This window comes from Tubulanus polymorphus, chromosome 1 (assembly GCF_964204645.1).
Source record: "Tubulanus polymorphus chromosome 1, tnTubPoly1.2, whole genome shotgun sequence".
NCBI classification, from domain to species: Eukaryota; Metazoa; Nemertea; class Palaeonemertea; order Tubulaniformes; family Tubulanidae; genus Tubulanus; species Tubulanus polymorphus.
In genome coordinates, this window is record NC_134025.1 from 9,960,174 (window position 1) to 10,082,069 (window position 121,896).

A 121,896-nucleotide genomic window follows, 5' to 3' on the forward strand; every position below is an offset into this window, starting at 1 on the left:
GCGCTGCATTGCTCGATTACTGGGATTGGCCAAGCAAACGGCTTGCTTCCCGGGGGTGAGAAGCGAGCGAACTCATGAATGAACTGTGTAGTGTGTGATATAGCTTTTCCTGAATGAGTCACTATCGTATTGATTTTTGTCCGCACACTCGGAGTATGCGATACGGCATCGGCATCAGCATCAGCGGCATCATTTCTTTTGCGCAGCTCATTCCTCGCCAGGGACGATAGTAAATCCAGTACTAATGCGGGGGAGGTTTACATCTAGGTCATGGCCACCGTGATTCATGTTCAGCTCACGATCGGTGAACTCTGGTGAGTTCCGCGAGCAACGAGCAACTCGTTTCGTGCAGCGGAAGTAAAGCGTAGATCAGATATTAGTGACGTGGATTGCAAATTTAGAATTTTATACTTTGATATTCCTGACGTAATCTTTTTGATTAGACAGCGCGCGCAGTCGATGAACAAACTATATCTCAAATTGCAAATTGAAAGATTAGCAGGCAAAGGCTGATGCTTCCCACAATCAGCGATGCTTGAAGCTTTTTGGGAAGGATTATTTTTGTTCGCAAGTATTTGATGCCAATAGGTCCCCAGCTTCCCACCATCAATTTCTATCTCAATAACGATCCATGATGAAGTTGCTGTTACCATAAGATGAAGTGACCTTAGGATGAACTCGGGCCTTTTCAACATTGCTATCGCATGCTCAGCGCCATTTTCATGTTTTGACTATATAGCACCGGTTTTTCATTTTCATATCTTTCTGTGACATGCAAATGATTAATTCTTAAAGAGAGTTTTCATGGATTAGATTAAAAAATGCAAAAACCAAATTCCTGTTTCGTCATTACATAGAGGCTCGTTGTAGCTATTTAAAACATTGGATCCTCTACCAAAGATGTATTACATAGAGCATTTGGTCCAAACGTCTTAACCATGCATTGAGTCTTGAGTATTATTTTTCAAGTTAAGGAAGATGACTAAGGACCGCGGCCAATGGACCAAACTGATAAGTTTCAAATTATCCAAGTTGAAGCAATTTAAAAATCATCAACGCTTATTTCGAATTCGAATGGTGCAGTCTTAATAATTGAAGCGTGGACGACAATATTGTCATGTGAAATGGCAAGTGACCTTCGCGCTTTGTAATTATAGCTCCGCAGAGATATCTGCAAACAGCACGAGCGCATGATGCAGCACCGCTTCCAATGCAGCATTATGATATAATGGGTTAAACGTAAAGATTACCCAGGAGTGGCCATGGTTTATACAATTTCTGTCATATCAAATCGATTGTCAACCCGATGGAAATATTCTGCGCTTTAATATGATACGTACGGAGAAGCGCCAGGTTCAGTAAAAATACATCAGTCAGGGAGGACTAATGTGCTTCATGCGGTATAAGCGATACCAACTACCTGACGGCGTATTGGTTTCGAGAGGAGTCCAGTAGCTGTGAACCCAATATCGCCTGTACCGTGAGACTCTCAAGCTGTTGACGAGGGTGGAATCTAGAGTAATTGTGCAAATGTAAATAACGAATGACATCGGCCAATCCCTTAATGATTTGGTATGGAAATAATCAAAGACGAATTCACATTTATACAATAAACACGACATCGTCCTTGGTTTTCAACGCTATTGAACACTGCGTGCATCCAAATCATATTACACAGAACATATCAATTTCTTCATTCAGCATGTTGGAGAATTTTGGATATTTTGGCACGGACTCTGGAATCAAACAACATAGTGTCTCATGATGAAGTTGCTTTTCATTTTCTACGATGCATTAATCGATTCCTTTCGCAAATAATATCGTTGCATCGAGGATGCCTCGAATTGCTCTTTGCTAGCGTTTTTCTTCATTACTCAGAATGAGATATCGCTTTTTCAAAGGGATTTCACTAAGGTCAGATCGGGTTTATTAAATTCAATCTAGCTTTGTAGATTTCTTTTTGTAAAACATCTTCCGTCGACGACGGTGGTTCACCGCCGTGTTTCTGATATTCTGCTCGTGAGCTGGTATCGGAGGGATGCTGCTGACGTGGAAAAATCAGCTGATATCGCCTGCCACTCCTGCAAAACACTCTGGCGTGCATTTTTTCATGAACAGTCGTATACTCATCTCAACTCCTTACTTTGAGGCATGTGATACTGCCCTATGAAATGAAAGACCGACGCTTTCTTGACGACTAAAAGATGAAGAAATGGAGAATATGTATCTAACAGTGGAGTCGATTTCAATGCACAGATCAATGGTGTCCTTGTGAGCCTTGCAATTTGTCACACTTCACTTAGTCGATGTGGGAGCGAGATCGCTGCGCAGGCCTCATTCCTAATGCCTTGTTTTAGGCTCAAAATGGCCCAGGGGTGACTCGGCGATGGGGAATGAATGTAATTTCAGCCTTGCATGCGAGTTTATCAGGCGTTACAAAAATATTAATTTATGCTCATCAGGATCCAACAACGTCGATTGCACGACCTGACTGCTGTTAGACACTGTCATATCCTTCCGACTGCAGACGACCCGCCGAAGGTCAAGGTCGATTATTTGCCGCGATCGTCGGCATGGGAGATACAAGTCGTTATATCTTGGTGACCGGGAATGGTGACCAAAGGCTCTAAAACAGGTATGCACAACTCCTAAAACCGATTGTTTTGTTAAGTCGTAATTGATAGTTGCTCCTGCAGATTTGTCTTTTTTGCCGCCTGTTAGGTTGTTCTCAGCTCGCTAGTACTGCAAATCAACAGAAAGAGGACCAGCTAATTTTGCAAATACATCACCGATAAAGCATTCAAACAAACAAACAAACATCTAATGTACCTGCCGTGCAACCATATCGATGATATCGTGTTTAAGTTCGGTTGTTTTTTCGGCTAGAGGTCAAGAACCATCGAGACGCATATATATGTAATGGCCGACACATTTATCTAGGCCTACGATAGCGCGTCGCCGTAATTTTTCATCTAGCGCCGATGCAATTCGATTGATCGAGTTGAACGATCAATAGATATCACTTCGATAGGCCTATGGTGAACAGTACGAAGGATACTTCAGCTTATAATTCAATGTAACAGCCATTTTCTGCAAATATTCCCAGTGAACTTTGTAGATATCAGTTCCGGGCTCCACGAGAGTCGTCGGTTTTGATTCGTCGACGTCACCCACAGACAAAATCATTATAATAATTTCCAGACCAGTGTCTCATGTAAAATGAGTTTTTTACCACGTTTCCCAGGTTATAGCAGTGCGATTAGATTATCTATGAACGAATTGTTGCAACGTTTTAATAATTCATACATAAATGAAATTAGTTTCGGTGTACATGAATAAAGCAGGAATACTATAAGTAGGTTTTAGTCTGATAAATCAACCTGTTTCCAATAAAAGAACAGCAATGCCGCGTATTGAATGATACACGATATTTTTCTTGATAATATGTAGCACTACTCTTCTGCGTCGGGTCTTTCTGCCAAAATGTTTCCCACTGCGCATGCGCGTCGCAAACATATTCTATGAAATACGTAGGTATGCACTACAAGGCTATTATTTGGCACTCATTTTTGCGGGGTCTTTTCGCTGAGGAATTTACCTGATTTTTTTAGTCTCCGGGATATAGGTGAACCATCTGTCGACATGTCCAGCCGCTTTTGTCCTTTCAGAGATGGCCATTTTCGTGACCGCAACAGATTGCACCTCGCTGTTTTTAACCTGCATTCATTGAACACAATAAAAAAGCAGAATTTCGAATGGATGATATATCAAATGATTTTGTATATGAAAGAAGTAATTTTATCTTCGGAGATTTGTTTTTCATATGTGTATATATATGTATTGATGTCAATGTCAAGTTAATAACGAAATGTACGAAACTAAACAACAGAAATGATGTAAAAAATCAAATCCGTAACAGCTTCCATAAGCGATTGCGTCATTTGGCTGACTTCCACGCCACCTATTGTTGATCTCAATTTAAACAATCTAAAGTTTATATGGAAACTATGACAATGTAGGTTATCTAATTTAAAGAAAAAAGAGGAATACCTTCTGATATCATCAACTTCATCCTGCGTTATTTCTTCATCATACTGGCTTAGATACTCGGTCAAAACGCGTTTGGCAAATAATCTGGATCCAATCGCCACAAACACGTCTTAACGGGTGAGAGTTAATAACCGGTTTTTCGGTTTTTTCAGTCGAATTGATTTCAAATATATGGATAAATTCGAAATATCTTAGCGTAAATGGCATGTAAACGATAGCAAAATTGGAAGTATGTTTTGACCAAATTTTCCGAGCCAAGTACTCCCGTGGGCCTAAATCTTTTGAGCTTTTGAGATCATTATTTCATCAACGCGTACTTCACACTGAGCTCGTATCGATGTCGTATGTGTGTAGTGTGAAATTTGAGAAATTCTGTTGAATGATGGCTCCAGTTTCGCGTTGTGTAAACTCGGTATTAATTGAGTTGATACGAGGCTTCAGATACTCAAAATCGGGGTCAATTGTAACGATTATTGGCTTTTTCATACATCGGTGAATGTGATCGTGTGTTTTGCGTCCTTTTTCAAGTGTTTCACTGGATCTTTTTGCACCGAGTTTTTTGTATCAATACTTAACCTTGTTTCCCTATAACAACCATCCAACTGACGATGCTTTGATTAATGGGATCGTGTTTTGATCATTTTCCTGCATCGTCGGATGGCCACACACACAAAATTCATATCATCAACGGAGTCTAAGGGAAAAGGGGGGTTAGACATCCTAAGCTACTCACCCATACAATTCAGCAAGTATCCGAACTATCATTTTCTTATCCATAAAAAAACTCGAAAATCTTTACAAATGTAAAAACTCCTTGCCGCAATCTGGATTCAGTTCCACAGGTGTGAGTTCAAATGAACTTATCATGTCTGTGGGCTTAGGTCTATTGAACGGGGCCCTTGAAGATAATCTTTCGTATTCTTTTATCGACATCTGATATATTCGTAAACAATGAACTAGTAACATCATTTTTCTGTCTTCGATCGCTGTGTGTAACTTGTGCCTTTTCTTGGTCTAGTTTTCATCTATTTTTGGTTTTATTTGAACAGTGCAGTCAAAATTCAAACAATGTATTCGTTTATTTCAAAAAATGGAGATACATGTAAACAGTAAAAACACGATTTGCTATTGCCATAGATTTCATTAAGTAAAAATAATTTCATAGGGTAAATCAATATCAGCGGAGTTGTCCACTGTAGCGTTAAATTCGGCATAATATTCGCATGGTCGAAATGTGCAGTGATAAGTGATCGGAGTGTCTTTTTCTCGAAAAACCTCATAAGATTCGATCCTCGTCGTGATATATTGCGTCTTTTGTGATCGAAAAATGCGCGTGGGTATAGGAATTTATCACATCGACAGCCGACCTATGCAATATGTTGCAAATTCGCCGAGCATTAAGAAACCCTATACAAAACGTCTAGCTACCGTTTGGGTGACAATGCACCAGCAGCGGGTATAATGGCGATGATGCATGCACGCATCCCCGTCTCCAGCGCTATTATGCAATATTACGTAATCAATGGATATGTCGCAATATCACTACGCGACTAGACAAAATTGTCAGATTCCAGCCGAAATAGTTCGTTCCAGACAGTGCATGTAACTTGTTCGATCAAGTTTTCTTTAATGCATTTAGGTTTTGCGAGAGCTATCATTTACAATGCAAACATTACTTTTTGACTCCTATATCGTAACGGATCACCGGCGATAATAATATGGAAACTAATGTTGGGTACATGTAATTATGAAAAGCACAGGCGTGGTTTTCGTTATATCCCGCCCAGTTATAGATGGGTATCGGGGGAAGAAGTTGACATTACCTGTCTAGGGTAGGGTTGTGGTATGCTTGTATGGAAGAAATTAGACCCCCCGATAAACTAGTAAACTCGATAGCCGTATGGGCGACGTTTAAAAACTTGGCTGTCGTCGTTTCGACGTTCAGTCATCGCAATCTTCTTAGTCTTTCCTTCTTCTCGTGGTACCGGCTTCAATTCGGAATAGCTAGGATTTTACCGATTTATCCTCGGTGTGCGAGGCGAACAGATTTGGATTTATTTCATTATTTTCAGATGCGGACCCGATAGTTCCAAATTGGCACATCTGTTCGCCGGTCAGACGTTCTCCGATTCATGTTTGCATTTTCCATTCGTATAATTGATAGAAACTTTCATTCAGCTCGAAAAAAAACGCGACGGCTCTGCGGTTTTTCTATGCGTCATTCTTGACAACGGAGAAAAGACCGGTACAATGGTAACCATTGTTGACCGCTGGTCAGTCATTATGGTCAAAGAAAACAGGTTTAGAATCTAACACCACTCGAGAGCGTTTCATCAAAAACTTAAATTTCTATGATTTTTTCGTCATGATTCTTTTAATGCAGCGAAATGCACCACGTGATTGATGCCGAGTGTATAGTTATCAGCGGAATGAGCACTAACTTGTCATCTGAGGTATTGCTAGTAGGCATTCATTTCAATGGAAGTGGACATTTGACCACTGGCTGACCATTGGCTTTTTTCAATGGTGATATGGCCGGATTTGCTGTTTTGGATACATTGTTACAATCGTCATGAGAGGTCGCACCTCTAAATAATGAACCTCTTTTTATATTGACGAACAAAAACCTTGAAGTCAGTAGAAAACCAAACGTTCACTCGTTCACATATCGAATACGGTCGTAACTTTGCGGGTAGAATTCAAATACGAAAATGATGACCAGGTTTACAAGGCTTATCTCGCTGACCTGGAATTGATTGAAAGACTCATCAGTAGATACCTAAAATCATACCGCTGGATATTACATTTCGGCTGTAAAAAGAAATATCAAGGACAAAGATGGATTTTGCAATGGCGCTGATCCATCATCGACCGCAACATCCAAACATTATGTTTTTCACGGATTTTATGGATGATGTACTTCTGAACGGAACGTTCAACAGTACGAGTACAACGACAGACGTCACCACAAGTCCAGAAACGTCCATGTCGGAAGAAGGTACGTTGCTTGGTAAATGTTAGTAATATTCATGTCTTGAACGGTTACGTTTTGCAACTCTGAGACGTTTCACATGAGAAGATGACTGTAGTTCGATTATAGCTTGAACACTGGAAATATGTGTTTATATGGTTTTGTAAATCGTGTTTAGTTTCCTTTTCTCGGTGCGCGAGTTACGATATTTCAAGTGATATGCAATAGATGGCGACACGCGAATCGTCGTCTGGGCGCCAACCTTGATACTGAAGTTCTTGGCGGATGTTGTTTATACCTTTGCTGATTCTTTGTTTCATGTAAACAGGAAAAAGAAGCAGATTCACTGAAAATATGAACATGCCACGGGCTGTTTTCTATTGTTTCTAGTTCTCTTCCACGTTCAGTTATATGTCAGCTTTTATCTTATATATACTTCATACTGAAATTTAATTTTCATAAGATTTCCCGTATATTTGATCATACGCACTTTTGTAGACCTTTATAACTCAAGGATAACCATGAACAAATCGGTTACGCGCGATAGTGTGTATGTGTGTGAAAATTGTGTGAAAATAGCTTTAGAAACCATAAAATCACTGTTTCCATTTTTTTCTTCTATTACATGTTCTCTGTAGTTCTCGCTATTTTCCATCTTCACGGATTCCGTGCGAAAAAGAGCAGCATATTAACATTCGTGTTTAATTCTATCTGTCAGATATCCAATCACGACATCGGGGAAAAAATCTGATCAGTAATTTGTCAATACGGAATTATGTAACATTCTTCGAGAACCATATGCGAGAATAAGTTTATATCTATATATGTATATAATAATAATCTCGGCCCACTCGGGTGTATTTTGTAATACGAAAAGTTGTTAGTAGGGTGTGGTAATTTATCCGCTGGAAAAAAAACAACTAAAACTGTAATATTCTAACCCTTCTCCCAACTCGGACTGATGTCCATTGTCCGAATATACAGTAAAGGTCCCATATATCGCCCCGTTGGGACCGATGAAAATACGGCGTTACAACGAATTTGGTGATATAAAGGTCGATTTCGGATTGAACAAATTTGTTCTCTGAAAGAAAAATTTTGGCGTTAAAGAGAGCAGTGCCATTGAAAAGGATTGCATTATTACGAACTTTGGCTGTATATATATACTAGCCAGTAAGGTATCGGTATTTCTTTTCATAATAACCGTCACCACAGGTGATATCCTCCGCACTGCGGCTCAGCTCAGAACATTCCAAAAACTCGGCCATAACAAGCAATTGCGGCCGCGGTGAGATCGGTGCAATGGGTACTTTCACGAAAATATGATTGGATTTTCTCGGGCGAGAAATGTACACATAGAAAGCTTCCTCTAAAACTGTTTTTAGCGCGTCAAACGTCAATCAGTTCCATTGTGTACACGAGCTGAATGATAACCATGAAATTATTTTGCCATAAAAACGAGTGGGTGCCGGGCCCCGCAAAACTGATATATGCGCGTGATAATAAAGACTTACTTTTGTCAGTGTGTGTGTGTGTGTGTGCTTGTGATGGTGTGAAGGAGAAAGCGTTGTTTTTTGTGTACGCGATATAAAAGAATGACTGAGGTCACACGGGATCACTGGTTCAGATATTGGTGAATGAATGACACCGTGGACACGACGTATATTCTTTCATTGTAAAAAAGGAAATAGCAGGTGAAAGTTATGCACCGAATATTTAAAGAATTCATTTAGTTTTGCGCGGATTCATCATAACGGACTTTTCAAAACCGGATATTGTTCGTTGAACGAATGCCGATAAGGTTAGTTTTCTTTCAAAATATCAGTTTTAGGTCACCGGTCGATGGTCATCGTGTGCGTAGGCTACTCGATCTTGCACCGTACAAGCCCAACCAAATGATCCAACAGCGCGCGTGTAAATCTTAAATATTTTCGGGAGCTCACCGTTAGCCATTGATCTCGAATTTCGACTTAACTAATTTTGCGCTGTACGAAAGTAGTTATATTCTATTTCGAATTAAACTATATAAATCGTGCTCAGAAATTATCATTATCTTTCGCGGCCGCCATGTTGTATTGTCGGTTGAGACAAGACAATTTTCGTACACGCACAGCTCTGAGAAATCTTGTCTGTAACTCTACAGATATTTCGCTAGCATATCTGATTTTGTAGTTTGTTTTCGTCGCACGCAACTTAGGCATTATATATGTTTATAGTTTTTGGAAGTATTTCCATATCGACTTCGACAGTGCAGACCATAGGTCACGTGAACAGTAGGAAGCGTTTCAAATTCGCGAGTTGAAAATCAATTCAAAATCGCGCCAACATGATCGTTAAACATTGCATATAACGTATTTGTTAATTTGGAAATGAATGCACTAACACCTTGGTGTTTTTACCGGGTGCGTCATGCAGAAGAGGTCATTTGAAAAGAGTGACAGTGATAGGTGGCTTCCGATTGGCGGAAACCCCCAGAATAGCAGACGGACCTGCATTTGTAATTAGCACAAAGCTGCATGTAACTGAAGGTCACATGGAAGGGAAGACATCTACTCCCAAAGATGGAAATATGAACTAGGTTTGTCAACGTTTACTCTGGATAGAGTGTTGTCTGGATCTTTTTTCGCTGCCGAAGCTGTCAAACTCAAGCAGCAAGGTGGAGAGGGTGACTAGATGTGTTCATAATGACCTCAGGTGCAGTTCAAAACTAGATTTCTACTAAAATGTCACAGCGATAGAAAATAATTTCGTATATAATCTCTTTTTTAGTTTTTTATTCTTTATTTTCATGTTTTCAACGTCTGTCAATACGGGTAAACGTTGTATTTAATTATTATCTGTTTATGCGTTGCGTTTAGAAGGAAATATATCCAACATGGCCGAATGTATACGTAGTACGGAACGCAGAATCGAAAACGAAAGATATTTTGGGAATTTATCGTAAACGAAAATAAAGTTCATCGACGCGGCGGTTTTCCGAAAACGTTCACAGGAGAGATGACGCAGTAGTGATCGGTGAATGACCTTGAATGCTTTCCTAAGCGCAGGTCTCAACTTGTGTTGTTTATTCGAGCACCGGAAGATTATGAAATTACGTTTTCGGGATGATTTTTCCTCTCCAATAACGGCGAATTCGACAAAATGAAACGGTGGTGTTTTTGATGGAATGTTTAATGCGTGCATATCTAATGTGTGTATGTATGTGTGTATGTATACGCATTCGTGAAAAACTCCCCGTATAGATTTCAGGTTTTAATTGGATTGCAGTATCAAAATAGGCTAATTGCTGCCTGCACATTAGTGATACTAAATCTAAAATAGTTGACTCCCGGATCGGTAGAATCTCAACACGTTACGTTGGGCTACTGCTCTCCGTAAACGACTGAATGCATTATTTACTACGCAATTGCGCAATGTGACCTCGATATAGTGGAACTCGGAGCTCGGAAAAACACCCTACACATGCCGGTGACGATTTCACGACTCCAGACGCTTAAACATTACGAATATTAACTTACCTGCAGAAGAAAACCATACGAACAATTGGATCTATATCCAAACGTATAAACGATCCGTGAATGAAAAAGAGCGCGATTGAATGAATGAGTCGATGGACAATCCCTAAGACGTTAGTACTGCGCAAACCAAAATGGTGGCGCACTTTGCTTCGCTCTCTCGAGCTCGCTGCTACGACGTATGATGACACTCCGATCAGCCGTGTTACAATCGTCTTTATCGTTACAGCAAAAGGCAGCTACGTCGTTGAAACGGGTTCCGTTCGGGCCCCCGTTCGTTTTTGGACTGTTCACAGCACGTAGTTGTTTATACAGCCTACCTCGATAGTGAGAAAATAGGTTCATCCACCAGTGCAATATCGGAAAATGGCGCATTACCAAGAAGCCTTTTATGTTGCGCTTCCAGTAGGCTAATAAAGCAATTGTACGTCCATAATTTAGCCGCCCTCGAGGCCATTAAGTCTTTAAATCTCTTCTATCTTGATCGTTGCGTGTCCCGAGTAAGGCTCACTGCGAAATCCGTGTTGGCGTTCGGGTGGGGTAGTGACATATTTTCATCCGATTTATTGCCGATTAAACGAAAATGACAATTGGTCTTTATCTTTGCGCCAACTGACCATCAAAAGGACAACCGAGACACATCAAATGTCTTACTATTGTTTTATCTGTGAATAAGAATAATTTAGTGCTTGATTCGAAGTCCATCATCGGGTAATAGGCCGGCATGATTCCCTTTTATGTTGATCGCCACGATTCCGACAATGTTAGTCCTTGAGCCCGTTTCCGTAGTGCGTTCGGAGACCTGGATTTAGTATACATTTAAACTCGCGCCTGTAATTCGGACTGCTAGAATATTTCGACTCGTTCCTTTTTCGTGACGTAAAAAAACCGTATCTCAAATCGTCATAATCGATGCTCCGATTGCTCCCCTGCCGGTCGGTATTGCCAGCCGTCGACGAGGGCGCGCACTAAAATCTTGTTGCCAATGTTGTTTGCAGGAATCGCCGAATGCCCTATCATGTACGCCACCGAGGGCTTAACTGGTCCAGTATTCTATTGATGGGGCGGTGACAATAAATCTATGGCTACGTCGATGGGTATGTACTAAAAATTTCGTTTAGTGCATGTGAAAGTTATTTTTGTACCGTCAATTTTTAAATTTGATCGCGCACAATGCATTTTACACGAGTCGCGTGTCGAATTGAACACTTACCTGTCATCGTAAAGAGGGTCTATAACTATGCCTCTTGAAAAGGTGTTTTCATTAGTATTCTATATCAAAATGGGTGAATACAATGTACCGAAGACTTTATTGCATCATCTTGACATTTGCGCATTGAATGTTTAGTTCACTTCTTATTGCATTGTGAAAAGAACACGGGCATAAAAGGAAAAACCAGGAATTTTTTCGAGGCTCAACGTCGAAATGAACTAAAACCGTATTTACAAGTTTGCACCGTATAATAGTTTTTTTTCGAAAATTCTAAATATGATTTATTCATATGGCTTTGTGGTTCCACTCTTTCTTCGAATTGGCTTTTTCACTTTTTAGGCAATTTTAAAATGCCTTCATTCAGAAAGAACCGTGTAGCTTTTCGGCAGCTTGTGGTTCGAATTCAACAACGGATAGAAATACTAAAACTGTCTGACATTTTCTAATTCGCATGAGATCTATTTTGATGCCTCTATTTTTATGGGCGAACTTTCGGTGGTTCGTTTACACCACGTTCCGTGCTTGAATATGAATGAAAAAATATGCGAAGCCCTTCAGATTTTGGCAAACTTATGTTGTGTGTCCAGCTGCAGTTGTGCAGTTTCTCGATAAGTCTGAATGTCATTCGCCGTTATTTTTCACGATATGCGAAATTTGTTTCGGAAAGATTGAATTGGCGAAATATTATATATGCCCGTAAAATATTCCTCCAGTGCACGCACAGACAACGTATTCGGAGTTTCGGTTTTGATAAATAAATGGTGAATGATTTCATAAGTGAAATAGGGTATTTCGCGACGGTTTAATTTCTATGGTCATCTTTCTCTGGGCTGTTTTATTTTCGGAGATTTCCAATTCTTCGATTCTATGGAGAATTGTGTCGTATTTCGAAAACGTATGTCAGCTATTTCAAATTTGGTAAAATGGCGCTCAGTCGTGGCGCGTCTGCTGTTTAGGTTAATAACCAGATCTCGTGCTAACCTGGGCTTTTTTAATCTCCCGTGGCTTCTTCTTGAGCCCTATGATTTGCCCTATGTTCTCCGTGTCATCGTGTCATCATGTCCTCTTCGGACGATTAGTATTCAATCAGGTACATCCGACTGCGTCAGCAGTCGCTTCCTAATGAGGTTTTAATTTGCGTATTGGTCAGTTTTATCGATCCCGGTTTTGTCCGGTAAAGAAAGGAGTGACCAAGCAGTTGTTCCGGCGCATGAATATACAATTGTTCCGTGTCGACTTCACATTTTCATCTCATCTGTTTCATACTTATATGCATTATGAATGATTCCTTATTTGCCTTGGTATTTTAGTGCTCCGAGCACTGCGATGGTTGGTGCGAACGGCTCGCCAGCCGAGGCTTCGCAATAGCATATATTATGCGTAGTATCGGATACATCGCTTATAATATCATTAGTGATTCTGCCGGGAAGCGTCAGCGCTTGGTATACATACGTACATACCAAGACTCGTAGGCTACTTAGTCGAAAACTATCTTAGTTACCTATTTTCTATCCATTTATAAATGGATAGAAAAAATTTCGGTAACAAAATATATACTTATCATTTTAAGAATTGCACCGACATACCAATGGTACATTCGGTTGGCAAATTCTACATTTCAATTGATTAATTCAGAATAAATATAATTTTTTGATGATTAGTTTATGACGAAATATTGGATAATGTCAGTGGGCAAACCAGTGTTATATTGAATTTTACTCAATCTAACGATAATCATAAAAAAAGGTATCAAATCATTTACTTAACGTAATTACACATTACTTAATGACTGTTATTGTTACTATTTTTTTATTACTGATTGGATTTCCTATACAACAATTCCCCTTTATTGTACTTAATTGTGATTTAAGTAATTTTTGTGCCCTGTGCAATGTTACTTGTGGAGTAATAAACTGAACCGAAGAAATATTATTATTATAAAAAAATTGCTATGTATTCATATAGAGGAGCATTGCCGAAGGCAATCCTGACTGCAATTTTTGATTTTGTATTACATTTAATACTCTGATGCCCTTGAGGAAAATAGAAACCCGCGGCTTCAATGGCGAAAATGAATTGGAATAAAACGAACGTGTCCCCAATTCAAGTTGTAACTTATCTTTTGCAAGTTTATATTAGGGTCCATCCATAATTTCCGCTAGGCTACTTGAAGGTATGCGGATTATTTATTTCGTCGGCAGCTATGTGAACTTATTGAATTTCAAGTTGGAAATACGTAAGCAGTTATGCTCTTCAAGATATAACCCCCCCCCCCCTCTCAATCTCTAAATGTATACTGGGCATACTTGTAACGTGGTCCATCGCTGTCTACGCGATGACTGGTCGATCACCGATCAAGTGAACAACTCTTTTCACGCGAATGATATCCACATCTGTTCACCTTACATTAAACATGTAAATATGAAGCGGAAGAACGATGAGCGATGATATGTATCAAATAAAACTAGGGATATTTGATAATTATTCATAGTGGGCACATCAGGGAGCGGCAGGCGCTATTGTCAAGACTGAACATGAAACCTGTTTTGTTTTCTTCGCCATACGATACACAGGAATACGAGATAATATATATCGAAAATACTTTTGTGTGAAATCGTCAAATTGGTGAAACGTTAGCGCGCGATGCTGCACGGTCGGGTCAATCAGAAGACACCTGAGAAACTCTGAGGACGAAAACGACGTTCTCTGCGCCGTCTCGAAGAAAAACTGGAAGCCGTCGAACAAGATATTGTATCTTGCAGCAGGTTAAAAGTTCAGTGACTAAACTTGTCAGGGAATGGCGCGCAATATTTCCATCGGAGAGCGATGATATTCATCTTTCATAGATCAGCACCGTGCATCGTTTTCATCAGATCGTATAATGTTATCAGGATCGGCTTATAACCAATTGTCTCACCGGGGTCCCACTTACGAGTACTAACACACACCTCGCGTCGATGTGACGTTTCGATTCGGACTGACAAACCGGAACACGCGCTGTTTATAGTGCGTCATTGTATAGGGCTCGTATTTGAAGTTTGGGGGTAAATAGTAGCTTAGATCATCCAGTAGCCCAGATACTTTCTTTTTAAATATAAAGTACATGTGACACTGGGTGATCTAAGCTACAGTATTCACCCCTCCAAGAGCCCCTGTGCATTTAAATAAAATGTTTATCTTACGCATTGATTGGAAATGGCTTAGAATTAGACGCGCGCGTGGGCCGCATACTGCCACTTTGAAACTTTTCTATATAAAAGCGCATGTCGTTACGTCGTCTCAAGGCGAATAAGAACAAATAATCCGAGTCTCGGTACAATGATTCAGAGATGATGAAGAGGTGAAACTCAGGTGAAAACACACCCCAGTAGCGGTAGCTAGTTATCAGCGATACCAAATCAATTCCCCGTATAACACATGTCTGAAGCAAATTGAACGGATAGCAATCTTAAAAGTACCTTTCATAGGTTTCACCGTGAAAATTCATTGTTGACGCCGTAAAAACCGTAACAGTAATGTTTTTCATTACATCGATATTACTATGCGTTATTTTTGGGGTACCGTGTGAGTCGATGTGCACTACGTCATCAATATTGGCGTTTCAAAATATCGATAACAATTGTGAATTTTGGCTTTCATTTTGTAATTAAACATATTTCATGACTCTTATTTTCTTTTTGATATATTTGTAATAACGTATTTTTAATAATGAAGTTTGAATGGATGTGCCATACGCCATCAACATTGGGGAAAGACTGGTTGCCGATCAATTCAATTCAATATCGATATATTCAAATTCAAAATAACGTTGTTGATCCTTAGTATTATATCATATTATTCGTTCTCGATAATATCAGGAAATATACATGCGTTATGTTTATTCGGCGTCAATAAACTTTCAAGTTTATTGTTTACCTAAGAAGGTCCGCATCATAGACTGGAAGTTTCTAGAATGACTTCTTACATTGATTTTCTAGCGGGGGTAACATTATATCACATTTGCCACTTTTCATTTGTATTTATGTACTGGCCTTCATGCCATCGATTCTTTCATCCGACCGAAAATATCTGAACGGTCGAAAAAAACAATCGACTCCTGTGAAGTCGAAGCAATGTCATCGTATCGATGAGAACAATAGCCCACGCAAAATATGCCGTGCGTACTTTATCAAAGACAATGGATTGGCGAGTTGTCTTTTGTCGACGACCTCGCGTGGACCGTTGCATTTCGTCATAGCGGTCAATAGTTTGACTTGACCCCCGAGCCAACGCTTCCATCGAAATGCGATATATTTCGGTTTTCGTCGCTGTTTATCAAAATGCAGCGGGTTAGTCTAGTGGTTGGTGATAATCCGTCTAGTTTGTTATCAGATTCAATTTCATCAATCACAAGCTTCTGACAAACCGCCTGCCCCATTCCTTGCACAAGCCTATCGACTGAACGTGATAATCGAATATGAAATAAGATGACTATTAATTTACCAATTTTCTGTGTTATTTAGGCGTTTTACCCAATATACATAATATGATAACGTGCACCTGACACCTCGGCGCGTTTCCCTTCTCGCGCGCACGCGTCAAACGCATTTTTCGCGTGATTTTCGCATCGATGATCGCGTTAAAAGCGCAATTGAAAACCGGTGTATTCGGTTACTAGAAATTCGTGGACTAATTACATAGTATCTGCCTCCCCGGCTCATTTTCAATCGTGTGAATTGAGGGTCCATCCACCGTGAACATTTCAAAATCTGACAAGCTTAAAAAATTGCGAATGTGATGACTTCTGGAGGAGATGAAACGAAATATCAGATAGACGGGTCGCCGAACAACAGTGACACTGGAATAAAGGGCCAGTTACTTAATGTGACAGGTTTTAAAAGTCAATGTTAAAGCATTGAAATGAATATGTCCATAATTATTTTATGGCTCGCCCTAGATGCATGCCTATGCTTTACACTGGACCCCAGATCCGGATTCTTTTAGACGCCATTCTACACCCAATATCATTTCTAAGAAACGATGCTGCGTCGGTATCCGTATAGTTATACCTTTTGGCGGTTTGTTTCGTGTTTCAATAGCTAAACACTAGCCACACGATCATCGTTTCGAAAAATTCTTCCGTTCAAAGATGACGTCATCGCATTCGAAGCGTTGTGTGGAGTTAGATTGGAAACGCTGCTGACATTGTCATCGGTAGTCGAGATGTTTTTGACACGAATATATGCCCATCGCTTCTTTGTCGAATTGTCGTGTTAACGAGGCAGGGGCCAGAATTTGGAGGCTTTCTCTGTTATTTTTGTCGTATAACGAGACCGCGTTTTTATCGCCATGCGACGTGAAAACAAAGTCGAACCTCTAAGACTTGTGCGTACGCCTTTGATTCTGTCACGAACGCCCTACGAACCAGAGGTAACTAAAGATAGATATCTGATTTGATTTAAGCGGTGATTATCAAAGTACAGAATATATACATTTATAACTGGTTATATATTAAACATGGAAATCATCAGGACCTCGGAAATCATAGTAATGACTGTCAAGCCGGGGCCATAGAAAAGCCAGAAAATTACCGAAACTGATAGCCGTTTAGTCCGAGAAATGGGTATTTATCTACAAATTATGGCCTTCTTATTTCGTTAAATCACTATATGCAACGCTTTAAAATGCTAAATGAAAAATAGATGGATGCTTTGTTCCCGCTAATACGACTTATACGAATAATTCACTATGCCAGTTCCCAATGTTGCAGAAATTCAATAATGAAACAACGACGAATATAAAAGATCGGTGATTATGACGTTTGTTCGTTCAGAATCGCATTGTTCGATCGTTTTCGACTCCTGTCGAGTACCGGTCCATATATTTCATATTCTCCGGTGATATATGTCGTAACGGTATAATCGAACTGTCTCAGGCCCCCGCCGAGTGCGCATGCAATCGCAGTAGCGGAGCGGAGCTCGCCGGCATTGTTGCATCATTGTTGTTTTCTATAGAATCCGACGCCGACTCGTGCGCCGTTCTGAAAACAATGACGAGCCTCCCATACGTAATACTACTCTCACTGTTGACGCAACGAACGTACATACCCGTTTTTCCGAGTCGTTTTAATGTTGCGCGCAACGATGCTGCTGTTGGTATTGCATTCTGCGGCTGCCGGAAGTCGTTAAAGGTGGACAGAAAATGGCGATTGGACCTGCAATCTATGATTGTCAAGGTAGGGTTTGCCTTGTGTGAAGGCGTTCGTCGCTTTTCGTCAGCTTCACCGCTTTTTTAATTGGAAGAGTCGCTTTGCGATTAATTTCCTAGGTTTTAATACATCATTAGCTTACCGAATGACGGACACAGGGTTTCTTCGCTTGGCAAGCTTTGGTTGCCTTTCGCCACGCCAACGCAGAGTGGTCGGAGCCAAACCCAAGTGCCAAGCGAAGATGGACGATTTGACCATGGAGGTATAATCTAGAGTTTCACACTCTTATATACGTCCAAGACCAGACCCATCCATACCGTTCGTTTATGAAGGTTCCATTATTTCTTGCAAATAAATTTCGTGGATGGAAAATATTCTTTTGACAACGAAAACAGAATAAAGAAAATAAAGGGGAATAAAAATATCGCACGTTTTAGGCTTAAAAGCAAACTCAATAAAGTTGAATTGTATTCGATTTATACTAAAAACATGGGCTTGGTTCACAAAGTAGTTTTAATATTACCTACATTTTTGTCGTAGCATATGTCGTAACATGGACAGTAGATATGATAAACTGTCGAAGCCATGTTGTTGGCTATTCATAGTTTTCGAAAATTACGTAATTAATGCGCGCGCGCAAGCGCGCGCTATCTGCGGTTTAATTTCAATTACGTCACTATAGACTCGTCGAATGGTCAGCTACGAGGGCAATAGGTCAGTGGTCCATTTATCAATACGCTATTGGTGAGCGTTGACCGCACGTGTAGGATCTCATACTATCTCGGATCTAGTGTTATATATATTATACATGCGATAGGATACGGATCGCGACATACATCAAATATATGCGGTTATTACTATGGGAATTATTTGCTATTGAATATCAGAATAAAACAAAGCAGAATGAGTAACGCTACTAAATCTGAAGAACCGGTTGTTGATGATCCCGTCGAAGGTACTTCTAAGAAGACTATTATATAGTCTCTTCTTTTCTTTCTTACATTTGTAGTGTTGACAATGCCGCATTGGTTTTACAGTTTCGGGCCAGTTTTCGAAGCAATTTTAGCTGATTTTAAACGTGTATTTGTTTTCTTTGCAGGGGCACCTGAAGGCCAGGCACCGACAGTACGAAAGAAGGGCAAGTGTAAATGGTTTAACGTCGTGAAAAAGTACGGGTTTATCACCCCTAACGACGGGGGCCAGGACGTTTTTGTCCATCAGGTGCGTATTTCCGATTATTTTGCGTAATTTTCATAATGTTTTATAACATTAATTTGACCAATTGAATTCAATAAATGTAGCGCTACAGTTTGTGGCCTTATCTTGATTTAACGGTCGTTCTACACGTTTGTCGAATTCCAAGAAATTATGGACGATAATCGTATGCAATTTCAATTCAATAAACAACGACTCTAGTTTATATCGCCTGACCGAATAAGTAAACGTGTTCGTACAAGAACCACCAAAAGCTCTGAACTTAGTTATATTTAGGCGTGTAGGCGTTTATTAATCAATACGGTTTAAATGATTTTCGTGAATAATTAGCTAAGCAAAGCAGGGCGAATCAAAATCGATTGCTCAAGTTCAAATTATTTAGTAAAACTGCACTATTCCTAACTCGTTTCTCCTTTACGATTAAAACCTTGTATATCATCCAGATAGCTACAATCTGCTGTCGAAAAGTCTTCAATCGGTAACCAATAACATGGAACGTAAACATTACGATTAGACAATATCTCGTACATATAACTCCGATGTATTTTAAAGGTAACGCTTTTGTAGGTCACTAAGGCCGAATCTCTATTGTGACCATTCTGTATACGGTATTTACTACAAGGTCCTACAATCTTCGTCTTCACCCACTGACCCCTCGATGACCCTCCAAAAGTGGAGCATTTATTAATTAATGTTACGTAAGAATTTCCTCTGCGGTTCTGCCTTTGTTAGTATGGGCGATATAAATACCTCAGCTGGCTATTATATGTCTATTAACACATAATATAATGTACTAAGCCTCTTCTGAATCAAAAGACTTTTATGATATCCAAAATGTGGTTACCACGGCACAGATATAGCTAATGTTTTTGGAATAATAATTCGCGCGAATCGATGACGAAAGGTTCGTCGAATAGAAACAAAATAATCCAGGTTTTTATTCGAATATTGCGTTAGAATCTACAGAAATAAGTTCACGTGTTTTACTATGGTTTTTCGTGAAATAACAGATCTATTTTCTCGAATAAATCGAGTAATCAAAAAATGAAACATTTCTATACATAAAACATTAGGACATGGAATCTAGTGCTTGAAAAACGATTAATTTTCGCTCTTTTCAAGATTTTTTTATTTTATCGAAATTTAGTACTGACGAATTGCATGAAATAACTGATTGAAATATTGAAGATTATTTGACAGAAAAATTAAATGCGTGCGCGGATGTCTGCGGCTAGATCGATTGCTGATGAATCGAAAAACTTCTCGAATTGTCTTTTGCCATGCATATTTGCTATCGAAAATGTGACAAACGAATAGATCTTTTTTTCAATACATCAAAGATGGCTAAGGCAAGTTGATACAGATCCTCGATTTACGCCATACTTTTAAAATTGCTGAACAGACGTTTAATTTTGCCACGTCGCAGATGGCCTGTCGCTAGTACATTTAAAAAGGCTATAAATACTACAAGTATTGTGATTTTAAGCGGCGTCTGTCGACCCTTATTTTTGAATTGATTTTTACCCCGGGTCGAGATGATTTGCATTAAATCTGTCCACGAATTAGGCCCACCGAACTGCGTGGTACGACGCCTGTGGGCAGAAATGTTTTGATCCCGAACGATTGGCCGTCAGATTTGTCGAAGCCGATTAATCGGTGGGCTATTCTTCTAATCAAAAATTCTCACGTGTCTAAAAACTGCCAATATACTACAACACATATATATATATACATGTGCGTGTGATGCGAGTTTTTGTGAGAGGAAATCAAGCTTCGGAACCGTCAACGCGCGGATTAATTACGCCCGGTGTGTGATTTCAGTGAATTTAGTTGAAAAACAGTGATTTTTCTTGAAATGTTCTATACGGATTAATTATGTTCTGATGTGGGGAGGATCAGTCATTTTGAAGAATGAAATTTGACTTGGTACGTAATGCATTTAATGAGGGTAGTGTTCATTACCGCACAATTCGATCTCAAATGAGCATACGCGTAGGTGTTTTATTTTATAAGGCATATATTTTTAGCAAATACACTTCGAAGTTACATACGAATTCACATGATATGATTATAATATATCTATAGGTGTAAATTAGGCGTTACAGATCATCAGAGTAAGAAATCAGAAAAAAAACTAGATGAAGATCTACTACCTGAATGGAAAATTCTGAATTCCCTGATTTTTCCGATTTCAGGGTAAATGAAAATGATAGTAAAGTATATAGCTGGAATTTTGTTGGCTTTGTTATATTGACAAATAAGAAAGTATAGAAATGGCGTCCGTTGCCTCCAGACCTCATGAACCATATCGGATACATTCAGCAAATCGTTTATATCTATGGCAAGAAAGTATCTTTGTTATCAAGGCAAAAATGTTATCAGGGAATTTGAAAATGGAAAATCTGCGTCGTAACCCATTTTGTCCACACTTTACGGGCCCGTCTCATCAATATAATGCTGTTTGTTTACGTTATTAATCAGATATTTAAGAATGAATTCTCATTGAGGTGGTAATGGGCGAAATGACGAGTGATTTTAGTTATGTTGATTGACCACGTCGCCTATATATAAAATTTCTAAATAGCAAGCGAAATTGTTTTTTCGCGAAGATGTTTGCCAAGTCGATTTTCGTGGCGAAAAAGAATGTAAAAGCCTAGCTCGGAAATGAAATATTCAGCAACTTGTCTAGCACTATACGACTGAGACATTGAATACCGTTAGTAAAAGAAGGTAATTCGCCATTTCGTGTTTTACTGATTATCACTATTGATCATTATTTGCGTCGTCGAGTGGTCAACATGAAGAAAAAGATTAAATTTTGCCGTATCATAGGGCATCCCATTTATTTTTGGCACAAGTGGTTCACAGGTCAATACGTTGGTAAAAATAAACTCGCTCCGAAGGCCGAACAAAAGGCCGATGCATTCCTATTTTAGGAATCTCTTCCGTAAAATCTGTCCAGTAAATTCTTGAGGTCGACGTCCGTGAAAATTGTCGGTTATTTTGAATTATGGTGTTTTAGTCTACAGTATAATGAATCTATAAAAATTCATAAGCTTCGCGATCGTTTCGATAATTCAGATAAACTCGTATAGGCTAATGCATTATGATTCGGTATTTAAGATTCGATAACGGATTGAATCTTAAATGTCGTCTCGAAAACGATAAATGTTTAATTTTCCTATCGATTATACATTGCTTCTGGATGCAGCCGTCGAAATTATGATGATTAAACACACGGTTCGTCACAGCGCGGAGCTCGAATTTATGCGTCCATGGTCGCTGTGAGATTCCCGTTCCCGGACACCGTCATGGTCGGCAGGCATTATTGGTCGGTGCTTATTTTCAAAACCTTCATCGAACATTCGATAAAATCCAGAAATAATATTTTCAAACCTATGGACATGACGGGCGAACACTACTATACTTTGCGATGATAATTATTCAAGAAAACGAAGATGGATTTACTTCGAGTAGCTAGGTTATTATCATGGGGTCAGGGTTTTAACAATAAACTCCAAAATCGTAGCTGGTCGTATATGTGCAAATTGTGACGATAAAGAAAGAGCTATGGGCTAACAACATAATCTCCCTAACAAATCTCAGGCGAAACTAGTTGTATTATTGTGCGGAGTATGTTTTTTGCTCAGGTTGGTTTCCAAAAATGGCAATGCAACTTTTTAGAATGGATGAACGCTATAACCCTTTTTAAACGACAGACTCCGTGTGTCCGGCGGTTCTCGCAGCGCTTGTAGTATTTTTGAAAGGGAAGGAAAACAAAAGATTTTCGCAGTCTAACTAACCATAGACCGATTTTGGAAAAAATGTCGGCTAATCTGACACTTCTCAAGCATTCGATACCCTAAACGCGGCTTTTGGCATTATGTTGGGTAATTAGTACTCAAAATCTTGACAATCTGACAGGCTTCGTATTACCTATTAGGTACGGACTATTATCTAAAATACTGAAAAATGCTCGCTGATCTCAGACTGATGCAGCGTACTTAGACTTCCACCGGAGTCTGACGTTTTGCACACGGAGAGGGAAACTTTCATACTTAGTCATGGCTAGGAATTTAGTCGAGATTATTTCCTGGCGAGATTAAAAATCGGTAGCGCCAGGTATTAAAGTCCTCGCATTTTAATGAGCGTCGCTTTAGAAAAACGCGCTGCCGTCTGCTCCCGATATTGATTTACAGTATCTTTGATTTGTGGAACTTATCCCCGAGTCTTTCTGTATGGAAAATGGTTCGCGCGACGCTCCCCGCAATAGGCTTTGCTAATGAATTCAAACTGCTGGAGGCTGCGTCTTAAATATTGGCTTCTATTTTGGGAAGATTGTTGTCTGTATTCGCCATTGTATTATTCTCATTATATTAAGGATTCTATTTGTCGACGCGCAGTTCCCGATTTAGATGGAGGGAACCTTGTGATTTTTGACCCAATTAATCGAGTTAACAATTTCGACGCCATTTTCTGTTTTCAGTCTGTCATCCAAAGGTCGGGATTCCGAAGTTTGGCCGACGAAGAAGAAGTTGAATTCGAATGCCGCTGTTCCGACAAGGGCATCGAGGCGACGCTGGTGTGCGGACCGAATGGTTCGGACTGCCGTGGCCGGCCGCCCAGACAAAGGAAGTTCAAGTACGTAAACAATATACCACGGTGCCCTTCCCTATACTCGCCCACGTACCTCTTTAAGAAATGTCACGTTTTACTTAATAACCGACATTGGAACGAGAAAGCAGAATCAAACATACAACTGAAGAAACCTTAACTTCTGTCGTGATTACCCAGATGTCGAGATAATTTGAGATGAAACTGGGTATCATCGGGGATATTTTAGATTTGCTGTCATTTCCGTGTCACGGTAAGGAGAGCTCGTACACACGAGTCCTCAAATGAAAGTTTATTGTCCCATACGCATTAATTATTTTCATAGCTCGAATGACTTGTCATAAAACCTGATCTTATCCTGCCAACCATCGTAAGATGGATCAACGCGGTTTTTTTTGTTCACCTGTATATACGACACGTCCTTGTGGGTAAATCTTTTACGGCTTGTGAATGACTCACGTGTGAACCCCTACAGGGGACGTATTCCTAACACCATCGTCAAATTGTTTTGTTGTTAGCCCTTTAGTGTATTATGATTCTCAGATATACATATATACCCTAAATAACTTCATCGTGCGTGTTTCTTCTGCTGGAAAAGTATTTTTGAAATCGCCCCGCAAAAACGCACTGTAGCCGTAATCACACGAACGTTTTTGGCCCGTACCCAATTAGGCCCGGAACAACCGTTCGCGCGGGTGACAAATGGACATGTTTGGCCCGACCATGGACGTATAAGTCTAGTTTATGACGGACCAGGCCCGATCCAAAGTTTAGCACGGGTCTAATTATTGCGTGTGAATTGCAACTGGTTCTGGGAGTTACACACTTCGCTTTGCTTTTGTTAAGCATCGAGTGAGTGTTTTACGTGTGAACGCACTCTCTAATTAGGCATGGGCCAAATTTGACTCCGGCCTGATCCGGGCCAAATCGCCTGCGTGTGATGGCGGCTATTATCGTGCATTCGTGAAATGTTCCGGATTAGTGAGACGTTTACTGAAAACTCACCGAATATTGCGCACTTTGCCGAATGTTGGCAAATTTCTGTCGTTGTTTGACTTGCTAGAGTATTCACTATTCGTGTCATTCCATCGTGATCTCTTTCTATGATTATGAAAACGGACTGCCGATATGGCAAACAATTATTTTCTTCATTTTTGCCACTCCTTTATAGTTCAAATAAAACGCTTTAGTCTGGGATGCGGTTGCGCGTGGGCTTCGTTATGAATTGTAAAAATAACCGTCAGACCAATTTAGCTGTTTTTAAGAAACCGCAACCTTGCTGTAGGTGACCCCGCAAATTTCTAAATTTCTTTCTGCATGACCTACATATTGGCGTTGTAGATCGTTGGCACATTTCACCACATCCGTTGCGCTTGGTGTCGGTGTACCACTCATACCGCATTCATATTACTCGTTCGTGCACGATTTGTACGAGCATATCATTCGCCACCTAGCGGATCCGTGAAAATATTTTTCATCGCTAGGTTAACTCCGCAATTTTGATTAATTTGGTGTTCTGTGACCTCGTCGACAGAGCGTAAGGTGCAAGAAATACATTCTTAGAACTTATTACATGTTCTTGGTATACGATTGACCTCATTTCAAATTTACGATCTGTGAACTCAATTGCCGTTTCGACCAGTGGCGTTTATAACCCCTAAACCCCACGTTTCGTTTTCCGATATATATTTCATCTAACCATAATAGGTGAACTTATTAAATACGCGTGTCTATCCGATTGAGGAAGCCATTCTCCAGGGTGTGATGTTTGACTAAAAGTGGGCATGCGCCGTTTCCAGGAAAAGGCAGTCTGTCTAGGGCATCTTCGTACACAACGCACAGCGCTTCTGCTGCTGCTGCTGCTCAACGAAATTATGCAATTGATTGAGAATCATTCCGTTGCCATGGTTTCCATGAAGGATTCGATCTCATTATGAATGCATTAGACTCTGTTTCGAATCGCGTTAGCTCGTTTCGTCTGTTCTTGACATCAGCCGCGACGTCATGAAAAAGTTTTATTTATTAATTAGTCCGATTTGAGGCGAGAACATGGCGTTGAGATGATTCGTCGTTTTCTCAATTAGTCAATTCATTCGATGTGACGATCGCGAGAAGATTATTTGAATTTTTGAAAACGCGGCCGTACCCGAGGTCATGCTCCCCTGCAAAAGCCACTACGTAAATTTTCAAAAAAAAAAGTTTGAACTATGCTTTAATAACGTGAGATAACAGTCCTGCAATCACGAAGCCGAGAAGTTTAACAGTCCTACAATCACGAAGCCAAGAAGTTTAACAGTCCTACGATCACGAAGCCAAGAAGTTAGAATAAAGAACTTTTTTTATTAGAAATTCGAATTTTCGATTTTCCGCTGAAAACCATTGTCAAGGAATGACCTGAAATACAACATATCATAGTTTATATAGCAAAACGAATGATACACGCTATTGCACAGATTACTGGGCGTCAGTGACCAAAGAAGAAATGATCTGGGACAAAAGTTTATCATGGGAAGAGAAACCAAGGTTACCATTGACACAAGAATTGCAGTGTGAATTTATATTTTAACTTTTCGGATTTCAGTGATTGCGGGACTTACCTTAATTCGCGACTCATTGCGTAGTTGTTTTTTTTTTACCTCGTCTTTAATAGTTTGATATAATTTCTTTATTTATAGATGCTACAATTGCGGGGAGTACAGCAATCACCTAGCCTTGAAGTGCCCGAAAGGACCGTTGCCGAAAAGCTGTTACGAGTGCCTGTCTTCTGACCATTTAATCAAAGACTGTCCGAAGAGGGAAGAAAAAACTACGGGTAACGATGGTGACGAGTCTGGAGCCGAATCCAGTCCTCAGCATATCAAAAACTCAGGGAAAAATGGCGACCAGGCCACGTAGCCTGGAGGAGATAATGAAGAACGTCCTTCGTATGCACGCGTTTTTTTGTAAGACGAAGTCGTATGTCCATCGTGTTTATCATTCACAACGTCGCGTTATTCTTGAAAAAAAAAGCGTATATACCATTTGAGGAGACTTTAAAAAAATAAATGGCGTACGATATAAATATAGATATCGATATAAATATTAGTTGATAGGTTCCAATTGTTATTACTACGAACTATTAACTTAAAGTCTATGTCCTAGATTTCATTACATATTATATCGACGGCGAAGAAAGAATGCCATTCTCAGATACTAAAACCTTTTTTTCGTGTAAACCTATGAAATGAGTTTAGAAAATATACATTTCCCGCAGTATTATGGTTTTACTTGGTACGGGGAGGTCGACCTCCCTGCTTGGCCAGAGGCAGTCAGAGCGAGTCATTGCATGTCGTGTCTTCATTATTTTTCGTCAGGCATAGATTATCATTTGTTGCGCAGTGTGTGTATATTCGTAATCAGCATACGTGAAATTTTGCGGCGTCCCACAGTCAACGAAGACTCCTGCGCGCGCAGTTCTTTTAACTTAAGCTTTTTACATCATTTTTACATCGGGCCTTTTCGCGAAATGAATGTTAGCTCGGATTTGTCAGAAATCGTCGGCTCCAAAATAACGCGCGCAAGTAATTCATGATAACGGAAATTTTGTAGGACTTGGGTTGTCGAAAACAAAAACAAAAAACACTCTTTCCCCTAATGTATGTATATATAGTTTGTAGTTGTCGTCATTGTAGATGTTCTTTTAGTATCGTTGATCAGGTTGAAAATCGTTCCGGATTCCGGGTTAATAACGAACCAACTTTTTACTGCAACCACTACCTCACACACGTATTGGTCGTCGTGTTTGTTTGACCGGTCGTTGTATTGGGCACAAACGCGCGCCGCGTTTTCGTTTCTGTGACTGTGTCGTTTCAAATGAATAGGCGTTTTGTTTATAGCTTTTTTTCTGTGTAATTCTTACCGTAAATTACCCGTCCCCGACAACAGTTTGGCGAAGTAAGGGATTTCGTATATATTTTTTGTTGTTTTTTTTTCTTTAGTAATTTTTGTATCAGTCAACAGCAGCAGAACTCGTGGCATCATTGTTTCTATAGGAATGCTCGCTTAAGTGTTAAAGAGCTTTGATTATGTTTCCTAGTCGAAAGATAAATCCAATCCAACAAACTTGAGTATAATACTATTATGTAAACACCGCGGACATAGTCATTGGCTAGGCATGGTCATCAGTATACTTATAATGATAACAAAATAACAAAATTGAATTCGCAGCATCTATTTACAGTTAGGGTTTTTCTACAGTCGTCGTAGAATTTTCATATATATATTTTCTTGCCTGATAGAGCTAGCACAAATTGCGTTGGTTTGTTTGTCGACAGCTTCAGTGTGGACTCGAAGTACTGCCTCTGCCTTTTGGACAGGAGTTGCCTCACGTTTTGCTCATCACTACTCGTTCGTTCTTTTGTCCCATTCGATATGTATGATAATGTACATAAAATGTGTGCGGCCGAATTATATTACGATTAGGACAAAATTCGGGAAATTCGTCAAAACTATATTTTATTATCAAACACGCGCGTTAAGAGAGAATGGGGAAATACTAACAGAATAGGTATTTACTACTCATTACCTTAATTACTCCCAACTTGATCTATCATATTACGATATTTGAAGGGCTAATCTCATTGACATAAGTAATGCACTTCGGTACCCGCGCGCATCTCTGCTTTCTCATGCTATATTACTTACAAATCATGAGGGAGAGCTCCGTTCGAGCTAGCGCGATACATTTTTATATACCGAATATTAGTAATACGGATCTCGAAAATGTCGAACGAAGTATATACGAACGGTTTCTAATCTGAACACGTCACGAAGGTCAAGTCTTAATTTCGATGTATCATAAATGGGAGTGCCGTTGTCTGTCTTGTGGCTTATACAATTAACATATTATATCTACTATACTTATATGTATATACGTATATATATATATATATATTAGCCGGTAATCATAATACTGTCATTGAGGTGATTTAATTTCGTATTGCGGATTTATTTCTTAGTCATTTTTAGAAAAAGGCCGTGTTCTTAATGATACTAATAACAATATGAATGTTTTAATATTTTCTTTCTTTTTATTTTTGCTATTAATCTATCCTGCGAATAAATGTGTGTATTATAAAGCGTCTACGTAACCTTCTGAAAATGTATACCCACTGCTGGTTTCACGTGAGAGGACTCTTTGCTGAAATCTAACTGAAAAAAATTGTCTTTTGCGGTGTAATATTTGACACAAGTTAACTGTTATCTATCGAGAATGATGATCATTGGTCAGCAGTATCGAAAATTTCTACGGAGCACACCTTCAAGTCTTTGTTTCGACTACATTGAAAGTTCAGACTTAATGATGGTACATCGGTACCCCCATAAGGTTCTTCTAATATGATTGGGGTAAATGTGGACCATTTCAAAAAATAATCAAGTCGCGTTTCGTTTTAGCAATAAATGATATTTTTTAGGCTAGTTAATGCATCTATTTTATGTTATACGGTAATACATGTTTCAAGAAGAGACTTTTCGGGATTCTTGAACGTTTGCGAAACCAACACAATTCGTGCAAATTGTTTGTTACCTTTTGGTTTCGAATCCCCAGAAATAGATATAGAATAGATGTAGATTTTTTTTTTTGATTCCAATTAGTGACGAGCATAGAAAAAAGGCAAGGTGCAGGAAACATAAATTTGCCGTCGAACAAACCGAATGAAAAACACATTTCATTGCGTAATTATTTGAACCACCGAGAATAATTTAGTTATTTGATTACGTTCTTTGATTACTTGTAATTGATATCAGCTGTCTCTTTGCTCTTATCTGCAAAACAGTCTGCGGTCTTTCAGCGGAGATATTGAACTATATCGGAGCTATGTACAACAACCATTAAAAAACCACAACAATGAGTTGACTATAATATGATAAGGCGTCATTACCATTCAAAATAATATTCCAAATGCGTGGACGTTTCCAATTCGGAACTCTTTTCTGGCTTCATCTGCCTAGCTCGATAAGAATCGAAGCAAAAATTTTGGGAGTGGAGGGATCTCTTATATACGGATCTAGCTGGAATAAGTCTCGAAATCAGGGATGGCTCGCGCATAGGCGTCGTTATATCGATCATCGAAATTCCATCGGAGATTATACTATTCAATCATCCATCATTCGGAGCTACATACTGACAAAACAAAAAATATGATAATGTAATATTGTAATTCATTAAATCGTTTAATAATCATTCAATGAATGAAGAAGAAAAAAACATATATAGAGAGGCAGCTATGTTTATTTTATTTTGCGAGAAGTTTTACGACTGTTGATTTTCAATTCGACGTTGACGAAAAAGCACAAAAAAGCTCACTAAACTATATCGCTCGAGGTGGTACGATACAAAAAAAAGAATAGTTCATTTTAATTGCTTATGATATAGTGGCTGAGAGGAAATACGGCGTATGTTGAAAATATAATCGGGCGGTGTCGACGATAATCCCGTTACGTATTATAGTGTCACCCTCCTATCTTTTAGCGGATAGAGGCTTCGGTTGACTATATAGATATTACGATTATCATTACTGGTACGCTTAAGTGTAAATTGTACACATAATATTTTTATACAAAAAAATGATATTTGCCGAAAACCCGTATTTGTAATTTGTTGGTAATTGCCTAGGGGTATTTACATGTAGTCGCCTATGTACGCTACTTGTAGACTGTAGTTTTCGTTCATCTTGCGTATGTATTAAATATATACTACAACTAAATAAGAGAGAGAGAGGTTAGAAGTTTATCGTCGAATTTTGAAGTCTCTTGAAGCAATCTTCCTAATAATCAGTATGTATACATATGTAATGGTGAAATAAGTAATTATAACATTTTTGTACAGATGTTTCGTGGAATGCGCGATGTTTGTTTATAATTGTCAATAAAATGCTCCCTTTTAATAACAAAATTAGTATTACTTATGTATTATCTCGCACTGCTGGATGATAACCGGTATTTTGCCTTAGGACAAAAGAAAATCTTCGCAAAAAAAAGCTGCAGAGGAGGATCAGACAAGCACCAGCTGTTGTTCTGAAGAAATCTCGAATCAATATGGTCTTTAGCAGAGAGAAAAATCCTTCACTCCAATGTTCATTTAGAATCACACAGTATCACCTGAATTTGATTTGTTTTTCCATGAATGACCCCTTTACACAGATAAATCTATTTTGAATAGTAATGGGTAGAATAGTACCAAATAAAGATACGACCACGTTGAGGTATCGAGTCTGACGGAAGTGTTACAGTCGTCTCTCCAAGAGCACGCGACAGTTTTGTTGTGCATTTATTTCTTTATAATTTAAACAAGATGCGAATACATCAAAGCCCACTTTGTCAGGTGCTAAGTAAAGTCACAGTCGGCCATCTTGGATGGGATCGTGTCCTTCCGGTAGGTTTGTCAGGTGATCGGCCACGCCAGTTGATGAAGTATGAAAGCTCTATCTGGAAAACTTTTTGGAGTTGATTACCCTAATGTGCGATTTCATAATCCAACATGGCCGAGACGGCCATTTTGGATGACATCATGACCTAGTTTGGTCAAACCACTCCGTTTCACATTCTCATATAAAAAAGAAAGCTTTACGTGGAGTATTATATCAGTTGATGGTCAAAATGTGCATTTTCAGAATCCAAGATGGCCGCCAATCGTCCATCTACACCAATTACCACAATCTACACGCAATCTACACCATCTACATCAATAACCACAAATATTTAAATCGTCCAAGATTTTATGGTCATATACAATATATCCAAATTTGAAGACGCTGGGACAAAAAAAATTGTGGTCTGTTGAGAGTTCACAATAAACCTGACTCACGGGCGGACGGCCTTATTCACTAACGCATTATTAATCGCAAATCCTCCCGTAACTCAAAATTTGAGAAAATCTCAATCCACAAAAATCTGCAAATATTTTCCGCACAAATTCATCAAGGTGCGTCTTTATAGACCGATGCCCTACTAACTTTTTCTAGGGCCCAACTTAGAATCATTATAAGTTAGTACCCCAATGTGACGTGTGAATAAGGTCCCGGGGCCCATCTAGGATCTGATTCAGGGAAGGGCTCACCCCTGAATAGGGCATGTCATATAATTCAAAAAGAGCATTCCCGGGAAAAAATACTCATCGGAAAACCCTAACACATTTGCCTAAAAGAAGAACCATTACGCGGGGTTTACATATATGATGTATAATGTATGTTCTCGTATATGACAAGTTTCGATCGAGGTTCAACTTAGTCATCGGATCAAGGCACACACCGGCCAATATGCCAATTCTATTTTCTAGTGTTTTCTAGTATTCTGACTGCGAATGCAGTTGGCGCAGAATTCGACAGGCAGCAAAAATCGAGGATTGATAACAAAATCTATTGAACCATTTCATTCATTATCTGTATATCTGTATCTGTATCTGTATCTGTATATGTATCTGTATCTGTATCTGTATCTGTATCTGATCATGATGCCGGAACTGATCGGCGGTTGTTGCCTGGATCGTCTGTTCGTCCAGTTGATTCCAGTCGAGGACGGATTTGACGAAGAACCCCGAGTTTCGGTATTGAGCCGTGTTTGACCTCATGGCATTAATAGCCTAAACAAATAAACTATTGAGTTACGATGGTCCATTGCCTATCGCATGGCCAGTCGATTTGAAGGAGGGCTGTCTGGATACTAAAATGATTGAAGGCTGTCCTAGGTTCGAATTTGATTGATTGCCGTCGTTGGGCCAGCCAAGGTCTCACCAAGACACTATCTGACCAAGACACTAGTGCCGCGGCCGCGGAAACGGTCGAATCCTGGAGGTATTAGAGCCGTGTCCCAGCGGTACTGATTTATTTAGTACTGCTAATGCTATAGATCTGATTTTTTGGTCGAATTCTGGGCATTTAATAAATTGAGCATTAGCCGATAGACCGGCGGGACTTCGCCCCATTGGTAGGCGGTTCCTAGGTAAGTCCATGGTACGCATTGTAGATTGTAGTGCGTCCCCTTCCACCGGCCTTATAGAAATTTCTCGGAGTCACCCTTTTGCTAAACAGCTGTCAAACGTTTATTGAATTGAATTGATTAAATTGTCACAAAGTCAAAATCTGGCGAAATGCGAGGTGTTTTTCAAGAAGTTGGACATGATGGCAGCGCTGATACTATCGTTATGCATGAAGGGGTATGTATTTGTAACATGAATATGCACACCACAAAAGGATCATGCATTTTTAGTTGAAAGCGCAAGAAGAAAGAATGAGAAGCTTTTTTAGCATTTATTAGTTGAAGACGTTTTCCGTTATGTTTTGTAATCATTTCTATTTTTCACATAGCTTCCGATGCCAGAATTAGATGAAAATAGTGTAATCATTCAAGTACGAGCTTGCGGATTGTCGTTGGTCGACGCTAATCTTCTGATAGAATTGTTTCGCAAGAATCCACTCTCGCGCCAGCCTGTTGGGCATGAAATATCTGGAGTCATAACGCAGATCGGTTCTCAGGTTACGTCACTTCAATGCGGCGATGAAGTTGCAGGTACTATTCAGTCCTTAAAGGAGCAGATCACACTGATAGTTCTAACAGTTTTTCAGTAACTTAAATTCATAATTTTGGATTTAAAGCTTAGACTAGCCCAAGAAACTAGGGACGGTGGTATTTACATCTGGTATTGCTTCTATTGTAGGGTTACTTCCATTAGATTCTCCATATCCGGGGTGTGCCGAGTTTTGTGTTTGCAGTGAATACGACGTTGGTAAGAAAACGTGGCTTTTCAATCCGTAGATGTAACTTAACCATTTCCATTAAACTTTAAACCATTTCCTCGAATTGGCTAATTCTTATTTCTAGTAAAAAAGATGAACTCCATCAGTTTTGAGACTGCAGCTGGAGCAGTAGGTAATGCTATCAGAGCGTATTCGGCTTTGCATTATCAAGCGCGTTTGTGTAGTGGAGATTCAGTTCTAGTAATCGACGGGGCATCGTCATTTGGAAACACTGTCATTCAGCTAGCCCAACAATGGGGAGCCAAGGTACTTACTTACCAGGGAATTCATTTTCGGAGAAGTTTGGTAGCTTTATACAGAGCAGACGCCGATCTTTTTGAATAGCTGATCTAAATAGCTATTTAGGAACAGTTTCCTTATATTTTCAACAAACTTTTCTACTTCTCTATAGGTGTTAGCCACTGCAAGCAATGGACAAGAAAGGAAATATCTCGAAGATACATTCCCTAAACTTGGTAAGTCGTTTTTCTGAGCTAAGCATAAATTCATACAGGAATTTCTATTGATCCAGTCAGTCACAAGTGTTAAATAGAATTGGATTCTAATTTGAATGATGAGTATAGATAAAACTGATCCAGATTAAGCTTGGAATATGTTATTATTAATTCTACTGCAGCTCAGGTGGTAGATATAGGCGAGAAAAGAAATGTGATGTTGGCTGCCGTGTTGGAGGAGACGGGAGGCATGGGCGTTGATTGCGTAGTAGACAACGGCGTAAAAATGTTTAATAACAACGATCTTGAGGACGAAAATGTGCGGATGGAGGTCATGCATCCTTTACCCACTAAACATGATATTATATCGAGTTTAGCTATGGGCGGTCGATGGATAACCAGTCAATCAGACTTACAGGTACACCCAATATTTTAAACTTTATGAGCCAATTATTGACTTAATATTTCAATACAGGTATCGATCTGCTACCCATGCCCACCCCCACACATTGGCAATAAGGGTGATAAGGTGGTTGCTAACTGAAGTTCTGTTCCAAAAAAGGTCATTTTAGATCTGAATTCAGGCCTCTAGCTTTATGGCTTGTCATAATACAACATTGAAATATGAGTTCGACATAGCAGTATCTGAAGGGTTTTTGGTTCATATCTTGGTATTGAATATAGAATTTGTTTGATCGTCAATCATTTCACCAACTGGTCATGGTTTCCCAAGACCCCTAGTTTAATTTGACTCCCATATTTCTTCTATGAATCGCTAATAGTCTTACAGTTTTTATCAGATCAATACCAAACTTAGTATGGATGTTCAATTAGCTACTAATTCCCATTCTATAGCTGTGCTTGGATTCGATCCCTAGAGTACCCCGGCGGAACTAGATAGGCTGTTCGTTAATCGGTCTGGTATCTCTATTTCAGCTCGATCCTCCTGATAGCCAGATAATGTATATGAAGAGTGCTAGCGTCTGTTTTCTATTTGAACATAGTTGGTGTCTTTCTTCAGCTCAACAGGGACGATATCAGCGTATCCTTTTCTCATAGATATAGTTGGTGGTTCAGCATGCAAAATATCATCTGGATTAGTTGTCATTTTTATGGCAGTCATTACACGTTTTGATATGATTAATTCTTAACTCCTTGAGAGATATGCTGAAAGACATTATGCAGAAATTAGAACACAACTCTCTGAAGTAAGTATTATTCAAACATCTTTTTCCGTGTTCATTTCGCGCATTCAGTGCAAAAAGTAATTCTCGAAATATTTCAGTCCGATGATAAATAGAGTGGTAACTCTGGACAGCGCAGTGGAGACTTTGAAACAGTTGGATAGCCGCAGAATGGAAAAAGTTGTCGCGAGAATATGAAGGTTTAAGACATTCCTTATGGTGTTAAAGTGCAATAAAATGGACGATTAACCTGTTCGATTAAAGCCACCTGAAAAGGCTTCTTACCAGTTCTCTGGTAATTGATCGATGGCTTCTTAACTATATACCAGTATGAAGGATGCATATCGTTGTACATGTATATCGGATCAAAGTTGTGATTTGAAATGATGCAGGAGGTTATCAGAGTTCTGATGGATATTGTTAAGAGATTAACTGAAATAAAAACATTTTATAATAATGCTATATATTTCTGCTTTAGTTTTGGATTTTGTCATAGGCAACTAGTGCTGGGGACTCGCAGACTTGAAATGGCTCAAATACTGTTTTTGGCCCACTTGACAATACAGTCTCCCCCGATATTCCGCCCTCCCATATACCGCCACCTCCGCGTACCGCCAGGTTTTCTCAATGTACATCTCAATACAAATACATAGTAAAACACCCCCAGGCCTATATAGCACCAAAATCGTTCTGCACTGATGGGGCCATATATCGGGGTTTGACTGTATATATCAACTGGTTTCAACTTGCCACCTTCACCGAGGGATCTTTAATATTGTCAAGCATTGCACTAAGAAGGTAGGGTGTTCCTGGACCTAATTGTCTCTAGGAAACATAACTGAAGCACCAGCTCGTGAGAGCCGGTCAGAAACGAGTGGTCTTTGGAACTCTTTAATTAGCACGTTGATTCATCCCAAATACCTGTAGACAATTGCCTTGGATTATCACTAGCCAGGCAATGAATAACAAATTTTCTTACTTAAATTCATCATGATAACGGCCAATCTTGGCTCACATTTCCTTGGAATTTATCTACCTCGGAGAGTATTCATGGGGTCTGTGAGTACATGTAGTCTACTCATGATAGTGTTGCTTGGTCTTCACATCAAAAACTGTATGGAGAACCCAGTCACATACAGGAAATTCAAGATCAGTGATCCTGCTGCAGATACCTGAGCATGTTCACCAGTTATATCAAGACAATCCATAGAAACATCTTCAACACTTCCCAAACAACTGGACGTCGTCTGTTGGATGAAAAGTGAACAAAATTCCTAAGAGGGCTAAAAACTAAATAAAATTTGTTCTAAGAAATTGTTATTATTCACAAACTATAAATTACAACAACAAGGAGCACAAGATGTTTTTTGCTATTCCAAATCACACAACTTTATAATATTCTCGATAATGAATCAAACCCAGAGATCTACATTTTCATTGTAATCTTAGATGGCCTGCTTGATCAGGTTCGAATAATTCTTGATCTTGGTCGCAGTAGACATATCTACATACTTGTCACCTATATTGACAACCATGCCGCCGATGATTGACGGATCGACCTAAAGACGAGAAAAATTATGATGATGAATAAATAATTAGCCCGGCTCTAGGATATTATAAACTGTGTGTCTGTACAAGGAATTTGTATTCGATGTAAACTGATGTGCAGTGGAATCTAATTGCAATGACTTTCAGGGGACCAGTAAGTAAATGATCGTTACAACCCTATTAGTTTCCACAGTATGAAATTATCAATATTGTCCTATCTTGACACCAATATTCTTGGTTTGTTATAAGCGATCAATTGTCATATCCTCTACCGACCCAAAGCCAAATTTTGGTCCAATTACCTTCATATTTGAGAATTACACTTACATTAGGGTACTATTTTGAGTTTCCACCTTATTTTCTGACCTGCTTTTTTCCCCAAAAATTGTACATGGGGTCTCAAATGACCAAAATCTTCGAAATTTTGGAATTTCAATTCAGTTCTAAAACCACGCTCAGTGCCTTATCTACACCTAGACTGACATTCGAGCATGTAACTTACCAGTGGCAATGGTTAAAGAATTTTTTTACCATTTTGAAAAATTGAGAAATTTCTTAGATTTGAATGAGAATTTTAGTCACAGTACCACTCCAGAAGCTATCCTTTTTAGTATTGCACTAGCGCGATAGATGGCATCACAATATTGTACAGCAGAATACTAAACATTGGGACTCAGCAGCATAAAATGTGTTTGCTGTGAATGTATCCTCATTTCTAAGATTGTACAGAGGGCTGTACAATTCAATCGTGAGGATATCTGAGGTCATCGTGTAATAAGGTTCCACTGTACCGTAGCGGGTATATCAACAATCTTTACCTGGGTAGTCAGATGAAGTGTTTCTCCCTGCTTCAAGAATCCTTTGAGGGCACCTTCTAATTCTTTCATATTTTTAGCATCCAATTCCTGAAAACGAGAAGAGAGGCAGAAAATTGTATGTACCCAGTACATGACGTTAAGTCACAATCCAAACTAGAGAAAAACCTGCAACAACGCCAGGCATTTAACACATAGACAGACCGACAGATAGAATCATTTTCACTTAGGATAGCCTACCTTAGCAGTGGTTACTACACATTGGACCTCTCCTCTGTGGGCGCTCATTATTCGGTTGTAGGCATTCATCACAGCTTTCATTTTCTTCAGTCTGCCATTTTCGGTCAAAGCAGCTGCAATAGCGAATCATTAAATCTTCATAACGTCCGTACAGTACAAAGTTGCAATATTTAAGTAATATTTCATTGAAATATTAAAAGAATGCGTCCAAATGAATCAGTTAAGATATGATCACGATAAAACAGCTTCCACCAACAACTATACGACGATGTGAACCAACTTACTGAAAAAGTTAATGGTCACTTTTGAGCATTTGTTTGCATTCAGGATACTTGTAATAGTGGCTGTAAAAATAGAGAGAAATTGATTCCAGGTTGTGATAACATTTCTCCAGGACAGAGAGGCAATGAGGAGAAGTACGCTTGCTTGACATGACCATAGTCCACAGCGTTTTTAAAACGCGATTAAATTTTGAGATTCCTTGTTTGCCCTTTAACAAATGTTCGCTTTGAAAATCCTTACCCGCCTTCTCCGGTTTGGGCAACGTAGGGTTCAAAAGGTAGTCTTCAAGTGGTTTGCTGGACTTCAGGAGATCCTAGAACAACATAAAACATACATATAATTTTTTCATCATAGGCTATATCCCTCCTAACTGTACATTTTTTCAATCGTCATGATTTAAATACCTGTAAACTTTTGAAATCTTTCTCAACATTATCGAGTTGCTTCTCTTTCGACGCGGCAGAATAAAGAGCATGAGCATAACGGCCTTCGACTCCGAATATCTGAATTGGCGCCTGAAACAATGAAATAAAACGTAAATCCTTAATAGACGCAGAGATGGTGGAAGAATCGTATGAAAACTTATTTCAACTCGAATCAGCTTTAACTAGATTTTATAATAATGGGTCACTGTGCGAGTCTGGGCACTGCGTCATCAATATTGGTGTTAAAAAAAATAAAATCTACATTTGTGAATAATGGCGTTATTTTGTAATCAAATAAATTTCATGACGCTTATTCTCTATGTAATGAATTCTCATGTCTTTGCAACATCAAACTTTTGAGTGGATGCACACTACATCATTAAAATTGGCTAGACTGGTTGCTGGTCAAGTCAATCATTGATACATTCAAAATCAAAATACCTTTATTGATCTTTAACAAAAACATGTACTATATTATGATATTTCTTATTCAGTTGACAATATTAAGGAATATGTTGTTTTTCAATGCATCAATAAACTTAAAAAATAGTTTCCTCATTGGAGTTCACTTACCGTAACAAGTTTTTGCCTTGAAGCTGATGAGCTGAACTGGCGAATCTAAAGAAAAAATTACAACTAATATGAAATTTGATTTAACCCCTATGATATGATTGAGGAGGTAGTTTTGAATCTTCCTAACCCTTAGTCAGTAAACAAGAATCCGATTCAAAATCAGATATTTCATAAACCACATCGGTTGTTACACTAAGCATTTGTGAACTTAAGCATAAATAAATTGAACGTCCGTTATCCAATCATTGAACTGGCGAATCAAATGCGATTGACGGACTCAAATAGATGGATGGATTGAGCTGCAGCGTTTTAACTTTTATTCTCTCAACTTATCATTTATGACCATCTATTTATTTCTTCATTTTACGACAACCCACCAGATTCCATGTTTTGAATCGATCCAAAGATGGAAGAATACGAACAAGCTAAACCCTAAGCCATCTCCCCTGACAGGGATTCGAACTTGATAGCACGGAGATTCGTCATGATGGTACAAAACCCTGCCACACATACCCGATTATGAGCGTAGCTTGGATGATATCATCAGTAATTCAGATATCTTATTTCATATTAACCTGGGTTTTTTCCATTTGTAGTTTTATCCATGAAATTTGCCTCAGCAGCTCAGCGATTATACAACGGACAATCTAATTAGACTTGGTGCCGCCAAGTTTTAGTGCGGGAAAACTGCTAATGTGTGCCTGCTACTAGTGGCAGGGTTTTGTGCCGTGCATGGCTGAGTCTAGCAATGCCATCAGGTTCGAATCTTTGCAGGGAAATACCCTGATGCTGACGAGTGACTTCGATCCAGGAGCCGGCTACCCGGAAGTTAAAATCTTTTCTTGCGTTTGCAATGCCAGACCTGTTCCACAACTTCTTATCTTTTAAATTCAGTACACGCAGTACATAATCGTATCATACAAAGATGCACGAATGGTTTAAGTACAGAGACAAAATAATCATCACTGCGAAAAATACGTGTTTATCGCAGAATTAATGGAATTAATTCACTTACAACGGCGGAAAATCTTGGAGCGGCCATGGTTTCCAGACGGGTCAAGGTTGGGCTGTTGCAAAGATTTGAAGATTTTTCTTGTATTCCTTCTTTTATATATGGAAATCTTTCTTCTTTTTGAAATCCCTTTTCAATTTTGATAGTATAAAAATACGACTGATATCTAATATCAAAATTGTAACCCAATTAATATTTTCTCTACATAGAACACTGTAATAATTTTTTCGCAACATCACCAATCTGGACTAATGGATCGGACTAATGACTAATAGCTAAACTTTTCTATTTTATCATACGTTATTTGAGAAAAAAAATTCTACAAGGTCTTGATTATGTCAATATTTACAAATAAGTGTTTGATAGTACATTAAAATGAACTTTTACTCATCTGTGATGATCCGATTCTTGGTCGGACTCCGCAAATGACCCAGCCTTAGTCCGTAATTGAATTGTGGAGCCAGGCCGGCATGATTTCTTTTCGTAGAATTTAGTTGTTCTAAATTACCTTTTCTTACTTCATCGAAATATGCCTGTTTACGAATTATCCCTGATTGTGCGCTGCCTTGAAAGGGTAATGAATTTGTATGAGCGAATGCAACTCTCCATGGGTCCACACATGCTTTTTCTGTGGAAATACATTGAAATTGACGCATACACGCACACACAACAGTGTCAGTGACACACACCGACTGACACAGTCCAGTTGTCCCAAATCCATGGTCATGTCATCTCATATGATGACACCTTACCTTACCATAACCCTAACTCTTTGTAATACTAGCACCACATAGTGGAAAGATGACCTAAAACTGCAGTTAGACCAATCAGTGTATTTATAATTCAATTTCTGAAACTCATTACTCAGCCTCCCTCTCACTTTGTGAATGTGATGCGACGATCCGAGGGAAAGATGCAAGGAATGGATGTGCAACCTTCTTTGCAAATTTCAAGTTGTCCTGGAATTTAGTGGGAAATAGATATTAAACTGATAGGCCTATCGAAAAAAGCTTTATAAGCTCATTCTCCGTATTTGCGAAAATTTGTGAATGCTCTTCAGTGAGCTTTCCCTCAAAAAAGCAATCGAATCTGGTGATTAAGTATTTACTGTCTGTCTGATGGTGGATCCAGATTGCAAGATCCATTTCCTCAATTTTTGGTTGATTTTGACTAGAGATCAGATGAAATTCCAGTGTCTACAACCATAACTAGAGAGGCAAATTTTAAGGTCCAGATTAATATCAGGGCCCAATCCTAAATCTTAAAATCGGTCATGTGGTCTTAAGTTCTGATTGCGCAACCAGTGCGTGCATCATTTGAAGCCTTCAAATTTAAGTCGGCATTTGGCTGACCTAACTACTAGCAGTCATGACTGATAGACGGGATATAACTAACTTACTAATGATTTCTTTGCAGCCTCAGTTGCATCAGGTTTTAAGAAGAACCGCTGAACACATCATGAAACGAGGCGGCATTGTTCAATCTTGGGAAAAATATGCCAAAACGAATTTACCATACAAGATGCGAAAAAATGATGTAGCTTATTTACAGGGAAAGTGAGTATAAATGCGGAGCTTTTAAACTTCAGTTCATTTAAGAAAAAAATGCAATAAAAAAGGTTCCATTCTTGGTGAATGATTCTTTTTCATTCATCGCCACTGAGTGTAGCCTAAGTCTACTTAAGGTCTCTGCATTGAACATTTTTGGTTTAATTGCAAAATACTTCACATTTTCAATGAGGAAAACACTTCAAACGTAATCACTTAAGCGTTTAACTTTTTCATGAATTTAAATTTATCATTAAATCATATTGTTTAATCACTGAGAATGGGTAGGTTGTCATAAGCAATTAACCTTAATTCTATACTACAAAACTGGTCCCTGATAGATGAATACACTATCCTTACTCTCAAAACTGCGCTCAAGGTAGTGTAGTTTACAAAGATCAATGGCCCCTGTGCTAGAGTAAGGGCAATTTACTGTGTTGAAAAATTAGCAGTGTGATTAATTCTACTTCATGTTATTGTGACCAGAGAAATGTTTTCAAGTTCTTCGATTCATTCTTTTCAGTTACTTTTTCGTCAAGTTTTCGTCGCCAATCACGGAGCTGGTGGATTTGAATGAGGAACTCGGTCGAGACGTCGACATCATCAGACGACATATCGTCGCGCCTGACGAACCGTTCGATCGGCCGTGTAAATACGGACCTTGCGTATGGGGAGAGATACCGAATCCGAACTATGAAAAGATGATCGGAAAACTGAGAAGTTTCCGCAAATACTGAAACTTCTGCCATATGATCAGAACAAAACGTCGCAATTGTGATTTAGCAGCAGTCAGTGAACAGTGAACGTTTCGGAAATAGATTAAATCTAAGGATTTGCCTCAAATTGAAGATAATCGGGGCTTATGAATACCGATAGAATTTAGCTGGTCATTGGGGATGTGAAGCCTGGATCCACAGCCAAGATTGAATTCCAAAGTTAGACTTGGATATCGAAGGGTTAAGAACTGTCATAATTCATTTGATTAGTTTAGTACAAATTAGGATGAGTTGAGGTCAGTCTTAAGTTATGTTTGGACTGTGGAACTGGGATGAAATAGCATTGAGTATTGACTGTGTATAGTATTAGTTAGTATTGATAGTGTTGAGGGTGTATGTTAATCATTTTCAGTGATACGTTATGCGAGTATAAAGTGAGTTTAAATAAATCAATTTTTATAATACATACATTTAAATTTGTGGCTTTTAGCTTTTTTAGCCCATTTGGGACTTTAGTACCAGCGGGCTATTGCGTTCACTTTTCGTCCGTCGTCCATCCGTCCGTTCGTCTGTCCGTAGACGGAATCCAGTTATTTTGGGAAGTTTTGAAGACGCTTCAAGGTAATGTCTTGATATTTGGTTTATACATGTATCTACCCTAGACACATCTTCAGCCCAAAAACTGGCCCTATCAGAATCAAGATGGCCGACTGGCAGCCATTGTTGTTCGCCAAAATCAGCACTTTTTACACATTTTCGAAGTTTACGAGGGCAATTTTGAAGACGATTTGATCAATTACCTTGATCTTTCGAATATATTTGAATCTACCAAGGGCCCATCAGCATAAGAAAAATTGGGTCCATCTGACTCAAGATGGCCGTCCTATGACCTTTTTAGTGCCCAAAAATGTCAATTTTGGCCAGAATTCTAGGTCCTGTAGCTTCCTACTGGTTTGCCATTTCTCATTGCAATTTGTGATGGGTATTCTTTGTAAAGGGATGTTTTATACCTGAGATAGGTATTTTTGATCCGCCAATTATGACGCAATTGGCGGCCATCTTGGTGTCATTAGTACTCATTCGTAGGTGGGAAAAAGTTTTTCGACATTATATTGTTACCTAAGCATATTTTGTTACAACAATGAATTAGAAAGTTGTAGCGTATAACGTGTTCTATGATTGGGGTGAGTTTCAAGTTCATTGTTTTTTGTATATGGCCACCAGGGGGCGTTGAATAATACAATATCTTAGTATTTCTATATAATATTTGTACCAATACATATTGTGTTACCGCAATCAATTGAAAAGTTGTAGCTCATGACATCATCTATGATTGTGGTGAGTTTTAAGGAAATTAGTTATTCTATATGGTCACCAGGGGGCGTTGAATAGTAGAATAACCTGGTATTTCCTTATTATATTGGTACCTAGGCATATTTTGTTACCATGATCAATTACAAAGTTGTAGTTCATGACATGTTCTATGAATATGGTGAGTTACAAGGTTATTGGGTTTTGAATATGGTCACCAGGGGGCGTTGAATAGTAGATTAACTTAGTATTTCCATATTAAATTAGTAACGAGGCATTTTTTGTTATCACAATCAATTACAAAATCGTAGCTGCTGACATGTTCTATGATTGTATTGAGTTTCAAGGTCATTGGTTTTTGTATATGGTCACCAGAGGGCGTTGAATATTGAAATTGTTAGATTGTTGAGCATTTGAAACCACTTCCCAAGTGGGCATGGTGTCCCTGGACCCCTAGTTTTAGGAGGCATTGCTTCTGCTTTCCAATTTTAGTCCATAACCAATTATTTACCCCTCTTTATGTTATCCCTAGTCCTGAAATAGATATGGGAAAAAGGAAACAAATTCATGACAGGAGAAAGCGATAGAGGCATTGTCTACATACAGGAACTTCTCAGTAAATATTTGGTTTGAACCAACGGTGCTTTGCTAGTTTTTCACTGATCAAGATGGACATGACTGCCATCTATCCAATCATCTCAACACTAGACCGTATGAAGCCAGTGAATTTTACGGTTGTAGGTAAAAATCCCCAAATCTTCAAAGTAGGCAAAAACCCCCACATGGCGATTGTTCAAAGCAAGATATTTCTTCACTAGTATTGGTATTGACTTAGGAATAATGTTTGATGCTAACGCGATATTTTAGATAAACTACAAAGAGTATTGTTGACTCATTCAGACTGATCAAATCATTTTGAAATGAATTGTATTTGGTTAAGATTGCTACCCGAGAACAATAAGATTTTTATTTCTTAAGCTGAAGAATATTCAGGTTACAAATCTCAGATAAATTCAATCTGATTAAGTGACAATTAGTTACGGGTCGTATGATTTATATATCTTAAGTTTGTCATTTGGATTTATATTCAATGCTGCTGGTGAATATTTGGTTATAAGTACCATAAGTGGATTGAAGCATTATTATTGTTCATAGATTTGTTAGCTATTTTAATCATTCTGACCATGGCCCTGACTCACAAGTTCCTGGTTCCTCTTAGTTTAGCGAGACAGTACATCGATTGGAAAATTCACTATTTTCCTTCACTCTTCTTAGATATTCGTCTTATTTAATAAGGTGATGCCAACACTGTTGAATTAAGCTCAACATATTTGACTTTTGAGAGTCCTTTGCATTTTAGTCAGTCCCGACTGCTCCAAGTATTACCTGGTGTGTATCGGTGAAGTAGTTACCATTCCCTCCACTAGTTACCCAGATCTGTGTCGTGCCTTTTATCAACTAGGGCGTTTTATATGCGTTCCAAACGACTGTGAGACAACCGCCTCTTTAATGTCAGATTGTCAACAAAGCATTTTGACCGAGGAATGGACCACAAGCAGCATCTAACTTCCTTGTAAAATAGGATACCGCAGTAGATGGAATAGAAGACTAACCCAACAATAAAGAAAAAATTCCTTTGTTTAATCTGATGGAAGACGTTTTTATTTCCTCCAGAATTAAATTAACACACATTCAAAAATCCAGAAATGATTGTACATACAAGGGAATTGTCAGAGTTTATTTTCAACATTTTACAATATACAATTGTTTCAACCTCACTTGCAGCATCTTTCCTATATCTCATATTTTGACAGAACATTTTGAAAAAAGGGAATGTACGCAAGTTAATAACATAAGTCATTCTAAAATAATGAATGAAGGAAAAAATGGAATGGTTTTAAAGTATGTTACTACTACAGTCAAAATACTAATACTCTCTAGGTGAGTTAGCTGCTTTAGATTTCTCAGATCGGTCATGGATACAAACTAGAGAAAGCTCTTGGTTTGGTCAATCCTTTCTAAATGGACCTACTGAACACTTCTTTGACTCGCTCTGAATCAATTACGGTAACAGCGACAAGCCTTGTGATCTGCATAGAAGCAGTCATCCAAGAAAAGGGATTTCCCGTCATCTAATTAATAATTCCTATTATCCAATTCATGTGTGATTATTATGATAAAAAATCAACTCATTAACCAAGACAGTTTGTCTTTTGTCGTTATTCATTACGGAAGAATGAGAAATTTGAATGGATAGTCAATTATTACAGTTTCAGAAGAAAATTCTTAATATTGTCAAGTCAGAGTTAATGATACCTTGCATGATCATTGATTCATGCATTTGATTGAAAATTAAACTTGTTAATTTTTGTCATTATTGATTATGAAATAATTGCAAACTAAATACATTATGAATTATTGCAAATTCAATTGTACGAATTTCAAATCGGGTCGATTAGTGGTATATATTTGTCCAAGATATTTCTTACTTTATGACTAACTTCAAGTGCATCGTAATCAAGCAGGGTCGTCGGAACTGGCTCGGAGCGTGTTACTACCCCCAAATGTTTCGAAAATATGTTACAACATTGATATAATACGATTCCCCGGTACTCAAATATAACCACCTCGGACCTCTTTCCTCGATTCAAACAGCCCTGATAAGCGAACAAAAGCTAGAAAAAATCGTCCGTCTAAAAATCATTAATTTTGATTAATTAATTAATTAGATAAATCTACTCCATGCATATTTAACAAATTCATCATATAATATAATCTCTATCTGCATAAATCTAGTGTAACTTACACCAATAATTTTATATATAACTTAATTTAACCATTAAATTTACATTCAATTTACAACTGTTTATCATAATCAATTACCCTTTAAAAATCAATAATCACTCCGTATCTTCGATCATAGTTAACAGTATGGGTTGTTCCACAAAATACATTTTGTAGTCGTCTTACACATCGAAAATCGCCAATTCTCTGCTCTTCAGAAAAAAGCTATGATAACCTAAATTAAAGTCGTAAGTAATAGTACGAAGTGAAGATAATACAGTTACATTCTGCGTCGGAACTCACTTTCTTAAATTACTTTGATTAATTACATCAAGTTCGTTGATTAGTGATATCAAACAACCTGAAGCAATCAGCAAGATGATCGTTAAAAAACACACTACTAAACTAAATTTGGCAGAAGTCACTTTTCTTTTGAAGAAAAAATCATAAACAAAAAACATATGTAACACAACTCTACGCTGCAAAATAAATCGACTCGTCCAAAGACCTACACGCGCATAATACAATGCTTCGTCCCAATGTAGAAAATCCCTGGAAAGTTCTTGCACTGGCAATCGTCAAAACATCGATATTAATATAACAAAACAAATCAAATATCACACCGTGTTAATAAATGCAAAACATACCAATTCTATTTACAAACTACATCAAACCATCGTGTATTTGGCAAGTATGTGATCGTTAGCACATTATAAAAAATGTTTATCGGTTAAAAAATGCCCTCTAATCATCGGTTTCTTTTCAAAATCAAGAGCGAAAAAGAAACATTGTCAAGGTGTCATCTAGCCGACTGAGTTACGGTAATGAAAAACCGTTTCGACAAGGCTCATTTCGTGATGTATACGATATATATTCGATTACACATGGATCTTATGTTTAATCGTCGTCGTTGATTCAGTTTGCACTCGATATTTTATCAATTAAAGCACATCAAAGTAAGTAAGCATATAATGATGGTCTGAAAACAAAGGATCGCCAATGAATCAATATCTATTCACAATATATTCACATGTAAGTTTTGTACATAATTTCACAAACAGCATTTTGAGGATCTCTACCACACTTGCATCAATAATGATGGTGTATTACCTTGTTGACCATTGCCCACATCGTATTTCGCATAATCATTCCCTAATGCAATAATGAAATTTCATTATCTAATACTGTTAAGAATATTGCCAAGGCAAAATGAACTCAAAATTACGGAAATTGCACCTGTTTTACTGTTATCGTTCGGACCCAGTTCGAAGGTAATTGGTGTATTTCATTATCACCCGTCAAATGATTAGAAAAGAGTTGAACTTAACAAAAAATTATTTGAACTGGGTCCAGAGTTTCTGATACACTTCATATACTAAACATAAGCAGCTGTCTCGTGATGAAAAACTATTTTACAAACTTGGATATGTTCAGAGTTGATTTTGAATTATTCAACTATGTAAAAACCCAGACGTGATTATGACTGGACAGAGATTTCCTGTTCCCCGCCGTTAGTTTGAAAGATCGACTCCATTTTCTCAGGTAACGTACCCGACGAGTCCTTTGATTCTGACAACATATCGCTGCCGGCCGACGAATCGAGCATGATTTCCTCCTCTTCCGAGTCGAACTGGCAGACGTTCTCGACGTCCAACTCTTCCATATCGCCGAATTTCTCTTCATCCCCGTCTTTACTAAGCATGTGTATATCAATGTTCGTGTTCGGCGGCATGCAGTTACCAGTTTTCCAGTGAGTTTTCAATCCGCTGGCGCTGATGTATTTACGGTTGCATTTCGGGCATTCGTACGGGCGTTCGTTCGTGTGCAGACGCTTGTGCAACTTCAGGTGTACGAACTGCGTAAATTTGGCCGGACACAGTTTACATTGGAATGGCTTTTCGCCGCTGTGCAAGCGCATATGAGTTTTCAAGTTGCTCGTGCTGCTGAAACGTTTGTGACACACGGTGCACTCGTGAGGTTTTTCACCCGTATGAACGAGGTAATGTTTCTGGAGGTGCGCCAGTTGGGTAAAACCCTTGCCGCACGTTTGACAAGTGAACGGACGTTCGCCCGTATGCGTACGCAAGTGAACCTTCAAGTTCGATAACTGACCGAATGTCTTAAAGCATATGTTACATTCGTAGTGCATGCGTCCGTCCTTTTTCTTCAAAGGATACGGTAGCGATTTATACCCGCGAGCGCTGAAACTCGGCGACATGGCCGACTTCGGTTTCGACAAGTTAAGCGCCTGTTCAGCGGCGCTGGTATGCGGCTTCGAAATAATCGGCGTCGACGGCTGAGAGGTTTGCATCGACTGGCTGTAGCCGTTCAGCATACTTTGGTACAGCGCCGGGTACATCTGCCACGCCAAATTCGGATTACACATTTGTAACATCGGATTTAAAGCGTAGAGCGTCGACACACTCGGGTTCGGAAACATGTACGGCGATATCGGCGTCTTCACGAGCGCTTTTGAATCCAGCATCGGAAATCGCGGCGGTATTTCGGGCTTCGAAAGCGGAACTGGAATCATCGGAGGAGGGTGAGGTATATTAGGCGGTATGCTCGGATGCGTTCGATAAGGGAATGGTAGAAAACTCGAATGCGGCGGATTTCGATGATTTTCCATCGGATTCTCCAGTTTCGCCATCGGCGGCGCGATCAAACCGGCCAGTTTGCCGTTGCGGTGCACGTCCATGATATCGTGACTTTGGCGAAGTTTTTTCATGAAAATGTTCTCGGAAATCTCGTCGATCGGTCGCTTGTACGGCAGCAAACTCGGCGGCTGCGAAGGCGGCGAGAATCCGTTGCGCACAGACGCGTCTTTCGCCAGAACAGGAGACGGCGGCGACAGTATACGAGAGCCGGCGACCTTCGGTACGTGCGACATAATCGGAATAGGCGAAATAGGAGTAATTTTCTGCTGCCTATTTGTTTGATGATCGACTGCCATAGGATAGCCGATCGACGGTTTCTTCTCACACGACGTTGAGTTTTTAGGACTAGTTATCGGACTCCACGGCTGGAACTCCTCTTTTTTGGGCGTTTTATACGCTACGGTATTATCGACGGAGTCTACGCCGCTGTTTTTCGTCGTCGCATTGTCATTTCCGTCCAAACTCTCCGCTCGACGCGGCGATAATTGTTCCGAACGATCGTAATCGCAGCTGAGCGGGCCTTCTCGTCGACGAATACTGAAGTCCAACGCGAGGCTGTCCGTCGACAGCGACGACGAATGCGAACGATCGAATACGTCTTCGTGGTCGGAGCACGAATCATCGGATTTGTAGCTAGATTTGAAAACTTTGCGCGGCGTCTTCATTTCTGGTAACTTCAGTTCTTTTTCTGCAACGACAATAACATAAACATTGTATGAAGAATATTCACAGATAAAAAGACACAAGTCTATTTTGATGATTGATTTCAAAACAGTGTGGCCACTATTCACCCATTAACAAATCCCCTGAGTTTTCCATGATTTTTCCATGTGATTACATACAATTCCCGGAATGAATCAGAAAAATATCCAGGTTTATCCATTTTTCATTGAATCATGTATTGATAAAGAAACATGTAGTCAATAACATATCCAAATTCTCTGAATTTTCCAGGTTTTTGGTAAAATTTGTCAAATTCCTGATTTTTTTTCAAGATTTTCGCTGATTCTCTGAGTTTTCCAAAGTTTTCTAGGTCAGTGGCCACTCTGCATGAGTTAAACCAACAAAACATCAGTTTCTACCATAGTTTCATACGATGCTTACTTATTTCTTTAATCATTTGTTCGCCGGTCGTCGGATAGTTCAAGCGTTCGGCGAACTCTTTACAGTACCAGACGAGCAGCTCCGAGTTCGGGTGGATCGGTTTGATCGTGTAGAAATAGATGTCGTAGTCGACCTGACAAGCGATCAGGTTCTGCTCGTCCTGGTTGTGCGCCGGATTCACGAATCGCATCCAGTTACTTTTCGTGACGTCGAAGCCGTCGATGTAGAAGTACAATTCGTTATCTTTGTACACCTGGCGAAACACGAAAAAGGATTATCTACATTAATAGCGGCTTTATGAATATGAATATCAACGATTATAAGCGAGGTGAATACATATTTTCGATTGTCCGAATATATATACTCGGGTTATGAAGCGAAAGCAGTTCAACTGTCCATTTCTTAGTCTAGTGGCTCTTTGAAGTGGACACGGTCGGCGGGCGATCGCGATTTTATTATGACCAATAAAAAGGAAATTTCTCCTCGAAACTCACGCGCTGGAAACATATCGCGCATATTGAATACACCTATTGAAACGGATTCCTTAAGATCGTATTATGTATCTTGTCAATTACAAGCAATTTCCATAAAACATTTGCTTACGTCGCGCATGGCGTGGCCGCGCACGTAGACCGCCGCGGTGAAAAGGGTGTTTCACGGCCCGGCGATTGTTAGTCTAATCCATTTCAACGGATTATCGAAGCGCTGAAAAGCGCGATATCTGTTCGAGAAGCCACCGCGCGGACAATGGAATTTAGGTTCTAATAACAGCACGCGCAATCCCCTAAAACCGATGAATGCGAATTATCCGCCACAGCCGACCGCTTAATGAGAATCGGTGAAAAGCTTTTTTTCGGCGGAAAGTGAAGCGAATGACGATTTTCAATAAAGCACGTTCTTCCGTGGGGGGAGGGGGTAGTGCGTCAACGCGGTTTTATGAAATGAAAGCGAATATTAATGAAACAACAAGTTTAGATGGGTTACTCACGCTGCGAACGCATTAGTGTCACATTAGTCGAAATAGCGGGTTTGTTTGCCTAATTCCGACGGAATAATTTCTATGTTACACTATGCGAAATACACCTCGGCACTGAAGCACCCGAGACAATCTATTTCAAAACACCGGGGACCCATACCTATGTATAGAAATTTTTTTGATCGCGCAACGCATGATCAAATGTTTAAAAGAAAACCGTAATAACGCGTGCTAGAAAAATCCGGCTGGTATTATAGACACGAAAAAACCTCTGGACACACGATCTTTGAACTCCGGTCTAAGAACATTAAACGTATATAAAAACTAATAAAACTCACTGGACAGAAGCGTTATCATTGTGCTATCATTTCTAAACTTTCTCGACAAAACAAGCAACAATAACTATACGCGCATATTCCTCGTAATGCATAACTGGTTCTGAATGGCAATAAAAAGTCACAGACTTAAAGCCGACCTAACAGTAAACTTTTGCAGATCCATTGCCTATGGGCAGTTTACTAGTAATGTGAGGTCGTAAACAAATGATTGCATTTTGATATTGTGTTAAATTTTGTCTTTTATGACTGCGTAGTCTATGGGACATTCTAATGTGCCCGGTGTTGCGCAGTGTTAAGGGGCATGTTCTACCATCCTTGCACTCGGCTATTCACAGGGTCACTGAACACTATAGAGGCTCCTTTTCAATGAAGTATCTATAAATCTCCATAGAATTACGGAGCGCCCAAAAAGGAAAAGTACCCATAGCTGAGGAACGAACTATTGAAAACGTCGATACAATAACTGTCAGCTTTATAGTCTAAAGAAGATAAATGAGAACGAGCTGAAAGAAAGTTTCCCCGGCCCCGGTGATGCTAAATAGGACCGCTATGACAAGGTTGTAAAACAACTTTTTCTCGAAGTTCAGAGGGATGATTTCGTTATTGTCTTTTCGAAAGAAAGCCATCTGTTGAATATCGCTTTAAAAAGCATGTAGATAAACGTGCCTTTTACAACGGAATAGGTACTAGTTTTCATGGTCGCTTTCGTACAAAATTCGTCAACCGTTGCACAAAGACTTTCTTTACACGAATGTTGCGAGCGTACTCACAATGAGATAGAGGACGCGACGAAAAACACTTACCCTCCAAAAATATTTCTTATTAGCACTACTCGGTACTTGATCCTTCGTGAATATGTTGCCCATGAGCGGGCCGAATCTCGTGCCCTTGGGAATGAACTCCGTACTCCAAACTCCGGGTACCTGTAAAGATATCGAAAAAGAAATTGCACGTGAAAAGTTCGTTAATCGTTTTCGAAATCTAAGGTCGTAAATCTCTCGGTCATGGCTCTACATTTTGATAAGCGTCCATAAACATTTTGTTTGAAAAACCGACGTTTCCGAAAACGCTCGAAAACGCACGTAGAAATACCGGCAAGGTTTGATAGCAAAGAAAGTGTTTGTATTCGAAGGGACGAAATCCATTTAGTTTCTAATAAATGTTTAAATAGGAGAGCTGTTAACGTCAACCCGAAGACGCGCATACATAAATTCTCTTTTTTAGTCGGCCCTAAAATTTTGCGGAATTAGATGTAAGCACAGGCGCTCGAAATTCATAACTATAAATCAGACATAGAATCTGACGCATGAACGCCGGAGATAACTTCAACGCGAGATGATCCATAGTCCGACCGAGACTTGTCCGCGCATACCGACGAGATCATTAGCGGCGCGTCAGCCGAGTACAAAAACAGACGCCGGACTAATGACTCGCGTCGGAAATGGTCGAAGCGGCGCTTTCTTCGCGAATTGAAAGGCGTTCATTCAAACTTTCCCTCGCCCCATTTTTTCCAAAACGAAGTCCCCGGTCGCCGGGGACCGGGCATCTTTGTACTACACACGTGAAATGGAACGGGAGTAGGTAATAGGGCATAAATATCGCTACGCATCACGTCGACCCGGCGCGCTATAGTCATAAATCTACATCCGCCCGGATTGACAAGTGCAACAACGACGAACGGATTCAAAAGATTTCTTTCTTTTGCGAATCCCGATATGGCGTCTCTCCGGGCATCGCGGCTTATTCGAAGTTCGTCCTCTATTTTCGAGTTTAACAGTAACTAGTAAGATGCAAGATTTGTCGCGTAACTATGTAATTAGTCGAGGCGAACGGATGCGGGCCGAGGCATTTCGACGGTGGCGTGAAATTGCCGGCTACGATCGTGGCACCGTCGGTTTTCTGACCTACCAATGAGATAAGTATTACCTGGCGCGGCCGTTGTAGCTTTACAAATTACGCTGACAGTTATATACACAGTGGGTGTAATCACCATTTCGCATCTCGGCATTGTGGCGAGCACATAGAATCGTTTCGTGCAATCGCGGTCACCTGCTGACGCGCCTGAATCCAGCGAACAATATGGCACCGTACTCCTTTCGTTGAAATCATTTTTGCTCGGCTGCGTGTGACCCTCTTCGTCGGGCGGCGCGAAGACACCGAGAATATTCGTATTCAAATAGAAAATTAGAAATAAAAAAGAAAAAAAAACGCGCATCCCTACCTACACAATGTACTGACATTTTATGTGCACGATACACAAAAAAGAACTCCCCAAAAAAAAAAAAAGAAGGAACTCCCGCGCCATTCATGAATGCGATGGGAATTTCAAAACCTTCCAGCGCGCATTAGACGAGTGAAAGCTACTTAAAATGCCTGGAAAATGGTTTCATTTTGTAAATAAACTCCTGAATGAACGGGATCTTCCGACAGATAATAAGCGGCTTACGGCATTATTCGCGCTCGAGAAATTGTGACCGAAAATACAAAACTTGTTATTCTATTTATTTCAATTTCGTTTCGCGACTGAATGAGAACACGACTTAAAATCGCAATAAAACAGCTTTCATCGAAGCAGTGCGGCCCGAACGAACGATAAAGAGAGCATCAAAAAATGAGGAGATTGCTCCGGACTGAATAGCGCCGCTAGCCGATCTGACCTCGCCCCGATAGAAAATGGGAGCATATGCAATTATTCAGCTTCAAAAAATACGAATTGTTTGCGAAATACGCAGTATTCGAAGTTCAAGCGATTTTACCCTCGGGGTTTTGGTGATTAATTGACTACGAGCGAACTGAGTGAACGTGGTCGCGGTGGTGAACTTTCCCTCGAAAAATCATCATCAAAATACCAGGTGCCACAAGCATTTTTCTGGTCCGGGGGTCATTCTATTGTGCGTCGAGGATGTCCTTTTGACGAAAGTTTTACTTTTACTGCCTTTTCAACGGATAACGAACCAACCTGCGCGCTATGTGGTCGGGCTAATGAAATGGCCATCTACAACACACACAAAAAAACGTGAGAAAAAACATGCGCTGGTTAGGGCTGTGCGCTGTTTATTTTTGGGCGATGCCTTGACTACACACGTGAATATTCCGAGGACATTAACGCCGCATACCGTCATCAATCCTCCCATCTGCTTAATTGCCCCCTGACTTTGCATATATCACCGAGTTTTCGTTTGCTGACAACAAATGAATTAGTCCGATATTGCTTATAATAACAGTTTACCTGATTTCTGGTGGAAACATGTAATTTCGTAAAGCCCGGCCCGAATGTGTGTTTAATTGATTGTGTCACCTTCCTCGCAACTAATGATAGCCATCGTACGCTAGTGGGATGCCGATCGGTGATCGTTGCATAAGATCCAAAGCTAGCCAGATTCTGACAGACCTCCGGCTCGGCTGGTCAATTGAAATTAATGAGTATGCGTTCCACCCATAGCTCGGACGTGGCGTAAACGCGCTGACCAACAGATTGATAAATCAAGCTTAAATAATTAAGAGGTAGGGAGCCGGCCACTTCAACCGCTCTTGGTAATGAAGGATCAATGCAGGTGTGAGCGGCGTGTACATTTGTGACCATTAAATTATTAGTACCTAACAGGGACAAAGGCTGGAAGATCAAATGTTTCATCGCTCATGGTGTCTCTCCATCAAGAGGTCTGAATGCGAATTCCAGTGAGCAATATTTCTACTCTAAAGTAAATGATATACCGACTCCAAAATTTGTTTTTTTCAATATCGCCTACCTTTCAGTAACATCATACCTATACCAAGGAGGGATTCAGCAGACTCTTAAGATCTGCTTCATAATCCACTGATTTCAGACGGCTCAGAACTGTCCTGTAGGGTGGATCAGTTCAGTTTCGCCAGCTATTCGTACAGAACATTTTCTATAGGGCACAAAACAGGCGATTTTTGCGATAAACGTAGAATATGCCCGTTTAGCTTAAGAAGAAACGTTCACAAAAGTTCGGCAAGCGACAAGTAAAAAAAAATATAAGAAAGGAAGATAGGTATATATCAAATAATAAAGGTATCATTCTCTATTATACTCGGTAGATGCCAAATCCATGTGCTGCACATTGCGACATACAGCATTAATTTATTGTAATGTTTCGAAAAAAATACATCATCAACATATCACGCCCGACGCCGAACAAAACTCGCTCTTACAAACTCGACCGGTAAAAATATAGTACGCATTTATATCATTTTTCGCTCAGAAAGTCAAAGCATTCTGCGGTGGAGAGTTTAACAAACATAAAAGATGATTTATCGATAAAACATTTGCGTATATTTATAAAACACGAACATCTGCTCGTATTTATTTTGCTTATCACTTTTCATGACCACATAAGGCATCGAAGGAGTCGGCGTTGTTCGTTTTGAAAACCCGTAAAATGCTTATCTAGAATGTCCATCTGTCTTTTAATCGAATTTAAAGCTTTCCGTGAATTTCCCCCGATCACGAAAAGTGCGCCACGCCACTTCAAGGCACTCGACGGCTTTTGACGCAGCAGAATGGCAACCGGAAGACTTATCATACACTTTCGTACAGCCCTTTTCATGCACTCATGTCCGTCTACGATAAATAAGCCATATACAGCTATAGTGTTTTGGAAAGTAAACAGGGTCGTGCCTTCGAAAAGCCCGAAAGACTACACACAAGCAAGACCTTGACAAGTTCCGAATATATATGTGTGTCAGTGGGAAGGTCCAATTTTTGTAAATAATTGTTTTCTATTCATATTACGAACCCCGGTGTGTTTGGGGGTTGAAAACATAAAAGAATAAATGCGTAATATCCCCACTGACATATACTAGATGTATAGCGTTTCTAGATCTTTACATTGAAAGTGAAAACGGTAGGGTGCATACTATCCGCTGTGGGCTTGGTTTTTTAACGGTTTTCAACGCGTACCTCCTACCCGATAGCGTGATTGTTCTTTCGTTTGCATCGATTTCTACAAAATAAACCTAAATAACGACGACACTGCCGGGCCCCGGGCTCTTATCGCTCGTAATTAAACCGTAGCCCAAAGACAGGAAAAATGAAAGCGCACAGGCGTTTTAATGAATACAGTTTTTCATATACGAACCAGTTTAACGCGAAAAAAAAAAAACTCGCGATTCATTTTGAAAGCCTTTTCATGCACGAGGCCCTTTCATCTACCGTGGTAAGTTCCCGTCTGAACACCAGGGGGCCGCCGTCGTTAGTCGGACGGCTGTTGTGAGCAGAAACGACGAGTTGGACAAAAGAGACACGGAATATCTGTAACTGCTCGCACAAAGAACGCGGCCGTAGCCGACTATTCGCGCACAACAGGATTTCAATAAGCGATTACTACTGAAAATCATCGTCTCAAGTGTCAGGCAGCATACGTCAAAGGGGCGGAATCTTGGTTTTTATTTTTCAATATGTGTATAGACTATGTTTTTTTTCTACTATTCATAGCGTTTAATAACGAGCTGTAAAAGAACAAATTACGGCAATAGAATCGAATAATTTTTGTTTTCATGTTCGATCAATGCAATAAACATCGGTTTCACAATCGGAACTTTCCTCGTTAAAAACTTCCCCGAGGATTTTCGTGATTTCGTTTACTGTTGGGAAAAATATGTATACAGTAAACGTCGCCTAACTCGGACTAACTGGGACTAGTAAAGGTCTGGGACTTGGTCCAAGGTAAACGAAGTTAGTTAACTAATCGACAGTGGTAAGCTTATATAATCGGATGGGCTTATGCTGATGTGGTTTGTGAAAATATCCGATTGTGAAACTAAACCATAGAGCGGTTATCGACTAAGTTAAGGATAGGAAAATACGTTAGGAAGTCATAAAGATGATTTCGTTTTAATCAAAGTTAGTCGAAAGTGCGAGTTGGCCATGTCCGAGTTAAACGAGGTTTACTGCATAGGACATATTTGAAAATTTCAAGAGATTTACGTTCGTTTTCAAGAGAATTACGTTCGTTACATTCATAATAGATTCAAAATACATAGTTAATCAGTGGTATTCATGAAAATATATCAGATCGCGTAGAAAAATGGCCGCACCTGATGAGAGAGGAGATAAAAAAACGTCAAACAAATTCTAGCTCGGAGCACAGTCGAAGTCATGTTTCCGGTGGCCTTTGTCATCGTGAAGAAAAAAAAAAAAATCCCGAACATTCATAAAAATATCTTATCAAAAAATAAACTTCGAACGATACGAATTCAATAGCGCTCAAGACTGACAGAGTTTGATTAGTATGAAAAGGACATTTTTTTTTTCGTTTCATTCAACAGATGATCTAAATTCAAACAACGAACGGAATTTGAGTCGGCCAGCGAAGATCTCGCACTTAATAAAGACACAAGATGATTGAACTTTCAACCCTTGCACAATAGTGTGCGCGCATCGAGAATCAAAACTTTCTCGACGCTGGTATCATTACCGACAACTACCGCGTTGTCATTCCGTCGGCGTAATGAGACATTCCGCGCTCTCGTAAACCCAGCCCACGATCATAATAATACGAATTATCATCGCGGATTTCAAAATGCGCCGGTAAACATCTGCTGGTGCGCGTACAAATCGAAGAATCCGAGAATTCGAGTGAAATAATAACCACTGCGAAACTTGTCATTATTCACACATCGCCATTCAGAGCGATTTCGAAAATTCGCACATCCAAACATCGCCTCCCGAGACACTCGGAACTGACTTCGTAACGGAAGGCATCTGTCCTTTTCGAGTCGTGTGACATAAAATTTACAGTCCGCCTTAATGTCGCGATTAGAATTAATGCATCTGTGTTTACAACTACGATAAAAGCAATAACATCAACGAAGTTTAATGCGTTTTACTTATCGGAGAAAAAACACATCTGCATGGTATGCATCGCGTTTTTTTTCGATAAAAGGGTTTCTCTTTTATCGCAGTGAATCCACGATAAAAATACAACGTAATCGCTTTAAAAGCTTTTATTTCTTTTACGTTGTTCTAGATCGAGGTTAAATTTCACGGGAAATTTTGTCAACTTTCAAGTTTCATCAATGGAAGATCGTCGTATATTTTGCCATATCTCACAATCTGTTAATGGTTACAAATTCTTTTTAGAATTTGTGTCCGGTTATCAATATCAAATCTATTCAAAGCTGCATCCATAGAATTTTGAATTAAGTTTACCAGTCCTAGAGTTCTATAGCATTTTCAATTAAGTGTACCAGTCCTAGGAGTTCTATGGCATTTTGAATTAAGTTTACCAGTCCTAGAGTTCTATAGCATTTTGAATTAAGTTTACCAGTCCTAGAGTTCTATAGCATTTTGAATTAAGTTTACCAGTCCTAGAGTTCTATAGCATTTTCAATTAGGTTTACCAGTCCTAGAGTTCTATAGCATTTTCAATTAAGTGTACCAGTCCTAGGAGTTCTATGGCATTTTCAATTAAGTTTACCAGTCCTAGAGTTCTATAGCATTTTGAATTAAGTTTACTAGTCCTAGAGTTCTATAGCATTTTGAATTAAGTTTACCAGTCCTAGAGTTCTATAGCATTTTGAATCAAGTTTACCAGTCCTAGAGTTCTATAGCATTTTGAATTAAGTTTACTAGTCCCAGTGTTCTATAGCATTTTGAATTAAGTTTACCAGTCCTAGAGTTCTATAGCATTTTGTATTAAGTTTACCAGTCCTAGAGTTCTACGGCATTTTGAATTAAGTTTACCAGTCCTAGAGTTCTATAGCATTTTGAATTAAGTTTACCAGTCCTAGAGTTCTACAGATTTTGAATTAAGTGTACCAGTCCTAGGAGTTCTATGGCATCTTGAATTAAGTTTACCAGTCCCAGAGTTCTATAGAATTATGAATTAAGTTTACCAGTCCTAGAGTCCTATAGAATTTTCAATTGGTTTACCAGTCCTACAGTCCTAAAGAATTTTCAATTAAGTTTACCAGTCCTAGAGTTCTATAGAATTTTCAATTAAGTTTACCAGTCCTAGAGTCCAATAGAATTTCCAATTAAGTTTACCAGTCCTATAGTTCATGGTTCATATATCTCAGCATGTTTTTTTTCATGGCACATGGTTCGTACATAAATCGCTCACCACTTTCTTCTTTTTCGAATGCGACGGAATATAGGGCCAATGCACCCGATCGGAGTGATGAATTGAGCAGTATATCCGTCGCTTTTCTTAGGAGAGAAAGAAACATGAATGGCAGCCCCCCTCATCCCGAGCGAGACCGCAGCCTGAGAGAGTAATCAATCTTCGACGTCAAACGTGAAAGAAACATAAAGCCTATAGATTTTCAAGGAAGAGTGTCGCGGACAAAAATCCGCTTAACAACTGCCGAAATGACACAAAGGTTCGCGGCGGATACATTTTCGTTACTATCGCTGTTTTTTTTAAAAAGGGAAAAAACCGCACCACCGGTCGCGGGCTATTGATAACGCGGCTGGGTATGGCTTCAACGGTGGCGGTGGTTGCAAGACGAGCTAGCGAGCGCTAATGAGAAAATGATCACCTATCACTCAAACATCGATAACAATATGCTCCGGTCGCCGCCGCCGTTGTCAGTTGCTTCTGATTTCCTATTCTCCCGTGAAAACGAAATGCAGATGCCGTAAACACGACTTTGTCCGCATTTCTAGGGTTATAAATGCATTAATAGGAAATCAACAGTTAGACGTTTTATACGCGGCACATGACGGAGTAAATAGATGGCGGCGCGTTGGACGCGCCTTTATTTGCGCGCTCCTGCGATATTTTGCGTTTTGTGTGCGTCAGATCATTTCTGGCAGTTCGAGTTCCATTTCACTGACCACGATTATTATTTTTGCCTTTGATGGATTAGCGACATTGCCCTGCCTTGACATGTAACATACAAAGTTGAGGCTTCGGGCACTGCATATAATACAAGCAAGGAAGCCATTGGCCATTACAAACTTTCAATTGTAATCGTTGAACAAAAGTAAGGCGATATCATATGAAATTAAGAATCAATTATCATAGACATGACATTAAATGTCTTAATCATAAGCGTGAAAAGATTGATTTCATTGAAATATTTTTCATCATTACCCTGTTGTCAGGCGGCCACTGGAAAACCGAAATTCAACTTCCTTGTGAATCATTCTCGATTTAAATCAACTGAGAAATTGCTCAATCCCTCATGACAACTGTCCTTTCTTTTAAGGGCGTGTCGGTACCAGCATATTCCCTCGATTCCGAATGGCCAAACATTTGTCGACGCAGGATTTCGAGATATCAATCATACTTAGAACGCTTACGGATCAAACGCGCAGCAATTTCGAATCGCGAAAATTTAGGGCCTAATTTAATCGCGACGTTTTCCGCGGGGATATTTACAAACCTCTCCCTCAAATGCGAATTTGTGAAATGAATCGCGCCCTTTCGAAGCGAACGATCCGTTATTTCGAGATTTTTTTCGACTTTCAAGACAACTAGATGATGAAAAGTCAACTTCGAGATCGCGCTTGATAAAACGCTACACAATAATTGTACGGCATTAAATGACAGCCCTATATTTACAGAGGCATTGGCTATTGCACAGAATTTGGAAAATCCAACAAACATTAATTTTCTCCATCAACAATGGTCGGCGTTCCTCTGATCAAACAGAAATTCAATCAAATTTTTAAAGCCAGTGTATAATATGTGTCAACAGTTACAAAACAGCCGATACCAATCGCCACCACCAACAACTAGTTTTTCAATTCTAGCAGTAGAATATGTTCTTCCCTTTGATTCCACTCTTTCAGTTTGTCATACACCGACCCGAGGGGCAAACGCGTTTTGCCTCAAAAGCGATGGCAACACGCATTGCCGACAAGGTCATATTTTGTTTCGCATATATGGGAGTCTGAACGGGTGAACAAAAATAGGAACAGGCCTCGGAATCCCCGGCGAGAATCTTTATCGGGAAAAACCTCTTAAAAGTGTGACAAATCGGTTAATCCTTTCAAAGGCGAAGACCGCTATGCGAAAGATATGAAAGAACGCCGGTTGCGTCTATGATTAGGAGTAATGAAATGTGTTGTCAGGAGCCAGTAGGGACTCCGCCGAACAAGACTCATTGAAGGACGGGCAAACAATGAATGATCATTTGCTGCGATCAATACACCGACAAGCTATCACCATCACCATCATCATCTTCATCATCATCATTGGTGAGAAAAAGTGAAGATCGTTTGCACAACGAAGGTGCATTACTCACCTCGGTCCCCCCTGAAACAGGCATTGAAGGGCATTTCATAACTCGAAGTGTGTCAAGAGGGTTCGGAACACTGGCCACCGCCCGATGAAAGAACGGATAAATACCCTACCCATATTTGTCACCTGGTTATAGGGCCCAATACCCTGCGGGATTAACACGGATTAAACTAGTATGAATTCAGTCGCTCGCATTTCGACAATCGGCGAAATTTGTATGAATGTTTTATATCTCCATTGAGGACCCGTACGATTCTTTTATACAGCGGCCCCGTAAATATAACTGATTTCGAACGAAGTACTTCACTCTCCCCTTTTATAAATACGAAATATCCAAATTCTACAAAATTTTTTAATTATGGGACTCAATAATGTGTACAACGCGCACAATGGACTGTTGTTATGAATCCTCCGGCCTTCTTTTCAATGTGTTTATGACATTCGTAACAGATTTACGGGACTTCCATTTAACGGAGAAATGAGCCAACATTTCCGATAGCATCCCGAGGCAAACCACGGACTCCGAAACAAATTCGTAAATGTTTCACAGTCCATGACTCATCATACTTTATTTTTATCTGAACACAAACAATGTTATCGTATTGATGTAAATCGGGGGAAAAAAATCAAAAATTCAAAAATCTAAAGAACGATCGAATTCACAAATATGCTTACTACGACGACTGTATTTAGAGTGTACAAATAACAGGGTTACGTTTATTCTAGATTATTTCTCGGCTCTCGTTATGTCGGAGGAAGTCTGTTCACATTTCAACGCGGAAATGCAGAAAACTTTCATCGAAGGTTTAAAACCCTGAAACCACGTCAAAACATAACCAGAGAACACCCATAATCGAACTACGCACTCAAAGACGAAAGAATCCGCGAACGAACGCAGGATTTTCTATTCTTTTTCTTACAACTAGACATAGAACCACCGATTTTAGCTCTATGAACTAGACAACTAAAATCGAAAACAGATGGTTTTAAATAGTTTTTCCGCATTCGAATTATTGCAATACTATAATAATCTAAGAAAAGTCTTTAAGAAGTCAAAGCCGTGACCGTTATGGACATATGTATCTTGTATTAGCAGGGTTCATATATAGTCATTTATCATTAGACCGTGTATACAGGACCGACCTGGAGAGTGCTTTAAATGAAAATGCTCATTTATGATAACTTGTGTATTATACGTCCCAGGACTCGCTATTCAAAACGGACAGGGATTATGCGAGTCAATCTACGCGGACAGAGGAATCTATTAAAATAAAGAAAGTCCGAGCGAGAATGTGTTCACCAGTGGAACTAACTAAAATTCTAGCCGAACAATTCACCGGCCGAACAAAACAAGCTGTCACGCTCGCCGAATGAAAAATTGGAAAGTTATAACATCAAAGTGAATGCGAAGTCATTGAAGTCCGAGCAATTGATAGCGTCAATATTAACTATTGTCGAATTATTTCAAAATGTCCTCGCAACAATGTCTCATGTTTGAGATGATGACCACTTATAACGGACTTGTTGCCTCAAAGCCGAGCGGCTTAGATAAACAAGCCTCGGCACGGAATTGTTTTTCGTAAGCCGGCCGCGAAATAAAATATCTCCGGCGACCTCGATTAGAACACGGCTGTGCGCGCCGACAAGCAATTATTGCCCTCACGCATCAATTGCACGTCGCAACATCGTCAACAATATTGCCGGGTCTCCCGTTCATCAAGAGCTCGGCGAGATCGAATAGATAAACTAGATCGAGAAAACTTTCTTCTGGCCAAATGCATTTTAACAATCGACACGACAATAGATACTTCACAAAAGAAATGGCAAAACTAAAAGTGACCAAGATGATGTTATATATCTACATATATCGGCAATGATTTTTACATCTATATACTTTTATTCAACAAGGTGGCCGCTTCCACCTATCTACAAATCCCATTTAGCTTTCCATGATTTTTCCATGTGATTATATAAAATTCCCTGAGTGAATCGAGAGAAATTTCTAGGTTTAAAACATTAGAATCTATTCATTTTTCATGTATCGCGAATTGGTAAGGAAACGCGTTATAAATAGCAAATCCAAATTCCCCGAGTTTTCCAGGTTTTGTCAAATTCCCAGACTTTTTTTGAGTTTTAAAGGTTAGCGTGGCCACCCTGCGCAAAACTTAGTCAAAATTTAAGAAATTAGATCGTGAACAAATCGTTACTTACGTTACTGAGAGTCGACGACGGTTTCAGAACGAGATTTCGCGGTAATGTCATTTCAGCCCGGTTCGGCGCCACCTCCGGGCACGCCTTGTCCGGCACGATGTACGTGCATATCTTCTGAAATTCGCTTTCTTTCGTATTGCTTATGTCCAGGCCATCTTCCATGCTGTCTGTAAGATATTCGAAGAAATAGATTTCCTTAAAAAATTTATTTAAAACCCACTGTATACAGATAATACGTTTAAAATGAAATATATCGGATCAAGAATTAAAAAAACAAGACACGCCGTCTGAGACTCTCTCTAGAGACCATCGTCAGGTTAATTTGTATATATACAGTAGACTCTGCTTGGGTTGGATACGATCAACTCGGATAACTGTTCAACTCAGATGTTTGTTATGGCTGTGACGCTATTCAAGAGATACATAATATCCAACTCAGATATCACTCAAGTCCGACATATTTTCATGGTCCGAAGAGGTCCGACTTGGGCAGAGTCTAGTGTAGCAGGTTTTCAACTTAAAACATTATCTCCTCATTATAGAGTGGCTTTTCTACTACTTTGAACGGGATATTCGAACATTGCAAAAATCATTCGTAGCCAGATTTGTGTTTCATTATCGATATAACTATAAGTTACACGATATATACACATATGCTTTGAAAGGAACTTTTGTCACGCGGGTTAGATCTTCAAAACGTACCCGCGGGCAATTTTTGCCGGGAGAATTGTTAATCAATTTCATTCCCATTGGCAGAGACTTTCACTAGTCTTTGCAACAGTACAGTAGAAGTTTTATAATCAACAACCTAGAAAGAAACTAGATCTCCTCGATTATTCACTCCAGAGGTAAAGAAAATTTCTGCACTTGCTTCGGAATTCAAAAAACGTATGTATAAGGTTTCACCTGTGCGACCATTACACACGTTTAATGGGTGTCAATTTCGAAAAATAGCCAGTCGGAGAAAACAAGTGGATCGGAACTGTCATAAAAGTCGTCTTGTCAACTTTTGCTGAACTTCATTACACGGTCTTGCCAGCGTATTAAATAAATTATTAAATCAAATGTTGTTTTTCGTCGGCGCGCACAAGAGGTGTACGTTACGGTCAGCGCGGAATGGAAATAAACAATCAAGGGTCGAAACGGGGAAAAGTGATCAAAGATTATTGGAACAGAAGTGAAAAAACAACCGACCACTACTTTCAATGCTCAAAAGAAACCCGACTAAGAAAAGTAATCAAAGGTGATAAAAATTCAACCTTTTCACTACTATAAGGACTGTCATAGTTAATCAAAATCTACATAAAAAATGCTATTCCATTTGAGAGAGAATCACTAACAAAATTGTTAATTCATATTTGAAATAATCAAATTTCACCATAAAAAAAATTAACGATTTCAACAATTTCAAAAAGTTACGAAAATGTGCGTCAAATATCGACGACTAATCGAAATATCCATAATTCTAACTAATATTCCATAATAATACGGATTATTTTTGAGAAATAATTTTCGAATTCGGTAAAAATCGAGCGCTTACCTGCGTGAGAAGGCAGTAAACTCGCATCTGAGTGAACAGTCATCGGAGAGGATGTGTTGTAATATGATGCGCCTCTAATAACGACTAACTATTAAACTACCGCGTACGCGCGGCGCGGTCGACTGTGCCCGCTTGACATGCGATGATTTAATATTCGCTCGACGCAACAGCCAATCAGATGAGCGCGTCGCGATCGCATGTGCGATTACGACTCGTCGACGTCATCGACTCTCCGAGACTCGATCGCGCGGCGGTGAACTCGGCGCGGCCGACGAACTTAACTAAAGCCGCGGCGGCGATTAGAGCCTTTTTAAAAGTCTTCGTTCACAATGCGGATCAACGTCGACGGCTCGTCCTAACCGTGCGTGCATGCGCAATCGACAAGATACCGCGTCGAAATGATAACGCGTTCATTGTCAACGTAGTAGCACTATTATCACACGGCCAACCTCATTATACAGAACAGGGACGACGCGAATGGACCAATGAGATTATCTCGTTCGGAGCGGTTTATTTCTCGTTATTGATTTATAGTGTTTGATGGGCTGTGAAAAATAACCCTACAGGAAAACGCTCGAACAATAAACCCCCGACAAAAGATACCCGTTCGCCGCTGTCATAGACAAGTAACTACTGGTCATAGGCTGCTCATTTTCCTTTTCCATCCGAGAAAAATAAAAAAACATCTTGCTTTTTTTTACTAAGGCGCGAAGATTAAAAGGCAAATTCGACGCGTTATCGGAGTTATGATCAGCAATCGGACCCCCGCAAAATAGCGGAAGTTCCGATGCAACTGATTGTCATTTCAATGCGGTGGTAGCCGGGAGAGAAAGCTGTATAACCATGTAACAGTTGTCACCGAAACAGTCGCCAAACGCGACGATATTTGATAATCGAACAGACTTCGCCCCCAAAAGCGATCTTAACGCTCGTTGCGTTCGCGCCTCGACGTTAAAATCACTGTCATTTTCGCCGATGCGAGGTTTCCGATTACAACCGCAAACAATATTTCTCGACGGTTTACCCTCCCTAATACCGCTCAAAGCGTGTATACGCGTCGTCGGACGCACGGGAAATATTTGCCATACAAAATTGCCTTTATGCTTAAAAGTGAAGGAAAAACATTTACTTTCCTCGAGTCGCTTTTTTTTCAAATAAGAAACACAATAGACGTCGAATACCTACGATCATCGCGGTAGAGCAGCGCGTCCCGTCCGCGCCATAGAAAAGATACTCGGAAAGCTTAAGTCCAGGATTAGAAATTGTAACAATATTTGACGAGTTTTTGTAGCGAGCGCCGTTCTTTTGCGGCCGGAATGCAATTCTTAACGCGCATAATGGACGCGAAAAACTATTGCGTTTCTCGCCCGTTGCTGTTCGAAAAAAAAAATTAAACAAAAAAATGCCAAACCCGTTCGCAAAAAACCAAATGGTAGTAACTACGCCGATATTGTAATATACATAACCGCAGATAATCGAAACTTTTCAACAGCCTAATCCCTATTATAATGTGCACTGAATGGCCTAATACCGCTTACTTTCTATCGTGAATGAAAACTTTTCAATATTTCACTTTTACAATGAAATTCACAATCAGTTGGGGGTGCGCGCGTTTTCGCGTTTTTTTTTTTGTATAACTCGAATTTAGAAATCGCGTAATTAAATCCGAAAAAAACGCGCTGAATCGCGGTCGTCAATTAGAGCTCGACCACGTGCTGGGCTAATCAGCGGAAAAAAGTCGAAAAGAATGGAACTGATCTCGAAGAACTGATTTCAATTATCAATCGAACCGATGATAAAAACCTAATTAGACGTTACAAAGAATTGCGATCACAATCGAATCTACTCAATGTGAGATATGTGTTTACAAAAACCGGTTATACATGATACTACAATATACAAGTAAATGAACTAAATTGTTATTTATAAGGAGAATAATTAGGTAACTACGTATTAGGTATAGGTATAAGGTACTGTAATAAACAAATTCGGACAACAGACAATCTATAATTCAACGGACCTGGCTTCATAGACGAGTTTTATCTATAATAACCTATAGCACTAACTAAATTGACAATGAATTTACTTATCAGTAACCTCCGGGTTAAAAACTAGGCTAAAACATCCCGACCATTCAAGGTTGTGAGTGGACTTTCCCGCGGCTTCACTACGTGTCCATTGTTAGTGTTATCGAAGAATAAAGAATATTTTCTATGGTCGATTATTCTTCGACATCCTTGGCCGGCGAGATATATCGTATTTCTCTCGAATTCGCAATTCCGATGAAATGCTGTCAAAAAGTCTAAAAAATCACGGCGACGTCCGGCGAGACGAGAAACAGTTACAAAACGCCTTCGAGGCGCGATTTTAATTTGAACAGAAGTTTTAATAACGACTTCATCGGGTTTTCTGCCGCGCGCGATCTTTTTTTAATTTACGAGTGAAATAGACCTTAGGTTGTGTGAACAAGTGACGACAATACCATCAAAAACCGCGCGATCCTGTTCCGATCCCCGGCAGTCACCTTTAAAGTCTGCAAAATTTAATGAAGTGCTTTTCCTGGCCATAAGAATTTCACGGCGACAGCTCGGCTTTGAAGAGTAGCTACTTTTATGTGCGGCTTGAAAGCGCGTTAAACACGTCGATGTCGCTTTACAGGTGTAAAAAAAATGAATGATTTCAACGGAATAATTAAACGCGAAAATTCGTCTTTTGTCCCCGAACGAACGTATTCATTAGGTTTTTTTTTCAAGTTGATTATACGCTGATGGAAAAGTCTCGAATCAGTCAGTCGTCGCGAGAGGGAAAGAGGAAGAGTCACAGACACAGAGAGCAGGACTGCCAACCTCTGAAAAGTGTTATCAGTAACAAATCAGTCGTGAATTGTTTTTTAGTGACATTTCATTGAAATCTGAAAGAAAACGTTCAATTAATCAGGACCAGTAATCAACAGTACAGTAATCAACAGTAAGACCCTCGGTAACATCTTTCATATTTCTGTTCAAATTAATCAGTAATCAACGGTAAGACTCTGAGTAACACCTTTCATATCTCTGGTACGCATCAAACAAATCAAATTAGAATTTCTCGATACAAAATATCAAAATATAAAACAGCAGCTCTGAGAGAGATAGCAAGAGACAAGGAACAGGCAATAGAGTCAGCAATAGAGTCATGTCCTGACGTTGTGAAAGTTTACTACTTTTGGCCTCGCTTGGAAATTGCACAAAAAGCAGTAGATTTTATGGGGTTTGTCCGGAATGTGCCCTTAGTTTTAAACATGGACCTTAAAAACGATTTAGAGTCCACGATTTAAGTTGTCCTACCTTCTAAACAGTTGACGCTGGATACAACCCTGAGGGAGATAGCGGGAGAGAGAGGGAGAGGTTTTCGAGGCACCTTATTGAATGCTCTTGATATATAGTGCGTTCCCACGCTGATTACCTTCGCATGCTGATTAAATTCAGATTAACGCAAATCAAAGCCTTATTAAAAAGGATAACTAAACATTCATATTCTGATCCTACAGACGGATTTAGATAAATAAACACAAATACCAGGGGTATTTAGACGTATAAACGTTTCCAAATCCCCTTATAACCAGAGGCTAAGCAAACTAAATGTCGTAATCCCTAAACATAAGTGGTGTATCATCCTTGTATTGAAAGCAAATCAAAGAATGATACCACAAACAATATTAGGAAATGCGTATAGATAGAAGAAAAACCATCTTGATCGTGAAACATAACTTCAGGTATTCGAAATCCCGCGCTTTCGTGAAAAACTTTCTTCGAAAAATGCCTCATCGCACGAACAAAAAATCTCCATCTCCGTTAATGAAAACTTTCATAAGAAACATTAGATTGATAACGAAATGATGATTAATTATGAATCGGTGTAGGCTGTGACAGCCGGTTAACAAAGTTAACCGAGTTTAAGCCTTTCAATTTCACGAATTCATAGTCGAAAAACGTATAATTTACGGTTTACTCGCGTTGATAGCAACTTTGTGACGTTCCGATTCAGGGTGTTGTCACCAAAAAAATGATGAACGAGCGCGCCAAAGAAAAGAAAACGCTCGAGTGGCCGAAAGATATACTCCGCGCCGCTATTATCAACCAAAATAGCGATGCAACGTAAGGCTGAAAAAATCGATACCTTGTTTCTCCGTTTCTGCTAAGCTTAAAAGTTGACCCTTTACATTACTTTTCTAAAATCAAGATTGAGCTAACCACAACAGACCAGGCAGTTATAGAAAGGAACTTATTACAACGTTTTCATCGCAGTTTACAAAATGATCTGGCCGATCGGCAGAAACGAGGTATCGTTTCATCTTAGCCTGAACTATTGAAAAGACGCCGGCAAAAAATGAAAATATACCAGCAGAGAAGGAAGTTTCCTATTATCCGTTATCGCGCCGGTTTTTGACAGCTTCGCGAAAATACGACGCGCGCATTTTTGAACGACGAATCGAGTGATATCATTTACATAACAGTGCGGCCACCTGTAATGAAATTCGTCATCGACGTTCGGGCACCATCAGAAAAACTTTCTCATAACCATCCTCACAAATTGATCATCCCTGCACACGTGCCCGCTTCGGCGCAACTTGTACGGAATTTTTTTCTAAATAATGATTATCGTTTACCTGTATTTTCAGGGCCGCCGCGTGAAATAGCATCCGAGCAGAACATCGGCAGCGTCTTTGTCATCGTCGTCATCGGAAAGACGACTTTTACCGACGGGGTATTCTTTCGCTTAATAAGCAGGTGCGCTCTCTTCAGCAACTATTACTAACCATAAGAGCAAGACTAACACCGACCCGAACGAAGTTTCATCTTATCAGCTTGGGCAAACTTGAACTCTCTTTACTTACTTCGTCGTGCTTTGAGGATAGGCTGCGTGTCTATTGTTTCGGCCAGCGCGAGATACTGATAAAATCGCCCAGTTCGCCAGTTGTTAATGTCACTCTCCGAAAGCTCATATATTCGCCATCAATCAAAATTAAGTTAATATTATTCTTCTTCTCCACCTTCTCGGCGAGCGAGTGGGCCAGCGAGCGAGATCCGGGAGACAATTTATCGATAGCGGCAGTTATCGTCGCGATAAGTATAATTCGATCGGCTCTCTTGTCACGTTTCTTATTCTTCCTTTCAGCGAATTTGCGGTCTTCAATAAAACTGCGAGCGTTTTCTTCTTTTTTTAATATGTTCGAAACACCGGCGCCTTTTTACGTGTCTACATCGACGAATAACGAATGACGGCTATCATTTTAACGATATTTTCAGTCCCCTAGTGAGAATAAAATCCAACTCTCCGTGTGTGTATTGCGCGCCGGTCTTAATCCAACGGACACTGTCCAATAAGTGACAATCAGAGACCAGCCCACTGGTACACCTTCCTATTCAAACGTTTCCGCCTTTGTGAACTCAGCGAATAAATTCAACCGCACAACCGAGGACTCTAAACACTGGCCTCGGGCATCGTGATCGAGACCAAAGATAACATTTACTAACGGTTTTCTGTTCTATCAGGTGTTGATCACGGAGGACAACGCTAATGACCGATAGCGCACAGGAAACTACTTGCAATTAATTCAGTCCTCGAGAATATCTTCAACGTGTTTCCTTTTTAATCGAAGTTCAAAGTTTAATTATGTAAAAGTATTTGAAAATTTATGCGGGACCTGCCCTATATCGATTTTCAAACAAGCCACAATTGGAAATAATACATTCATTTTAACTATAAAGATTTTTAAAAATATGATCAATTTAGAAATTATGATGGGGAAAAAGATGCGAACTAGCAGTCGCCATCAATTGGTCTCAAATACAAATTGTTTAATGCTAATAACTTTGAGGATAACCACTGATAAAACACTATGTCCATGTGATGACGATAATACAAGGATAATCCCACAACAAAAAAATAGTCCTCAAGTCTTTTTCCTTGAGCTAGTCGTTTATCTTAATAGACATCTTCAAGAATACTGGAGATAACTTTCAAGATATGGTTGACACATTGAATCAGCAACAAGCTCAAAGAAACATTTTCATTATTATTGAAGGATTATCTTTATAACTTTTGAGGAACTTCTTCAAATGAGGCTGAGGTGGGTTTATTGTACCCTGGAGTAATCATTTAATGATTATGCCAAGATTGTACTGAAGATTTCATCTATCACACTTTACATCCATTTAAAACTGGATTTACTTGGTTTTTCATGAATTCCCTACATTTCACTTGAAGATGCCTTTATAACCAGACCTTTCCACTGGATGCGAGTTAACATAACACGTTGAAAAGTCTCATTAAACTTTAACTCACAAGAACAGACTTCAAATTATCGATAGTTATAAATGGCAAATTTTAAAGGCACATCTTATGATTAGCTGAATAAATACGATACCACCCAGTAACCCGACAGATGTAGGTATGCCTCTAGATTTTATGCATACAGTTTAAATTGGCTAAAATCAAGGAACATTTAATCTCAAAGTGGAGGTGGTCCGTATGAAAAGGAAGACGGATATCGTTGTAATTCGACTACCGAACATAACACTTCTATGTCTTACAACTGCAGTCAAAAGTCTCCTGACGATTTTAACATCTACTTAAAATAATGTCCCCACATAACGTGCAAAATCGCATATAATCCTCCTGGAGAGCGGAGAAAACCCATTATAGGGGTTTTATCAGGTAACCGAATCTGTATCAATTTAACTTGAATTTCGAATGCTCCGATTACACTCAACGCCCATATTGAACTGAATAGAAGAGGGGTTTCTCCTCATTATCGTCGATATTTAACTAAACAGAATACACGCATCAGTGGATACAATCTTTTATATGATATATATTAGATTTCAATTTTACGTTAATTGTAAATTGATGCCCGAGCGATCGAAACTGACCAAACCCATAGAAACAATTTCGTACATTTACACAAACGGTAATGAGCGGTCAAGCCGGACATATAATAGAATTCGATACCAGAGTTTTAAAATTTCAATACAGCTACTGAATTTTATATGACATCCGCCTATTAGCAACAACGTTGACTTGAATTAAGATAACGATATTGAAAAGAAAAATCGAAACGATATACATTTCACGGACTGGTTGCCAGAAGAATCATAACGGAATATAAGCAAAAAATACCACACTTAGTCAAACATATTCGAGCTATAAAACTCATCAAAACATTTAGACTAGTACCCATAAGCAATTTTATCATATACAGCACAAAGTAAGGCATTGTCGGAGCAAGTGCTTTGGCATTTTTTTCTTAGCAAGTTGAATCACTGTTGATTATTGGAAATCTGTTCACTTACTCTCCATAATCTACCCGATTTTTGTAACAATGAATATGTAGCCCGAAGGCAAGCCGCCCTAAAGTTACTATTCTTCCACTGCCAGAGTTTACAAATGCCTTTTTAATGATTATGGGGAAAACGCTTGACTGACAAGGAAGGAGTTTGCGTTTGAATTGAGACGAGATCAGTTTGTTTAAAGTAACAATTTGCATACATTTTTCAACTAGTACATAATGATTAATGATAAGGAATCTCAAGAGCCAGGTCTATTAGATAAATGCGTAAACATGGCTTCTTGTTATCATTTTAAAGTCATTTTAACTGTATACAACTCATTTCATCCACCTATGAACTCCTCTGTCCGCCGAATTGACCACGATTTTTCAAAGAATCATAACAATATTTTCAGCTCCATTAACTCTCGCATTTGTCAAACAAGAGCCACGATCACACAAGCTTTTAAGCCTGTACTGAATTAGGCCCAGAATGCCAATGGAGGCCAAATGGGCCTACCAAAAAACGTTGCACCAGGCCCAAGCCAAATTTTAGCACGTGGGTCCAATTATTGCGTGTGAATTGTTACTGGTGCTAAACTGAATTGCTAAGTGACTCACTTGCCATTTTTCAAAGTATTGTTTAGTATCAAGTGAGTGGTTTGCGTGTGAACGGGCTCTCTAATTAGGCACGGGCCAAATTTGACTGGGGCCTGTTCCGCGCCAATCTGGTCCAGGCCGAATCATCTCCGCGAGACCGCGGCTTATGAATTCAGAACAAAACTAAATATAGTCTTAGAAGAAAGTCACTACCGCGGTTAAAAAGAAAAAACAAACTCGAACACAATAAACATTCAATTAAGCAGCCGATATGAAAATCGTCCACTAACGTAACGCAAACATCCCGAAGACAGAAATCGCTTCGGTCGTCATGGCAATCGGCGTGGACCTATTCGAAAACAAGTTAATAGACGCGAAAAAATTAATTACGAGTCCGGGGGAAACCGTTATGATGTATTACGTACAATAAAACTTGCGATAAAAGTTTGCCGACGAAAGACGTTGTAAGGACTGCGTTTTGCCCGTTTTGCCCGCGCGTGTGATAAAAGAAGCGACAATGGCGAGTGTTGACACAAGTCTCAATTCCTGCGAGTCGAGGGTAACGCCGGTATGCTGTTGACAACGAATCTCATTTTCCATCTGCAAACAGTCACTTGGCTGCCTCAGCAACAATGTGACTGACAATCACGGGCGTGCGACGAGGAATCGGAAATTGCCGCACCGACGGAGTGTATTCCGCGACGATCGAGTCCAAACCATCGGTACTTCACAAACTGGGTCTCACCAATTCAGGGTACATGCGTCCATATCCTGGTTGTGGTCAATAGTTCTTCACTAACCTCGATTTCATTATGCAAAATGAATGCCATGAACGATGATCAAGTTGGAACATTTAAAAAAGATTTAAGATGGTTATCAGTTGTAGGAAAAACAACTTGTATTCTCCTGGTCTTTGAGAATATCAGCATATCATCCATTAACTGAGAAGGAATCGAGTTAGTCCCAGGTTAAAGTTAATACCAGTCTATAGCCGCAATGACACTAACATTTTTGGCCCTGTGCCAAATTAGGCCTGGAACAACCGTTCACAGGGGTGCCAATGGGTTTGTCTTGTGCCTGTTTGGCCCAGGCCAAAACATCTATCAGGTCTGAGCCAAATTATAGCACAGGTCAAATTATTGCATGTTTTGCAATTGGTTGCGGAAGTGACTCAACTCACTTCAATTCACTGTTCAAACTTCAATTCACCGTATAAGCATTGTTTAGTATGAGTGGTTTATGCGTGAAGGCGTTCTCTAATAAGACATTGGCCAAAAATTGCCCAGGCCAAATCATCTCGGCGTGATCCCGGCTTATATAAAACCAACACTTAGGAGACCCAGATACACGGACAAGTATGTTTCAAGGTCATTTCAAGTCTTCCAGAGATACTACGTATAACGGTGGTCTTTCTCGTGATGTTTGTCTTTCAAAATGCAGTCAACAGGTGGTAATAACTTACTCTCCGAGGACATTAATCCATTTACACGATGTCGTTGATTCTCTCATCATAGTAGCCGTAGTAGAACGTGTTCGCAGCACCTGTAGCTCGTAACTGCGAAACCGGGCATTCATAGTAAAAATTAATGTCCTATAGTAGTAACTCAGTTTCACAAGCTGTTCCGCGTCGTGATGCACACACCTTGTTTTAAAGTGCGTGTTTTTTTACGGCGTCGTCGACGATGACGTAAGCACGGAACGAGTGAATGAACCGACAGAGTTAAAAAAAAGAAGATAAATAACTTCTAAAGCTCTGGATGTGACGCTAAAGCAGCAGGACGGTGCACAATAGCCGCGATCGCATGGGCGAGCTTGACCAGTGCCAAATTAGGACCGGAACAACTGTTTATGTCTGTTAGGCCCAACCAAAAACGCTGGACCAGGCCCGAGCCAAATTTCAGCATTGCTCAAATCATTGCATACGAATTACAACTGCTTCCAGAAGTGACTCACTTTGCTTTTAGTATCAAGTGAGTGGTTCACGTGTGAACGCCCTCTCTTATCGGGTCCATGTCAAATTTGACCTGGTCCTGATCCATGCCGATTTGATCCGGGCCAAATCTTCTGCCTGTGATCGCCGTTTATGACCTTAAAAGCCACAATCACATAAGCGTTTTGGCCCGGGCCAAATTTGTGGGAGATTCACTTCCAGAACCAGATTTACACAACAGCCACAATCACACAGAGACGATTTTGCCAAAATTGGCATGGATAAGACCAAATATGGCCAAATTTGGACTGGGCCAAAAAGCTTGTGTGATCACAGCTAATAATTGGACGCGACAGTATTCGGTCCATATTTGGCCCGTATCAAAAATACTTGTGCGATCGTCACGACTTATGTCAATTCAGTATCCGCATCCGACAGGAAAGCGACTTTATACAAAATCGGTATCTGTCACATCAACTGCACCGGGATCTAGCTCCCAAGGAGCAACGATATTGGCGGGTAAATATTCAGTTAATTATTGGCGCGATATCTTATCACGAGATCTACGGCAAATGTTTGCAGACTTTTCCTTCCTCGTTCGAGTGGCGCTGCTACGACTGGCGTTCAGTCGTAAACTTTCTGGCCGCCGCCCGACAAACACAAGTAATCCAAACAAATCGGCGAAACTGCGATAACACAATTTTCATTTACTTTCCTCTCAATGAAACATATTGATCACGGCGTAATGTCCGCGTATAGCTCAATTAAACAGGCTCTCGAGTCCCTATCTAGCAGGTAAATCATCAGTTTACTGCCGACGAACATCACTCGGATAATTCGTTTTACGTCTTTTTACGTAATCTATCTACGGAATTCCCGGTTTAAGCAAATGTCATCTTTACTCTTTAAGTTCCTATGAGAGTAGTTCTGGCAAATAAAAGCGACGAACTTCGAAGAATCAATGGACTGGTTTATTGAGGAAATATAAGCCGCGATCACACGGCATTTGTGGGGCGGGCCAGATTTTGCCCGTGCCAAATTTGGCCCGGAACAACTGTTCACACGGGTGCCAAATGGGCCCTGAGTCTGTTTGGCCCGGGCCATATTTGGCCCGACCAAAAACGTCGGACCAGGCCCGAGCCAAATTGTAGCACCAGACAAATGATTGCGTTTGAATTGCAACTGGCACCGGAAATGATCCACTTCGCTTTGTTTGAGCATTGTTTAGTATCGAGTGAATGGTTTGCGTGTGAACGCGCTCTCTAATTAGGCACAGGCCAAATTTGGCCCGAGCCTGATCCGTGCCAATTTGGCCCGGGCCAAATCGTCTCCATGTGATCGCGGCTATAGTCAAGGATTGGGGTGCAAATGGGCCTAGACAAGGCCCGAGCCAAATTGTAGCATGGGTCAAATTATTGCATGTGAATTGCAACTGGCTCTGGAAGTGTCTCACTTAGCTTTGTTTAAGAATTTTTTAGTATCGAGTGAGTGGTTTACATATGAACATGCCGCCAAATCGTCTTCATGTGATCGCGACTATAATTCAAACCATGTCATACAGATAAAAACGTACTATTTTTTGAAAAGCCAAAGAAGATCTTAGTGAATATTCCCAAATTCTTTGGGGGAAGCCATACATACTGTCCTGATTGTCTTGTGCTATTGTCGGTTATGATGGAAGGGTATTAGTGCCCTGATTTTCACCAAATACTATCTGGAAGTGCCACTAAAACCCGTCTATGAGATGTTCGAGAAAGATTAGCTTTCAAAATTCCAGTATCGACTATAGAAAATAGCAGATATCGATATCGAATATTTAAACCGAACGCAATTTCATGCATCAGACAACGTCAACTCGTTAGTTTACTATACAATAAGCTGAATTCGAGAAGAAAATCTTCGAAATATCAATGAATCAATTTCGTACAATGCGAAATCATTTCGATATTTCGCGCTAGGACGGTCACGTACCATAAGATCGGCATCGCGGCCGCTGCGCGCGGCTAATGAGGAAGAGATAGTCGGTGGTGACACCTCGAATCTTGCTGAGACCATCATTCCAGCGCTCTCTCGAGCTCGCGACAGTCATTAAAGAAAATCCATACCGCTGATATCCTCACTCGTCGCCAGGTATGAATCCATTTCGTACTCGAGGCCATTTTATCTCTAGTAAAAGGAAATTAAAGTTTACCCCTGCCAGTTATTTGGACAGCGCGAGCGTTCGTCGGCGGGTTTCGTAACGGCCGCCGTTTCGGATAGCTATCGACATTGACTTTCACGAAAAATCCAATTTCAGCGATCAAAGACCGATTAAGTAGATGACGCGGACATATTCCGTCCCGTGACATCACGATACAGAGGGCAGACCGACGCGATGATTTTCAAATTTTGATTGATACGAGCTGATGAAGAGCCATCGATTAGAGCCTATTGTCGCTACTAGACTAAAACACATTTCTGATGGAGGCTATTATCATTACGAGGCAGTTGGTGGCTTAACGATAATGGCCTCGAAATCATGTCTACAAACGACAAACTCCGAGAAGATCGCTCGAAGCTCTTCGGTCGCTCACTTTCAAAATAATAGCTCACGAACGAAACATATCTATTGCGAGCGGTCCGACAAAAAAAAAACGTTGACAAGTTTAATCAGCCACAGCGCCAATAATAAGACCATTTGCTTGGCTCGAGATAACAGCTCGGATTTGGTGCTAAGGGTTAAAAAGTGTTAATATCGTTAGCTATTCAGACGAGTAATTTTTCATAGAGCGCTAACCACATCGTGACATCGCCACGTCGACCCCAGACGTGCTTTTATAATCATCAGTAAAACGCTATAATTAAGATAATTACACCAGTGGTCATCAATCATCATGCAAGAAGGGCATCTTTAAAACGACCACAGTGACGACTACAGCCCTTGGGTGATCCAGATATTCTGGCTCAATGATATCTTAAACCATCAACAACAAAGATTTTAAAATCCCGGTTGCCTGGTCTTAGCACATCGTCTTATGACTTTAGATCAGTCTCAGCTTCATTTTCGTCTACCTCCAGAATTCACTGAAGAAATGGACTTAAATTTCTCAAGTTTTAGACCAGTTAAGGTCAACAAGTTAATTCCAGCAGTTCCATCATCTTAGGTCTCAGCTATGCAAAGACATACCAATATCTGCCTATTGAAATTGATTAATTACTTACAAATATATAGCACGTGGGGCATATCATACATCTTTTTATAATTCCACTGGTAAAAATCCATGTTTGGATTGTCTTAGTCACAGCTATCCTCTGTCTGCTTTGAAGACACATTGCATTTAAGACAAGTCAGAACATGCCCAGTGGAAATCCCCAGTAACACCTTATCTAGGTCAAAAAAATGATGAAATGTTTATTGGAACGAGGTGTATACTTTTTTTGTTTTTCTAGTTAGTTTTTTTTTAGTGTAATCATAGCTAGCTCATAGAATAATTTGATCTTTGTACGTAGTGTACTAAGAAATGAAAATGAAACTTCACTTTGGAGGGGGGGTGGGGGAGGGGGTAGTGCCATACTATACTATATATTCCCTAATTCAAATAGACCCTCAAACATTTAAATGAAGGATACCCAAATTCTTTGAGTAAAGTTGATATCAAAGTCTTGATTATTTCCAACCTTTAAAAAGTTAATTAGGGCCAGTTAAGAGCTTAGTTGAGCTCAGGGCTTAAGATCATGCTCATCATGGCTAAATACAGGCACCTCCATTTCTTCCAAAAACAACTTCCAAACTCGTTGAACTATAGAGCACCAGTGGCGACATTCCCCGTGGCAAAGTTAAACCAAAAAGCCAGTCGGTAATGCGTCTATTTCACTCTGCATGTGGTCATCATTTCTAAACGGCATGGTTTCTTCATTTCAGATGAAAGACCCGTTACACTTTTCGTGGCATTGTGCGCAGTAAATAATAATAACACATAGTGCCATGAAATATATGATTTCGATTCGTATCCGAGACAATGTAAAAAACCATATTCGGGTAGTTAATCGCTGTTATCTATTGTGGGGGCGCGCAGTAGGAAACCGGTGGGCATGACTTAGGTGCACTCAGTCTTCACTCAGCTGAACTATAATATCCGATAAAGAATAAACGTTTGTAGGAATCTAAGTCACGATCTAAAGGGGCACTCAGGTCACCCTTACAACTACAACTGGAAGCGACTGATTAGAGCAACTGGCAGCGATCGTCAGCGACCAGTTTTTTGCCAGTTGCATTGACCTGAGCGAGTCTACAACTGTCAGCAACGGGTCAACGACGGGAAATTTGTCAGTTGCTAAGAGTTGAACATGTTGAACATTCAGCAATGCGGTCTAGTGGTCTTTCATTGCATTGTGGTTTTGAATGGTGCATGCATGAACAGAAAGAGTAATTTTCATAGGGGTTCCAGAATTTCCCTACCAATTGAAATGATCCACGAAAGCTGATAATTTGTTGAGCATCTTTTCATATAAATCTTGCTTCAAATATATTCCACAAACTGTAAAACCTGATTGCAATTTTCGGCTTTCTTCTGGGAATCTACTTCGATCAAAGGCGTGTTACAGTGGAACAATTTGATTAATTTCATACTGGATATAATGAATCGATTAAAACGAACATATTTTCTGGTCGCGTGAAGTTCGCTGTAACGAGGTCCTTCCGTAGTTACTTATTCGTCAACACCGGCGGGAAGGAGGCCTCTCAGGAAGATTCCTCAGCATTTTCGGCTCGATTCTGTCAATGCTGACCTACCTACCGCCGATTCATCGGGTTAAAGGGGTGAAAAATGACGATGCAGATAGAGACACCCGGCGAGCAGCTTGAGTCGATCTGCGATCTGAAAACCGCACCTCGTGCAATCATCTCCATAAATTATACATTAATATCTCTTTCATAAGAGCAAAACTGCGAGCAGTAAAATCCAGCTGGGAGGACGCGTCGCTATCAACCGGCAACAAACATCAAACAAATCGTGAATGGAAGACAAATATATTTTTACTTCCTTCTTAAAGCGGCCAGTTTATCAGCGAGTAAAAGTAATAAAACGTGCATTGTGGCGTGTTGTCATTTGTCAACGGAACAGATGCCCCTTTAAAGACGCACCACTGTCGGGCAATTTACCAAAGTTCCACGAGAGATGAGACAATGCGTGGAGACTTACTACTTCTCTTTATTTTCATTCAAAAATTAACGTCTACCAGCGATAAACATGTCACCGCGCACACTAAAGAAACCGTACGTGGATTTATTGTAGCATTCGGCATTTCTACCACTGAACAATTATTATCAGTGTCACAGATGGAATCGTACACAACTATTTATCGCCAACTGTAACTTCAGGATATATATATATATATATATATATTTATATATATATATATATATATATATATATATATATATATATATATATATTTTCTACGAATATTCAGATGTAAGTCAAGAATTAGCTATGCCATTTATAACACCGACAACCTGAAACAAAAAAACTAACCAAAAAATTTATTGCCCCCTTGAAGAATAACGCACGATTGCTTAATATTTACAGGACCCCTCAGAAATTTTGCCCTTTTTCTGGTTTCTCTACCCCCCCACCCAAATTCAAATTCATGAGATATCTTTATACTGAGTATGCCTGATGATGAATGATAGTCTTTAGCTGAAACGTTGCTCAGAACTTTTCATCTTAGGCTGAACTTTTGTGGGATTTCTCTCATATTCAATTATGATTATTAATTTTGAAACGCCAATGTTGACGTCGTAGCGCGTAACGACTCATACAGAACCCCCTTATATAACGCATACTACGTATCAATGTACATAAACATAATCGTTAACAGTTTTTACGGCGTCAAAAAAAAACCGGATGCACAAAATCCAAATTTGAACTAAAAGGCCAACGTAAATCTTTAAAAGCCGTCTTTGAAATTCCATTTCACACGATCTAAACAAAAAAATCCATATCATCCCACAGACGTGGTCTTCAACGAAATACCATTAGTTCCGACGACGGATGTGTGTCGTAAACGTAAAAGCCGAACGCATAAATTTCATCGAAGCTCAAACCAGGTGAAAATAAAGCGTCCCATTTTTTTTTCTTCATTCCTCGTAAATTGTTGTATGCCGTATGCCTTCGAGCGATGCTCCCCGTAAATCTAGTGTGACATTGCTTAATGGTTGCCATCGGTTGGTTACCGCGCTTCCCGGTAATTTTCGCTATTAACTTTCGGCATCGTATTTTTATTCGGCGACCGAACACTATCATTGCGCATTGCGCGTCACGTGGAATAACATCGCGCGTTTCGAACCTTTTGAACGTATTTCGAAGTATAACGATTTAACGTTTCGTTATCGTGTCATCCGCCGAGAAAAAAAAGTTTTAACGCGATAGAAAGAAATGTTGGTCTAAGTAGTAGGCGCAATGATTGCATCAGCGGCTGCAAGAGAACGCGACGAATTTGTCAATGCAAACATCTCAGGCCCGTCGAATAGAATTCCACTTTTGGAAGGAGGCAGGTATAGAATTACGATGGATGGCTTCTCTCCGATTGACTGACGTTGAATTTTCGCCTGGTTTCGAACTGCACTCACCCAAGATTGGATTATTACCGCCCGTGAATGGTTAAGGACCATCTCGAGTAGTCTAGCGATAGTGCGGGAGTTTTCCTGGCCGCGGGCGACTAGAGACGCTACACGACGATGACGACGGAAAGAGAGTGCAACATCTTAAGCAGCGCATTCTTCCGAGTTCTTTTCCGAACGCCTCCGCCGAAGCGCACGATTTGCATGCAAATGTCGCTCCCCGCGGACCCCCTGCGATTCTATGCAAACGCGAGAGGGACTCTCAGTTTTACGAATGGACACGACAACAAAGGCTAAGTTTGCACCTATGTGATGAAATACCTCTTCAGGAAACGTTTAAAAAAACAACATTTCAATATACACGGTACGTTCTTCCCACGGCAAATAGACGCGGAAACGATCGCGTCATCGAGGCATTACTTTTGAAATCGGGTTCCGAATCCGAACTCGATCAATTTCATGTCTTCACACGCCGGCGAAATCACGAACACGGTTTTTCGACAAGAGTGAAATAAGTTTCACCCATCGAGCGCGACACGTATATCGCATCAGACGAACCCGACGAAAAGTCGCCGCTAAAGATTAGACGATCGTGAAAATCCATTGCATCCATTAAAACCTACAAGAATTCGAGCGACGAAAGAATGTCGAAACAATCGATATGAAATGCAATGATCAACCGTCGCGCCGAGCGAAATATCGGTGCGGTAAATCAAGAAAAAGAAAATCAGAATCTGATTTTCATTCGTCCCTTGAAGAAATGATGATAATTCTTTAGTTTCAATACGCTTTTATGCCTAGGGGAAGGCTTCACTTTTCAGCTAAAAACAAGTGTAGCCTAAATTCAAATGAGAAAGAAGTTTAACGGAAACAATTTTTTAAGATAGTCTTGCAAACAAATTGGGGGGGGGGGGATACGGGATAGATTTAGGGAAGTTTTTTTCCTGCTTATATGGCGATCACAATCGAAAGCACAGTCTTACATCGAGGTCTGAACACTTGAATGTTGAAGCCATTCTAAGGCATATTGATGACTTAAGAGACAGATATGGAACTGTGCATGACAATAAAAATTTACATATAAATATACAAGTCTTTCCAAGAATAGTTTGACAGATCATATTATATGTTTTCTAAGTCCAACTGTATCTACACCTGGGGCTGGTGGCACAGTCGTGACTGGAGTCACAAAAATGGTCTTAAATCTTTAATGACTTGTCTAAGTTGTTAGATTGGCTATAGAACTAAGATGGTCTTAAGTCCTAAGTCTAAGCGACTATAGAACAGGCCCATTGGGTTGGTTGCACAGTTGTGACGTAAGTCCAGAACTGATCTTAAATTGTAAGACCGGTCTGAAGGTTGGTCTTAGACTCGTCTTAAGTCGAAGCCGTGACTATGCAACTGGCTCCTGAGCTCAAGGTGATATATCCCTCCCCGTAAAGGTAATCTACTGACTTCCAAAAATCGATATTATCACGTATGATAAGTAGCACAAGTCCTCTCCCACCCAGCCTGAAATAAGACTACCGGGTATATAGGACTTGAATGCAAAGCAGATTTGACACCTAAATATACCATCAGTGAAAAATATAATTGCTTCTAGAATGTCTTCAAGCATGATTTTGTTAAGAGTCATGAAATGATCAGTCACAATGACCTTTAATCGTGTTTACGATGTTTTCTACAGATATTATCTGTCATCATCGAATCAATGCTTGTGGACAAAATATCATCCCAAATTCACCGGTGGAATTCGCCAAGACTTTCAAGCAAATAGCCCTGATCATACAGAGATGATTTGGCCCAGGTTAAATTGGCATGGATCAGGCCCGTTCACATGTAAACCACTTACTTGATACTAAGCAATGCTTAAACAAAGCGAAATGAGTCATTTCCACAACCAGTTGCAATTCACATGCAATATTCTGATCCCAATATTTGGTTCGGGCCTGATCCGACGTTTTTGGGCACAGGCCCATTTGACACCCGTGTGAACAGTTGTCCCTGGGCCAAAAATGCTCCTGTGATTCAGTCGGTCCAAAGATGAACGAATCGTAATTACTACAAATAAATCATCCACACACAAACAGATCAAGACTAACTGTGTAAATGGATACAGGTATTTTTCTGATTATTCCATCTATTTCTACCGAATCATAAAACCACAATTCATTCGTATCTTACATTTTCAAAGGGTCGATAATAACAAAATATGTACTATAAGCGAATCTCCGAGTCAAACCGAACAAAATCAAATGCCGGATCTTCGCCCGCAGGAAAAGGCTTTAAGTACATTCCAAAAAGTAAAATGGCTAGGAGGATTTGAATCTGTCGATTCACAGAATTTCAAGCATCTCCTCAAGGCTAAAGCTCTTGAGCAGAAGAAAAATAAGGGTAACACACCTACAAGACCTCTTCGACAAACCCTGACATTATCACAGTGTATTATCGTGTCACTGGCTCGAAGTTCTGTAACTTGTTACGAGGACAGAGAAATATGCGCTGAAGGCTTTGAGGCCAGTCACCTGCTCGAGCCGTGCACGAGCATTGTGCATCAGCACTGAGGTGTCCCATATTTAAAATACAACCCATCAAACGCGCACCGAGTACCCCCTGGGCAGGCGCATAATAATGCGAGATTAAGCAATTATAACTTAGACAGTGACAGTATATTTCATTCAAAACACAATAAAAAGCGGTAAGGTCACAATTCCCCACCCTCCTTTATATACAATAAGATCATATACAGTCCATGCTGGTATGCCGCGACTTCTGACGTCCAGGACGCCGAGCGATATTCAATGCGCTCGAGTATCGTTTGAGTACGGAGAAGCATGAAGTACATGTCTAAAAACAACCAGAATACACAAAGACCGGCAATGCCAAAAATTGAAAGTCGACTATTGAAACTATGTCCGCGCGAGAAGAAAGTCGCGGAGAAAAGAATATCGCCTTGTGTGTGTGTGTGCGCGTACACCTCCCGGAGTAACGGCAAACGAACGAACGTGTCAATCAACTCTGTCAATCACGACGCACGACTCCATAATTGGCTCATAGATGCGAGAACCGCTTTGAATCCGTTTCGATCGATCGCCTCGCTGCAATGGACACTATATACCGTCACAATAACCCGAATCATTAGAAATTATTTCTTAACAGGACGCTTCCTTAAACGCACTGTTTTACGCTTACGATTTTTTCCCGCGCCAGTAACTATTAAAAAAAAAAAAAACACAAAGTACGAAACGAACAACTTCGCACGAAAGTCATGCCAATCATTTCGGATTAAGATCTTTTCCGTTTATTTCATTAGGTGGAATTAATGACGAGAAATACGCTGTAGTCGTTCGGCTTATCTCACCACAATGAATAGGTCGCGTTTGCGTAAACCCGATCATCGAGTTTCACCGAGACTCGCGACTAATTGAAGGTTAATCGAAAAGAAATGTCAGCTCTGAGGTCACAGCGTTCAGAAATTTCCGATACGCGACTTAGTCGGAGATGATATTTTTCGACGAGCAACACGTTTCGCTTGTTTTTAGAACACTTATTGGCCGGCGGCAAATTAGGCAAAATTGGGTAAAATTTGGCTGAATCGAAAATGTCGGCCCAGGCCAGAGCAAGGGTCTTCAATTTAGCGAGGGTCAAATCATTGTGTGTGAATTGCAACTGGTTACAGAAATGAATCACTTCGCTTTGTTTAAGCATTGTTTAGTATCGAGTGAGTGGTTTACGTGTAAACGCGCTCTCTAATTAGGCACGGGCCAAGTTTAACTACGGGCCTGATCCCGGGCAAAATCGTCTCCGTGTGATGGCGGCTTAGAGAAAAAGCGTTTCATAAATATACGAATCAAAAATACGAAAGTTGACGCGAAGCCAGATGCGCGACGATTACATAGAAATTCGAATGCGGATCCGCGCTGCTGTGTCGAAAATAAAAATGTAACCGAGAGTTAGTTTTTTGTCTAATTACAATCGAACTGCTGTCACTCGGCGCGAGTTTACAATAAACGAAGAGACAACAATCGTCATATTCGCATTCGAATCATATTATATTACATATGCCAGCTGACAGCGCAACAACAGATATCGATGTAACGAAAGTAAAGCATTAAAAAGGATGTTTTTTGTACGCGAGATTACTGTAGACGTAGGTCCGCTATATCATCGTTCAGTCACGCGAGTCTGTACACTTTTCCCCCTCAGGTAGTCAATATTTACTAGAAAATCATTGCCAATTCAACAGTTCACTCAACATTTTCACGTACGGTCAATGAAATGACAATGATTTTCTTAGTGAATATTGACTACATGAAAAAGTGAACAGTTGAATTGGCAATCTGGTGTGCTCAACGGTTGAAATCATATCACCGGTACCATGGAGTTTAAGTCCATGCCGGTACTTATGAAAGTTTCTACATTCATTATAAGTGATGTCTCTAGGCCAGAAGAACTACATACGGTTATGCTTTCCAGACAATTTCATCGAGTCAACGAATGAAAAAGTGAACAGCGGAATTGGCCATCTAGTTTGGTCAATATAGAAATCGAATTACTCAATTTTCTGCATATGTCAAAACAGACTTTGCAAACAGACTTACCGATGGACTCATGGACACTAAAACGGTTTAGCATCTACGATATGATGGATCATAAGAATTGCCTGCTAACTCTCTGCAGTAACAGTCTATATCAAGGAGGTATACATCAGTGGGTAGCCTTACAATAGACTTAAAACCTTTTCTCTGATTTCTGATTTCAAAATCAAACCCCTGTTTAGCTCCCGGCAGGTGTGGTGGGTTTGTAAGGGACACTGAATGGAAACAAAAAATCAAATGAAATCTACCAATTAAATAAATAACAGGGTCAATCCCTGTTTTAAGAAAAAAGAACTCTTCTCCACCATCTCCGTCAATCAATTTCCTTGTTTGCGCAGCTCGATTTCGGAATGTACGGAACAAAAATATAACTGTAAGTTTAGGGACACCTGGATTTCAGCGCAACAAGCTGGACAAATTTTGGCTATCTGATTTAAGAATACAGGATTAATTAATTCTGACTCTTCAAAGTCATACACCATGAATTCATATCAGTATAAAAGCCTGGCCAACGAAAGTGTGTGTTCTATGATATAGGCAATTATCATTACTCACCCGACCGTCAAATAGTTAATATATCTGTGATAATTGAAATGAGTTTAATAACTCGCTGGCCAGACATTTTGTCACCAACACGCCGACTGAACCAACCCTGCTAGCAATGAGCCATGAGTAGCCAACTCGAAAGTCACTCAACAGTAAAAATGAAATCGAACAAGTGTGGAAATAGTAGAGAATTGAACTTTTCATTGTGGTAAACCTCTAGCGGAAGGCAACTTTTGTCCACAGCAATAGAACAGTACTGTTTGCATGTTCCTGCCTGACAGCAACCTAAATATAGACCATGAATGCTATCAATGTAGAAGATAATATCAAAGACAAACCCTCTAGAATGGGAGCATATTTTTGGAGAATAAATTATCTTTAAACCTTTATTATTATTATCATTATGATTATTATTATATCTCTGTTCTTGCACCTTGCACCCGTATGCACCATGCACAGGGTCCAGTGCCTTAATTCTAAGTACAGCCAGCCCACTAACACTGGATCCTTTATAACCATCTAGTGCTTTCTAAATCTATCCAGATATTAAATTGTATGTATGGATTATGAAAAAATAAATACACTATACTAAACCATTCCAGGCCATTTTGGAGGAAAATAAATCCATGTTGATTCAAAAAGTATGTACCGTACCTCAAAATCTTTCCATCTTCTCTCCTGAAAGAACGCACTTTTTGAAAGCTCTCTCATTCAGTAGTTCTGTAGTTCTCCAATTTATAATTGAAAACCACTCACTTTCAAATCTGCAGGCCCCCCCCCCCCCCGGAGAGAAACCTGGAGGGCATGCCCACGGTTCCGCCCCCCTCGAAGAATAAGCGACTAAGTTAAAAGAATACATTTATAAATGCTCATTATCTTTAGAACCATATGGATTTGTCAAGAACAACTCATCCAGATGCTGTTTCTTCCACAGTAGTCTCAATCACCGAAACACGACATTGCCATTTGTAACTTTGAAAAAAACATTTCAAAACATGTCCGGAAAGAAACAAAAACCGGCGATTACGGATTATGAAAAAAAAATGATTTTACAGACTTTTGCAAGAAGAAAAAAAAACAAGACGCGACCGATATTCGAATAATGTGTTTAAAAGAAAGTTAACGACAAAAACGAAAAGAAACAAACAGATTGACGACCGAATCACCAGAGATGAAGGATTCCCAAGGAGGCTGATTCCTGAGGAGGCAGATACCCTCGATACGGCGTATATGATTAGCCTAACAAATTTACCGTGAAACCAGGAAAAAATACGACCACAATGAAAGCATCTGTGATTTACACGCTTCGCCGATGCGTTTCATTTCGTTTAATCGACGGAGTGGAAGAATCATAATCGCCGCGCCCCGTATTATAACCATCACAATTAAATATGAATCCGAACACGACGAACTGTAACCTGTAATTTAGCCATCAGCAGCGGCACTTCAAGCAGCTGCTCAGTTGACTGGTAATTGGTCAATAGAAACAACACCGACGACGAGACCGTCCACTTTCCATAAGTTTATCATGCTTGCTTCTCTGAGATGTAAGGCACTGCTTACACTTAGTATGAATTTGTAATCTCTCAACTGGAGTGCCACTCAGAGCATTTGCGAGGGTCCGGAGTGTCTTTTTGCCTTCTAAAGGCAAGACACTGCAGGGGCGGATCAAGGGTCTGATTCGAGGAGTGGGCCCCCAAAATTGGGTACATCATATTATCAAAAGGGCACCCCGAAAGAAAACTCGTGGGGAAACATTAACTCATTTTTGGAAATACGGATAAAAAGATTATGAATTTAAAGTATCAGTTAAATATTGTTAATTTTGCCATAAAATTTCAGGGCAACTATAGTACGAATTCGTAATCTCTCACCACTCAGGACATTTGCAGGGTAGAGGGTTTCTTTGCGCCTTCTAAAAGTGAGGAGCTGCAGGGGCGGATCTAGGGTCTGATTGAGGGAGGGGTTCACCCCCCAAAATGGGGCATTTCAATCATATAGCTATAAGGGCACCTGATCATGGGAAAACATTACCTCATTTTTGGAAATACAGAGAACAAGTTAATGAATTCAAACTTCATTAGGTTATTAGGTATCAGTTAAATATTCTTCTTCATTTTCCTGTAAAATTTTAGGGTAACTTGCCATTTTGTAGTGGGGATGCGCGCACGATACACCCTCCCTTTTGATCTGCCCCGGCGCTGGAGAAGAACTAACTATTGATGAAGGAGTTCAGCTACCAGCCACTGCGATTTTAAACCAAGGGCTAGTATCCGATAGCTAACACTCAAGCTACCGCACCTCTAATGCCTAAAACGTTCAGATTTTCTCCATAACGAAACATTGGTTGTTATTACAAATAGTGTTATAATAAAGGATCATGTCAGGTTTACGCATTGTGCGTATGTATCATAGAAAGAATTCGGCGAGAACATTTTTGCACCCGTTCTCTTTTTATCCCCAACCCTTCGCAATATTGAATATACAGCCCGACAACGACGACGACGCATTGTCATCATTATATGAGATCATATGAAAAAAGAGAATGTTTTTTTAATTAAAGCGAATATTCATGAAAAGTAGGTTTTGTTGTCCCCGTCTCTCTCTCTCCCTCGTCCGGCGCAGCAGCGTTTTGAAACGAAGCGCGCATAAGACCGGCGTATTCATCGATGTCAGCGGGGAGCTGTACCAGTTTGGGAATGGTGAAAAGCAAGCATATGGGGGCTTTGTCGTATGGTTCGGGTCACCCCCACAAGCGTAAAAGACCGATTTCCCAGCCTTTATGCGGGGCATAGCTCGCAAAATAACAACATACCATCGCGTAGCATGTGAGTTTATATGAATCTAATTACATGTTAATGATAGTAAATTGCATTCGCCGTTCGAATCGACCCCGAAAGAAAAAGCTAGAAATTGATAGTCGGAGGGGGGGGTGAGGGTTTTAGCAGCATCAAACAACTCGTTTTAGTTTTATGAAGTATGATAGATCCTTTGATCAACTCGGATCAACTCCGGACGTTTGTCGAGATATTTTTCGTGACACTATCTTAAGAAATGCATCACACCCAACTCGCATATCAGCTAAGTCGCGACACATTCTTACGGTCCCAAAAGGTCCGGAATGGACCGGAGCGGAGTCTACCCGTATAATAGGAATAATAAATATGTAGTAGATGAATACATTTTTCATTCTAGATCGTTATTTTGCAATCTTTCCGTCCTCGGCTGAATCCCTGGATCCAGTTCCGCGGTCGTGAGTTAAATTTGACTCCAGAGTTAAAACGTTCAAAACGAACTGATTTCAACTCGGAGTTAACTCTAATTCACTACCGTGGAACCGGACCCTGAGGATTTGTAACTGAAGCGCAGCCGCCTCGTAACGATACACGACCGCTTATCGGATATCGAGACCCAAATTAGATATTTTGTCGTGGACATAACCTTGGAATCAACATATTAAATTAACTAAACCACACGTCCCTGATATAACAAACAGCTCGTCTGTGGCGACTGTATGTACCCAGCCGTGTCTTACATTTAGTTGTTTTTAACTCGGATGAATTCGAATAATTATTCGTTTAGTTCCTTAGTTGTTCAGCTTGGACGCAATTTGAATAGTGATTTTGAATTCGGAAAAAAATTCTTCGGTTCACAACAACAATTTGTAGCGCTGATGGTACGTTGATCTATATTGAAACCGCCTAGTTTCAGATGTGATTTTTTAGTTAGTTTTTTTTAAATTTCGATTTATAATATCGAGATAGATCTAGTCGAGTTTTGTAGTTATCTCGACCGAACTCATCAAACCAATGAATTCAATGCAAACACCGAATTGATTGATGCAACCTTCAAATAGTTCCATCATCAAAAGACGGCTGTAAAATGCAAATTTGAAAATTTGCCGTAAAAACCGTGTATTTTAATCCGATCGACTGAAACTCGCATGATGACTTCATGTCGCCGATGTATTGTATAATGCTAACATGATGCATTGTATAATGCTAACATAATGCACGCTAACAATCAAACATCAAGAGTGATTTAACCATAAAAATCTCTGTTACCGCGAGCGCAGAAAAGAATCAATTTCACTTACAAGCTGTTTTGCATTTTATGTCGAAGTGCAGTCTCATGTCCTCGCGTCCGTCTGCAAAGTCAGAGTTCACCATTTCGTTCTCTTTGATCCTTTGAACGCGCGGATCGACGTGATGAATATGGCAGTCGCAGAACACTAACTATCCGGACTTCGGATATCTTGAAAGTCGTCGCTTTGATCAGGGAACGAATCATAAGAATAATCCAATTTTTAGAATCCAATAGCAAAAAGCAAAAAAAAAAACTGCTAAAAATGTCGACCATTCTTACCAAAAAAAAACATCGTTCATACTCATAGATAGAAAAGAAACATATTATGACCAGAGGAATTCATTCGAGTCAGGAATGTTTTTCTTAATTCTAAATTCCATCTCATAAGTTCATTTACAAAAAAATACCACTGATTTACCCCCTTATGAAAGAATGAATACCGAAGCCGAGAAACCTTCCATTATGAGAGGACAGCAGAAAATATTTCTAAATATTTCTAAATATTCTAAATATTTAAGGCTGAAAAAGTTGATACCTTTCTTTCTCATTTCTGTTTTGCTTAAAAGTTGCCTGTGCAACAATGTTTTTCAAAATCATGATCGAGCTAGCAATAACAGACCCGGCAGTTATAATAGAAATGAACTGATTACAATTTTCATTACAGCTTACAAAATGACCCGGCCGATTAGGAGAAACAAGGTTATCATTTTTAATAACTTCTAATTTAATAACTGCTTTTTTTTCATCACGTACATCATTAAATCATATCTTGTTAGCCTCATGTCTGGTACACGGATGACTGTGTTTAAACGTGGCGAAATGTGGCAAAATTTAATTTTCCGTCATTGACACGGCTCTTTGTATTGTGTCTATTTGCTTTTTACGAATAACAATTTCATCAACGCGAACCCGAACATTTACACATCACTCGTCCACTTCGACGACGGGGCCCGGGGTTTCGAGCATCCCCCAAAAAGTCAAGAGGTTCGAATAATATTTCCAAACGAAAACTAAACACGATCCCCATCCAGGATCCGCCGGATGTCAAATATAGCATAGGTACTGTTCAAATTTACCGAACAAAGATTCATATCTTAACGCGTCGAGTTATCTGATTCGATCAACTTTGAATGAAAAGAATATTCAAGCTACCGATATATAACACGTCATTAGCGCTTGTTCGCCCTACAAAACAAACACGACGAAGTACCAAAAGGAATTGTTGAACCGGTATATGTGTACATATTTTCCCTCGATTGTAACGCGATTACAAGCAATAATTTCCCGGTTCACAATCGAATAAAAAAGATATCGTCATATACGATGTGTTTTACCAGTCATTCAAAAAAAAAAAGAATTGACTTTAATTCTTAAGTTCGTAAAGGTTTTCGAGTACCTCTCAAGATCCAAATAGAAGTCGTTACGGGGGAAAACCGCCAATTTCTGCGCGTTAGTTACATATTTACCGAAGATATCAAAACGGAGAAGAATTCATATTTACAAATATATATGAATCTTTTTTCGCGAAGGTACAGCTACAGATAAGCATAACAGCTGAAACTACGAACAAACCTAAAACATGGATGTTGACACTGCGTCACATGGATCGATTGTCGAGTAGTACCTCCCGGCAAACCCATCGAGTACGGGCAAAATTTAAGCAAAAATATATAATGAAGGATATATGATTTTCGGAAAATGAATTTTCAACTGAAGGAATGATGATTCCATCAGCACGCGTAGAGGACGGAGCTACCGTAACGGGAAAAAATGGCTGCTATGATTCATATCAAGATAATGAAATCAATCACATTCAAACTACGATTCAGGTTGTTTCAAGTGAAAGATTTAGATCAACTTTTGTCGCTCATCTACCGAGTTCACTTACAGCTAGAGTACTGAGAAGTGTAAAGAAAACTTTTCTAACATAACCACTAATTTGAAAAGTAAGTACGCTTTATTGATTCAATGACTAGTCAAATCCATCGAATCTGATTTAGTTTTTGGCAAAATTAAGCAATTAATATTTTCCACTTCAACGAAATCAAATTCATGATTCCATCATCCAATAACGGTAATTTTCATCAAACTTCATACAATTCGAGTAAACACACCAATTTTCGCTATTTGCAGTGATGAAAGCTGATTTCGATATCGAAATATCCGCAGTATAATTTCGATACAGCTGTTAAAGCAGTCTGTCTCGCGATTAAATAAAACGCCGCCCGATCATACAGCAGTGACAAACATAACCAAATAAAAAACATGTTAGAAATTACAATTTTGCTGAAAACATCATCGTGAACTGTACCGGATTTTTAACAGCCGGCCGTGACCATGTTTGACAAATACATTTACGCGTACATTTGTGACAAAATGTTGAGTTCTCAGAAAAATTCATTCAGTTGTACTTCATTTTGAAAACCGATTCAATAATTGCTTCCGAGCTTATGTATCATCCAACAAAACTTTGAATGTAAGGAATTATAGGACATAGGAATCATAGGATACTATTCCTAAAGCTGCAATGATGCCCGATTGCGTATGTCATTACTTCTTCGGTCCATAAGTCACCTTAGACCGTGAGACTGGTCCTAGGTTGTTAGATAGGCTACGAAACCGAGACTGTTCTTACTGGGTCAATGGGTCGATGGGTCAAATTTCACAGTAGAGACTCGAGTCCAAACTGGAACTTAAAACCGGACTGAATTCGTTATAGAGAATAGAAATGGGCATATTTCTCTCAAGGTTCTAAATGTAAGCCCTCGCCGACTGCGGCAATAAACTGTGATTGACCAATTCAACGGTGACTTACCTGATTCCATAGCGCGTCTCAGACACCTGTTTTCGTAGTGATAACCGATCAGTCGCTGTCCTCACTTTTCCCTTACTCGGGCACTGACGTGTATTCCGCTGTTCCGCAAAACGACCCGACACGTTGACCTTTATTCGCCGATAATACTCCCCTAAGACATCGCTAGCTCGAGCCGACAGGCAGCGAAAAAAAAAACGACGGCGATCCACAAGCCAAATACGCATTAAGCCCTAACACGGATTTCAACGCGATTAAAGCATTTTTTCGAGACTCATCGACGAATTTATGGCGATACTCGCGCACGAGATGCTGTACGTCAACGAAGCCAACGTCGTCGTCGTGATTTGCACATGCTCGATCACCATGGCAGTTTTAAGCTCAGCCCATCCGACGAAGAAGGATGGCCATTGTGAAACGCACTATTAGCATATGAAACACGACGCAAAAGCTTGAATGTATTAGCACCGGTGAGATCTTCCTATTGAGCGCGGAAAACGCCGATATTTCCACCCACCTCGCACCAAGACGATACTCGGTTATTCTTACGCCACAATGTATAATATCGTTATTTCATGCATAAAACTCAATAGTGCTTTAAATCAATTTTTTATCAATACATTGAAGCACCGCGATTTTTCAGAAAAGAGAGTTGTAATTTGGAGTTGAAAATTTCTTCCCCTCAATTAAAGTGATTATTTTCAATTCAAGCAAAAAGCTTCATCTATATATATTCTATCTTATAAACTGCGCATTTATGATGTATAAAAGTGCAATTTCATTGATTTTGGAAAGGTCAATTATGAAGATGTTTGTCAACATATTCTATCAATTTCGCCCATTAGCCTAATCAACTATTTTCAAACTAAACCAACTTTTTATATATTCTTATTTCTGCATTTCTATATTTCTATTTATTTTCTGGTATGGCTGAAATTGTAGAACTGTCCAAATTAATGCCCTTAAATTCACAAATTGTTTTCCTAAATATCAACGTACTTCAAAATCTAATTTCTGCGTTTCAAAATTTCGAGTGAAATCGCTTTAATTGAATTTCGAACAATTCCACTTTCATACAAACACGAAATCTGATCAGCATCCCGAGACACTTTTTGCTCGAATCTGCTTGGAGACCTCAGTTCAACGATCAAAAGAAAAGTTTGCATAAAGGAAAATTGCAGGTACCCATAATTATGCCACTGTTGAACAACAGTGAGTGACCCTTCAGCGAAATTATCATCACCTTTTGTGAGAAAGTCCACTTCCAATAAGTCACTATGTGGGTTTTCAACAACAGCCTCGAACTTGTTATTGCGTTTTTATTTCTCTTCGCCAGAGAAAAAGAGCCACAAAACGCAGTATAATAATGAGAAGGGGGCGCAAGAGCCTGACAATGCCGAACAAGGGGAAAATCGTTGTTAACGCCGAAAATGAAAAGAGTCTAACACACTTCAGGTTACAATACCACTCAGCAAAATCCATCATTCGTCCGTATTCCCAAGATCCGAAACCAGCGGAGGATGAAATAGGAGCAGCGAGATAACAATGACGCGCGCATGAGTTTACTATTAGGGTTACTCTCACACCTTAGTGACCGCATACTGACCACTTGAAGTCCACCTAACCGAAAGTCCAACGTCGACCAGATTGTCGCGTTTACTAATACCATTGTTGCCACGGTCAGTTTTCATTTCCAAGACAACCGAACGACCATCAAGCACATGCACCGAAGTGTTTTCAAACACGCCTTGAAGCAGTGTTTAGCGCGGATTAAGCGTGGCTTTAATCCCCCCAAAATTCAGGGTTCAAATGAAAGATGCCAAGCGCAATAATCCAATCCGATATACCTAGTATGATTCACACCACATCGGATAGCTAAATACGTATCAAGCCTGAAGCCATTTGAATTTGTGGTTCACCATTCAAACAGATCCTGGTCTGGAGGGAATGTCCCATATGTGCTAGTTACAGGTGGGACAAAACCGAAATGAGACTTCCCATGATGCATATTCTTAGGGTATGCCCATGGACTATACGTCCAAGGTAGGGTACGCCAAACCTAGGTCCACTACGAGTCACCCAGGCTCACTATGGCATGGAATATAACGATTATATTTTTCACATATAAAACTGACAATGCGATGAATTTCGAAGGCTCCCTTAGCACGGCTGAAACAAAACAAATGCCTCCAACTATCGCAAGTTCTTTGTCCATGGAAAACCAAAAAACTCAAAAGATTTTATGTCTAAAAAATCTCATAATTTAGAAACATTTTGCAACTTACCGCATACGACATCTTTTGAGAAAAGCTCCACTGATTTCGAAGACAATATTCACTGCTTTATCCATTCCTCTGAAAATTTAAGACCATTTACCATGAATTAATGAATTCACAATAAATCCAGGTGAAACATTGTGGTTTATGGTGTTATCAGTTATAGTTTGTGTATCTGATCATATTCTGATTGTCAGATTTCTCCATTTTCTGAACTGTGAGATGTGTTGTATCTGCAACAGAACAGCAAAGGAGTGGTTACTAATGTATGAATTAATCATTTCTCTGTATACGCACATAATAAGAAAAAAAGGTACATAATACACACATCATACACGTGTCTGTTTAGATGTGTAAAACAGTGAAAAAATGACATATCCATTGTTGACTTTATTCACTGGAAGACAAAAATGTCTCAATGCGCAGCTCAATAGATCATCGGATATTCAAAACACAAAAAAATTCAGAGAAGTTGATTTCGTTGCAATCGTATATAATGATATTTCTGAGCCAAAATTTCAATCGAACATAAAGGACCCAAATCCACAGTTGTGAGTTGAAATTTGACTCCGGAGTTTAAACTTTGAAAATGAACTAATTCTAACTCAAGAGTTAACTGTAACTCAGAACTGTGGAACTGGATCCAGAACTGCCAACTTTTGTACTGAAGATGGTTATTTATCATTGAAGAAAACTACATTAACAATTCACGATTAGGTTTGAAGAGTCAATAGTCAATTTGGAATGGTATTTTTGCCCGTGTGAACGCTTGGTCCAGTCTAAATTGGACTGGACCAAATCTAGACCGGTCTAAATTTCGTCGCGTGAATGCGCCTAATGATTCGATCGAACGACATCAAAATAGATCAGTAACAACACGCATTACACAAATCATAACTGATGCAAAATGATCATACGACAGTCACGTTTTAAGTACGTCATTAACGGTAAGTAATGCGTAAGACAGTGTTAATTAGGAAGTGAGTGTGACTTCACAAGTCGACAATCAGATTTCCATTTTGCTTTCATCGAATTTTAATTAACAGCGACCATACAAATCATCAGATCTGCATTGTCACTGATTGGTTATTGCGTGTCGGAATGTTTTGACGGAGCACGTAGCTATCGAAACAATATTTCTCGTTTTTTTTAAACGACATGTTTGTTTCAGGAAACGACGTTTCTGTTTTTTCTGTTTCATGTTTCTTAATGCTGTATGTAAGTGCTAGGCTGGGCACCAGCAGCACGCACAAACCGGTCTAAGACTGGTAATCATATGACTAGTGTTAGAAATAAGACTGGACCTAAGATTTGTGATTCACACCAACTTGAAGAGGACTTTTTCAGAGTTGTTCAATATGGTCCCAGAGTAACGTCCGAAAAGTATTTCCTTGAGCTTATTCAACGTTTCGACTATATCTTCATCTTCAGAAATACTGTAGGCCTATTCTATATTGAGCATATCTGATTCTACTGTATCATACGTTATACAATAATTCAAAAAGATGCTCGAACATTATTGACAAATATCACCGACTATGAATAACAGTCATTCATAAAATTTCAATTTCAATCGCATAATGTCTTACCAATAATAGCTAGAAATTTTAATGTTAGCTCGGATGGAGTTAATCCCCTTCTAATTGGGAGGCGAACAAAAACCTGTCTATCACGGCCGGCGATAAAGGATCCATTTCACAACGGACAAAATGGCTAACGGCGCGTAGATATGAACGGGCTGGGGCGATTCCCAGGAACCCGGACGATCAACACCCAACACCAGACGTACGAACGTCAACTTCAAAGACGCGCTTTTGTTCGTGTATGTATAAGGCTAATACGGATCAACCTGTTCTTGCGTAAACTATAATCCAGGACAAACGCTGCGGGGAAGAAACCAATTACGATGACCATCATCGCGATTAACACCATCGCGGTCAACGCTTTCAATACGATGATAACCACAGGATTAGATACATAGGACATAGTACAAAGTCGTGACCTATGATAATGACTTTTCCCATGGGAATTTCAAACCTTAAAAAACTAATAGCACAAACAAAAAGTTACCTATGATTGACAAATGTTTTCCATGGAAATGAACAATCAGATTTCCATTTTGCTTTCATCGAATTTTAATTAACAGCGACCATACAAATCATCAGATCTGCATTGTCACTGATTGGTTATTGCGTGTCGGAATGTTTTGACGGAGCACGTAGCTATCGAAACAATATTTCTCGTTTTTTTTAAACGACATGTTTGTTTCAGGAAACGACGTTTCTGTTTTTTCTGTTTCATGTTTCTTAATGCTGTATGTAAGTGCTAGGCTGGGCACCAGCAGCACGCACAAACCGGTCTAAGACTGGTAATCATATGACTAGTGTTAGAAATAAGACTGGACCTAAGATTTGTGATTCACACCAACTTGAAGAGGACTTTTTCAGAGTTGTTCAATATGGTCCCAGAGTAACGTCCGAAAAGTATTTCCTTGAGCTTATTCAACGTTTCGACTATATCTTCATCTTCAGAAATACTGTAGGCCTATTCTATATTGAGCATATCTGATTCTACTGTATCATACGTTATACAATAATTCAAAAAGATGCTCGAACATTATTGACAAATATCACCGACTATGAATAACAGTCATTCATAAAATTTCAATTTCAATCGCATAATGTCTTACCAATAATAGCTAGAAATTTTAATGTTAGCTCGGATGGAGTTAATCCCCTTCTAATTGGGAGGCGAACAAAAACCTGTCTATCACGGCCGGCGATAAAGGATCCATTTCACAACGGACAAAATGGCTAACGGCGCGTAGATATGAACGGGCTGGGGCGATTCCCAGGAACCCGGACGATCAACACCCAACACCAGACGTACGAACGTCAACTTCAAAGACGCGCTTTTGTTCGTGTATGTATAAGGCTAATACGGATCAACCTGTTCTTGCGTAAACTATAATCCAGGACAAACGCTGCGGGGAAGAAACCAATTACGATGACCATCATCGCGATTAACACCATCGCGGTCAACGCTTTCAATACGATGATAACCACAGGATTAGATACATAGGACATAGTACAAAGTCGTGACCTATGATAATGACTTTTCCCATGGGAATTTCAAACCTTAAAAAACTAATAGCACAAACAAAAAGTTACCTATGATTGACAAATGTTTTCCATGGAAATATCGAACGCAATAAATACAGTCAAGCCTGGACGAGGCTTCCTGGGTGTTTGCTGCCAGGCCAAGGATGCCCATCAGTCCGGTCAAAGCGCCCTATTGGGAAAGATTAGATTAAGATTAGAAATTTTATCGTCCACAAAAAAATTTGCATTGACAAGAGCATGTACTGTCGATGCTGCCATGTACAGCAGGGTGTAACGGTAGATCCAACATGCTTGATATTTCAGTGCCCTAACAGTTGAACCTCATTGATACGATTCTGTTAGAGACGAAGCCCATTTATTACAATGATATCCGGCATGTCCCAGCTAATATATTCATATCAATCCAGATTTGGATAAAATGAAACCTATTTATTATGACAATTTCACTTTTGCCCAGAAGATTCGGATTAACGAGGTTCCACTATAATTAGACTGGGCAGAACTTGTCACATCACAATAGGGCACTTTGATATCAAAATATTGGGCAATATTTGGCCCAATCGTGCAATGAATTGCACCAAAAGATTTTATGGACTTGTACAAGTCTCACACGTCGCCCTCAATTGTTTCAATCACCCAAACCAGGTTGGCTATAAATCATTAAATCATACATCTACCCAGCTCTCCAACACGACCTAGGAAAGTGGTGTGCAACAGACTTGAGGAGAAATGTTTTCGAAACCAAAATCAATTGATTATGTTTAACGCTAGCGCAGCTTTCTGATTTTTCTAAATTATTCACAGCCTGATCATACTTGTTTTAACAAACTCTGTTTAACCAGCGGAAGTATTTCAAAATATTTGACGAGCACCTGCTTAGATACCGTCGTCGCCGGAACAATCTCTTACCCCCGCAGCTACGTGCGGCATATGAATGTTAACCGTTCTGTTGACACAAAAAGTGACAATTAAAACAGAACTTTTCGGTTTACTTAAAGCCGGTGGCAATAATCTGAGTAAACTCAACCAACATCGCCCCGAAGCGCTATTGTTACACATTGTTCTGATGTAATCAGTGAATCAGAGAGAGAGAGGGAGACACACACACATGAAGCAAATCTACACGCAGTTTGCTTTTCTGTCGAAATGAACCGACTGTTTACCGACAGCAGTCTGAATCAAAACGGACCGAACAGCTGATAATACTAAGTAAGTCGTAATATCGATATGGTACATTTCGAAATTAAAATCATTACTTGGATGAAATTTCTAAACAAACCAGACAGCGGCAATCATGGATTCCACTTGTGGCAAGGTTCGATGTCCCGCGCTTCGGTTCAGTTTTGTTGAATATCATAAATGTTCTGCTGAATGCCTGACAAGGCTAGAAGGTGGCCACTTTCTGCCAATTTACAAATCCCCTGAGTTTTCCATGATTTTTTTTCATGTTATAACGCAAAATTCCTTGAGTAAATCCGAGGATTTCATTAGTTTAAAATGTCATAATTTATTCATTTTGTACAGATCATGTAAAGAAACACGTGGTCAATAACATATCCAAATCCCTGAGTTTTCCCGATTGTTTCTAGATTATTCTGAATCCCCGAATTTTCCAGGTTTTCCAGGTCAGTGACATTTCAAGAGTAAATTATAAATTCTATCTATCAGTTTTCCCGTAGACTGATCGACCGTATATTGCAACGACGTGTATGGAATGCAATATGCATACAAATTATCGGAAGTTCAGAGAATAACCTTTCTGCATAATTATTGATGACCATATCATCTTTCTTCCGAAATTATCAATATCTTCCGAAATCATCAATAACTAATCGACTTAAAGGGAAACTTTCTCTGCAAAGTAATCGATGGATGAAAAATCATTTCCCGGGAAGGACACCCGTGTTTTCTACCAGATACTGGAAGTATATACTCGCTATGCTATAGCCGCGATCACACGGAGATGATTTGGCCCGGGCCAAATTGGTACGGAGCAGGCTCGGGCAAAATTTGGCCACTCACTCGATACTAAACAATGCTCAAACAAAGCGAAGTGGATCATTTCCGGTGCCAGTTGCCATTCAAACGCAATCATTTGTCTGGTGCTAAAATTTGGCTCGGGCCTGGTCCGACGTTTTTGGTCGGGCCAAACAGGCTCGGGCCCATTTGGCACTCGTGTAAACAGTTGCCAAATTTGGCACGGGCCAAAAATGCTCGTGTGATCGTGGCTTATGGTTTACGTTTTTTTACTTGCTCTGCGCCAGTTTTACGGAATGCTCTACCCAGTGCCTTAACATCTATCGAATCATTAGAGCGTTTTAAAACTCTGAAATTCGCACTCGACATTTTAACCGAATTTCCACCTCTAATTAGGCACAGGCCAAATTAGATTCGAGCCTGATCCGTACCCATTTTGCCCCCACCAATTCGTCATCGTGCGATCGCGGCCCAGAAAGAAGAATATGGGCAATCCGTCGCAACTGGAGTCACTGGCAACTGCAAAAGCACTCGTCAACAGAACCAACTTAAGCTTGCCTTAACATAACTAAAGGTCATTCAACTCTACTTCGACAAAATGCAGCAGTTTTTTAACAAAAACCTGTTCCAATTCTTTAACTTAATGGACTGACCATAGAGTGTTTGTTGGTAGGGCGTCGTCGATTGTCGCTGAAGACGGTCGCAGATGGAACACTTCTGACGCGAAACGACGTTCGCGTTTTCATTATCTTGACGGCAAAAATCGCGTCACATGTTTTTAGTTGAAAAGATAACAATTTTCTTTTCAAACAAGAGCGAAGAATGACTCGTAGATTAAAACACCAGTATTAACGACTCTGTCATCGGGTGTTCGACCGGGCCATTGTGCGCGCGTTATGAGAAAAAGCCCGATTCAAATCTCCTTTTCTCATTAAGCGGATATCAACTTTCATAATTCTGAAAGGTGAGGCTCTTGTAAAAGGTGACTAATGCGAAAAGAGATGTGCGCGACTTCTAAATAATCGTCCGACGTCTCGTGTGTCAACGTCGTCCATTGTCGATTCAATCAACATTAGAGGTGGTTACTTCATTACAATCTCATTAAAAACCGGCATTAATCCCATTTGTTTAACCAACGGTCAACATAATGTTCACCATTCAATTATCATTACATATGCATGGCCGTACATAGCGCGGCGCGTGGCAGGGGGAACAGTCGTCCCCACGCCAGAAATTTTGGAAAAGTGCCCTTTTTGCAAATATCGTTATATCCAATAGAAATCTAACGTCGTCCTTCACATGGACTGCCACCATTTTGTTATAGGCCTAACAGAGTTTTTAGGGCCCATTAGAAGAATCATTGTATCTGTCTTTTACTTTAGGTAACTGCCCTTTTTCGGGTTCCTCTACCCCGCAACATTCAAATGCTAGGTACAGCCCTGATATGAATTATGATGGTAACCAGATTTAATGAACTACCAAACTTTATTCACCAAAAGTGGAATCAGATTTCGCTGGACTCAGTTGCACTGTCCTACGTCAAACGTTTGAATACAGAAAAATCATCCTATTTAAAAAACGAAAGAAGTTAAATATCGGTTGTAAATATCAATCAAAATATTCTTAGAAAAAAAGATGATCTTGAATATAGGTTTGCTGAAACCGGACAGATCTTACTCCTGTGACAACACTCACTGTATAGATAAAGAGATGAAGAGGGCATAGTATCGAACATAGAATTAACAAAACCAGCCTCACTTCTTTCCAGTAGACTTGCTCAGTTTTTACACACATTATGTGGTATTCATCAGAATGCTAGAACTTCAAGGTCGAAATGAAATTATTTCAATAGAATTATTGAAGCAATGACAATGCAAAAAGTGTCATATTGCCATTTAACCTGCTTAATTGCGCTATATTTTGGGAAAATGGTGATGAAGTTAACACATTAAATTCATGCTCTGGTTAACACACAATGCGAATGTGAATACAGAGATTTCATCGATAAACCAAACGGCATTTCTAAGGATGATCATGAGCATGATTTACAAATGGACTAACGTCGCTTTACAAATTTACAAGCATTCTAGCCCCGGCAGATAGGTTCAAGGTTCCTCTCCATCTTCACCTGGGTTCAATAGGCTATTCAGAAACCATTTTCCATTTTCCTTTCTCAAATGCAGTAGGCCATAAACTAACTTACTTCAGAATGCGTTTACCGGGATTTGTCGATTACAACAATGTTCATAAACAAGATCGGTGTTTGAATATTCTATTCAATAAACGCTTTTCACACAACATCACTGTTTGAATTGAATACAATTGAATACATCTCTCGCGCTCATAAATACTCAAAACGAAATACCCGGAAACCCTCTTATTTCACTTCGCCGACAATATTGCTTGGTGCTTTTAAAAAGATATGAAAAAAATGGATGCCCCGAATAAAACAATGAACTACGGTTGTAATTGATGCCTGCAGATGTCGGCAATGAATAGGTGCTGTATGAAACAATTTCGAGCACTAGTGTGCACCCCAGCAGGAGAGTGGATCGCCGAGGAACGCTCGCTCCGGGGGCGAGGGGAAACGCGTCCTGCATAATCGCACGTAAACGTGTCTTTTAAATTCTTTTTTGGTGATTGTTACGGTTATTTTCGACGTCGAAGGGCGCATCCCTCCCCTTCGACGAATTTCCACGCGCCTGAAAATGAAACATCGCGTTAATTAGTATCAATAGCCGGTTACGATTGTTCGTACCCCGTCGAGACGCGGGAATATTTCGAAAACTTTGAGAAACGGGCCTCGAGGTAGCGGGAATAATTGTGCCAAGACTCTTGTGCCATCGGGGAAACAATATTAACATATGAAGTAGTTTAATTGCGCATCGGCATAACAATTTGGGGCTCAGAAAATATATTTTGAATCTATAATTCGAATAAGTTAAACATTAAGAGAACTTGCTTAAAACTGTTATCCTAACAGAAAGTGAATTAGGGTATTTCAAATCTGTCCTTATCATATGCATCTAAACCAAAGAACCAGAATACATGCATCCATGAAAAATGATCATATCATTTATGATTTACTTCAATTTTGTTACATTTCTACATTTTCCTAAACATCTTTGCATTTGTCCTTCAAATTACCCAATGCATTGCAAAATTGACTTGCGAATAAGCCTGGGATAACTAAACCAGACTTTTGTCACCACCGATAGCCATTGAGAACCACTTGAAATTGGGTAATTCGTCATAATTTCAAACACCCCTCCTGATGACGAGCTCAGTGGAAACTTCTGAACAATTGGAGATGAAACCACTTCAGATGAATGGCTATCTGTGGGAAACCAGGTTAGTTTGCGCTGTTTGTACTATCACCTGGGAAAGTGCTCAACTGGGGTTTGTAACATCGGAGAGGGTGCGCACTTATTGAAAATTACATCTTCAATTTCAACATGATTGTATTACGTAACGCGGAACAATGAAGATTAGGCTTCACTAAACATCGGTAATTGGTCAACGTGTGAAAACTGTAAGGTTTCACTATCAACACCTAAGGCACAAAATCATGATACACTGGAGCCGTTGAATGAGTCGTCAATCACTGCGCATTCACTAAATCCGGATTCCGATGAATTTGTGTTTTCACTAGATTATTCTTGCAGAGCGCCACTGCGATGGCAGGAGAGACACTAGCTAGACTACCATACACATGCGTGTAAATTTTTCCAAGTAATTCAACGGAAGAATCAGGTTTCTTAAAAATCCAGATGGAATGAGGCCTTAATAGATGAACGGAGATCCAATGGGTCCCTTATCACTAAATCAGAATCCATTCTCGGACAGGATCAATGTTTGGAAAAAGTTTGCCAAGATTTAAGCCGCATTATTTTAAGCATTTTTAGCCTGTTCCAAATTAGACCCAGGACAACAGTTCACACCGATGCCAAATTGAAACCATTTGAAATGGGTTTGTGCTGTTTAGACAAAGAACAAGTGGACAAATGGTAAGAGGAGACATGACATCTGGACCGGTGTTTAAGTTTCTCATATCGAATATTAGTGGAAAATATAGCATTGAAACTACGGTCATTTTAAAGTAAATCAGGAGCTTTTCCCTGATTTTGTTCAAGATATCTCTGATTCACCGAGTTATCCAGGTTTTCTAGGTCGTCAGTGGCCACCCCGCAACGTATGTGAGTAATGAATAAGAAAAAAAAATACATAAATAGTATCGCGATCTCAGAACTCTGCACGACCTGAAATACAAATGGCACAATGGCAGGACACCAACAACTGTTAAACATTGCGATATTCATTCCGAACTTAATGAAATTGTACCACTACCTGTGACTTTTTGTCACATAGCCATTGAACGGGGCAGAAGCTTTTTGCGTCGTTGCTGGAATATCCAGTCGACCTCTATTGTACGGTGCACTTCAATAATTGAGATAGAAAGCTGTGTTTCAATGCCCGGCCGTTAATGCCTCTTTATTTCGAAGAGAGAAATCGACGACTGCAAAAAATTGTATCAGTAACACCGCGATGATTAGTAACAGCGGAGGCGGCCATTACGCCGCGCGCGTTTCTATACGCGATCAGCGGGAGCGATCGATCGCGACGCGGCAATCACTATAGCTGTCTGTCAAATCGCTTATTGGCAAAAACTGCCTTCCGATCCGCGAGTGCACTCTCTCAATAGGGAAACAGCGCGCCCCTCGCTGCGATAAACGGGATTTTAGACACGACAAAACAAAAATCGCCGGGGCAAAGCGTTTTATATACTTGTGGTTTAATGCGACTGTCGACTAGAGGGGGCAACTGAAACCAGATTGTGTGTGTGTGTGTGTATGTCGAGTTAGAGGTTCCGTGCTGGTTTCATCATCAGTCGTTGCACAATGCCGGCATTTTATTTCGAAAGACCGACCGCCGCAAACAATATACCAGAGGCATTTACTCTCATTAGTCCGTCCTACGCGATACGTCGAATGATTGGAAACTCAAATAGTTTTATCGACAACGAAACGTAGAAAACATGGGAACAAATATTTCATTTCATTCGCAGTTCTGGTACATTAGGGTTCACGTGTGAAAATTTCAGTTTCTGATTTGGTCGTCGAGGTTTCCGTCTGTGTGATGCACCGAATACCGAGTGCAAAAACTCATACCTCCTGCCCAAACACCGCCATCATGTCCCTCACTTGCAGCAATTCGAACCAGGGTCCATTACAGATCAGTCATTCCTGGAAGGAATTTTCAACCAGTTTTAAAGAGTTCTAAATGTCGGCATCACTTTTATATCCTAATTACTGTAGACTCCTCATAAATTGGTACTGTTTATCTCGGTAAACCATTAATTTGGTGGTTAAGTAGACAAATTTCTATCCTATACGCTACCTAAACTTGGTTTCGGATTTGGTAACATCCTAATTAGGTTTTTAGAAAATCCTGGTCGCAACTGTACCTATTTAGGCGTAGTCTACTGTACAACTACAAACATTTCTAATTGCCTATTTCTCAAAATTGAAGTTGTTTTTAAGGAGTTTCATGCATTCTGCTCAAATTAAGAGAGTTCCAACACTTTAAAAACATTTTCTGTTTAGAAGGAGTTTTCAAGGAATGAAGGAGGTGTAGGAACCATGTCAAACCCGAGCACAAAAAAGTTATGGAGCATCAATGTGATTGAACATGAAATTTTGAATGGTTGCGTGCGCGAAAACGAGGGACACAAAAATTTTTCATAAATGGTTCAATCATCAGATTCCCCCGAAGATCCTTATCAGTAAAATCTCTGCCCGACAAAAAGAATCTGATGAATCAGATTCTGAACACCGCAGAACAAAAACTCCAAAACATCCTAAACAATGACCCCAGGTGGTCGATATTTCCGAAATCAAACTCAATCCCCTAATGATGTCAGTGGGAATTATGGTTTCATCGAAAAACAAACGCCGCTGTGAAAAAACGGTTCCACGTTTCTTACGAGAAAAGGTCCATTCTTCGCCGAGCGCCGGGAAACAGCGCGATGCGTTGGGTGTAAACGGCTCAAGACAGATGCTTTCGTTCCCCCGACTACTTCGAACTGATAGGGTGCCTTTCGAATCCCGCTGCGCTGCCAGACAAAAAGTAATCATCGTCGAATTTCCGTCGTAAGTTGCTGGTGACTATTGTTCGCGTCGGCCGGCCGTGATTGGGTGGTGGCTTTCACCGCCGTCCTCCCCCACTGTTCGACGACCGCCCGTCGGGAGAAAGGTTGAGAATGCCGGTCCGATTACCCATAGAAATAGAGATAAATTAACGACGGTATTTTTTTCAAATGTGCCCCCGAAACACAATATCGCCGCGCTCCGATGGGACAAGATAGCTATTAACGCCGACGACGAACCAGCATACGCGCATGCAACAACGAACGACACGACGCTTAATTATTTCGTCTTTCTCTACGAAGCCCTCGACTGCCAAAAGATGCGTGCGACGTATCCTCTCATCGTCGTTCGTTGTAAACGCAAAATTATCAATTCAATTTACAATCGATAGCTACAACGTCAAAAGTGATCCTTTTAATGACGACGACGAACGAACAAAAAACAACGATCCGGTGCGCTTGAGACCGGCGAGCGATGTCGAGATCGCGATATCGCGGCGTAAGCTGCAAAATAGAAACAGAATATAAAGAGAGTGCTGTCGCGGCAAAACAAAAAGTTATCGTCGTTTCACTGAATAGAGGTGCGGCCTTTGATGATACCTTCGGAGTATCACATGTCTCTCGAAGCGCTGGATTTCGATATGAAATCCGATATCGAAGCGAAAATTCACCATTTCACCGTTTCAAGAATTACGACTATTCAAAGACATCCTGGGTGTAGCCCGTCGTGCGTAATTCAAATACTCGACACAATAGATAAACTATTTATAGAGAATTAGAGCTTCGTTCTTCATCTAATTGTGTAACTAATGCTGCAGCAGGTCGTTCAATTTTTTGTATCGCCCTAAAGTTTTTCGAAAGTCAGTTTTGTCGAACTGGTATTCGCATGTTAACGGGCGAGAGATGTCCACCGACTCAATATCGCCAGTAACTATCGCGGCGAACGTAATTGAGTGGAAAAACCATCCGCGAAAAAAGGCCATCGGCCGTTTCGATTGTTTTACAGATGGTGATCTATTGACGTCGCGTCGCGTTACCGGGATTATTAGTCGACCGTCGGCCTCTTGTTTTCACCCGGGGGCCCCCGTGCGACGCAAGCAGTGTCCGCATGTTCCCCGCACGATTCTGACGGTCCAAACCCCGCGGACCCGCCGAAAAATGCTATTCGATTCACCGCGCAAATTAGCATAGTTATTTGCGCGCCGAGTAAGGAGCCTGTCTTATGAATAGTTGTCTAATATGAAACTCAGCCGGGTATCCACTTTCAACTATGTCGTCTTCCCCCAGTGACCGTAGCTCAATTATCGGCTAACAAAGAAAATGACCATAACAATGTAATGATCATTAAACTGCGCTCTCGGGGCCATGTTCCCGTTATCTGATGTTTAACGCATTCAAATTGAGGATATTATTGATGATGTCGTCAATATCTGCCACATGGGGGAGCTACTACGATGTAGACGAGTAAAATCTGCATGTATAGTGCGCATATCAGCCACTAGGTAGAGCACCCCATTATGAAAACTGTACAACTGGATTTCAGCGCAAATACCTTTCTAATAGTACGATAACCACACTCAAACGTAGTGAACGGATAATAAGATAAAAACCCACTATGTACAAATTAAAAGAATTTAAAAACGAGAATTTATTTATTCAAACAATCTAATATATAAAATACAAGACGTTTCGATCTCACCTTGTGTTCATCGTGTATTTCATCTCATATCATCGTGTATTTTATATTTTTTAGATTGTTCGAATAAATAAATTCTCGTTTTTAAATTCTTTTAATTTGTTTTTATCTTATTAACCTTTCTAGCAAGTTTAATAGATTAGATTTAATAGATTACCACAATCTAACTAATGTTCCTCCTTTTACTAAATGAAAATAAAGACCTTACTTTTGAGATGAACTGCGTACTATCAAAAAGAGTTGCCAGTTTTATTACAAGTCAAAATTGTTCTAAAAACTTTATCACAGCATAAATTTTGTTCAACTATAGATGTCAAACTGCTTATAGTACCTCAAATATAATTAAATACCTATGCAATTTGTGAAGCGTAAAACTAGTTATGTATAGAAGACCTTATCTAAATTAATGTTTACTGATTGAAAAGAAACAAAACAAAGATACCCAGTGTTAAAGAATGCCATTTTTAAACGACCTCCTTGTCTTACTTTAATGACGCCAGACTTTTTTCAGTATATATTTCAGTCTGACTGTGTGGGTTTTACTTAACAATTAACAGAACTCGGAAACAAATTATCTTTTCACGACGAAAAAAATGTGCGACACCTTACTGATACCGCAAGGTGGTTAGCGCGGCCACCTTCCCTAGATCGTCTACAAAGGGCCCATTAATATGCTATTGTTTGTCGCATGGAAACGCAATTGCCTCTGACAGCAAGTCATTACGGCATTTGTTTTTCCCTCGAACCTGCCTTCGCAACTATTGAAATTTCAACAATTTTTCATACCATCTGTTGTTCTTACCTTTAGTGGAGACGCTTTGAAGCGAGCCACACGCCCGGTAATATATCGACAGCCGATAGATTTCGAATTAGGCCCAGTGTGAATCTAATAATCGTTAAGACGGAAACTAATTTACACGTGTATAGGCCAATTGCGCTCTCAGCGCCCGGCAGGACGGCGACGAAAGACGCGCGGGTTCGGTCTTCGAAAATAACCCCCGGTCGCCTGGCGTATTCATAAAAAACAGCTGCAAGTCCGACGGTTAACGGTGGCATAAATGAAGCAACTTTCTATACGTTCGCGCGCAGCACTTCAATTATTCAGCCGCTAGTTGGGTTTCTCAGATTCGGACGACCACTGAGTTGGCCTCCGGCGTAAAACTATGATCTCTTGTCGTGAATGAGAGCTGCCGTTACGTTTCAGATAGAAGAAACAGCATTTTCGCTCGAGGGCTCGCCAATAAAAACGCATAATTTGATGAAGCCCAATTAGGTGATCATCTAAAAGATACAAGACAGTGCGGCCCCGCGGGACCGGAAAATAGACCACCTGACTGTTTTTATTACATCTTTGCATATAGGGGCCGTGGCTTAAAAATACCCAGTTGTTGATCGAAATTTCTCCAATCTGACAAGTACGGGACACTTTGACCCACATTTAATGGAGGAAATTTTGAAAAAAAAAATTCTTCTTATCTGTAACTATTCAAAGCCTTAGCCCTGTTGCTTCGATAAAGTAAGGAAGTACTAGACCGCTATAAAAAACTAACCTTTCTGAAGAGATCGTCGAATTTCTCAATTTTGAATTCATGCGCTTGATTAACTGAAAAAAAGAAGATATCGATTCAAGACTAAATTAAGATCGTCGATTTTCAGTGAAAAGTTTATTGAACCAGATTTCGTTATTAGCGCAATAAGCCGTCGCACGACAGCAAAATAAACACGGCAACTACCTGAAAGTCATTAATATCCTGATGATATAAATTCACTTTGGGGCAAATTATGGATGATGAAACGGATATTGCAAGTGAATACACTTTTAGTTTACTCAGATACACATCATTTTCGAAGATTCATTAGAAGCTTTGTACATAGAAAAAACTCTGCCTTAGGCGGATTATCAAGATTGCTAACCAAGGTACAAGTCGTGTACATGCTACAAACTGACACCATTACAGAAATTTGGATCCAATTTTTAGTAGAACTATCATCAGCGCTCTTAAGAAACAGGTGGACAGAAATGTCATGAATGTTTAATTTGGCCCATGTCTAATTAGATAGCGCTTTCACTCACTCGATTAAACAAAGTGAAGTGAGTCACTTCCGGAACTTGTTACAATTCATTGCCTGGTCTGACGTTTTTGGTGGGCCAAATAGGTGCGGACCAGTTTGTCAGCTGCTTAAAGTTGTTGGCCAAAAACACTCATGCGATCGTGGCTAATATCACCAAGGCATTGGAGTAGGGAATTCCACACAATGTCCCAAATGCGGGTCTGCAAAATGACTTGGGCCGATATGACCAAACTGGGAGAAGGTGCTGTGACTTTCAAGTTGAAGTGTTCAGACTGTGATATCAACTGTCAAAGGCATGGGTAAGAGGGAGCCAGGTTATGGCAAAGAAGAGAGATAGAGAAATTTTATTATCCTGCTCCTAATTTTTGGAATGAACTACCGCGTAGCATAAGAAAGCCTCCATCTGTCTCAGCCTTCAAATCCAGATTGAAAACTTTTCTTTTTAAAAACACCTATGGTGATTAATTTTACTTTTATAATGTAGTTTTAGATTGTAAAGTGCGGTGGTTAATATCTTATAACCGTGCTGTATAAGAAAATATATTATTATTATTGAGAGAGTGAGTAGCAACTATTTTCATCATATCGTTTATATCCGTTGGATGTAATTGTTGAACTGACGAACAAGGAAGACTTTGAATACTACAAAAGCATAATATTGAGAGCTCATATGTCACATATGATACGCAAGCCTTGCTCATTTCATTCGCTGGTGCGTTAATTTCGACATCAAAGGTCACGTCGAAACTATAAATGGTCTCGGTTTCAAAGGAAATTTCATTATCGTCATTTGAAGGGCAAGAAAAACATTATCACTATACCTTAGATCGTGCGCACAAGAGTTTCGGGACCGTGTTTTTTTGTAGACTATCAAATCATCAAACGCTTCATAGAACTGATATAGTCCGCCTCAGAAAACTGACACTATTTCCATCTTGAAATTCTGGCCCAAAATAGGGTACTATAGCAGCTACACAAATTTTCATGCAGGCAGACGGTTGCTTCCTTGATCCCACAAGTGATTGATCTTATGGGGGCTATAGGAGGCTGCAGTTATGGAAAGGTCTAAAAAGCAGTGTATTCTAATAGTAAAGAAACACATTATGGCCCATCTTGAAAATCTTCAATTAACCTTCTGTCAATACTGCTGTCAATTAATAACTACTGTCAATTAATATATTGATATTAGTAAAAGAGCGTGGTTAAACCAGCGCAACCTACGCGCCGAATGAGCTAAGTCAAAGCATAAATCCGCACGCAAATTACTAGCGATATTTTAACTTTCATTCAAATGAAATTAATAAAATATGCTTACCATTGTGAAAGCAACCACGAAGACCGGAGCACAGATTTTTCAAAGATTTCCGGTGTTGAGTAAATAGCATGTATGGTGTGTTTTCGAAGGGATGAAAGCGTTGATACGGCGACAAAACCTCTGAAAGTGGCGTTTCATTTTTGAAGTCGATTTTCTTAACACGCAATGCAGTGTTGAAGTTGGCTTCATAAAGCGGTAGAGAGAAGTGCGTAATCAATGGAATTTTAAAATGACGATAGGATTTCTTTCAATTTTGAATCAGACAAAGACTCGAGATTTCGAATTATATTTCTGATCATAGAAAATGAAAAGAATGTCACCAAATACTTAGTCACAAATACTCTTGATCAAAGGTATCCAAGGGCGGTGCTTTTCTTTATTTTCAACCCTAGGTTTAAATAGGTAGAGTCAAACAAAACCTCTGAAAAATCATATCTTCAGAAAACTTTGTGAGACGGGCATACGTGCAAAACGACACATGTAACTGAAATGAATATGCAGAAAAAGGAGCGTACAGTTATAAATGACTAGTATCAGAATGTACGTGACGATATCTGTAGGTGTGATGGATTTTTTCCTTTATCAAACTTCATAAAAATGTGCGTTTATCAAATCGGTTTTGGAATTGCGCCGACGCCCACGGTCTTTTCTCCGTCAGGGAAATTGATAATGGGGGTATTCACTTCGCAGTGGCAGGTGCAATACCGATGCATATGTACATAGGGAGCCGCTGTCCGCCGGATCCAAAGTAAATACATTTTACTTTGACGTGAACGCGAGACAGCTGCAATTCCAGAGAGGTCTTGTTAACTTACAGTAAAAGTTAAGACAATCAAACGACTGAACTAACGAAAATAAGGCGACGCGTATCCTACATTAAAATCACCATAAATTGCTCTTAAAGTGATGAGTAATGGGATCAGCCTATACTATGGTGATCATCTTGATTGTCTGGATGGAAAGTCCTCCTTTTCGCGTACATATTCATATCGATCAGGTGGATTGGAGATGATTTCCGGATTACGAAATCAGAGTTGATCCAGACCTACTGGAAAGCGATGCTATCCTATCAACTATAGGAATAAGTATGTACCGGTGTATATGGCAACAAGACTGTACCAAATTAATTCCGAGAGTTATCGAACTCAAGACTTAGACTACTGCGAGGGTTAACAGTCTCAGGGTTAGTGACATAAAGATATTCAACACAGGGTTATCAATAAGTTCATACCCCGGCAACAGGGGGCGACACAAAACAATTCAATAATGATGAAATACAACAGGTAATAGTAAATACAATAATGCCTCCTTTCAAATGGAAGAGGTCTCAAGCACCTTCTGTTTAGAACGAGTTTTTAAAGAAATCAAGTAGTCGAAAGGGCCCTGCTGACTTGTCCGCATCATACTTATCTCAGTAACATGCTGCCCAAAAATAGTGGCGTTCGCCGCAGCAATAAAACAGATCCTGTCAAACTTCGGCGCTTCCGATGCACTTCCCTGTTGATATAGGCCTATATGAATCCAACCATCTGGGATTATAGGATAAAGCATTATTAAGACCGACGGAAAAAAATAAACAGGAAAAGCAGGGAGAAAAGGTGCTTTCATTTCTATTTTTCACCCTCGCCGCATTCAGAGACAGATTGTCCCCGGCGCAGCGAGGAATCTTCCACACGCAGCGTCGACGATATTGTCCCCGGCAATCCGTCGTGAAATTCGACACCATTCGGCCGCGTTGCGTGATCCGGAACGATCAGTGAAAATGACGCCTGAATGAAACGGCCGCTATTGTGGCGCTGGCGAATTCCGTTGTTGACTGTCCCTTTTATCGCAGAATCCATTGACAAGATTCGTAATTTCCACATAAACGCGCCGTAATTATCGTACGCGCTAAAAATATGATTTGCGCCGCGTTTTTGACAGCTGTACTTGAAAAGAAACTGCCTGTCAAAACAACGATTAGATACGTTACCGTACTCGGATTACGAAGTGCACTAGGGAGGCAAAAATGTGTCGTCGCCATCTCTTTATTTCTTGCAGGAAACCGTGAAAATTCATATTAATTAAAGGAACCGCAATAGAACCATAGTGGCGTTCGGTCTACAGATGAAGCAAGCGGCATTCCAGGCCTAACTATGGGCACCTTTTCTCGAAAGAATGAAAAGAGTCTTAATTTTTGTTTTTAAAGCTATTTCAATGCATCAATTCGATGTTGTTCAATGCGAATTTCACAATCACAGACCACAATTCACTATTTTAAATAAACTTTTCAGATCGATTCATTTGTTGTCGGATTTTTACTCATCGTTTTATCACGGATATGGTGATCCTCAACTGATTTACAATCACAGAGATTATAAAGATCACTTCCCTTATCAATTTTACATAGCCAGTAATCAAAATGAATTAACAAATTTTTTTAGACTTGAAATTAGTCGACTATTCTGAGCAGAGGTCTGTCAGAATAACGGGTCCGCATTGCAATAAATACATCTTCACGATCTACTCTTTATAAATTACTCAAATATGAACAATGAAATGAATCAAAAATTCGCCCATTCATGTCGGTTCCTTGCAACCAACACATGGAAACAAAACTGATCAATGCGCATAACGCGCATCTTTTCGCAAACTGCAAATCGTGTAGACGAACAAAATAGGGTGTCAACTCTGAAAAGAGGAAATGCTACTACCATCTGCTAAGAGCGTGGCCCGCGTTCACTTGATTGAAACTAAAAACAGCAGGAGGGATAAAACGGGGCATGATTTGAGACCTTACAAAAATATATGGATATCGTGCGGAATTTTTTTGTCCTTTTTTTTCATTATCCAATTAGAACGATGTCGGGGCAACCGTTTAGGGAAAAATAACGTACCGGTCCTGAAAACAGGATCATGAGATGGGTGGTATAGTTCACGATATATTGTCGGCGTTTATTAATATGATCCCACCCATCTTATTATGTAATTGGCCCGCTGCGTAGCCTGCGGATATTGTAAGTAATTTTCTACTATGATCAAACTGAAATAATGAATCGCTTTTCATTCGTAAGATTCATTGTATCGTCGGAACAATAAATACGGCCTGCCGTGGGTATCGGGTCCGGTTTTTTTTTCATTTTGTTAAGAGAAAAACCTTGGGTACCATCGTCGGAGGTTTTTCAGACAATCGTATGTTTGGATAATATTATTGTTAGATTTGCAACACGTTTTGCGTCTGTTATATCATTGCGCACACGGCATTGTCAGCGTACGCACAATACTACTGTTGAAAAGGCTTGTTAAAACTAAGTACGATTCATAGATTGTCACAACATATTATTTCCAGGACACATGATATTGTGCATTTCACTAACAACTGAATTCAAAACCGAAGTTTTCACATCTCATTCATTTGTTGTTTTTTTTTTTTTACTGTTTCTATTATTTCACCCATTTCAATACGTGTAGGACCTAAATGTCTCTGTAATCAGACAATCAATTTGAAAATTCTTAGGCCTATCAAATTTAATTTTTACACAGTTCATTAACCCTTTTTCCTCCTTATCAAGCCATCAACCTCATAGATTGGGTATGGTAGTTATCTTTTTACAATAAAAGAGCAAACTTTTCTTGAATAGTCTCTTTGGTCTTTGATGATCACACAGATGCGCCATCTTCTAGTAATCAGAGAGACTACTTCAACAAATGTGTGACTGTCAGTAGCGGCAGATGAAGAAGAGCTACAATTTTGCAAGCCTGGGTTCTAATGTAATAGGAAATACCATTGTAGTTGTTTCAGTCAGTGCTGTGGACGTTTTTTCTAAGGCCTCTAGATAATGAAAGATTGCAATCTCATCAACCCGAGTAAGAAGGTTCCAATTATCAAATCCAGGCGGTCTTACAAGTCCTGTCAATGAATCGCGAAAGATTTTCAAATGCTGATTTAGATGGTTGTCTGACGAGTAGTTAATTTTTCATTGTCAGGATAGGGAAAGGCTATAGGCCTATTTGTACGACACTAGAGCCAACATTTGGCGACACTAGAGCCAACATGTTGACAACTGAATTGTTTAAACTGCTTAAGTCTTGGTCTTCTTGGTTTTCAAAAAAGTGTTAAGGGTAGAAAATATCCCAGCTAACGCAGCTTTTCCTTTCGATGAATTGTTTCTGATCAACTGTGACAGACCTACTCCCTGACCCTGTGCCTCTCACTCTCTCTCTCTATTTTGATTCTTCATTCATCGACATCAACATCAATCCTGCTAAAAATGAATACGTGACAACTCCCAGTCATGACACAATCGTAAAAAACATTTTGATCACTGAATCATTCTTAATCTTGAATAATCATCAACTTTACGTCCTTACCTCAATTGAATTGAATAGTGCGCCATGTGTACCATACCATACTACCAAATATTTTACGTGCAGTATGAGTCGTCGACCTTGAAACCATGTAACAGAAACCTGAATTACCTCACGTTCCAGTGACTGTTTTTTCCCGATTTGCGGACCCGTTATTCGGTCTTTATCTTAGCTCTGGGCAACTGAACTACTATTCTTGGATCGAATCTTCTACTCGACCCGAAATAGATTAATCCAGGGCACATTTTCACAGTCGTCTGTGCACCTCTGATTTGACAGGAGATTTAATAATATGAAATCTATCCATCATGTAAATGAAAAATGGGACACATGAACTATCTTGAAATTGTGTACAACAAAGTGAAAAAGTGTAATTCAATAACTGAGATATCACCCGAAAAATTGTTATAAGGCTACGGTACAAAATTGAACGATTCTGTTCAAATTTCTTCAGGATGCTTTTCAATCGTGTCGAAGTCACGCTTTCCACGAGGGAGTCCTAAAAAGCCTAACTTCATACGAGAATCCCTTTCCGATATCGATATGCAAGCAAAGCAAGAACCATTGTGATTGCATTCACTGCTAGGGTGGATTCGAGGTCAAGGCAATGCCTCCTACGTAGCTAGAATCTAATATTTTTGAATTACAGTTACAAAAAATAACATCTTATTTGATTATCTATGTCCAACAAAGAAAATTTATGGGATACCCCCCCCCCCCCCATATTGGCTCACACCTTCAGATTCCCGCGATTTCGGAATGGTGACGATAATCACTGACCACGAATAAGGTTTCTAGTAGCAAATTTGATAACCGAATAGTTGTAGTTAATATTGCAATATCGACACCTTCAAATCGTATTAAATAGGCTTCATCTAATATTCAGAGATTGAGTAATTGCATTTGTATATATATTAGCAATATATCTACTCTCTACTCTATCAGAATCCAAGGCAATCACCGATGAGAAATATCCCGTTCCAGATGGAAACAGATCCGTAGTCCTCGTCGAGATTCATAACTAAAAACTTTTAGTCTGATGAATCCGGGATTGAATTTTTTAAGGGTTTGAGATAAATGAGGATGAATATGACTTCGAAAGCCGGTATCGTTGTCGAGAACACGTTTCCATCGGCTGGGTTATTGGTGACTTTGGTTTACGTCCTGGGACTATATGAACTTATAGTTTATCTATGGAGCTCGTGGGATAAATTGCCTGCCCTGCTAGGCACGGATACGCGTCCGATGAAGAAGAGGAAAACGTACGAAATTCTTTCACCCGAACGGTAAGAACAGCGTTGTTTACATTCTGGAACGAGTTAAAAGCAACTTCGAGTTTTTGAAATATTTCATTCACGATGACGGATCGACCGATGTATTCTCAATGTAGAAGATGAACAATCCCAGAATTGATAATGTACTTTTACATGTACATTTATATTAATAGTCTTACAAGAATAAATAGGTTTCGAGATTAATCTTACATCAACAGTTCTAATAATGGGATTTAGGTTTATCTTGAAACCGTTAGACTAATCGAATATAAAGATATAGTTCATTAATGTTTACTGAGAGCGAAATGTAACTTAAAAAACTTAGAACTGGTCATTATCCGTTGCTTGGTTTACTATTAGATTCTTTATTACGACTTTATTTATATGCTCGGACCTTTCGTCTAATCATGAAATCCTTGTTCGAGTTATTTACAATAAAGAAACCACAAGATTAAGATTTCTCGGTCGAATTCAAATTGGTTTCTAGTTACAAGTTAGCAGTTTGGAAATAGTGTAATGTTTCATATATAAGAAATCGAGACGCGTAAATTAATTCGATTCTACGGACACAAGATATCGATCAGTCGCGCTGTGATCAAACTCGAAATGTTATTACAGTCGATCATCTTATGTGTGAAGTGTACAGGATTGAAGGTGATTCTCGAAGTTATTAAGTGATACATTACTGAAGGCAATATTGCCTTTGGAATTACTATCGAATATATCGCCACTTGAATGCGAAAACACCTCCGCAGGTAAATGAAGGCTTGTAGGGTGCAGGCACTTTCCAGGATCCATATATAGACCATTTGGGAACGTATCCAACGGGGTTTTAGCATTAAATATGTATGAGGTATCAACGAAGGATCTTGGTCTTATACTTTTACGTAAACACGTCACTTCTTCACTGTCACTACTTCTTTAATCGTTTAAGTGATTTCGGTAATACCTCATCCTGCATGGGCGTCATGATAGAAATAAATCACAATATTTACATAATGTATAAAATCGGCTGAGGATAGCCGAAATGGGAGGGGAGGGCAGTGTTACGTAAATACGACATCAAGCACGATCTATGTAGTTCCTCCAGTTTGCCTCTCTTCCAGTTATCGCGCTGATCAATGTTCTGAACAAGGTCTTACAGGAGAGAGTTTGAAATGTTCTGTTTTTTTTATCAATTCAGTAAACATGTTATACGTTTTTAAATGAATCACTATTAGGTTTTCCTCAAGTGTGACGGATTTTCGTCCAGTATAAAATGAATATTTTACATTGGAGGCTATTTGAATGAATCCCTTGAAAGAATTCGCATCTCAGTTACCATTTTTTCTCTCTTATTCTATTTTGATTTTTTTATTTCAGATTGCGCATGCATTATCACGGTCGAAGAAGATCGTCGCAAATCAATCTCGATCAAGTTTGGAGAAAAATCAAAATGGCCACAGACAATAATCGTTACAGGCGTCGCTATACAATCGTGCCATTTTCAAATCGGTCGTCGGTATTCAAGTGAACAGATAACCCTCCTGGTGAATTTTACCATTCGTTTCCACAAACTTTTCCAACCCACAATTTAAAAACACAAAACAACTGAGAAGATGTGTTGCATCCCGTAAAAACCCCCATGACTGGTCCAATTTTCCACTTCGCTTCAAAAAATGCAATTTTTGATAGAAAATGAAACTTCCAGCTGTTTAGGTACCACCATTACGGAAATTCTCGTTGAAGTGTTGTACAGATGTGAAGTCGTTCAGTAAAATACCCCCCTAACGGTATACACATGCATTTAACGAATTAAAATCATCCAGGTTTTACTGTCGTAATATGTTTGTTGTCTTCATGTTTTGCTTCGGAAGTTTTCTGTCGATCTTGTCGAGAAAATCTACGTAATTTTGCAAAAAAATGATCTTGTTCATTTTCTTCTCGATACGTAGTAAACCAACTTTAATGTGAAGCAACTTCATTTCCTAATTTCCGAGTAAAAGGATTGATTTCATGGTTACAAAAAACATCGCTTTCAGTTGAATTCGAAAACGACGCCTCGAAGCGCAGTAAATAAAGAAATTAGTAGATGCTACTGACATTCTAATCAATCTCTGAACAGTATTGATGTATAGGTATAGATATCCTTTACCAATTCTACCATTTATGGTTAGAATTAAATTATTTATGGATGCCCGGAGGTAAAATGATTTTTTAACAACAAACAGAGATGAGATGAGAACTAACGTGACTGTCAAACTACGGTCGTTACTATGGTGGTTTGTAGACATGATTTTTCTAACTGCGCTCGCAGACTTCAAAGTGAAAATCAATCGAATGGTAATGATTATTACTATCGAGATTGGCATAAAGGTAACTATCGGGGCACGAATGAACACCTCGTAGTATCTGAAATAATTGTTCTCGCAAGCGCAGTCAATTTCTGCGTCCATCTCTCGTGTCCGGTACATAGATTTATGGAACGTCGAGCAGTATACTTGAAAACATTCTTTATTTCTTCACATGTACAGATTAACATTACTAAAATATTGTAGATATAACCTCTCTTCGCGGTTATAAGCCGGACTGATTTCAGAGGCCAAACAGACAACGATATATCTGTCTATAGCTATTATGAATGTTATAAGATCTCCGACGTTTGAAAACAATATTTGAAAATTTCTAGTATACGAATACAGACGTTTTATATCGTGGTTCAATTTAAGCGTCATGTCCAGTAATAAAGTTCTACTATACAACTCATAATGAAAATCTATTGTAATATACGACATGCAAGTCAGCAACAGCCAAACATCTCAGATAAAATATACTTGTGTTCGGTATATGGTCATTGCCCGGTGCAAGGGCTCCTTGAGGGTCTAATTGACACCCAAAGACCCCACAATATCAAAAATAATGTTTAGATATTGATAAGTAAAATACAAAACGGTCAAAGTCTCTGAAACCTTCAGAAAAGATAGAACTTTTCGAGAGCTACAGTCCAGTATATAGTTGTTGCCCGGTGCAAGGGCGCCTTGGGGGTCTAATTCACGCCCAAATCCCCAAAATATCAATAATAATGTTTAGAAATAAATAAGTAAAATACAAAACGGTCAAAGTCTCTGAAACTTTCAGAGAAGATAGACCTAAACAAGAGCTACAGCCCAGTATATAGTTGTTGCCCGGTGCAAGGGCTCCTTGGGGGGTCTAATTAACGCCCAAAGACCCCAAAATATCAATAATATTGTTTGGAAATTAATAAGTAAAATACAAAACGGTCAAAGTCTCTGAAACTTTCGGAGAAGATAGAACTATTCGAGAGCTACAGTCCAGTATATAGTTGTTGCCCGGTGCAAGGGCTCCTTGGGGGTCTAATTGACGCCCAAAGACCCCCAAAATATCAATAATAATGTTTAGAAATAAATAAGTGAAATACAAAACGGTCAAAGTCCATGAAACTTTCAAAGATAGAACTATTCCCGGCCTACAGTCCAGTATATGGTCATTGCCCGGTGCAAGGGCTACTTGAGGGTCAAATTGACGCCCAAAGACCCCAAAATATCAAAAATTATGTTTAGAAATTAATAAGTAAAATACAAAACGGTCAAAGTCTCTGAAACTTTCAGAAAAGATAGAACTTTTCAAGAGCTACAGTCCAGTATATATTTGTTGCCCGGTGCAAGGGCTCCTCGTCGGTCTAATTAAAGTTTTTTGCGCACTTCCGGTTCAATTAGCGC

The 121,896-nt window shown here is 39.7% G+C and overlaps 6 protein-coding genes across 6 annotated transcripts; 4 read left to right on the forward strand and 2 right to left on the reverse strand.

Moving 5' to 3' along the window:
- Positions 1-2,596: 2,596 nt before the first annotated feature.
- On the forward strand, positions 2,597-26,805 carry LOC141914883 (protein lin-28 homolog). Its single transcript, XM_074806219.1, has 4 exons — positions 2,597-2,635; positions 19,036-19,157; positions 23,638-23,792; positions 26,441-26,805. Exons 1-4 carry the CDS (start codon positions 2,611-2,613, stop codon positions 26,658-26,660), a joined length of 522 nt encoding a protein of 173 aa, XP_074662320.1. The 5' UTR covers positions 2,597-2,610; the 3' UTR covers positions 26,661-26,805.
- A 6,032-nt stretch (positions 26,806-32,837) lies between these two features.
- LOC141913937 (quinone oxidoreductase-like protein 1) lies at positions 32,838-35,639 on the forward strand. Its single transcript, XM_074805163.1, has 9 exons — positions 32,838-32,958; positions 33,110-33,311; positions 33,460-33,528; positions 33,624-33,805; positions 33,951-34,014; positions 34,176-34,411; positions 34,930-35,035; positions 35,156-35,201; positions 35,279-35,639. Exons 1-9 carry the CDS (start codon positions 32,893-32,895, stop codon positions 35,373-35,375), a joined length of 1,068 nt encoding a protein of 355 aa, XP_074661264.1. The 5' UTR covers positions 32,838-32,892; the 3' UTR covers positions 35,376-35,639.
- An 838-nt stretch (positions 35,640-36,477) lies between these two features.
- On the reverse strand, positions 36,478-40,179 carry LOC141910872 (ATP synthase subunit O, mitochondrial-like). Its single transcript, XM_074801737.1, has 8 exons — positions 40,076-40,179; positions 39,061-39,105; positions 38,467-38,577; positions 38,303-38,375; positions 38,065-38,124; positions 37,781-37,893; positions 37,544-37,630; positions 36,478-36,736 (listed from the first exon to the last, which is right to left on the reverse strand). Exons 1-8 carry the CDS (start codon positions 40,100-40,102, stop codon positions 36,623-36,625), a joined length of 630 nt encoding a protein of 209 aa, XP_074657838.1. The 5' UTR covers positions 40,103-40,179; the 3' UTR covers positions 36,478-36,622.
- Positions 40,180-40,521: 342 nt separating this feature from the next.
- Positions 40,522-42,770, forward strand: LOC141914832 (small ribosomal subunit protein bS6m-like). Its single transcript, XM_074806149.1, has 3 exons — positions 40,522-40,646; positions 41,489-41,628; positions 42,143-42,770. The coding sequence occupies exons 1-3, from the start codon at positions 40,602-40,604 to the stop codon at positions 42,354-42,356; spliced, it is 399 nt and encodes a 132-aa protein (XP_074662250.1). The 5' UTR covers positions 40,522-40,601; the 3' UTR covers positions 42,357-42,770.
- A 4,797-nt stretch (positions 42,771-47,567) lies between these two features.
- Positions 47,568-110,776, reverse strand: LOC141901098 (PR domain zinc finger protein 1-like). The gene is made up of 6 exons (XM_074788217.1): positions 110,719-110,776; positions 96,238-96,306; positions 63,931-64,097; positions 52,309-52,428; positions 50,192-50,444; positions 47,568-49,775 (listed from the first exon to the last, which is right to left on the reverse strand). Exons 3-6 carry the CDS (start codon positions 64,090-64,092, stop codon positions 47,908-47,910), a joined length of 2,403 nt encoding a protein of 800 aa, XP_074644318.1. The 5' UTR covers positions 64,093-64,097; positions 96,238-96,306; positions 110,719-110,776; the 3' UTR covers positions 47,568-47,907.
- A 7,216-nt stretch (positions 110,777-117,992) lies between these two features.
- Positions 117,993-119,769, forward strand: LOC141901188 (uncharacterized). Its single transcript, XM_074788332.1, has 2 exons — positions 117,993-118,189; positions 119,540-119,769. The coding sequence occupies exons 1-2, from the start codon at positions 117,993-117,995 to the stop codon at positions 119,688-119,690; spliced, it is 348 nt and encodes a 115-aa protein (XP_074644433.1). The 3' UTR covers positions 119,691-119,769.
- The last annotated feature ends 2,127 nt before the right edge of the window (positions 119,770-121,896 follow it).

Excerpts from the sequence above, each read along its gene's own strand:
- LOC141914883 (XM_074806219.1), top strand. The coding sequence starts at position 2,611 with ATGGTGACCAAAGGCTCTAAAACAG. Across the intron at positions 2,636-19,035 it reads GACCAAAGGCTCTAAAACAG|GGGCACCTGAAGGCCAGGCA; the intron begins GTATGCACAACT and ends TTTTCTTTGCAG. Across the intron at positions 19,158-23,637 it reads AGGACGTTTTTGTCCATCAG|TCTGTCATCCAAAGGTCGGG; the intron begins GTGCGTATTTCC and ends TTCTGTTTTCAG.
- LOC141913937 (XM_074805163.1), top strand. The coding sequence starts at position 32,893 with ATGCGAGGTGTTTTTCAAGAAGTTGGACATGATGGCAGCGCTGATACT. Across the intron at positions 33,312-33,459 it reads ATGCGGCGATGAAGTTGCAG|GGTTACTTCCATTAGATTCT; the intron begins GTACTATTCAGT and ends CTTCTATTGTAG. Across the intron at positions 35,202-35,278 it reads TTAGAACACAACTCTCTGAA|TCCGATGATAAATAGAGTGG; the intron begins GTAAGTATTATT and ends GAAATATTTCAG.
- LOC141910872 (XM_074801737.1), bottom strand. The coding sequence starts at position 40,102 with ATGGCCGCTCCAAGATTTTCCGCCGTT. Across the intron at positions 39,106-40,075 it reads CTCCAAGATTTTCCGCCGTT|ATTCGCCAGTTCAGCTCATC; the intron begins GTAAGTGAATTA and ends TTTTTTCTTTAG. Across the intron at positions 37,894-38,064 it reads AGTGACCATTAACTTTTTCA|CTGCTTTGACCGAAAATGGC; the intron begins GTAAGTTGGTTC and ends TCGCTATTGCAG.
- LOC141914832 (XM_074806149.1), top strand. The coding sequence starts at position 40,602 with ATGCCTGTTTACGAATTATCCCTGATTGTGCGCTGCCTTGAAAGG. Across the intron at positions 40,647-41,488 it reads TTGTGCGCTGCCTTGAAAGG|CCTCAGTTGCATCAGGTTTT; the intron begins GTAATGAATTTG and ends ATTTCTTTGCAG. Across the intron at positions 41,629-42,142 it reads GTAGCTTATTTACAGGGAAA|TTACTTTTTCGTCAAGTTTT; the intron begins GTGAGTATAAAT and ends CATTCTTTTCAG.
- LOC141901098 (XM_074788217.1), bottom strand. The coding sequence starts at position 64,092 with ATGGAAGATGGCCTGGACATAAGCAATACGAAAGAAAGCGAATTTCAG. Across the intron at positions 52,429-63,930 it reads CGTCGTCGACTCTCAGTAAC|GTACCCGGAGTTTGGAGTAC; the intron begins GTAAGTAACGAT and ends ATATCTTTACAG. Across the intron at positions 50,445-52,308 it reads ATAAGAAATATTTTTGGAGG|GTGTACAAAGATAACGAATT; the intron begins GTAAGTGTTTTT and ends GTGTTTCGCCAG.
- LOC141901188 (XM_074788332.1), top strand. The coding sequence starts at position 117,993 with ATGACTTCGAAAGCCGGTATCGTTGTCGAGAACACGTTTCCATCGGCT. Across the intron at positions 118,190-119,539 it reads GAAATTCTTTCACCCGAACG|ATTGCGCATGCATTATCACG; the intron begins GTAAGAACAGCG and ends TTTTTATTTCAG.